General features: G+C 45.1%; 3 protein-coding genes across 7 annotated transcripts; 1 reads left to right on the forward strand and 2 right to left on the reverse strand.

Annotated features, from left to right (window-relative positions):
- Nucleotides 1-24331: 24331 nt before the first annotated feature.
- NINJ1 (ninjurin 1) lies at nt 24332-41920 on the forward strand. 2 transcript variants are annotated; one of them, XM_027702735.1, is made up of 4 exons: nt 24332-24508; nt 33608-33842; nt 38658-38819; nt 40297-41920. In XM_027702735.1, the coding sequence occupies exons 1-3, from the start codon at nt 24437-24439 to the stop codon at nt 38810-38812; spliced, it is 462 nt and encodes a 153-aa protein (XP_027558536.1). In that variant the 5' UTR covers nt 24332-24436; the 3' UTR covers nt 38813-38819; nt 40297-41920. The 2 variants fall into 2 exon arrangements, with proteins under 2 accessions (XP_027558536.1, XP_027558538.1); XM_027702737.1 differs by having other exon boundaries at nt 24349-24508; nt 33613-33842.
- A 15144-nt stretch (nt 41921-57064) lies between these two features.
- CARD19 (caspase recruitment domain family member 19) lies at nt 57065-79363 on the reverse strand. Of its 4 annotated transcripts, none has more exons than XM_027702714.1 (6): nt 79268-79363; nt 69028-69170; nt 67008-67161; nt 62909-62968; nt 61030-61101; nt 57065-59613 (listed from the first exon to the last, which is right to left on the reverse strand). In XM_027702714.1, the coding sequence occupies exons 1-6, from the start codon at nt 79284-79286 to the stop codon at nt 59501-59503; spliced, it is 561 nt and encodes a 186-aa protein (XP_027558515.1). In that variant the 5' UTR covers nt 79287-79363; the 3' UTR covers nt 57065-59500. The 4 variants fall into 4 exon arrangements, with proteins under 4 accessions (XP_027558515.1, XP_027558516.1, XP_027558518.1 ...); XM_027702715.1 differs by lacking the exon at nt 79268-79363 and adding an exon at nt 75190-75239; XM_027702717.1 differs by lacking the exon at nt 79268-79363 and adding an exon at nt 71465-71569.
- An 8066-nt stretch (nt 79364-87429) lies between these two features.
- Nucleotides 87430-118116, reverse strand: SUSD3 (sushi domain containing 3). The gene is made up of 5 exons (XM_027702734.1): nt 118004-118116; nt 102197-102385; nt 100622-100769; nt 97609-97776; nt 87430-88073 (listed from the first exon to the last, which is right to left on the reverse strand). Exons 1-5 carry the CDS (start codon nt 118086-118088, stop codon nt 87866-87868), a joined length of 798 nt encoding a protein of 265 aa, XP_027558535.1. The 5' UTR covers nt 118089-118116; the 3' UTR covers nt 87430-87865.
- Between the last annotated feature and the right edge of the window lie 6049 nt (nt 118117-124165).

Below are 124165 nucleotides of genomic sequence, written 5' to 3' on the forward strand. Positions count from 1 at the left end.
AGACACCCAAGACCTTAACAGCTATAATAAAAACAAGTATGATAACCCACACTGTCATACCTGTGCACTTGTGATAAAATTTACAGTCTCTTACCACGAAATGACAGAAAGGAAACGCTACCCAAATTCCTGTGGGTGTATCCTTCACTGATCCAGGCTCACCACAGCAGAGTGCAGGAGATGGCCTGCTTGAACCAGGTTCTCACCCTCGGTGACTAGTTGGTTCCTTTCTCTCATGAACCAGCAGCTATGGGAAGATGTGTCAGGTCTGGCCACCTTTCTGCCAGGTTTAGATATTTTGTAGGGAAACAGGCTAATTCCAGCTGCTCATTCTGGAAGTGAAGTTAATAAACATAACAGCAGTTAAGAACAGTCTCAGATAGAGAAAAACAAGGAAAGACAGCAGGGAAACACTCATGTGGAGTTAAAAAAGCTTAGGTCAAGCTTTTTACTGGGCATTATTTCTGCTGTCAAAGAGGACATACCTTACCAAAGAGAGACAGTTGGAGTGCGACTGCAGAGAGCTGTTGTTTTCTGCTGGATAAGAACTCACACCATCCAAAAACAATTCATGATGCCCAGAACACAAACACAGCACATAGTGCACCACACTTTCAACAGCCTCCTGCTTTCAACAGTTCTCCAGCTTGCCATATGTTTTCATTAGGGCTTCATTGGCAGGCCACTCTCTTCATAACTCATGTTCACTTTCATCTGATCTTCTCTCTGCAGAAAAAGAGATTCTTCCTTCCTTGAACATGGCAACCCAATGGCATAGCTTCATGGACCAGGTTATCAGAGAGCAATCCCTGTCATATATCACGGCTAATCTGTGAGGGAAGCCTGGTTGGAGGATATTTCAGGGAGCTGTGCTTCCTCTTCCTGCATATTCTCTCCAACATGTCCTGAAGGCAAGACATAAAACAGCTGGGTAAGACGTGCCCGTCAGATGAGGGTGCTGCATGTGTGGAGTGGCACATATGTCACATATATGGTTCATATCTCAGCTCCCTTGCCTCTTCTGGGTGCTGGGATACTTACACAGAATCTGAGACAGACCTGGAAAACCCTATTAAAAAAAACCATGATAGAAAAAGAATATCCAAATACAAATATGGATATTCTTGTCTATATTATATATAAATATATATATATAATATCGACATATATATATATAATATCGACATATATTATATATATATTATATATAAATATATATATATAATATCAAAAAAATCACAGTTTGATGGTAGTGGTTGCACAGTTCTGTGACTCGGGCTGAAAATGAAGATGGAGGCTGGAACTAGATGATGTTTAAGGCCCCTTCCAACCCAAACCATTCTGTGATTTTATGATTCTATGTCTTTTGTCACAGTTGTAACCATTAAAATCAAGTATCATGGCACTAACCAGTTAACTGCTGATAGAGTCAATTTTAAGAATATTCTCTTCCTTATTATTAAAAGAAGACTGTATTAGTATGCACAAGATAGTAAAGCAAAGCTGTCTTTATTAAAAACTAAGCAAGTACATTTTTTTACTATATTTAGATGAGAGAGGGAGGGAGAGACGGGGAGGGAGAGAGAGTTTCTGCCTATTTTCATTACATTATTTTACACTGACTGCATTTTTAACAACAATGGGATACCCCAGGAAGGATATGAAGAGCTGTCAGCGGTTTTCACTGAATGCTGTGACATTTCCACAGTACTCCAAATGATTCAAATAATCAAGAAATGTAACAACTTCTGGATAAAAACCCTGTTGGATAGTTACTAGCTGAACATTGCTTAAGAGAAACACCTTTTGGGGGTTAAATTGCCCCAGAAGGGAAGAAGAGAGCAGTGATTTTCCTACATTCCAACCCTGCCCAGATAAGGACTGGATCTGCTTGGAGAAAAAAAAAAATAAAAAAAAAAGGGGGAAAAGAAAAAGCATTTGGATCATAGATTCTGATGTACCATAACTTAATAGGGTCCATTCAAGTCAGTCAGAATGTACTGAAACGAGCCACTGCTGTAACAGCACAGCATCCACCACTTCAGGTGTTGCATTTCCCAAGCAAATTAAGGCCCCACCAAGCTCTAGCTGGATCCATCATTCTAAGAATCCAAAGGGTCGTACATTGAATTAGGGCAAATTTTAATGCAAGTTTTTCCTCATCATTTCTTAAAGTCAAACACATTCCGTCTTTCATGCAAACTCAAAAGGTTCTGAAGGCGTGGGACAGATCTAAAGAATTGCACCAGGCTTTCCTAGGGGCCTGAACTCAGGTTAATTTTCCAGATCCCGATCAACTCTTTTAAAGTTTTTAAATGAGAGATTCAAAAGGAATTTAAGCGGATGGATCATCCTCCTGGAACCCAGCTGTATACCTTTGTCTTCTCTTTGTGTGTCCTGCATTCCAAGACCCCTTGATGGGTCTCCAAGTGTTCTCCAACAGGTCTCCAAGCTTTGAGCGTGGGGTCTGGGGCTTTTGGAGCACAGTGCCATGGGAACAGCACATGGGCTTTCCTCCTCTGTGCTCCCACCAGAGCTGCGGGTCCTCGCCGGCTCCGCAGCCTTCCCCTGGGGTCTGAGCCAACCTCCACGTCTCTATTTTCTCACAGACAAAGATAGAAAAAATGACTTTTGGGGGCAAAACTTCAGAACTAGTCGGAGATGTTGCTTAGCTACGCACAGGCATTTACATTTGTATCGCCTGTCAAGCAAGGGAAAAAGACTGCTATTGGAGTAGCAGGGATAAAAAAGCACTTCACAGAGGTCATCCAGCCCAGCCCAATGGGCTCCTCGGAGCACACACCGCTCCTGCCAAGTTACATGTTGTTCCAGCTTGCTTTTAACAGACCTCCAGTGGTGCATAATCCACGTCTCACAATGCAGGCCAGTGGCCAGGGCCGGTGGAGGATCCTTCCCTCACACCAACAATGGTCCTTTTTATTCTGTTTTGGCAAACGCAGAAAGGGATTTCTTGTATCTCATAGATCAGGCTAATTCCCTTGCTTGGTTGGTTTCTGTCAGCTGAGCTTTAAAGATGCCCAATAATCCCACTCCTAGGAGAGTGTTACGAGCTGTTCTCTGACGAGCACATCATCAAGGACAACACTCTAATGGGTTTTTAAATTGTTTCTCTTAGTCATAGGCTTAAAATAAAAATTAAAAAGAGGTGGAAGAAACAGTACAAGCTTCAGACAAGTGTAACAGGAACGCTTAGACACTGTGAAAACCAAGGGAGAACATAATTACAGATCACGTTTCACTGAGAGCATGACTCACTAGACAAGACTAAAAAAATGTTTTAAACATATATATATTTAACTGCTTGGCTGATAGTAATAATGATAATTAAAAACAAGAAGCCCAAACACTTCGGGGCTCCTTGAATCCCTCCAGAAATACAAATCAGAGCACAGGTTCAGATGGTGCATGGAGTGTGATGATTCCCCCCAGCTGCCAGCCTGCTGCTGCAGCTGCAGAGTGTGCACACCGAGCACAAAACACACCTGCAAACCCAAGGAGTGGTGGGAAAGGTGAGCATGTTGGACATATGGCTGATGTTTGAGTGGTGCATGAGATCCATTGAGCTGGGCTGCCTGTGAACAGCCACATGCTCCAGCAATGCTGGGTGTGCTGGTGATCTTAGCAGTCAGCATAGGTACTGCCAATGAAACCATATTTGAAAAGACCATTTTTACCCCCAGTACAATTGTCTGCACCTGTATGAGATCACTGTAAGCTCAATATGTCACAGCACATCATATGTTCAACTGCAGAAGTGGTTTAGGCCTGAGTTCTCAGTAACTTATCACAAAGGTTGCAAGGAGCAGTGTTATTCCAGACATGCACAAAGATACAACAGCAGCATGCTCTGGGTTTTTTTTTTTTTGCCCAACTCCACAACAGTGGGAGAGAAGAGCAAAACATGACATTTCTTCACTAAAAGAGTGGTCAAGTATTGGAAGAGGCTGCCCAGGAGCAGCACAGCACCAGGGGTTCACCCAGTGGCTGAGAAATGGGTTGTGCAGAAGAGCTGGTACAGGCAGAGCTTTCAGACATCTGTTTACTTTGGATGCAAAGTTGCAACCTTGACTTCCACCTTCTCAACACATAATCATAGAATCACATTAAGGTTGGAAAAGACCTCCAAGATCATCAACTCCAACCTTCGACTGAATGCCACCATGGCCACTAAACCACATCACCAACTGCCACGTCTACTCCTTTTCTGAACACTTCCAGGGATGGTGACTCCACCACTGCCCTGGGCCGCCTGTGCCAATGCTTAACCACTCTTTCAGTCAAGAAATTGTTCCTAATATCCAACCTGAACCTCCCCTGGCATAACTTGAGGCCATTTCCCCTTGTCCTATTGCCTGTTGCGTGGGAGAAGAGGTCGACCCCCACCTCTAAACTGGCTATTCCAAATTGCCTCCTTCTCCATCCTCTGCCCAGATACAGATTTCAAGAAGACTCGCTCCTTGATTTTTCTAAGCAGAAGTGAGGCTGACTAGCCTGATTCTCCTGGGTTGTCCTTCTTGCCCTTTCTGAGGATACGTACAAGATTTGCTTTCCTCTGGCAGTCAGGGATCCCCCACCCAGCATCCACAACCTTTCACACATGCTGGGCTGTGTCTTTACAATGGCTTTTCTAAAAGAGCTGTGGAATAAATAAGTGGTTCACTTGCAGAACAGTTATTAGGAGATGGTAAACCTGTCTTTCCACCCATAAAAACCTCGTTCCTTCTTTTGTTAATACCAATATTTTTCAATCATACCTTTAAGAGTTCAAGGCTACAACAAACCAAAATTTTCCATTCTACTTCTGTTTATTATAATGGAATGATTGTTTGAAACTGCCCCTCAGAAGTCAATCATGTAGTAATATAGAACAACTACCCTTTCCTAGCATCATTTTTCAGGACTTAGAGCAGCTTAATGCAGGCTATTGTTGCTTATATGCTGACAAGCTCATTTATCAGCAAAATTACAAAGATGCCAAGCAAACACATCACATAAATATAAAGCCATCAAACATCAAGTGTTTCCTTCAGCAGTTCAATAGTTCAAAAGGAGACACAAAAAAATCCTTAATTCAAGTTAAAGAGCAGTGGACAGCACTTGTATAAACATGTGCATAGATGCACATATGTGCATTTTTATGTAAATACACACAGCCAGGAGCAGTCTGAGCTGTAAGTGGAGGGGCAGTTACCTATGGCTCCTTGTTGACCCCATTCCCAGTATCATTCCTGGCTGCTTTGCCCTGCCTGATGATCAACTGGTGAATGTGGAAACGGATGTGGAGGGAAATCAGTGCAACACTGGGGAAAGAGCCTCCACCCTACCACAGCCTGAGGCATTAACCAGGTCTTTAACCACCCTCAGGGAAGGTTGTAAAGCAGGAAAAAGCAGTAGCAACCTCAAAATACCCATTCCCCAGCCAAAAACTGCTGGCAAGGCACGGACTCACTCCTAAGTCCTTTTGTCATGAGCTGCCCTGTGGCCCTGGTTTGCCTGGCAGCTGAGATCAGTTTGGGGCTTGTTCTACACAGAGATGACTACTTTTTTTTTTCTTTATAAATAAGCAATAATATTAACATTACTCCAAATAACTTCATTTTGTGGCAAAATAATCTATTCCCTTATTAGCTGCCTGCCAGAACTGACTGAGACATCCTCAGCAACGTAAATGCTGAAGCCATCTCTGTAGAATTGCCTGGAGATATCTGAATTAATATGACTCATGCTATTATGGGCAGTTAATTTTTGTATCCAATTACTTTTTTTTTAATGTAAACAAGTTTGTACATTGATTTCATAATTATTGTTGTTAATTTTCTACCCAAATGCAATGTCTTTCTTCCTGCCCATTTACATGGGATATCCAGGTGTACTACAGCAAGTAACAAACCACCTGTTATCGAGGAAATAAGGCACATTTAGCATGTGCTGAATGTTCTACATCATCAGCTGCATTCAGATCTCCTATAAAGAGGAAAAAATTTGCCACAAAGGATGCTAAAGTTTTATCCTCTTTTTACTACCCTGTTGTACTAGGGTGGGCTTGGAACATACACATACACACACACAACACTCAGGATTTTAAAAAATGTTCTCCTATTTAAACTTCAAACTTCTGAATTCTTTTTTTATTTCCCTTGGCCTGAGGGTTAAAATTCCAGGTTTAAAGTTCTACCTCCAGCAAGGCCAACAGGAAAGGAAGGCCAGCTTTAAGGTTTTATCATGTCTCTCTTTGGCTGAAAAAAGTGAAAGAAAAAGAAATACCTTGATATCCAAGCGCTGAACAGGTCTGTATTCCAACTGGATTTACATGGACACCCACATACACATAGATGTTGTCTGTACTTGTGTGTAAATACAGGGTATGCACACAGATATAGGTATTGATTAATTCTCCCAACAGTTTAAACCTTCCAGCTATTAACAACTCCAAAAAAGTCAAATTGCTTAAAAGTTTAAGGAAAAGCTACTTTTCAGGTTTTATTATCATTATGCATTCAGTCTAAGAGCATTGCAGAAGCCTCAAGGCATGGCTAGAGAGGCATCATCATAACCTCTAGATGCTTTAATGGAAACCTGTACTCTGGTGTGTCCCCCAAGTCCCATCATTCCATGAAGATAATGATTCCGTAATGTAATTGCAGCTCCATGATGTTACTGCTATTGCATTTTAATACCACATGTTTAACTGTGTAAGGGGATGAACGAAAAGCCAAGGCACAGTAATCATACTCAAGGCAATTTTCTTCATAAAATTCTGAAAAAAACCCCTGGAAACCTGATTTTACAGAAGTTAATAGCAGAGGGGAAGAAGTTTAATGGGAGGCATTAGAATCGCGCCGCAGCTAAAGCACAACAGTCAGCAAGGCAAATTATAGAGTGCTTTTAAAATTAATATCAAACACCAGCTAGACAAACTAAATATGTAAATGTCTCAACCGAAATTCAGCTGCTTTCTAAAAATCAAATGTGCAGACTCCTCTTTGGAGCGTTATTACACATCCTTTGTGCCTCTGCCTGCCAACAAGCTGCCTGGGGCTGGATGCTCTCAGGAGGAACACTCTGATTACTCACACCTACCACCTCTTTAAATCTTCTGCTGGGTTTTGGGGGAATTCAGTCCTATTTTAGGTTTTCTCCACACCTGTCCTGCCTGAAAGGTTGGGTAAGGTGGGTAGGCTTCAGAGCTCTGATGTTAAGCAGAAGGTGATGGGCTGTATTCTGAGCTGGGGCTGGGACACTGTGACCGTGCTGGGAGCCTTGCAGAAGACGGTGTTTGAGGGGTCCCTGATTCTGTGCCACCACCTCTGCTCTGCTGGACCTCACAGCACTGGCTGAAGAAGCCTGTATGTTGTTTATGTCATCTGAACTTACAACACCTTTGAGAAAAGCAAACTGTATGTGGATCAAGTGTGGAATGCTGATCCTGACAGAGACGGGCATGTTTGGGAGCTGGCACTCCCCAGGACAGTTGAAGGCGGGCAGGCCCAGGGTTGTGCTGGGCTCCACATCCCTCATGGCTCCTGGCTCCATGTCACACACTCAGAGCCCAGAACTGCAGGACAATCCCAGCCAGTGTGGTGTAACAGGGGAGCAAGTGGGCAGCTCCTGCTCAGGGCCACCACTGTGCCACTCACCTGCCTTGCACTGTCTGAAAGCCCAGTAAAACGTTCTCATGAGACCATCCTTTAGGAACAGATGTTTTTCCCTTTTGGTAAATTACATTTTAGCTGGATTGACCAAAAGGGAGGGCTTCTCTCTGCAGACAGCATCGGTTCTGCCCAGCACAGTGCACTAGGGAAAGTCAGTCCAGGCTCTGTCCAACAATGCATGAATGCAGGGTACCCAGCACCCAAAGGGAGGTAAGATTTACTTGCTATTCGTGCTCCTCTTGTTATTCCACTTTGTTACAGCAGTTATCTTATTAAGCCATTTGTTGTCAGGCCTTTCTTATCAAGGCCTGAGAGAACCCTGCACTGACTCTCTCACCTCCACCATCCCCATCCTTGTGCAGAGCAATAACCAGTGCAGTTAAGTAATCTGCTACTTCAAATTACAATCAACTCTCTCTGTCATCTTTATTCACTCACTACACATATTTACTATATTAAACTTGTAGTGGAAACCAGTTTTTCCTTTTCTGTCATTGCACAGTTGTACTCACCATTCCACAGTCTCATACACGATGTGATTGTGTTTACTGGCAAAAGCTGTCTTGTAAATGATGACCAATGCACCTAATGGCTTTAATTTATTTATAGGACTGCACAAAGGTTTCAGACCTAACCTTTGCTCTCATATTGCCAAAGGCTATAATTAAATTTTAATTGACAACTTGAATCTACCCAAGAGTTATTTCCTCATCTCTTCCAAAGACTTGCAGTGTGTTGTTCCCTGGACCTAGCTTGCATTTATCCAGAGCTGAAAAGTGCTCACAGGAGCACCGGGGTTTTACCAAGCTTATTTCAAACCTCAGATGTAGAATGATGAGTAACACACCTAACCTTTGTCTGAATCTAAGGCTCTTCAATTTTATGTGACAGATTAGAATTCCTGAGGGTGGTAGTCATTCCCCACGGGAGGGCTCCCAGCAATCCACGATGCACCTGCACTAATGCCTCCTACAGTTCCAGTCTGAGCACAGAAACCCCTTGACTAGTTGCCTCTGACCTTGTCTGTCAGTGGTGAGGTTAGAAAAGCTCTGCAAGGAGGAGATCTTTACTCTTGCAGCCTACACCTCAGCAGAAAAAGACCTTCCCTGAAACCAAAGGTCACCTTTGCAGCTGGGGTTGGAACCTGTGGAGTCTCCCCCAGCAAAGAGGAAAGCAAAGCACTGGCAGAGGAGAGAACACATAAAGGTGTTTGGCTGTGTAGGTGTTCACTTAACTGCATTTACATTCTACACAGAGACCCCCTCTCTCTGAGTTGCCCTTGTCACCTTCACGAGGACACTTAGAACTTTCCATATTGAAGCACTGTCCCTGTGGACCATCCTAGTCACATTCTGTTAGACAAGCAGCAGAGTTAGCAGAATTGGCCATTATCATCCTGTAATGCATTCTGGTGCCTATCCAAAGGGGGATGCAGCCACCTCAACACAGATCCAGACATCAACTACAATCAGTGTTTCAGAATCAAAGATGGGAGTGTTCACTGCTGCCCACCACCTGCTGTAGCTGTGCCTTCCACGGTGAATTCCTATCTCAGGATATATATGAATAAACAGAGAGGAACGCAGAGAGCTATAATACTGCTTCAGGCTGTGCTTATGCACTCCCATTTTTCATTTGAATACTAAAATGACTGTATTTACCAGCTGCAGAGAGAATGTGACACACATGCTGGCAGCAGTAAGCACTGTCATACCCTATTTTAATACAAGGGATCTTTCCACAAGGATGGTGATACAAGAAAAGTCATCACTGGTGGTGCTACAATAAAGGTTATGCTGCTTGCCACAAAGTGATAAAATCCTTACTGTGCAAGACAGATGGGCTGAACACAACCAAGTCTTCATGCAGGGCTGCAGCCCAGTCCATGTACCATGTAAGCACTGACCTGCTGCTTCCACCTCAATCTACAGCTCCCTGATCTTGAAACAGCAAGTTTTTTGTAAGGAATAAGGAATTCTGCCCCGCACGGTAAGCTAGCACGTGTGCTCAAAGAGCAATGACAGAAACACTTGCACAGAGCCCACAGAAAGGAATTATTCTCTCTGCACATGTAGAACTGTTGGATATGCTCCAGAGGATCAATGAGACATTAAAACATTGGGAAGAGGGAAGACACCACGGGAGGATGGAGCAGGCAAAATAGTGAGTGAAAAGGAAGAAGATGGAGAAAGCAAGATGGATGCTCTACTGAAGTACCATCACCTTAAAAAAAACAAACAAACCAAAATAATCCCAACCAAAACCATCCCAACAAAACCCCACAGCAATACAGACTTCAGGTAAGCTTTTTCCCACTCAGGCTCTGACGGGCAATGGGACATTTGATACAGGTAGTACATTTTTATTCTACTTCTCCCTCCTGCCGGTGTATGTTATTCCTACAAAAGACTACCAGCTAAGAAGAAAAACTCACAGCTACAGACTCTGTATAAACTGAAAGTGAGACCTAGAAAAGCTAATCCTGAGCATATACATGGAGAGATAGAATACTTTTTTAATCTTACTCTCCTTTTCTGAATTCAGTTGCATAACAGGAAAGCCTGTTCAAAAGGCTAAGACTGTATGCTAGAATTATATTTGAAAGACTAACCCAAAGTATCCTCAGATGTACTGTCTACAGGTCTGGTTTACCTTTATTAAGAAGCCTTTTGTGTCCTTTGAGTAATTTCTGAAGGCATGTTTCACCATACTCTTGATTTTTTGGCTTCTAAGTTGAGCTGGAAGCACTGAGAACAGCTTTCTTGTTTCAGTGCAGACCCAGGCTCCTCGGAGGGCAGAAATATCAGGGTATCCAATGGCCTCTGCACACAGGCAGCTGATTGTCCCGGCTCTCCACAGCCCATCCCAGGTGACGGCATGAAAGGTCCTGCCAGGGGAAAGCCTTGCACACCACGGCCCAGCTCACCCCTGTGCTCAGCACCAACACCTGCTCCCAGGCCCAGGGCTGTGCTAAACTCTCCCTAACCTTCCCCCACAGCCCTCCCAAAAGGCCAGAAATCCCCGACCTCAGCCCTGACTCAGCATTACCTACAGAAACAGTTCCATGAGTTTGTTTGTTTGCAGCTGCTCAGCCAGGGTCTAGCTCACGATGTAGCAGGGCCCCTTCCTCCAATTATTCAAGATACCTTTGTGAAAAATGTAAGTTAAACACACCAGCCATTTTCAAATCCCCTCAAAGAACCAACGCAGGTTAAGGAACTGCAACATTCTCTTGGTTGGTTAATTTGTGCTGGTTTGGCTCTGTGGGGCTGGGGGTTTTTTCAAGCCTTTTGTAATGGTCCTTAATTATACTTCCAATTAATTTCCTGAATGGACAGTAGTGCTGTCTACAGTGAGGCACACTGCTTAAAGGCAAAGCAAATAGTTTCTTGGGATCGTTACTACTACACGGTAACATAAGCATGTATTTTGTGCTCTGAGCAGCATCAGAACAAACTGACTCAGACCACTGACCAAAGATGTCCTTTCCTTCTGCTCTTGAAAGATTTATTAAAAAAAAAAAAAAAAAGAGAAAACATATTGTGGGGTAGATAGTCAGATAAACTGACAGGCAAGCTTTGTATATACTTACTGGATAAAGTTTCCTTTAATAAACTGGAGCTGTTTTAATAACAATAGTAGAATCTTAGCTGTTGGTTTCCCATAATTCATCCCATATAACAGTGCAATCTCTATTTTGCGTTGTTTTCTCTACGACTTGGATAAATACCATCTGGTGGCAGGGGTTTGGGAGTGTTGGGAGGATTCACATTGTGAATTTACCTTCAGATTTTGCCCTAAGGTTACAAAAAAAATGTTTCATTCCTGGAAAGCTGCATTGGTCCCACCTCAGTGAAAATGGAATAAATATCTCATTTCTTTTCCTAATGACCTTGTAGTTCTGGAAGAAGAGAACATGGTGGATCTTGTCACATGCTAGCTCATACACAGACCTCTTATTTTATCCTATTATATAGCTGCTTTTAAACCTCCACCATAATGAATAAAAATGTACTTGACTATGTCTAGTCTGAAAAACAGTTAAGAATATTCTAAAAAACGAGTGCATTTTGGAACCAGGATGTTAACCTGGTTCAGAGTGAGCTGTGTGGGCTTTAATACTGCCAATGGATCTGACATAAAGGTCTCAGAGCTGAAGCTCTCTTGAGTTTGAATTCTGATCTTTTTTTCATACATTAAGACAAAATTTATTTGAAACATATATATAATCAGAAACTGGCATCCCTCAAATTGGGACAGTTGGAAACCTTAGTTTCCCTACAATATTTTCAGTCAAGTGGTTTGGAAAACAGCCCCGGTTTCAAGCTTTCCACCCTCATGCCAGGTGTGCTAGGCTTGAGAGAAATGTGTTTTTAGGAGGTAAGTGACCGACCAGTAGCAATGAAGTACATCAGAGCAGTTTTATTTCCCACATTTTGCATTTCTCCTGACAGCAGTTCTTTAAGAAGGTCTATGTTCAAGGTATCAATGCCTCATTTCCCATCCAGCCAGCACCACTGCAGAAGGATCTGCCACAGAAATCTGCAATGTTACTTATCAAGAAAGAGATTAACCATAATTGCTGACAATAATTTCAATATTTACACCACCCATGAACCAGGGCTTTAGAACACAGTGACACGGAACATGGTGCAGCCAGGCTAAGGAATCCAAATACGGATTTCTTTCTCATCTTCCTTGTTCATCTTTTTAGGCCACCAATAAAAAAAATGCAGCATTTTTAGGCGAGGCTGAGATTTTGTGGTTTTCTTCCTTAAAAATGTGAAAGTGGCAATTTCTGTCTTGGTCAAACTTTTTTTTTTTAACCTTTTCAGAATTGCTGTTCTGTATTGTGAGTCTGTAGTAGCAGTGCATTTATGAGGGTTCTGAGACTGCCCAGTGTGGTGGTATAAGCATCCATTACTCTTAAACACTACCATTAAAGTTTCTCTTCTGAAATAAAACCTAAATGCCTAGAGATGCAGCACACAACAACATCCAAACCACAGCTGCCCTGGCCCCAGCATTAGGATGTTTCCTGTCTCTCAGTCATTGATTATCTCTGGTTTGTATAATAATCCTGCAGAAAAGCAATGGCAGGGAGAAAGATAAATTCATATCTCAACCTCCTGCCTACTTACAAAGACAGAAAAATGGTTTGGTGGTGCTCAAGAAGGAAATCCTCAGAAGGGACTAATGACTTCCCCTTGAATCATAACCCTTTTTACAACCCATCACGCTGATTTAGGGCCTCGCAGTTCGCCCTCCTGGCAGCCAGCGGCACTGCAGAGTGATCCACATCCAGTCCTACAGCAGAGACAGCTCCAGCCCGAAGGATTCAATTCTCCCTGCATCCGTGCCTTAAGCCCAGCCTTCCCTGGGACCTTGGAGGCTGGCAGTGAGTAAGAGCACAGCTGTGCAGCTGGGGACACCTGGATCCTGCTCCAAGCATGGATGTGGCCTGTGCTTAGTCACTGGAAGCTCCCTTAGGAACCAGAACTTGCATTCAGCAGTGCTTCATCCTGCAACAGCCGATCCCAAAACAAATCAGGGCATTCTGTGTTGGTACCTGGATGGTCTGTCACAACGGGCTTTGACACAGCCAGCGTTCTAGATCTCCTTTGGGGCTCACTCTCATTAGCATGCCTGGCTTGCCAACATTTTGAGGCAGCAACTTCTTCTCCTTCTGTCCTCAGACAGTGTGAGTCACTCAGTGTCACTGAAGTTCCACAGCCTAGAATGACTTTTTTCCCCCCTGCAGAGACAGGTGAAATACTTTACTCTTAAAACGAAGCAGCAACTGTGTTTCCCTTACTAAATTGTAGCAGTCCAGCTGCCAGAGTACTCAGCTAATTCTTTTCCCAACAGGAGTGGTTCAGCCCTGTGCCCCAAATACTGTAACCATGGCTTTGTCACTGTGCTCAGCACCTCTCACACCAAGGTCATGTCACCAGTCCTGGAAAAAATTGCAATTGGATCAGCAAAAAAAAAAAGTAATTTTGGATTGGCTTTCCCTGTGCTCCCCAAAGCACCCACTGAGCAGCTCCACGCTGGGCTGAGACCTTGGACCTCCCACTTCTGGGCATAACCTCAAATTTTTATCAGGAACTACCAACTTGCCTCCTCTAAGGCCTACATTTTAAAGTTAAGTCACATCTTCTCCCTGCAGACCAGAGGGACCTCGGTCCTCAATACAAACTGGCCATTCCCTGGGGTGGAGGGGGAGCAGCTCCATCCTCAGCCCCCCAGGGAAGTGAATTAACAGTGTTCAGCTTTCAGGCAGTTTCAGCATTAAGATGCTCAGTGTGAGCAGTTCTTTAGGTAGAAGCACAACTATTGATTGTAATCTCCAACTAGAGAGGGGTTTTAAAAATCGTGTTTGTGGATCTAAACCCCATTTATCTCTGGGTTATTCCCTCCACACCTCAGTATTTCCGTAACCCTGGACCAATGTTCAGCTCCTTCCCATGAGTAATGGGAGCATTAAACAAAGATGTTGGCAGCACAGTTTGGCAACAGCAGAAACTGCCACAGCAAAGTTTAAAAACTAAAATATGCATCTTAATAGGGCAGTTACCCTAAACTTACATTCTATGTAAGTTCCTACAAAGCTTCGATGTAAACAGGCAGGAATTAATTACAACAAATACCCTCTAAATACAAAGGTGTTTTTAAATCCATGGCCTATATAACTGACATTATGATATTCTTGATAGCTTTTGTATTTATTTTATGTCCTATTTTATGTCCTATGTCCATGATTATTAAATTCTAAGTCAAAGAAGATTACTCACAAATAGTACAACCATAAAAATTTAATGAGAACACAAGAGTCACTCAAGAAAATAAAAGAAGAAAAGCCAGCAACGGGAAATGCTTGCAAGTATAAGCACCTAGTGAAGTGAAAACATGGCAACACAGTGCTAATAAACTGGTTGTATAAGATTTTTTTTTAACACATTGCACCAAATATTTGGTGAACAGGATAAAGACAAAGCCAGATGGCGCTGCTTTCATTAGGCAACAGATCTCTCAAGAAAAATCCCATGTGTATATACGTGTTTTTGAAGATAGAAACCAAAAGAAAGAAAACATTTATAATGTATTTCTGATAGTTTCCCAGTAAAACACCAGGAAATCTGTATTTTTACTGACAGCCTTCAGTGCAACTGCAGAGGGGAATGCAGATGACAGGCAGAATGAACATGTCTACAAGTTCTGCTGAGGCCACTCTGCACTTCCAGGTCTAAATTGATTAAAAAACTTCCTTATGTATCATATTTAATGGTTTCAGTCTGGTGTAGTGTATAGGCTGATTGTTTACCACATCCCAAAGCTGTCAAGTTCCTTCAGTGTCAGTTTTAAAAGCAATGCCAAGGACTTGAACAAAGCCAACTGTCCTTTTAAAACACATGCTCTGGCTTGACCGCAAGCTACTGGGCAAACTGTGAGTGGTGCTGCACGAAATTCAAGCAAAATGATCACAATAGTGATTTCTGATCTTGAAGTTTCATCTGAGATGGAATTTCCTCTTGCTATTTTAAGCTGTGTATCAGTAATTAATCTGTGTTTGGCACCCAGCTGGTTTATCACAATGGGATTTGAAGTAGATATCATTTTAAGTGATCCAGACCTAAAGATTTCATGTGTTTTCCTAAAAAAAAGCAGACAAACAAATGAAAAATTATGCTGTCAAATTTCCGGCTTTTCAAAAAACTTCTGCCTCTGAACCTGGCAAGGAGAAAACATGAAAGGGATATAAATTGATACTTGTAAATATATATATTGAAACATTATCATGACAAAGAAACTACCAGCTTTGGAGGTTTTCAAGGCCAGGCTGGGGTAAAGCCCTGAGTCACCTGGCCTGACCTCACAGCTGATCCTACTTCAACCAAAATGTTAGGCTAGCTGACCTCCCGATATCTCTTTCACCCTGAATTATCTAGAGAACCTATTAACAACTTCCAGAAATTCTGGAAAAACCAACCTCAACTAGGAACTCTTTCTAGGCAACAAAACCAGCCCCACTGCTTGCACACCCAAGGCATGTGGACTGCCTCATTTCACACATTAGTCACACTAATAAGCTTGTTTTGCAGCATTTAAGGGCACATGTAATGCACACAAACTTACCCCACCTCACACAGTGGAACATGGCAGAGCCCAAATGAGACCAAACGGGGTCCAGCCCTACAGCTGGTGCAGCCTTGCACGGACACAATCCTGCTGCCACACCAGAGCTCTGAAACTTTGACTGATGCTGCAAAACTGGGAGAGCTGGCAAGGATCACCTTTTTTTTCTTTTTTAAGGCATAGTAAAATTGATCAAGGACACAACAAATGGGGATGGGCTGCACCTTGGCAATGAAGTCTACTTTGCTTTCCTCATTCCCTCCCTCTGGCCCAGGGCAGGGCAGGTGCTCGGGGCCTCAGGGACCTCCCCACTGCCATCACCTGTGGAGCTGCTGCTCCACCTCTGGGGAAATGTTCTGTTCTTCTTCCTCCCTCCCTCTCTCCTCTCCCCATACATCTTGTGAGCTGGGAACTACTCCGAAAAGTATGAGTCTGGGATACAAAAGAATCCTTTGAACAGCTCATTTATTTCCTTTTTTTCTTTTTTCTTTTTTTTTTTTTTAAAAAACTCAACACTTGAATAGCATGCATTGTTCTATGAATTACATTTGGGAGTAATTCCATATACAAAGGCCTTTTCATTTAACTGGATCAGTCCTTTCATTGAATAACCCTTTGCCAATAGTAGCTCTGATTCTTCTCTTATTTACCTGGTTGTTGACAAGCTGTGTAGGGATGTACAATCCAGATTCATACCTGTACTGAGACCTGGCATTTTAAACAGGTGCATTTTTTACTCTGGTTTAGAGATAACCTCCTGCCACTCCCTCTTCTGGAGCACTGCTCCACCTCTGCACACATCTAAAAAGTACATTAGGCTCAATTTTTTTTTTAATTCCTTGTTCTGGAATTTATTACTGATAATGTGTCATCTCTGACCTATCGCTGACCATACATTTGATGAAAAAAGTTAAAATTCACCTTTCAAAAATAAACATTAAAGCCCAGAGTTTGCACAGAGAGGTATTTAAATAATTTTCCATCTATTTGATATAATAAAATCCATAAAAAGAACTTAATGATAGTAAGAAAATTCTGTTGGCCAGAATAAAACGATGACAAAACAGTTTGGAAATTTAAACGCAACAGATTTCTGATCTCATATTCATTACCTAGATGTAGATCCAGCACCTCTGAAGTGAATTACTAGTACATCCTCTAAAAACACACCACCAGCTCTTAAACCTCTGTGTTATTTGTATATTTTGCAACACAGTTAGAGTTAAGCAGCTCCAGACATAGGTAAATCTGATTTTCTTAGCAAGGCACTTTACCAGCTGAGAGAAATCATTAACACACTTCACAGCTTTATAAAAGACAATGATTAAGCTCAGCAGAACTTTTAGACCAGCCTCACGATGCCAATTTGCAACTTTATATGCCATCTCATTTCAGCTCCACAATTTTCTCAACTTTTGCGTAAAAATCGCATGTCCTCTAATTGTACAAGTGTGTAAATACACACACAAATATGTGTTGTAGTTAAAAAAGGTGCTGTGATTCTACTAGGACTAGTTAAAGGAGAAATTAATATATAGAAATACTCTTAGCTAAGCAGTTTCAGCCAGAAAATGTTAAACTTATGAAAGCTCTGAGATGGGGGATAAAAATAGGAGCTTTATTTCCTCCTATTGAGTCTCTTCTATCCAAAGCCTTTATTTCCTATAAGTAAAAGGCTGTACCTAGTTTCTCAGATATCCTGTGTGGTAACACTTTCTGAAGCATGAATCCTGAGCCCTTGCAGGAAAGGCAGGTGTAGCAGTGGAAGCACACACTGAAGCAGGATGAAGGCATTCCAGGATGGTGTTAATAGAAAACTTAAGCCAAGAGTTTTAGATCTCCTCAGGAAGTGTGCTCCAGAATTAAAGAATATCAGAACCACCTGACAACTGCGCTGGCTGTCGTCATCACCTAAAAAAATGTGTAAAAAATGGATCATCAAACTGTTCAGGGAGGAATGTCAATAACTTGTATAAGGGCCAGGCTGGGGGACAACACCTCTCTCTCTGTACACATGGTTTGTAGTCAGCAGGTGCCATGCCGTGCCAATCCCAGGCAGAATTCTCTGTTTTCCAGGGGTTGTGTGGCCATGCTGCAAAGTTAGACTCCACATTCAGATGAGATGCCCATGAGCACTCCTGGTCACCTCCCTTCCACAGGAGCCCAAGGCCACTGGGTCCCTCTTCTCCCTGAAATAACCCTGCCGGGCACAGCCTCGCTGACAGCTGCACTGCAGGCAAGCTGGCTGCTCACCAAACAACACCAAGCATTCCAGACTATGGGAACATCTGTTTGCACGAGGCAGAATAGAGCAGCTAAGAGGCTGATTTGAGTGCACAGCTAATTTGCTGTGTGCTGTGAACACAGGGCACTGCACAGTAATGTGTGAGTGTGTGAAGGGCAGCGAGCCCAGGGGAAGTGAGCACTACAGCACGGAGGAGCCCTTTATGTAACGGGCAGTACATGCTCTTTACTGAGAAAATTAACTGCCTTACACTTCTAAATGCATGAAACATTAATCCAAAAGAGTGCTGCTAAATTGTATATCCTGGGTCAGATCATTTTCACAAACTCCAGATGTCCGTATTTTAATGCTAAACCGCTTGTGTAGATGTTTCTGCTTATTTCTAGGTAGGAGCTTACTCATTTCCTTCTGGCATGAGTCCAGCACTGCTTGAAACCTTCTCTTTCTCACAAAGTCTGTTCCAAGCGTGCATGTGCCAAGCAAGACAGCACATCTTAAGCAAAAGAACATATTTAATCACTAGTTTCACAGATTTTAAATCCAAAATGGACAAATGGGATTGCTGAATCTGATCTTCCCAGTAACAGAGGCCAGAGATTTCCCTATGTGCTTCATGCATTAAGGCTACAACAAGTTCCATGTGAGCAGGCAAAATCACAGAATCACAGAATCATGGCATGTTTTGGGTTAGGAGGGGCCTTAAAGATCATCTTATCCCACCCCCCCCTGCCATGGACAGGGAACCTTCCACTATGTCTTTCCAGAATGTCTGGAAAATATTCCAAAACATCCTTCCAGTACCTACTTAGGAGGGAAGGGCACCGTCCCTTGCCTTGATCATTTGCCTTTCATGAAAGCTCACAGTAAATCAAAACATTCAGGTCACTTCAGAACTTTGATATTGTCATAACCATCTGTGTATCTTCATTCCTGGAGCTGCCAGGCAGCCCTACAGTTTAAAGTATTCTGGAGCAATTCCAGCCAGTAGGCTATTACACAGTGGATTCAAAAACCCTCCTTACCCTGGGTTATGCAATGGTAATCATTCCCAAAATGGGTTCTGAAGTAGCAGAGAATTAGTTCTCTGCCTGCAATACAGAAAACTGCTCGTTACACCGATATTGTACACCCACAAATGTAACCCCCTCTTACCCAGACACTTGTTACGGCACCTAAAAATATCCTAATGATCTGCTTCTCTGATTGTGGGCCTGTAGCAGATCACTAAATCATAGAAGAGAGTGGAAAAGACCTTTAAGATCGCCAAGTCCAACCACTAACCCAGCACTACCACCATGTTCACCAATATACCATGTCCCCAAGTGCCATATCTACAGGTCTTCTTGAACACTTCCAGGGATGGAGACCCCACCACTGCCCTGGGCAGTCTGTGCCAGGGCTGAACAGCCCTTTCAGTGAAGAAATTTTCCCTAATTCAACCTAAACCTCTCCTGGTGCAACTTGAGGCCATTTCTTATCCTGTCACTTGTTACCTGGGGGAAGAGACTGACACCCACCTCACTACAACCTCCTTTCAGGTGATTGTAGGGAGCAATAAGGTCTCCCCTGAGCCTCCTTTTTCTCAAGTTAATACAGATGTACTGCTACAACTAATTCTCCACCTAAAACTTCACTTTGACAAGTTTCAGCTTATCTAAGCTCAGTGTGCGTGCTCAACCAACTCCTCCTTTCACAACCCTCTCTAATATTAGTGACTCCTGCAGCCGTAACCCAAAATAGTTTTAAGTCTTTCTTCCTCTTTCTTTCCAACACATAGCCCTGTCCAGATAGCCAGTTTAAACTTTTTTGGGTACATGCTTGATAGCCACAATCAGACCAGACTCGCAGCCTTACCTTCTAAGGTAAGTCAGTAATTTTGTAACATAAATATTATGGCTCTATGGAATTAATAGTGTCACTTAAATATAGTTTTACTAAAGATCCAGGGTATGCAACGGGTCAGGTCTAAATTATGTATCAGGACTCCTGGACACAAAATGAACTGCAGGAGATAAGCTTGCAGTGTCGGTTACCTGGCTGAGCATGTCCAACCCAGAGAAGTAATTCCATACTGGCCACCATTCATTATAGAGAAAAGCACCATTTTCACACCAATTATCAAGCCTGTTTTAAACAGGTAGCCTTGCTGGGAACAAGCAGACAGAAGCACGTGAAGCAAAGGCTGATTTTGGAGTGGTGAATGGAAGATGTCAGGAATTCTGCAGTTCCACTGGCAGGCTGCGTTTGTCAGGCCCTTCTCCTCTGCTTTTTCTCCAAATTGATGCTTTCATTTTTTTGCTCACCCAATTTTTCTTTAAAAAGGGAAAGTGGGATAGGTCTCTTGTCCTTAGGTGAATATCTCTCTACTGCATCATGGAACTGCCTTTTTTTGTATCTCCTCCCAAATCCCAAGCACTTCATGTAAGCACAAAGAGCAAGCATCAGACAGGAAATTATGACAGACATCACAAGAAAACAACTAAATGCATAGGTCAGGTGAGAATGTAAAGACAAAAGTCAGTTTCTTTCCTGAAGCTCACACCTAAGAAGTCATGAACTAAGAAGATATCACATACTAACAGCTAGTTAATTTTATTAATGTTATTTTCATTAAAATCAGTCAGGCATTCGGAACAAGGCTGCCTAGATTAAGTATTTACCTTGAACATTATTTTTCAAACACCATGATTTTCTGCAGGGTATAATGCCAGGCTTGGAGGAATAACAGGAACCTGAAAAAGGAAGGAAGCACAAAATGATGTGGTTTTGCTCTGAGTAGTTTCAAAGATATGATGCACTTTCACCTCTTCCAGAACAAAGAAACAATCAAACTATACATATCTTAGAGCAAGAAAAAAAGGGACCTGGGTTTTTTTTTGAGACTACATGCCAGGGCAAGGAACTAAATTTTCATACATGTAAAGTAAGATGCCAGCAAAAAAAAAAAAAAAGTAGGATGTGCTGAGGGAGACAGGAGGTGATTATAAAAGGTGATGCAGTTGTACCTGATGCAAAGTACCAGTTTGGAAATTTCAACCTCTATGTCCATGTTAAATACCTCAAGTAGCCTCATTTTTCATCACCAGCACCCTCCTCCTTAGTTTCCTCCCTCCTGCATCATTGAATGACTGACCCATTTTTCCCACAGGGAAATTACACAAAATGCCAATTTGTTTGCTTGAACTTTTGCTCTAGTTCAGAAGTACCAGTTTGCATCACAGCTTGTTTTTATAGTGACCACAAATGCCAGGGAGTACCATGTACTTTTTCATTTTGGGTTTCTTCAAATTGTCTCTTTGGCCACATAAACAGTATTCAGGCAGAGAAATTTAATTCCTAGTAAAATAAAAGGCAAGTCCCTCCCCAAATGCAAGTCAAACCAAAAAACTCTTGAAATTTTTGTGAATGCAAAGTGCTATCCTTTCTAGTTAGATTTCAGGAGTGTTTTAGGATCATTTGGTGCCTGTCCCGTAATCATCACAGTGATTTTGAGGAAAAAACCCACAAGAGATTTAATAACAATTAACAGCTTGAGAGTCTGTTCGAGACTGGAAATTCCTTTCATGGCTAAGATGCAAAGATGCTGAGCAGTTTTAGGGGGGGGGGGGATTGACCTAATATTCCCACCCGGATTTCAAGGGCTGTTCTGACAGTGATCCCAGGGGCCCTCTCTGAAGCCTCCAATATCTGCTCTGCAAAGCATTCACCAAAACCCCTGACTCAGACTCCTGTGACAATTCTTGCAGAATTTTTATAATTCACATGCAAACAAGAATGACCACATAGTGTTGTCTTGATGCTTCACTTCTTGGCTGCAGAGTGATAACTGTGTCTGTCTTACACAGTTTGAGTCTGGGGCTGTTTTCCTACAGGGAGAGTCAGGCCTTTCTCATAATAAACAAAAGATTTATTTTCTTTTTCAGATTCATACAACAAAACTAACTCAAAGGCTGGATAACAGGAAATTTCATTGTTAAAGAAATTGATACTGCACTGATAAATGCAACAATACAAAGTTGCAGCAGAGAACAGCCTTTCAGAGCATCTGTGAATCCAGGCTCACAGGCCACAAGCTTGGACTAAGCTGTTTCCCAGTTCCACTGAAATCCCATAGGATTAACGTCAGGTCTTACTTTCTCAGGTCTTTTTGGCATGTGACTGTGCAGCACAAAGTAAGTTAGCGCAGAGAAGGAATAACTCAGCAAGTGTCACGTAAGACTAAGGCAAAATAATTTCACTGGAGCACATCAAACCTTTACAACTGCCAAGTGAGTTTCTCAAAATGCATTTGCAAGGAAGTACAGAATATGAAAAAGGGGCCAGAAAAATACAGCAGTATCTCTGAAAATATCCCTGGGAGCTTGCAACCAGAGAGGGCTCTGACCAGGTTGTCCAGGGATCCAAACACAGTAGCAATTATGGTCCAAGCATATTTAATGACTGCTAACAGAACAGATTATATGTCTGATAACGGCTGGGCTCCCTGAGTGCATTACTGAAGTTCAGCTACCACAAACCCAAAAATTAAGGGAAGCAATGCGCTTTTTCAAGCCTTGGGCTTGGTAAGAACTGACAACAGCACAGTTTATACACATATACATATATCTTTGCTCTCATAATATGTGGTTGCTTCCATTTTCTATGATTGATAATAATAACAACAATCTTTATTTCTCTCTAAGTTAGTGTTTCCTAGCTCACTGCACTGAAGAGGCAGCCAAGGAATCAAGATAGATGAGGATTTCCTGTAGAGTCTAATTAAATAAATGTTTGCTGTGCCATTTGTGGAGGCAGTAAGTTGTGAGTGTACACTGTGTCAAGGGGCTTTGTGTGACGAACGTTAATGATCAGTTCAGCACAGTGCTGAGAACAGTGAAAAGAAATCTTCAGCGTGAAAAACAGAAGCCCAACGTGTGCTTAATTTGTACTTTGCCACATCTGGTTGTCCATACGCTTCTGCAAAAACAAAAATGGATTCAGTCACCAATTAAGTCTGCTTTAGCAAAAAAACACTGTGAACTCCTAAACAGAAATCAGCTACGAGAAGTCAGTGTAGTTTAATGTCAAGGTGAATATAAATTTCCATTAAACCCCGCTGGAGAAACTCCAAAGGACTAAACAGAGACACATAAAATTTTAAGGTGGTTGTCACAATTCCACTCTCCTACCTGCTAAGTAGTTACTGGATGTCAGAGAGGTGAGTTCTGCTGCTGCAAGGGAAAAGCTGCAGGGATATGGTATACAGGAGAGATATTTATTTGATGTGTCACAGTCCTCAAGCCTCAGTCTGAATTTTCATTTTTTTAATATCGACTTAAAAAATTCAAATTGTATTTACATATATTTACATTCTACATGTTTATTTATATTCTATGTGTTTGCATTCTGTAAATAGAATATCCTTTAGTTCTCTTTAGAGGGTGAGAAAAGTGATTCCTAACAGTGGATTTTGAAGGAATACACTTTGGACACCACACATAGGAAGTGGCTTGTTTGAACAGCTACTCAGGAACATTTTCAGGGCAGATGAGCAGTTCAGGCTTTAAAAGAAGTCACCTATGGCCATATAAACCAAATTTTTTTTTTCACGTTTATTTTCTACTCTGAACACTGTAAAGTTTAAGTGGTGGAGGGTTTGTGCATAACAGTAACATTTTAAACTGTAATTTGAATTATTTTGTTCTGTTTCATACTTCACGCTTATGTTACTGCTCTCATTGCCAGTTGTTTCTATGCATGCAAGTGTTCCTCTGATGTCCCATCACCATCAAACCTGTATGTTAATTGTTTTTATATGCATATTTTGCCGCAGCACAGGTGGGAAAATAAGCCTGGGGAGAAAAAATATATAGGATAATGAGAAGAAAAAAATAAAGTAGTGAAACTGAAACCCTAAAACACTGATGGAAGTTCTCTTAAAATCAAACCCCAGCCTTCCAATTCATCAGGACAGAGATCACTGAAATGAGCCACTTGCATCCGCTACCGATCACCAATAGACCACAACACTACACACGGCCAACACTGGAAACTGGGGCTCAACCCCGGCCCGGCTGGGCTTCATCGCCGGCGACCATGCGGGGCCCGGGGATGCAGAACCTTCAGCCCTGCTCACCGTGCGGGGCCCGGGGATGCAGAACCTTCACCCACGGGGCCCCTGGGCGCTGGCCCGGCTCCTCCTGCTCGGAAATCCCGCCGGCGGCGAGAGAGGGAGGGAGAAGAGAGGAAGGGAGGGGAGGGATTGAGGGAGAGGAGGCGGCCCCTCCAGCGGGATCCTCCCCGGGCGGTGTGCGGGGAGACCAGTCCGGCTCCGGGAGCCGCTGCCTCCCTGGAAACTTTCTCCCCGCAGCCGGCGGGCCCGCCCGGACAGGAGGGACCGGCCATGGACTCGGGCAGCGAGACCCACGAGCTGAATGGGCAGGCGGAGGGCGCGGAGCCGGCGGCTGCCGAGAGGGTGAGGGCCGGGAACGGGGCCGAGCGCGGGGGGACCCGCGGCCGTGCCCGCCCTGAGGCTGCGGGAGTCCCGCGGGGCCGGGCGGGAGGGGAGCCCCGGTGATCCATTGGTGCTTCTCGGTTGTTACTGTGTTTTGCCGTGTCTGCCGTGGATTCGGCGCTGTTTGTGTAGGGAGGCCGCTGCTCGGGGCCCACTTGCCAAGACAGGGCTGAGCGGAACGTCCCCGCCGGCCCTGGCGGGCAGAGCCCCTGCTCCGACACCTGCCGGCCCGAGGTCCCGGGTGTCTGTCCCCCCAGGGTCCGGGGTGTCTGTCCCCCCCAGGTCCCAGGTGTCTGTCCCCCCCGGGTGTCTGTAACCCCCAAGGTCCCAGGTGTCCTCCCTGGACATCCTGGAATCTGCCCGGAGCTGGCCGCACCTGGAGGGGTTTGTCCCCCCAGGTGACTTGGGAAAGGATGGTGAAAGTTACTCCGGGCTATCCACACAGCAATAAGCGATTACAAAAGTAGGAGGAGTTGTTGAGGGGGTTGGGCCTGTATTTATTTAATTTAATTTTCCGTACAGTAATTCAAGTAAAAACAAGAATATTAAAGAGTACTCCATGTAGTCAAAACATGACCGGAGATCCTCGCTGGAAAGCATTCATCCCATATTCTGTTTATGTGTGAAGGATGTTTGCTGAGCATGCTACTTATCTGGAAAACCAGACTAGTAAAAGAGCATCTTTTATCTTGTTTTGGAAAGGACTAAACTCTACAGGCAGCTCTTATTCCAACCTAAGGCTCTGCCACATAGAAACCGTTGTACTAAACAACCTTCCGTGTCACTGGTAAAACTTTGTGGTTACAGACAGACTGGGCTCATTGTGTAGCACATCTGTCCTTCCTCCCTCTGTCCCTGACAACCCCTTGGAGTCATGAATATCATACCAAGAAAACTAATAATCTGGTTTTAATAAATCCTGGAAATCCTACCTGAAGTGAATCAGGGCTGGGATATACAGGTCAAACTGCTGGCCTGGAGTGGTTTCCTCTAAGCCTCTGACTTCTCAGCAATCCTCTCATTTTGGTGACACAGTGTTGTGATTACATCACAAGTACTCGTGATAGGGTGTTTTTTTTTCAGTATGGTCTGCTCCAAGAATTTTTCTGAAACTTTCCTGTTTTACTTCATCTTGGGTTTCAAGCAATCATCATTTTGTTATGTCTTTCCCATCAAAACTCAAGTTCTCTGTGAATGCCATATAAAGAATAAGCAGTGAGACATGGTATTATATTGTTTTAAATGTATACAGTGGCACTTCAGAGAACTTTATAGAAACTTTTTTAATTTTCTCACACACACAGAGTACATGCGAGGTAAAACAGACGGGGGCAGATTTCTCAAAAACCAATCTATGAATAGGAGATACCTTAAAAAATCTGCCAAAGTTCACAATTCACACAAACAAAAGAACAGCCCAGCTCAGCAGCCAAGTAAACCTGGAGAGACCATCTGCAGGTGCCTAAATCTTGGAGTCAAAAGTGTGTGTCTTCTTTTAGAAATGGTCACAACCACCACAACATGGGCCACCCTGGTTTGCTCCTTGCCCACCCCAGCACTTGTCCTCTCCTCAAAACAGATTCTCCTGTACATCTTCACCACAAACCACTGCCTCCTCCTGCAGAAGAGCTGACACAAAATGCAGGTGTAGTTGTCTTACCTGCAAAGCAATTAAAGCACTCAAATTATTGAAAAAAGACCAGTTGAGCCCTCTGTAGTTCTGAATGAGTGGTCACACAGTGGTTTGATGTGGTTGATTTTAACTCCATCATTAACTTGGATGACTTTTTTAGCAGCTGTCAAGCTTTTAGAAGCAAGAAATTCCTTGTTTCTGAGGCTGGGCTGGCCTGGCACACCTCACTGACTAATGTGTGTAATTAGAGCTGGCAGAAGTGTCTGCCTCTTCTGCAAAGGATCTGTTCATACAAATACAGATTGTAACTGTTTTTCCATCTTCCTCTAGTTGCTCTCCTTGCTCACGGTCCATATTGAAACACTCTAATCCACCGTGTTGTAAAATCTAGTTCAGTGTTTCCAAGATAACAGGACATTCTTGATGTAGGAGTTAAAGGAGAGCTATGCAAGAGGTGAACAAGAATTGGGTAGTAGAAATGAACAGCTTTAATCATGTCATTCCTAAAAACGTATTCAAGTCTGTATAGTAATTCCGAAGTAATTTGGTACATGGCAGTTTCTTGGCATCATACTGCAAGTAACCAACCTGTAGGAACTTGAAATTATTTTACTGCATATAGTCTGAAATGGCATGTTCTAGAGCATTACTCATATCAAACTGAATTTGGAATATTTGATATACTGCAAATATTGATGCTGTTGGTGATAAGTTTTTGTTTGCCTGTTTTTTAAGTAGCCAGACTAAACAAATAGTGTTTTAACCACACAAAATAGGCAGCCCACAGCCCAGTTGTGAGAAATAGTACTGTAAGACCAAATGACTGGAATGAGCAGTAATAATGCAAGGCAGAAAAAAAATCTACAGGAACAAACTTCTTTAAAATAGCTGTGGGAACAAGTTTAAGTTACTCCTTCATTTCACAAAGTTAGTCATGGGGTGTGCTGGTTATATTTAAGTCATTTAATGAATATTAGTGAGAAATATTCTAACTGGATCCTGGAACCAGTACAGCTTTAGGAAAACATCAGCAGACTGTACTTTTCTTTTTTTTAATATTAACTTTTTTAGCTCTCAGGAGTCAGCATGATTGCCACTTTTTTTTTATTTCCTGTAGTCATATTTGCATTTTCTTTTTGTGTAAGAAGTGATTTTTCTTAAGCACGGGGTTTTGAAGCTGTTAGAAAATCATGATGTCTGTGATATATGAACACAGGTTGAGTTTTTCCCTTTTTCCTTTTATTTGCCTCCACCCACACCATCCCAAGATGTGATTGCAGAAGTCTCATGAACTAGTTAGTGTTAAACTTGAATTGACATCTTGGATAGACATCTTCCCCCTTTCCTCAAGGTGGAATTTGCATAGGAAATGGAACTGATGATTCAGTCCAGAGCCAGAGGTAGGGTTTTTTCTCTCTGAGTCAGTGCTAAGCTGAACAAGTGATATAATGTTTTACTGAGGGCAAAAAAACATGAAATATCTTCTGAGGAGGTGTACAAAGGATCTAATCATCCATTACTTGACTGATATGGCTTAAATTATTTTTGGTGGGAGAATAATTTTTTTCTTTTTAGAATATCTTCCCTGTTTTTCTTAGATCAGCAAGATCTCTGAGATGGAGGGGAAGTCTGACTTCAGCGTGGCCACATATGGCCCTTTGCAATTTCAGTGTGTAGGTGATGGAAATGTGGACAGAAATCCCACATCTATGAGGATTATTAAGTATTAGTATAAAGTTACTAGTGCAGTTTTGTAACTTTAGGGTTGATCTCAGAAAAAAATGGAAGATCTGAAATTGTGCTGTTTTAGTCCTGCATTATTCCTTTTATGTCTGATCCTTCTCTTTTTTGATTTAACTGGAATTTTTTCTGAACATGAAATTTCACCTCAAAGATCTGGAAAAGTTTGCCATGTGGTACTTCTCTTAAAGATGAATACTTCAAAACCTTAGCAAATTGCTTCTTAAACAAAGAAAAAAATTTAGCATCTTTTAAACAGTTCTGATTGGGAAGACTGTTGCAAAACACATCAGAATGACTCTGCTTTAGCTCTGCACAGCTCACGATTACATAGCAAGTTTCCATTGTTTTAAAATTCAGATTTGTCCCTGAACATGAGGTTTTCAGGAAGCTTGCTCCATGGCATTGCAAACCCAGAGGTCATGCTGGTCCAGCCTCAGTTCAAATGGAGGCTGTTTTCCCATAAAATTGCAGTAATCACTAACCCAAAAGAGAAAGGATTAGAGGGCATGAAGGGTTAGAGCAGGCCAAAGACAATGAAGACTATTCCAGAGTAAATATAAACTGTATTCAAGATTAAATGTAACTGAAGGCAGAGAACTTTCTGACAGCTTCAGGAAGGTGTTATTAATCAGAAGCAAAGTTATTGGAAACCTTGTTTGGAACATAAAATTAATAATCAGCAATATTTCTCCAATTATCCCACGCAAAACTGTGGCTCTCTTGTATTTAATAAAGACATTCTACTGCATAATGGTTGAAAGTTAGAATACCATGGAAGTGTTGAGTGCTAGTACTGAAGCAATATTAAAAAAAGTATTTGTGTGTTTTCAGAACCCAGACATGAGACTCTGGGCCTGACATGCAAAACGTGTTGAGCTCTGGGTCCTGCAGCCCCAGCTGATCTTAAGTAGCTGCAATTACAAATTGCAAATTAAAATTAAAGCAACCCAGGTTGTATTTCTGGCTTGTACTTCGCAGGTTTTGGTTCTAAGTATTCATTCTTCACCTTGCTAACTGCAAAATACTGCTTTGCTAGTGGGATTTCAGAAGGAAACAGGAACCAATCTTGTGCTACTGCAAATGTCTCTTGACTTCCGAACAAGAACAGGACATTCAGTGTCCATAACAGATCTGACTCTTGAACTGGCGATTTCAAGGTCCTATTGGTTCAAGCAATACTTGCCTTTTACAGTTTTTGTGAGGCTTTAATTTTTGTTTTGGGGTTGGGTTTTTTTAGATTTTCTTAGAACAATGTCTTTAAGGGATCTCATATGTGGTGGGAGAAGCTGACTGAAGTACCTAGGAATACACCAGAAGAGAAGGAATGAATCCTAAAACCCTGTACACAAAATCCAAATGCTTTCTTTCCTTCTGCATTCATAGGGCAGAGAGACAGAAACAAACATAAGTTCTAAATACAATTGCAAAATAAATGTCGTTTTCTCCAGTGTTTTTTTTTTCTCTGTGGATTACAGAAGACTGGCAGATCCAAAACCCCACCTTGTCTTCTCTGGACAGATTGAGAGGCACATTTTAGGAAGTTGGACAAGAAAAACAAATAACTTTTGGGCTTTCCTTTCTTTTTCTTTTTTTTTTTTTGTCAGACTTTCAGCATGTGGGTTTGACCCCTTCAACAGTCACTAGTGTTTGATAGAGACTGTTGAACAAACGACTGCATAAATTTTGTCACAAGCAAGGATTTAATGCTGTAATGCTTACTATAACAGTTACTGTATTTAGCTAAGATACTTTATTATTTGTTTTCAAATGTTTCCATTTTCAGCGCTGTTTCCTTCCTGTTGAGTCACCAGGTGGGTCACAGCCCTGATTCATGAAACTCAGCACCTGAGGACATTTGCCTCAGAACCACTTTTATTTATTTTTTTAAAAATGTAACAGTTAAATCCTTTCTGTATTTTGAAAGCACTCAGTTCTTCTGGGTGCACCATTGAAATGAGGAGTGAAGCAAAGCAGTGGCAAAGTCTGTGCCAACACAGTGAGACTGTAAACCCCGTGCCATGCAGTCTTGGAGGAGAAGATTTGGTCCTACAGAGCCAAAAAAGTGCCAGTTTCTGATGCGGCATCGTAGCTTTATCCTTGCAGAGCGCAGTGCTCTGGACAAGCAAACAGACCCAGAGAGGTACTGTCTGTGGGGACAGCACTGTGTCACTGGGAAAATTAGCTCTTCCACAGGATTCTTCCAGTCACAGATAGAGCAAGAGAGGGAAGCTTTTCACTGCTCTCCTTTGTGGAACCATGCACAGACCAACACTGGTGGGGTGGTTGTGCTCAGAGGCTGAAGCTTGGTGGCACGGGGCACCCGAGGGCAGGCTGGGACTGCAGGGAAGGCAGTTCCAGCTGCACGTGGCTCGTCTGCACTCTGGCTCTGTTTTCGCTCAGATTCCCTTGGAGACACCAACTGAAGGGCTCAGCTTGTCTGCACCGGGTAATTTGAATACTGAATGTGTGTAATGAGGTGTTTTGATTACACTGAGACTGAAGCAGGTCACGTGGAATACATGCTGCTCTTTTGCCAAGTGGCACCTGCGGGAAAAGCCTCGCTTTACCTGCATCCCAGAAAATCTCCAGACATTCCACTTTCCCTGCAGGTGATCAGTAGGTGTTGTTTGGTGCTGAGGGCTGCATGTGCTGCTACATGCTTGGAATCTCACTGAAACCATAAAGCCACATCACAAAGTTCCCATGTAATTTCTGTCGTGCACAACTGTCATTATCCTGAGGTTAAGGCGGCAGCTCTTCTTTCATTGCCTGTCTATATATTGCTGTGGAACACGTAGTCTGATCTTAAAAACTGCCTCTGTAGTACTGGCTGCATCACTTTCAATACCTTTGGCAGTGACCTTCAGCTTGCTCCCAGCAGGCAAGGCTAATTTGCTTTTTCGTTTGTTTTGTTTCATGGTTTCCCAGCATGGGTCAGGAGGTCCCATTCCTCGGTCAGGAGAAGGGAAGTGACTGTTTCTGGGGCTTTCCTGATTACTGGTCCTTTTTCCTGGTGAAGGCAAGATGACAGGCCGAGAAAAAGCTCTGACATTTCACTTCTGCATATGCCTGGTTCTGATGTTGAACTGGTCGGCTTTCAGGAATGGAAGCTGAAAGCCTCTTAACCGAGTAAAATGCCAGCTTTCAGATTCTGAACACAGTTAATAGCTGAGTTGTCATTCCAGGAATAAGAAGATTTTTCCTTAGTTTGCCTTAGCAGCTCCCTACCTTGAAAAGTCTCCATTTATTGGAGCCCAGAAGTGGCTCAGACCTTTGCAGTTCAAACACCAGAGCCTGCTGTTTCCACCATATGGAAAACTAGCCAACAGCAAGGTCCTGAAAGTGCAGCAGTACATTTCCTCAGGGAAAAGAAAATACTGTGTTCTGTTGTTTATGTAGAAACTGCCTTACATCATAGAGTCACAGATGTGACTGAAAGGGAGATGTCACCCAGACTATTTACTCTCTTGTATGGATAAAACACATCAAACATGTTCACATTCCTACATGGGGGGAAAACAAAGAAACCAGTCATCATATTTTCACTGCAGTCCCCTTCCATCAGGATTAAGAGCTGATTCACATATGCCCTGGTGGTTTGTGCCTCTGTGACACACTGCAGCCTTGCAGACCCAATAGAGATTTCAAAGTCAGTATTTTTGGCAAGAAGGAGTTAATTAGTGCCTAGACACAGGAAAATTCTCCTCTATTATGAACTTGTGACAAAATAGAAATTAATTCTGTAGTGTACTGAGAACAGTCTTTTATAATCCCTGCCCAGAACTGGAATTCTGATGTTACACACATAATTCCTCATCCCCTCTTACTCTGCTGCATCAGGTAGCTAAGAGCTAAATGTGTGTGTTTTTCCTGCACAGTGAACAGTGAAAAATGTTAGTCTGGATTTTTCTGTTGAGTCCTGCCAGCATATATTCAATGCTGTTTTCTTTCCCTGAGGGAAACTTGAACATCTGCACCTGGTTTAGTGCTTCTGGTGGATGATATGCAGGAATTATGGTATTTTTTCTGAAGCATCCAAATGCTGTCATGGTATAATGGAGCAGGGGGGTGTAAATAGGAGGCTCTTCTGGAGGAGAAAAAAGGGTGGCAAATGTGGGACAGATTCCCTAGCCAAATTTCATTTTTGGATTGTAGGATTTAGACAAAACCAAATAATTATCGAGTTCTTCCTGACTGAAGCTGGTATCTGTCTCAGAGCCATTTTCTACCCAGGAGCTTGATCTGAGTGAAGAAACCTCTGCGTGGAGCTGCGATTACATGGCTGCTTCCCTTTACAGAGCAAACATTTGCTGCTGCCCCATGTCGATTTACACTCAGTCAAATATTTAGGCTTATGGTGAATTACAGCATGTCTGGTGAAAATAGGTCAAGTTTGGTGTTTAAATGCCCTGGAAAACTGGCAATGTGTACATCAATATTTGCCCTATTTAAAAGGAGGCTTTTAGGTCTGGACTGTGGCAAGCCTGGCTTTGGAGTTGGAAATGTGATCGTTTTTAGTGCTGCTGAGAAGAGTAATTAGAGGGCGTCTTCTACATTTGAACTAACCTTCAAAGCCAGACTTCCCTCACAGGATTTTCTGGCAAGCGGGAACACATTTGGCCAGTAAAAAGGTCTCTAAGAAGCAGGTTTGAAGAAGTCAGCTAGAATGAGCTTACTCTTCATATATTTGGCTATTATTTTTGAAAATAAAATCTGGAAGTAAGAGCAGAGAGAATGAAGTTCCTGCCCTATTCAGAGATTGCAGGATCGAGAATCAGCTCCTCTTCCTTCCCCATGGAGTCAGGCAGCAGTCTACCCTAGTCACCCTAAGATGCATCTAATCCATGGAGAAATAGGCACCTCTGGGAGACAAGCTGTCAAATTTCAAGTTGAGTCCCATGAGCCATCATCAGGAAACATTTATTTATCCTGCTGGTTAACTAGCCCTGGGTTTGCCCTGCAGTAGGTTTTTATTTTCCTGTTTGCTTGCAGAGCAACTTCAAACTAACGAACAAAAACCCAAACAAAACAAACAACAACAAAACAAAAAACAAAAAAAACCCCAAAAACACCAAAACCATCTGATGTGAAAATGGAAAAAGATTCCCTTGTTGCTGGGCAGTTCTTGGCAACCACGGATCATATGATAGTAAAGTGGAAAAACATCTGTATGTGGATGGCCCTGGACGGTGGCACGGAGGAGGAAGGAGCAGCAGGAAAAAGAGGGCAAGCAAAGCTCACACAGTGGCCAACTTCCACATCAATCCTCAAAATAAGACTTGTGAGTAATGAAGGAACTTTTTAGATGTGTGATGAGAGAAAGTGAATTTAATAAATCTGTATTTTTAAGTGTGCCTTCAGGAGTGAATTAGTCCCAACAATCTGTTGTTTGCTGGATCGTATTACAGTGTTTTTTCCCTCCCAACTTTTTGTCAGTGAAAACTTTTCAGCTTTTCCGATCTTTCCTTTTCCCACTGTTTAGACTGATCCTATAGGCAAGCTGGAAAACGTGTCCCTGCCAAAGAGCAGTACAGGCAGGCCCTGCTTTCTGCTCTCCTCTCAGCTGGGAGACGGTGGTAACAGCTGTCCATGTGATCACAGAAATTAGTGGGTGGGCCAAGGGATTTCTCACTCACCACCAGTTAAGAGAGATGTGAATAATCATTCTTCTCTCCCAATTTCAGCGCAGAAGGTTGCAGTTCTTCCAAAGGAACGGGCCCCTCAACATCAACCACTACGCCAACAAGAAGAGCGCGGCCGAGAGCATGTTGGACATTGCCCTGCTCATGGCCAACGCGTCCCAGCTGAAAGCTGTGATGGAGCAAGGACCTTCTTTCAACTTCTACATCCCCCTCATCGTTCTCATCAGTCTGTCACTCACACTGCAAATTATGGTGGGAGTGCTCCTGATATTCCTTGGTAGGTGGCCACAGCAAGAACCATTGATGTGTTTTTCTCACAGGGTACAGCCTATGAGATGGTGTCAGACACAGCATTTACTTTAAAAAGCTGTTGTATTTGGAAGTCTTTACCTCAGAACTGATTAAAGTTAGAATCATAGAATCATTTAGGTTGGAAAAGACCCCTAAGAACATCGAGTCCAGAAGTTAACTCTGCCCTGCCATGTTCACTGCTAATCCATGTACATGAACACCACAACTACACATCTTTTAGTTATCTCTGGGGATGGTGACTCGACCACTTCCCTGAGCAGCCTGTTCAAATGCTTGACAACTCTTTCAAGTGAAGAAATTTTTCTGAAATATCCAAAAATATTGATTTTCTCTTGAAACCATAGAAATAGTGCAACAAAGGCAGGAAGGGCAGATTTATGTGGAGTCTTCAATTTTTATCAGCGTTCTTATTTCCCAGAGTATGAATGTTTTTCTCAGCAGAAAGCCTGAGGAGGAAGGAAAATGATGAAATATCATAAAAGAAACATCAGTAGGCCAGAGAGGATCATGCAGCCTGCCCAGTTTCATAATACTGTTTCCAGCAAGACCTGTTACTTAATCTTATGACTGAAATATGTTTCTTCCATATCAGTCATATCAAAAAAATTTACTGTGAATACGGAACTCTGAAAGAGAAGTGAAAGTCAAAATGTCCATCTTCGTGTTGGTGTGGCACGTTGTCTTCAGCTTGGCCGTGTTTCTGCAATCAAACTGCATCTACCATTCCCCAGCTAGAGATCCCAAATCTCTTAAGTGGGGACTGGTAGAAATATACTCGTTATTGCTGGTTTTCAAATCCATGTTAAGCTGAAATTAAAATTAAAAAGAAAAATAGGTTACTTGGAGCAGCGTTTCACCCGTAGAGCATATCACATCTATTATCCACATGAAGTCATAGTGACTTCAGTCCAAAATTTGAAATGACACATGACATCAAAATACAGTGTGAGTATAATCCTGGAACTTGCCTGGGAAACCCTTTTTACTTTCTGCCTAAGAAATGTGATGCGATACCATTAACATATGCTGGAAATCACTTCAAGAGGATGAGTTCAAGTAGGAGTTGTGTTAATGTGTGCTTTGGGCACATTGAATTAGGCAGCTGTAGAATTAGTTCCCTGCTCCCTGCCTTCCCCTTCTCCCCTTTCTGTCTTGTTTGTTGAATTACAGACCTTCACAGTCCTAGAATTTCAATGCAGTGTTTTTGCTGTTCTCAAAAATAGACATTCGATATTAACAGGTACAACATTGTGAGGCACAAGACACAGTATTTATCACTAAAAATTAGGTATTTTAAGTTAGTATTGCCAAATTAGTAGCACACTTATGTCCTGTACCCTCTGCCTTATTCTGTCAGGCAGAATATTGATCTAAGTAGCTGTAGAAACAACCTTATTTCTAAAACAATGTCATTGCTGAGTGATCATGAATTACCCAAAAAAACCCAACTGAAACTCCACCAAGAGTGGAGACATAGCACTATTCTGGAAAACTGGGTTTTCTGTTTTGACCTTAAACAAGCCTTCAGTACCTTTCCTTGCTGTCTTAACCTACTGTGGTATTTTCCCCCATGCTCTTGTGAGGCCAAATGCAAAAAGAATCCAGTGGCACTTTGCAGAGTTGCTGAAAATCTGTGACGTGAATGAGCAGCACCCAAAGCCCCAGACTATCCCTTTGGAGAGTCAGGCAAAGATTCCTATGGAAATCAGAGGAAATGTTGAACCACACTGTTCACTGAAATAAATGACATCTCCACTGGAAGGAAACAGCTGTGGATCCCTTCTGCTGGTGTTATGTGATCATTTCTTCTCATAACCTTTTTCACATCTTTACCTTAATGATTACAATAAACCCAATGTAAATGAAAAGCCAGAGATCACACACATGGGTGCCACCTTTGGCATCCCTGTCAGTCCTTCAGTGTTCTGCTTTTTTGATCACAGCTGAAAAAACAAGGTTCTGTTCAAGGAGAAAGTTCCTGGGGATCCAGGATACACGTCTTGTAATATTGATAAGTAGCTGATGTAGCTTTTTTCTTTCTTACAAAAGAGAGAGAATACAGCTGTCTCTGCATTTGGTAGGGTTGGTGCAAGAGCAAAATCCAGGTCTTGGCTCAGAGGAGATTCCAGAAAGGGACTGGAAAAAAACAACCTGTTGATACTGGGAGAGGTGGGAAGAGAGTCATGGAAAAATTAGCAAAATACGTGCATGTTCCTCAAGGCATCTCCCTGGTGGTTGTTTCAGCAGGCTTTGAGGCTGTAAACAAGTTCTCTCTCTTTTTGTTGGGCAACAGTTTCTCAGTATGTGCTGAACTATTGCTTTTCAGTGCTTGTTTCTGCAAGACATTGCCAAAATGGCTTAAATGCTGCCAGTTTTATCTTTGTCACATTGAGAGTGACAAAGCCCTCGGCTTGTGGTGACACCCTCTTGGAACAGTGTTGTCCTGCTGAGGTCAAAGGATAGGAAGAGAGGAAGAGAGGAAATAGGACATGAAAGTACAAAGATACAGGCATCAGAGTGAGAACTTGCTTTTCCCAATGTATACTTGGGAGTTTTGGCCTACAGGAACAGTTTGTCTTTCTGCCCAACCACGAAATTCTGTCTCTGCAATCTCCAAACAGAAGTCTGTGCCACCGTCCAGTTTCTTTCCTTGAGACAGGTTTTATCCTGGGGGCTACTAGTTCTCACAGTTTCTACTGGGGATTAAAAGCTTTTCCTCCTTCAAAAGAGCCTTTTACAAAAACAATGTGAGAAATGTTCAGCAAACTTGTCCTTGAAAGTGATTTGGTGATCTTAACTTTTTGGAAGAAAAGCAAAGAATGTCTTGAAATAGTTTCAGTAGCATGAAATCATAGTAATCTAATCCCACTATAATAAAATACTTAAAGAATAACTGTTCTTAAGAACATTTTCACAAACACCCTCATTTTAAGCACTGTAATTACGAAGATAGGATTACTGCAATTCTGGTTCAAAATTTAGAGCTCTTCCTAAACTAGCAAGCATTACTTGTCTTCCCTGACCCTCCTTTGGACAATGGAACAGCTCTGAAAGTGTCAGCTTGCCTTTCAGCATGATTTCTTTTAACTTGCATGACAGGTTAGGCCATTATTACCTCTTCTTTTTAAACCAACCATCTGAAATGCCTTTTTTTCCACATTTCAGAATTAATTTTTCCATTTCATTTATTCTGCTTCATTCACATGGCAGTTACTAGAGTCCTTCGAGGTCCTGGTGGGATGCAAACATCCCTGTACCTCCAGATGCTTTACAGACATGTAAACTCACTTTAAGGTTGAGGTACTACTGAGGCTAAATGATTTCATGCCTACACAGGTGTGCAGGAGCTTCTCACACAGTTCCCCCACACTGTTCTTCACTGCTTCGCCTGGCCTGTGATGTTTGACTACGCTGCTTTAGCAGACAGGACTTGAACAGGTGCCCAGAATTCCTTAAAACCAGAACAAGCATTAGACTTCCAAATTAGGGACACCAGATGAACCTGACTTTTAGTACTTCAGCATCATGAGTGCGTTTGCCACCACTCAACTGCTGCCACAAGCAAGGGGGTCTGTGCTTTAGCTCTGCAGTGTTGGCAAGGTCGTTGGGTCACACAAATAACAAAGCTGATCTCGTGCAGTAGAGTCATATAAGCTGCACATCTGTGTATGTGCCTGTCAGAAGGAGCTCTAAGTTTTATTTATGTTGCTGCAAAAAACTTGTCAGGTGTAAACTTTCTCTTGCAGACACAAGCTCCAGTGACCTATGCAAAAACCATTCCCAAAACTTGTTCCAGGATTCCTCTTCACTCATTCTACCAGCATCAAAGAAATGTAGCTGAGTGTCTGAGCTGCAGAACCTTTACTGCAAGGGAACAGTGGCACTGGAAAATCTTGGGTATTCACATGATGTTTTAGTGGCTGTTTGCTGTTTGGGCAAAGTTTGGACTTGATGATCTTGGAGGTCTTTTCCAGCCTTAATGATTCTAAGACATCAGGCAAGCACCCCAGACTTCTCACTGTCCTGTACCAAGCCTATTATCAGCCCAGTGTAACTAATTTGTATGTTTTCACAAGGCCTGGAATCAAAATTTACACTAAATTAATGCTATCTCCCTTGTGTGATCCTCCCTCACTCCCATTAGAAGTTCAAGCAAAAAGCAACTGGAAGAAACAAAGGAAAATGTTTACACAGCTGATGCTCTCTGTAGGAAGGGCTGCAGCTACACTGCTCCAACATCTCCCTCTTTAACAGATAGAGAGCCCTTGCTTTCTAAAAACAGAGCCAGGGCAAAAGCAGAGAGTACAAGGGAGTACAAGCTGGGGAAGGGCACCAGCACAGAAAAAAAATCCAGCAGTGGTAAAGACATTTGTAGCATTTCAATGGTGGGAAATTTAGCTTCATCCTGTCAGGGCTTCAAAACTTCATGTGTTCAAGACTGAAATAATTTTTAAATGCTTAAAGTCTGCAACAAAGCTAGGCTTCAAAAGATCAAGAGCTCAGAAGATTCCTAGTAATGTTAGTGCATCCATTACTTCCTGTGTGCCTCCACAGAGATTAGATGCTAATTACTGGAAGTTAATAGGCTCCTTGTGGTTACAGACCTTCCCCTTAGCATTTTTACTGACACTGCAGAATATCTGACTTCCCTTTTAAATATGACTGATGCAAATAGCTCAGCATAAGAGAAATCCTTGAACTACATCAGTATGAAGACTTTTATTCCGGATTTTGAAATATTCATCTCACTTAACTTTTTTTTTCTCCTCTCTCTTTGAAGTAAAATATGACCTTAACAACCCTGCAAAACATGGAAAGCTGGATTTCCTCAACAACCTTGCAACTGGACTAGTATTCATTATAGTAGTTGTGAATATTTTTATCACTGCCTTTGGAGTGCAGAAACCAATTGCTGATTCAGCACCAAAACAATAAGTACCAGGTGAGTGTGGTCTCCCTGCACCATAAGGTAGCAGGGCATGGCATCCAGGAATGCAGGGCAAACTGGGGCATGGCTTTAGACCTTATCTATACAGTTCTAGTCCCTGCAGGTAACTGAGTTCGCTTCAGATTAATGCAGAAGCAGCTGGGAACTGGTAAATTATGAGAGTGTTTGTAAATGTGGAGTTCAAAAGTTGATGGCAACCTCACCCTGTCAGGGGCCCCTTGCATGTGCCAGGATAGGAAGTGTGAGAATTGCCCTGCCTTAGCCACTCCTTTTCCTCACTGCTGACTAAGACAATAAGGGAAAAAGTGTTGTTTGACTTTCTCCAAATGCCTCTCCTTTCTTTAAGGCAGGTTTGCATCCAGTCTGTCCTGAGCACTGAAGACTTAATCTGTTTCCAAGTAACCAGGGCTGTTAAGTCTGACATGTAACACTGCATGTCCTGGAGCCCTCAGTTCCTCTGCACATACTGTGGCTGCTCTGTCCTCCCAAGGGCTGGGCTCTGCTTTGAGGGAGACTCGGCCCCCAAAAATGAGCCCTGTCACTTTACACGTGACCATTTAGAACAAGGTTGTTGCTCTACCTTCACCGTCAGCTGAAGCACTAACCCCAGAATTGCACTGGCCAAGCCAAGAGAGCTGAATGAAGAATTATTGGAATTTTAGCTGCCTTCACAGGGCAAAACACACAGAATAGCCAGGAACAGAGACAGAGACGAGAATCTGAAATAGGCATAAGGAAATAGCAGTGGTTTTGTGCCATGCCTGGCTGCTTAGCTGGCACCGGCTGGCAAGGAGGTGCTCTTGACAGCATTTGTGTTGGAGCTTCTGCTCTACTATTCCTTCTGCTCTCCACAAACTGTCAACCCAAAGGGTTTTGTGGCTTAATCATGACTGGCATTGTGAAGTGCCTAGCTAGAAAGCCAGGTTAAATGAGAAACATTGCTGCAACTTCTCTGCGATTGTCACGAGAGCATGAAACACAGTTCAGTGCCTCAGTAAAGAAGAAACAGTAGCTGGTTTATGTAAACTCAGGTAGAGGCAAGACCAGAGGATGTGTAAAGCAAGTTTTCCTATGTACCGAACCACCAGCTGTGGGCTCCTGCCTTCATGCTCTCAGACATGCAGGTCCCTAATAAAACAGTCAAATGTGGTGTCTGGGACCTGTGTGTCTTTTTGCTCCAAACTTGTTAAATGTAAAAGTTCTGTATTGCTTTGGAACATGGCAGCTGTTGTTTGCTCATCTGTACACATTGCCCTTGCTGAAAACACCTGATCATCTGAATGTAACTTGAAAAAAATGAGTGGTTTTCAGTCTCCTCAAAACCCTGAGAGAAGTGGGTGGCCACCATTTTCTGACCTCACCTTTAGTATTATACTCTCTTTTCCACAGAAACTCAATCCCCCCTTTAAAGTAAATGTGTCATTTGTTATAATTCCTGTATCACTAATATCTCAGTGTCTTTGTATTACAGAGACCTGGAGCATTCGTTCCAGATGCCATTTGCACTCGAGCCAGTTACACCTGGACACAGTGGGGAAGACAAAGTTATCTGAAGGAGCTGGACACACTGAGCAGCCTTCTCAAGTTTCCAACAACCAATACGTTTGTGTACCTAAAATTTTCCCTTGTGTTAATATTTAAACTGTTTGGAATCTAGGAAAAGGTTGATTTTGCCCCAAGGACAGTGCTTTTCTGCAATACTGGCATTTCAATCTCCGTAGGAACTCATTCTTTTTCAGAGAAGTGACATAAGCTCATCAAGCAAGGAAATATCATCTGGTAGCACTTCACAGGACTTTTCTTTTTATGTGCCTTTGGTTTTTGTGGAAATTTTTCATTTCCACCGTGGTAAGAAATGTCAGGCCTTGGATTCTGGCATGGCCACGTTGTCCTTTATTTCACAGCTTGGCACCAAGCCCATGTACTCTGTAGCCCAGCAATGCTCCTTCTTTGCAGAGTGCAAAGGTAACTGTGCCTCGTTTTCCTTTTTTATTCTACTCTAGCTAAAGGAAAGACGAGACAAACAGAAACAATCAGCTCTCTTTTGTCCAGTTTTGCTCACAGGTACTCATTTGTCTTGTTTCTTCATCTCTGGACACACTTAAAGTTTCCTGTCCTTCGTGCACAGACACACAAATAACCTAATTGTTAATAGTTTCTTACTATGAACTGCTGTTCCCTGTATTCTGTGCATTATATGTATTTCATGGAATCACAGAATGGTTCGGGGTGGATGGGACCTTGAAGATTATGTTGTTCCAGCTCCCCTGCCATGGGCAGGGACACCTTCCACTAGCCCAGGTTGCTCCAATCCCTGTCCAACCTGGCCTTGGACACTTCCAGGGATCCAGGGGCAGCCACAAGTTCTCTGGGCAACCTGTGCCAGGGCCTCACCACCCTCATTGTAAAAAACTTCTTTCTTATATCAAATTTCTGGAAACCCTGTTAGAAGCAGCACCTTTTCTAGGCTCAACTGGAAAACTGGAGGATCGAGGGTGAATTGTACCTGTAAACTGGTCCCAAGTGCCTGTCAGCAATTCAAATGGCAAAATGAAAGAAGTTTGTCTCTCTATGGCTGAATTTTCCCTCTTCCCATCATTGATTGCTGCAGTTTTGTTACTCTTATGAATTTATGGCTGAAAGCATAAGTAATTTTTAAATTTTTATTTTTAAGTATATATATAGAGAGAGAAATATCTTCTAGTTCTTACCTGCTGGCTCAGGGACTGATACTTTTTCTAAATACACTATTGCTAGTAATGGTGTGAGTTACAACGAAAACATTTCAGTCATTTTATTTCATCTGCAATCAGAAAAATCCAAGTTTTCTAGGTTGCACTTATGTGTAGATGCAGATTTGTACTAATCCATTTCCTTACCATTAATTTTCAAATGCTCCCTTGCTCGTGGGAATAGAAGTTTGACTTCCATGTGTTCATTTCATTTACAGTTTTTATTGCTCACATTTCTCTTTGGTTATGTCTCAAGGCTCATTGATGTACAAGATCATCATGTACATGTTCTGTAAGAATTGCTAACAGAAAACAAATCAGAAACTTGTGTGATGAGTAATGGAATTATTTTTGATATTTTAATTTGTCTTTTGTTGCTTCATTTCCATTGTAACATGTATTTAACCAGCATCTGGCAGTCAATGGTTTAATTGTGTGTGCTGTACCAGTTTAAAATAGCTCAGAACAAGTTCTGAATGAGGCATTTAGAACAATTTCCTGTATTAATGTTTTTACAAACCAGCCAACTGTTGAAGGACTGTTTATCCCTCCTTGTGCTGCCACACTGTTGATGCTGCAGTGCAGAGAATTCACTGCCCACAGAGCAGTGCTGAAAGTCTGAAAACCTTTCTTTTGAAGGAAATAAGTGACTGTAGGCAGAGCCCTTCCAGTATGAAATTTATCTGTAGCTCAACACTGGGCAGTAATGTTGATAAGATTCTTGACTGTATCACCTTTTCTACTTTCAGCATTCTTCTCCCTGGAATATTTTGCCTATCTGCACATCTGATTTGGCTGGAGAGGCTCTCCGGGGGCAGCTGCCTCTGTTCTGTACAAGAAACTTTGTACCTAAGCTAGGTGTGTTGTTGCTTTGTGCTGTCCTAAATACATAACCTGTCCAAAAGTCACTCTTAAGTATGATTATTAGATATTTTTCATTGCCAGATTTGCATCCTTCTAGTTTTTTAATCAAGACGTAAAAGCAGGAAGAAAAGTCTTTCTGGCACTTAGTTCATCCTCTCATTTATTGAGTTGTCCTTGCCACCCCAAGGGCAGGTGCAGACAGACACCCAGGCTCTGCTGATGTTTGCTGGCTTCATACTCTGGGGGATTGGGCCCACTTTTGATCATGCTTCTTACTGCCACAGCCCTGTCCTGTCATGGAATCACAGGATGGTTTGGGTTGGAAGGGACCCTAAAGCTCATCTCATTCACTTCCTGCCACGGGCAGGGACACCTTCCACTAGCCCAGTTGCTCCAAGCCCTGTCCAACCTGGCCTTGGACACTTCCAGGGATCCAGGGGCAGCCACAGCTTCTCTGGGCAACCTGTGCCAGGGCCTGCCCACCCTCACAGGGAAGAATTCCTTCCCAACATCCCATCTAACCCTGCCCTCTGGCAGTGGGAAGCCATTCCCCCTTGTCCTGTCCCTCCATCCCTTGTCCCAAGTCCCTCTCCAGCTCTCCTGGAGCCCCTTTAGGCATTGGAAGGGTCTCTCAGGTCTCCCTGGAGCCTTCTCTTCTCCAGGTGAACCCCCCCCAGCTCTCCCAGCCTGGCTCCAGAGCAGAGGGGCTCCAGCCCTCAGAGCACCTTCGTGGCCTCCTCTGGACTTACTCCAAGAGCACAACGTCTTTCTTTTGCTGAGGCCTCCAGACCTGGACTCATGAGGCTCCAGGTGGAGTCTCATGAAGGCAGAGTAGAAGGGGAGAATCGCCTCTTATGAGCATGATCATGTTTGTCTTGCAGTGAAACACTTAGAAGCAGTGCAGGGGTACAGTACAGACATACCTGGACTTTTTCCATTTTATTCTCCTCTTTATTGGACCATAATTATTCAGGTCACTCAGCAAAGAAGGTTTCAGTGGGTTTCTCCTGAAAAATGTAATAGTTGTTCTTAGAGCATCTGCCCTGCTGAGCTGTTGTCCAACACAAACTACCAAGGCTTGTGTATCCCATCACCTGGCAGCCTTTGGAGTTAACAGAATCCAGAGCAGCAGGGCAGGGAACACTCACCAGGCAGTTCTCAACTGCAGCTTCTCAGCTGCAGATTCCAGTGGACTTGGCAAGACAGAGGTTCTGGAATTGTTAGAATGAAAGAAAAAAATACTTGAAGCTTGTGGGATGCCAAGAGCTGGATTTGGAGCTGTGCAGTGAGGGGATGGGTGCCTGTTCACTTGGAGTCTGCCAGAGCCAGGCTCAGAACCACAACAAAAACCTGTCAGGAATCCTTCTGCTTCCTGACCTCCTGCAAGTGGGACTGAAGCATCACAACAGAGAGAGCCTGGTCTCTTCTTCTGATTCTAAACATACAAAAACCTCATCTGAGAGCCATCCATTGGCCTCTGAGGCTGTGTGGGCACCAGCACCATTCAACTTGCCACTGGATGTCCTTTTTATATAAAAAGGCTGCTGGTTTATTCCCCTGTCTTTTATTGTGATTAAGATTTGCAAAACACCCCCAGGCACGCAATCTGTATTTTAAGTCTCTGAAGCCTTCAGAGCTCATGTATTTTTTAGCAAACAAAAGCATCTGCAAGTTGGTTTCAAATATAAATAATTTAATCAAGGGATCATTATTCTTTTAAGTCAGGTGCTGCTTTAAAATCCTGGTGAGAATCTCTGAGGGGAGGCAAACAAATCCACGGGTTTGACTTGTTCTTTGGTTTGCTGTGCTTCTCCAGAGTTCTTGGTTGGAGGCAAATACTTCCCTTAAAAAGAGGTCATCAATAATGAAGTGAGATGAATTTTCCAGGCTGTGTGGGGAGTGGTTCATGCCAGGTCAGCCGTTTGCTCCTGTTTCATAAGCTGCTGGGCAGGGTGAGCATTGCACATGGTGCTTCTCATTAGTCTCTTCAGCATCCACAACTGCCTGGGCTGAGATTTTCAGCGTAGCTGTACTTACTGAAGCAGGTGACAACAACTATATTTACTGGAACTGACTTTTTAAGTGTTTGTCTTTTAAACCAGGTCACTGCTGGAGCTTATTCTGCTGCTGAGTCTTACACAAAATGGGCTGAAGCAGAAAGCATCATCCTGGTTACTGTTTTCAGCTCAACTGCCATTCAGAAGGTGTTTTAATTTCTTCTAATGACTGCTTTACCCTCAGTAAGTTGGCAGACAACACTGCTGGAGGGCAGGAAGGCTCTGCAGAGGGATCTGGAGAGGCTGGATCCATGGGCTGAGGCCAGTTGTATGAGGGTCAGCAAGGCCAAGTACCACGTCCTGCACTTGGGTCACAACAGCCCCCTGCAGCTCCAGGCATGGGGAAAAGCAGCTGGAAAGGCTGGAAAAGGCCCTGGGGGTGCTGGTGACAGCGGCTGAATGTGAGCCCAGGTGTGCCCAGGTGGGCAAGAAGGCCAAGGGCACCTGGGCTATGCCAGCATTAGTGTGGCAGCAGGCCCAGGGCAGTGACTGTCCCCCTGTGCTGGGCACTGGTGAGGCCACACCTCAAATCCCGGGGGCAGTTTTGGGACCCTCACTACAGGAAGGACATTGAGGAGCTGGAGCGTGTCCAGAGAAGGGAAGGGAGCTGGGGAAGGGTCTGGAGCATCAGGAGCAGCTGAGGGAGCTGGGGGGGCTCAGCCTGGAGAAAAGGAGGCTCAGGCAGGACCTTCTCACTCTCTCCAGCTCTCTGACAGGAGGGGGAAGCTGGGGGGGTCAGGCTCTTCTCCCAGGGAACAAGGGACAGGATGAGGGGAAACGGCCTCAAATTGTGCCAGGGGAGGGTCAGGTTGGACATCAGGAGGAATTTCTTCATGGAAAGGGTGGTCAGGCATTGGAAAGAGCCATCCAGGGACGTGGTGAAGTCTCCATCCCTGGAAGAAATGACTGGAAATGGCACTTAATGCTGTGCTTTAGCTGACAACGTGGTGATCGGTCAAAGATGGGGCTTGATCTTGGAGGTCTTTTCCAGCCTTAATGATTCTCTAATTCTGTGTCTTCCTGCAAGTCACACTGGGCCCTGCCAGCCACTCTTTGGTGTAGATGCTGCTTGACTGGGGCTCCCTGCCCAGTACCAAAAGTACCAGTGCACTGCACTCATCCCCTTGGGTCCAGGGCACGGGCTTGTCACTACGTGTCACCCAAAAAGCTTGGGTGCTCTTTTATTGCTTGAAGAAGATGCAACATGATAATCTTGATCATTCAAGTATTTACAAAAGAGTTCTCACAAATGAGTGACAGAATCCAGACATTAAGCTCAGCTGATTTTCTAACTTACCAGAGAGGTTGCCACTGTAAGTTTTATCTGATTCGGGAAAAGCTGTATTTGGTACCAATTTATGCACCATTTTCCAGTGGGGACCTGAACAACAACAAGCCTTCAAACAGATTAAACAGGAGATTGCCCATGCAGTAGCCCTTGGGCCAGTCAGGACAGGACAGGACGTGAAGAACGTACTCAGCACAGATGGTCAAACGCTTCTCACAGCTAAAACCTCCATTATGAATTGATGGTCTGAACACTTTCAGACCCTTTTCAGTACCAACCGTGTAGTCCAAGACTCAGCAATTCAGTCCATCACACAACAACCGGTGAAGAATGAATTGGATGCTGCCCCCACTTTAGGAGAAACCCTTAAGGCCATACAGCAGGGGAAAATCAGCAAGGCAGCTGGGGTTGATGGAATTCCACCTGAAGTCTGGAAACATGGGGGCCTTGCACTCCATGCTAAATTTCACTAGTTTGTGGTGTGCTGTTGGGAACTAGGCCAACTACCATCAGACCTTTGTGATGCAGTCATCATCACTTTGTATAAGAAGAAAGAAATTAAATCAGACTGCTCAAATTACCGTGGTATTACTCTGCTCTCCATTGCTGGCAAAATCCTGGCAAGAATACTCTTGAACAGACTAATATCCACCATAGCAGAAGGAATTCTACCTGAAAGTCAGTGTGGTTGCAGAGCCAACAGGAGCACCACAGACATGGGATTTGTTCTCAGACAACTGCAAGAGAAGTGTAGGGAACAGAACAAAGGTCTCTATGTAACCTTTGTTGATCTCACCAAGGCCTTTGATACTGTGAGCAGAAAAGGTCAATGGCAGATTTTGGAACCTTTAGGTTGTTCCCCCAAGTTCCTTAAAATTATCATCTCACTCCATGAGGATCAGCATGGTCAAGTCAGATATGGTGATGCACTTTCTGAGCCTTTTCTAATAAAGAATGGTGTGAAACAAGGCTGAGTTCTCGCTCCTACCCTATTCACAGTCTTTTTCAGCAGGATGCTCCAAAGGGCCACGGCAGACCTTGATGATCAGGACGGTATCTACATTCGATATCGTACTGATGGAAGCCTTTTCAACCCAAGGCGACTGAAGGCCCACACCAAGACCTTAAATCACTTGTCCAGGAGCTGCTCTATGCTGATGACGCTGCCCTTGTTGCTCACACAGAAGCAGCTCTGCAGCGTTTAACATCCTGCTTTGCTGAGGCTGCTGAGCTCTTTGGGCTGGAAGTCAGTTTAAAGAAGACAGAAGTTCTCCATCAACCTGCACCTCAGGAAGTCCTCCATCATCCCCACATCACCATCGGCCAATCAGAACTCAAATCAGTCCAACAGTTTAATTACTTAGGCAGCCTCATCTCCTCGGATGGTAAGATTGACGGGGAGATAGACAACAGGTTAGCGAAGGCATATAGTGCTTTCAGAAAACTCCATAAAAGAGTTTGGCAAAATAAACACCTGAAGAAAAGTACCAAGATCAGTGTTTACAGAGCCATAGTGCTGTCTACTCTCTTATAGGGATCTGAATCATGGGTCATCTACCGCCACCACCTGCGACTCCTAGAGTGCTTCCATCAACGCTGCCTCCGTACAATCCTAAACATCCACTGGTCAGATTATGTGACCAATACATCTGTTCTGGAACAGGCAGCAGTCACAAGTATTGAGGCCATGTTACTGAGAACACAGCTGTGCTGGGCAGGGCACGTCTCCAGGATGAAGGACCAACCACCCCCTCCCTAAGATCCTGCTTTATGGTGAACTTGCCACCAGCTGCCGCAAGAGAGGAGCCCCGAAGAGAAGATACAAGGACTCCCTGAAACAACATCTCAGCCTCGGGCATATTGATCAACACAACTGGTCTACTCTGGCGCCTCCAATCGGGAGGTCTGGAGACAGACCATCTATAACGCTGTTGATGCTTTTGAGAAAGCACCAGGATCACCCTTGAGGAGAAAAGACAACGCAGAAAGAATCGAACCTTGCAGAATTTACCACCTAAGGAGTCTTTCTGCTGTGCCTTTTGCAACCGGACATGCCTGTCTCGTATTGGCCTTTTTAGCCACCGACACGCTTGTAACAAATGTGGGTAGAGCCCTTCCCAAATCTTCATTCACAAAGCCCAGCCATGATGATGGATGATGCACCATTTTACAATTTATTTCTAAAAAGCACCTAAAAAATGATCAAAAGCTGGTCCTTGTTCTGCAATATGATTTTGTCAAACCACATGAGAACAGGTTCTGCTGAAAGTGTATTTGGTTACTGCAGGGCAGTGGGGACGCTTAAAAGAAAACTGATGATATGTTTTCATACATATGACTCACATCTTTGATAACCCTGCACATTCAAATCCACCACTCCTTGAAAATAATTCATCAAATCGTCGAGGCAGCAGAGGGCATTAAGAAATTAAAAAATAATAAAACCAGGAGCTTCTCCCAGCAGTCTTCTCGGCTGTGTGGGAGGAGATGACCTAGCAGAGTAGGCTTAGTCCTGTTCCGGTCTTAAAGACAACCCATTTGGTTTTACCACTATTCAACCCATACCCAGGAAAGGATACTGCAGAGGGATGGTGGAGATACAACATTTCCCTTAGAATAGTCTGGAAACAACTGGTGCCCCAGATAGCACCAGATGGTGGCTATTTGTAAATTCTTTATTTTATTTTCCTAGTGGAAAGCAGCACAGCTCTTAAGGTCACTTAGATATACACAAATTTAATGACCTCAAAGTGAAGTTCCCTCATTGTGAAGACCACCCCATCCAGTATATTCAGATGCAGATTTTGCCCCAAGGAAGAGAGGACAGGATGTATCTTGGAAAAAACCTCCCACAGCAAGGGGAAATGTTCTCTATGGAACAAAATTCAGCACTTCAGTTTGGTTCTGGCAGCTTTCACACACAACACCACAGGGCACCAAGTCTTGGAAAGCAGGGAATCTGACTCAGGATGACTGCTAAGCTTGAGCTAACTGCCCTCTTGGAAGCATGCAGAAGGGAAGAGAGTTTGCTGTGTCCCAAATCCCCACTCCTTTATCTTGGAAAGCAACGTGGCTGAGGAGCAGATGCCTTTTTCCCATGGGAAAGGGAGAGGTCTCTGCCTTATAGCTGAAATACATAAGGAGCAGGAGAGGAGCTGCCAAATCTCATCTCCTTAGAGGGAGGACTCCACCCCCCCGGTGTCGTGTAGGGGTCTTGCCACAGCCCATTAATATTCACAGGTGATCAACAAGACTGAACCAGAGCCAGAAGCTGAGACATTACCAGACCAAGAAATAAATTAAAATAAATGAGAAAGGCACTTGAGGAATCGAGTTAAATATCAGCATGGCCACAGCAGAGTTTCCATCAGAGGCTGGGTTACATCCAGATGCTGCAGGACAATGTGTCAGCTGTACCCAGAGTTTCATCCTTCTCCCACCACCAATTATTCCCATCCTGACCCTTGAACACACCCAGCAGCAGTGGAAGGGGGCAGGGAGGGCAGAAACATGGCAAGAGCTGACAGAACCGCTCCTGCTGAGTGATGGCAGATGGCTCTGGGGCATGTCAGGGGGCAGGAACCCACTGCCAGAGGTACCTCCACAGCCAAAACACTGACAGGAAAAAATGTGGTGTATAAAGGCTCTGCTGGCACAGAATCATTTAGGTTGGAAGAGATCTTTGAGATCATTGAGTCCAACCTTTGACCAATCACCACCTTGTCAACTAGACCAGAACACACCCAATGCCACATCTAGTCATTTCTTGAACACCTCCAGGACTGGTAAATCCACCACATCCTGGGCAGCCCCTTTCAATGCCTGACAACCCTTTCCATGAAGAAATTCCTCCTGAACCTTCCCTGGCACAGCTTGAGGCCATTTCCTCTCATCCTGTCCCTTGTTCCCTGGGAGAAGAACCCGACCCCCCCAGCTCCCCCCTCCTGTCAGGGAGTTGGAGAGAGTGAGAAGGTCCTCCCTGACCCTTCTTTTCTCCAGGCTGAGCCTCCCCAGCTCCCTCAGCTGCTCCTGGTGCTCCAGACCCTTCCCCAACTCCCTTCCCTTCTCTGGACACACTCCAGCTCCTCAAGGTCTTTTTTTGTCATGAAGGGCCCAAAACTGCCCCCAGGATTTGAGGTGTGACCCCCTCCCAGTGTCCAGCACAGGGGGACAGTCCCTGCCCTGGGCCTGTGGCCACATCATGGCTGGTACAGACCAGGTGCCCTTGGCCTTCCTGCCCACCTGGGCACACCTGGGCTCATATTCAGCCACACCAGCACCCCCAGGGCCATCCATGCTGGGTCACTGTCCAGCCCCTCTGACCCTCGGGCTGTAAATGCTCAGCCTCACCCCCAACGTGCCATAGTTGGGTCATTGGGTTGTGTCACCAACACGTCATTGTAGGACAGGCTGTGATAGAAGGTGGAAGACACAGAATACTATCTTTTCAAGAATAATATCCAACCAGTAATTATCCAACTTCCTAATAGGGTGGTGACAAAAAATTACCCACCCTGCTATTGGGTGCTATGGGTTATTTTGCACTCACTTTCCTCTTCCCCCACAGTTTGCTGAAGATCTGTTTTCATGGTTTGTTTTCCCGCCTTGGGTTCTCATAACAAGAACTGTTTACTACCCTGGCTACCTTCCCAAGGAGAGGGAGCTCCCAGAGCCATGGCTCCCAGCTGGGAAAAGAGATTACCCAGCGACTCCTCATCAGACAAGTTGGGCTTTGTCCAATGGAGATGGCAAAAACTCAGGTTCCTTTTTCTTCCATGATGATTTTTCCATGATCCTTCGTGACGTTTTCTACTCCTCCTCTTCTTTTTTCCAATCTTCCAGCCCAGAGGCCACCCCAACCCCCTTTATAATGGTACAAGTTTTGATTAGTTGGGAGGTGAGTGGTAAATCCTGTGCCATGGTATGAAGCACCACACCAGGACTCCTGAAACATTGCCAACTGTTTTCATCAGTGCCAAAAACATTCAAGAATGAATCGCTTTCATCACCACCCAACATTACCCCAGATTTCTGGCATCGAGGATGAAATTTAAACTGTTGGGAAGGCCTTATGTTTCAGATTTGTTTTGGATTTGTGGAAGCTATGGAGGGAGACAGCTATGTGTCTTTACCCTGAAACAGGATTTATTTTTTCTGTGTCAGAAACCATGAATCATCAGTCATGCCAGGGAGAGCATCACTCAGGAAAGAAATGACTGTATTCCCCCCAGGCCTCTCCATCCCTCGTGGAGATTCAAATTCTGGGAATGTGACTTCACAACGCCAGATGCATGAAGTGCACTAAATGGGGGGCATTGGGACAAGTCTGTGTGGGTCAGTGTTCTCCTTCACACTCCATAAAAACTCTTTCTTCTCCATGCTGTTAAAAACCAGGTTTGAAAGGCCCACATCCCACAGCCACACTGGTAGGACTCATCACAGTGCCTTGAAGGGACCATGGTCATCACACAGAGGTGCTGGCACCTTCAAACCTGATGCCACTGTCACTATTTTCCTTAACTTGCATGTCCCCTACACTTGCAAAGACAAGGTGTGATGGAATTATGAGTCTTGTTCATGTTTCCAGAGTCAGGACCAGCCTAGACTCATCCAGGGCTGAATTTCATCCAGCTCTCAATGAGGAATTTACGTCCTACTTGTTTTCTTATTGACACAGTTCATCAAGACCAGTTTCACCTGCTCCCAACAGCACTCCCAGCCTGATGCCAGGGGCCCTGAAAGATGCCTTTGCAACTCTTTCATAGAAAACTAACATCTGAATTATTATTATTAAAAATTATTATTTTCTGCTATAATATTACCTGCTATACCTGGACTTTAAATTTTGTCCCTACCTGCCCTAATTTATCTCCCTATCTCCTGGCAGAACAGATTTCTTCCAGAGCAACGATAAATCAGGGTGACTCTGAGCCAGCTCCAGAAGCACAGGTAGGGCCTCGGAGTGAAGGATGAGCTCCCTCACCTCTGGAGGCTCTGACTGCACCTTGCTGCTTATAAAACTAAAGCAAAGCAGGCATGGGGTGGTGTGTGATTCAATAGTGGGAGGAAAAGCTCCTGTACCTGCCTTACAAACCCTCCAGGTGAGAGGTTTAGGTTCAGGTCCAGCCCAAGCTCACAGCCCCTGCAGAGCCCTGGATCCACCAGGACACAGCAGCGTGGGTACAGGCTGAGGCAGGAGCAACAGCTCCCAGGAGCATATGGAGGTCTTTTTGGTGTCTGCAACACATCCAGAAGGATGCAGCAGAGCCTCGGATTGGTCAGTCCTCATCTGTGCATAATGGGGTCAATTTTGCATTTGAAAATAGTGATGAATTTCCCCTCTCTTGGGTGTGCAGGGGAAAGCGCAGCAGTTGGAGCTATCACAGAATGACAGAATCACAGAATGGTTGGGGTGGGAAGGGACCTTAAACCTCATCTCATTCCAACCCCCTGCCATGGGCAGGGACAACTTCCACTAGCCCAGGTTGCTCCAAGCCCCGTCCAACCTGGCCTTGGACACTTCCAGGGATGGGTAGTCCACAACCCTGTGGGGGCCTCACTATAGGGGCCTCACCACCCCTAGAGTAAAGAATTTCTTCCCAACATCCAACCTAAACGTGCTCTCTCTTCACTCCTGGCTATTGTAGCTTGGCACTGTCTCCCTTGTGCCAGCCCATGTTTCCTCTGTGCCAGCATCCCCAGCATCAGCCATCGTGTGGGTCACCTTGGAGTGGGGCCAGGAATCTGTGCCCTCCTGCCAGTTTGGCTCATGGAGAAAGGGGCAGGAAACACCAGTAGCAATCCTTTGGTTTTGACATCTCCAGGTTTTAAGATATGTTGTCCTTCCAAGCAAGGATAAGTCCCCAGCTAGAGTTGGTAGGATGGAGATGGCAGATTTTTTGCCTCTTCTCCCTCCCTGAAAATACGCAGAATCTGCTTCAAACTTGGGAATGTTCTTAAGAAATCTTCAAAAGTGACACACCCAGGCAAGTAGAAAGATCATCGAGGACACAGAAAGGGTGGGAGAGGGAGAGAGAGCTGAGCTCAGTAAGGCAGCCATGGGAGCAGGGAACACACCTCTTCCAAAGATTTCCAGTGTGCTTCTCAGCCCTGCGGGGATTTGGAAATCTCAGTCTCTGCGGGTGGGATTTTTCCTCCACAGGGAGATGAGTAGCAAAAGCCACCTGTCCACAACCATTACGGATTAGGAGTATTTAAGGGGCACAGGCTTCCTCTTTTCAACCTCTGCTAGGAGCTTTTAAAATGAATTAGCTCAGAGCCCACGGAGGAAAAACGCCCTCAGATGTCCCCCTTTCTGCTGCTGCAGAGTGTTCAGCAGGAGCAGCTACAGAGCCCCAGCAGTGCTGCCATTCCAGGCCAGTGCCAGAGCCACGGCTGTGAGGCACCGCTGGATGGCACAGAGCATCCCCTGGAAAGGGACTGAGGGGAAGGGCACTGAGACACCCAGGAGAGCTAAAACCAGGGCTTAGAAGGAAAAAACCAAACCACCTAAGTGTGATGAAATATTTTGCTGCTGTAAAGAGAGGATTTGATGTAAATTGTGCTGTGAGGATGTGTCTTGCCAGTGATTTACTCAGGCTCCAGGAGCCATGACACTCCAGCTGCTGCACCTGACTTCCCCTGTCACCAGTTCATGAAGCACAGACTGAGACTGAAAGGGTTTTGCTTTACTAGACACAATGTTATTAAAGATATATCAACAGCACCACGGCAGAAAGCTTTTCCTTGTGACCACAGTGTATAGTGGCCTGTGCTCCAAAATAGAAAGGGCAGCTCAGGATTCACCCAAAATGCTCTTTTATGCCAAAGCAGTGGCACTAAATTAACCAGAGCAGTGTTGCTGCACGCCTGCCTCATCTCCTGCCTCTGCTCTCTTTGCATTTGGCATTAGTAACATCCCAATGAAGTGGCTGAGTTGAAGATATGAACAAAATTACCCCTGCCCCAAATCCTACTACAGTTTTGTAGCATCATCAAGCTGTTTTTTCAATCACATCCAAACCCTGGAGGTGCCCATGAAGTTCTGCGCTGGTCCCTTCTGGCACCTGGCACGAGGCCACTCCTGCAGTGGCAGAGGGTCGAGGCACACTGCTCAGTACAGGCACAGGCACAGACTCCTCAGCTGCTCCTCCTCCCAAAGGGCCACAAACCAGTGGGAAAGGAGGGGAGAGGCTCTGGTTCCCACTCATCAGGGAGAGAGTCCAAGGAAAGGCACAGGATGATGAGGATCTCTCCTGCTGATCAAGTTAGCTGGAGATCCTCCTCCACCACCACCATCACCCAGGGCCTGTTAAACAGCATCCAGTGCCAAGGCTCTGGGGCTCCTCTTTCTCCTCAAAGAGTGTTGCAACAGGGGATACAATCCTGGCTGTGGGTCAGCGACTCCCCCTGAGGCTTCGGGTTTGTCAGGGGAGGTTTAGATTAGATATTAGGAAAGATTTCTTCATGGTTGTCCAGCCCTGGAAAGCCCAGTCATGAAGTCACCATCCCTGGAAGTGTTCACAGAACGTGTGGATGTGGCACCTGAGCGGTGAACGTGGTGGTGGTGCTGGGTTGATGGCTGAACTTAATGATCTCAGATGTCTTTTCCAACCTTAACAATTCCATGATCCTATGATTCTCCTACTACAGCAACAAGTTCCTTTGGTGGGATCCTTAAGACAGCCCATAGAGGCACCTGGGCCAGCAGATCCCCCTTCAAAATTTATCCAAAAGAACAGGCCAGTAACAAATCTGTCTGCATCTTTTTCTTACCTGAAGGCCCTTTTTGGGTGGTCAAAGGAGCCCTTGAAATCAACCCCGTGTCAAAGTCCCTTTGCACCAAGCACAGGAGGGTCTCCACACAAGTCTTTGTGGGTAGTGACTCACGAGACTCCCAAAATGACACCAAGTCAAGGCTTAACCCAAAGACACCCAGCCTTTGCATCGATGAGTCCTGTTTAACTCCAGATCATTAAACATGTTAAGCAGAAAAACTGCAAAGAATTTTGAAAGCTGATGAAAACATTAAAAACCTTGCCACAAATACCCAGAAAAATTTTAACCACGAGAGGGCAGAGCCCAGGAGGGGCAACAACCGAGGGGCCCCTCTGGAAGGAAGCACATCACGTTAACTACAAGAAAAACAGCAGCACTCTTTTCTCAGTACAGATTTTATTTCAATTTAATTGCCAGCTTTACCCCATTAAAAAAAGAAATTCATGAATTTCTACAGGATTCAGGGAGCCGTACGTTCAGAGACATTATTACAAGGCACAGGATCTGCAAAGTGCAGCAAACTGCTCCTTGGTAGCAATGCTGGGGCACAGCTGAGGCATGGCATGACATGGCATAACATGGAATAACATGGCATGACATGGCATAACATGGAATAACATGGCATGACATGGAATAACATGGCATAACATGGCATAACATGGAATAACATCTGCGCACACAGAATAGCAGGGAAAAGCACCCACAATTGCACATTTGGACCAAACATGTTTCCAATTTATTACAGTATGAGAACAATAACAACAAATGAAAGAAGCAAAAGGAGTTAAGTTTGCCTCAGGAGCTTTGTGAACTCCAGCCAGCAGCTCTGAAACAGCCCAGCGCATCCCAGAATGAATCATCACTTCATTCCCACTCCGGATCGCAGGCACACCATCCTTCACCAAGTCCTTTAAATAGCAGTCTGGTTTTAAATGGAATTGTGCAAATTCATTGTAGGATCTGTCACTTCACTTCCCAGCTCTCTGCACACATGGGCCCATCACTCTGCCTTAACCATTTCCATGGTTCAGGCCAGCACCTGCACGTCAGCCTGGGGTTATCGCACGGGATAGCTCTTGTCCTGGGATAGAGACAGCCCTAACATCACCACCAGGACAATCAGAGGCAGTTCAGCTTTACCTTAAATTAAAATGCCCATTCATAGGAAGAAAAACAGGGAAATGATGATTTCTTTGCTAGGTATCAGGAGGTCCTGGGGCTGAAGAACCCGGAGCTCATCCCCCATTCCCTACCCTCGTGCCCTCGGGATTCGTGCCCAAGTCTCCTGGCAGCAAAGGGGGACAGTCCCTGATGGGAGCAGCTGCTGCAGAGCAGGATCTGAGCTGGCAGGAGCCAAGGACTCCATGACCTGCACATCCCACCCTCATCTGCTTCCTGAATGCCACATTCAGCCCTCCAGGAGAGCATCCCTGTCCAGCAACCATCTGGCTCCTTAGCCTGGAATGCCACTAAAGGCACAATGCTGCAGGGATACACAAAAACTTCTTCAGGGGGCTGCACAAGGTGAGAGAGGGTATGCTGGAAACACATCTGCTTTTCCTTAGCTCCTGTGAAATTCCTGCCTGCAGAACAAGAACCACAGCACTCACAAGGATGCCCCCCACCCTCTGCACATGTACTCACCTACAACCCAGCCAGGACAACCTCTCTGCATGCAGAGTGAAGCACAGTTATAAATAAATACCAGCACACTTTCAGCAGCAAAGGCCAAGATATTCTAGACTTGCCAGGGAAACTGGAATTCTGCAGCTAGGCAGCCTCATCCAAGACCCTGCTTGGTTTATTCCCAAGTCCATAACGCTAGTTGCCAAAAAGGACCTGACTCCCACGCAGGTACACACAGTCTTCCTCCAGGAGCTAAGATAGAACCATCACTATCTGCATGTGCTTGCAGAGAAGCTTCTGAAAGAAAAATCTTCCAAGAATGTCTCCCAACCTATGCACATGCAAGTCCTATAGGCAGCCTCACCTTCACTTTTGGAATTAGGAACTGGCACTCATAAAGGAACAGATTATTTTCTATTCTTTGTTGTCAGGTCCTTTAACACTGGGATGAACCAAGACTCATCTTTCCTCTCTCCTCCCAGCTCTAAACCTTGGCACAGCTCATCCCAGATCACTTTTTTTTTTCCCCCTGAGAGGCATCCTCATCTCAAGCAACCTCAGGAAGGGAGGAAATACAGTTCTAGCCCTTAGTAAACTTCCCTGTACCATATTGGGAAGAAATCTTTCCCTGTGAGTGTGGGGAGGCCCTGGCACAGGTTGCCCAGAGAAGCTGTGGCTGCCCCATCCCTGCAAGTGTCCAAGGCCAGGTTGGACAGGGCTTGGAGCAACCTGGGCTAGTGGAACCTGGGCTGCCCATGGGGTTGGAACAAGATGATCCTTAAGGTTCCTTCCAACTGAATCCAGTCTATGACTCTGATTCCATATGGTTTTCATGCCAAGAAGGCACTGTTTAAGGCACTAGGAGGACCATGTCCTGCTGCACAGGGTTAGATCGACCCAAGAAGGCAGTCCAGCAAATTCTCATCTTCAGACTCAGAAAGGCACTGATAACTTCTGCAAGTCTCAGGAGCAGCTCACAATGATTTGTAACCCATTATTCCATGGGGGGTAAGCTAAAAAGAAAAAATCTGCCAGGGAGCAGTAAGGCCTCTGCTTCTGCTTCAAAATAAGGTGTGATTGTATTATTTGGAAAAATGATTTTTGTGTGTACAACAGTATACTGCTCCTCTAATGAGGTTTCAAATTTTGCTTCAAAGCAAAGATTTAAAACCCCTTCAGCTTTCAGAGGTAGTTCTAGTCCCTCAAGAAGGGGCAGCTAGATGAGGTAAGCAGCAGTGGAGAGAGGGATGATTTTAAATGTTATAAACTAGATCTGCTTTGCTGGAGAAAAATACTACCTGTTTTCACCTTAAAGCCAAGGCAAGGCAGGGAGAAAACAAGAGACCACGATTAAAGCCCTCCCCAAGCTGGGAGGCAGCACAGCAGCAGTTGTTGTGTAACAGGGGCAGCAGAGCCTCGTGGCTGCCCAATTCTGTAGGAAATATGATGTTTTCTCCCTAATAAGAGTCCTCCCTGAGATGGGATCGAGACACATGAGCTGGTGGGGTGGGGGCAGGGGGAAGGAGTCAAAAAACCTGCTCTGCTGGGTGTTATTTTGTTCCATGGCATTTGCCTTGTTCCATGTTTGCAGCAACCAGGATTTTATAAGTTTATAGCATCCCCTGGCCCACTGCTGATCCTGGGGCATGTCTGCCTGTGGACACAGAACACTCTACTGGCACAGGGACATCAGGGAGCTGGGAGATTTGGCCTTGTACCCAACTCTTCCCCTGGACTATATCCTTGCTGCTCTATCAAGAGAGTGCTGTACTGGAATGAAACACAGTCATTACAAGAAGATTTGCTTTGGGGGAGATCACAGATCACCTTCCACTAGCCCAGGCTGCTCCAAGCCCTGTCCAACCTGGCCTGGAACACTTCCAGGGATGGGGCAGCCACAGCTTCTCTGGGCAACCTTTGCCAGGGCCTCCCTACCCTCACAGCCAAGAATTTCTTCCCCATATCTAACCCTGCCCTCTGCCTGTTTAAAACCATTTCCCCTTGTCCTGTCACTACCTACCCATATAAAAAGTCCCTGATGATGACATTTTAATAGCATGAATAAGGTTTAAAGCTGAAAGACAATTTTCAGTCTGTTTTCAAAAAAACACTTGAAATGACTGAAAATTTCACATGAGATCCTCCAGTACTTGGTAACTTGTGCTGTATCTGTTTATTCAGATGACATTTGATTTGATCTGGAAATTTCCTGACTGAATGAAGAGCCGCAAAAGTGTCTTTCTCACCAGGTACAGGACCATGGTCTCCCCAAGCTCGTGATGCTCTTGAGCAGTAACTGAAGAACTCTCCACAGCCCTTGGCACTGACTGAGGCAGGAGCAAGCTGAGAAACCCCCAGCTGCTTCACTTGCAGCCCAACTCCCTGCCTCTCCCTCAGGAATTTTATCTTACAATGGTTTCTGCAAGTTTCTCAGGTTTCAACTCACAGAAAAGAAAAAAACAGAACATCATCACATGACATATGAACAACCCCAGGCTCTTCAAGTATTTCTGGCCATAAAAAAGCCCCATGTCATGACACTTAAGTCACTGCAAAGTATCTTGGATTAGTTCCGTTTCTTAGCCACACAGAATGCAAAGCACTTCACTGGGAAAGGGAGAACTAAATAATCCTTAAACATCTTGGTAGTCTGAAGTGCTTCAGGTCAGACATTCCAGTCCCTGGGACCCTCTGTGGGCCTGGAACCAGTCAGCACCAGCTCCAGGGCATTCAAACCAGGGCCAGCAGGGTTTGACCAGGAACAGGTTGGGATGAGGCACCAGTGGGGAATCCAAAGACACACTGAGTACAAGGCAGACACAAAGAGAACTGGCACCCATAAACTTTTCACACCCAAGCTCAGGGGCAGGGAGTAAAAAGGATCTAGACAAAACAGTTCTGAAACGGAGATCCATTTCTTAATAAGGCTTTGAGTGCATGTGTTTGTTTGAAGTACTTTTCTTAAATTAATTACCACAAAAGACAGGCTAGCATTCTTCAAACAGTCGTGATCCTTCGTTCCAGTATAAAACACATATGCAAACATGGCTTCAGGCCCTCACTTAGGAGATCGTTTTAAAGCTTGTATTAAAAAATACCTTTTTCATCCAAACGACAAATATTTCAAAATAAGCATTTACAAAAATAAATGGTCCGTTCCCAGAGGGAAGGACATTTATAGCTGAAATTCTGAATACATCTGGAGGCAAGGCAATTATTGATGAAGCTAGTTAATAAAATCTTTGGTATGAGTACAGGAGATTAATATTTATGCACCGTTGGCTTCCCTTGGCAGGTTACCGCACAGACAGGCGAAGAGGCAGCTCTTCCTTATTCTCTTGATATGTCTTCCAAATACAACATACAAATATTTCTAACATGTCTTCCTATGATAATAGGAGAAAAGCCCAAGATTCTCCTGGCTCTTCCTACGACTTTTGTATCTAAAAGAGAATGAAGATGGGAGGAAAAAGAGAAAGTGAACACAGTTAAGTTTCATTCTCAGCGGGGAAGCAGCACCTGCAAAAAATTAAAAATCAATTGAAAATAACTGGAGGAAAAATTTCCTTCGATGTAGAAATCAACTGCCAAGAGAGGAGAACAATGAATCTGTTGGGATTCATTGCTGCAAGTTCAGACAGGAAGAGGAGATTGGTGAGTTAGGGAAGGGGCAGCTTTATGCCTGAGCATGGCACTGGATGGTGCAAGGCTGGACCACCACATCCAGGGCTGGTGGCCCTGTTACACACGAGGCACTGAGATACTACAGAGAGTCAGGAAAGAGCCTCACAAACAGGAAAAAGCAGCCTTGCAACAAAACACTTGTTGAGATTGTTTTTGCTAAAATTACGAACTAAAGACATAGAGTTGACTTGAGGCACAAGGAGCTCCCCAGGGAGAAAATATGCAAAGTCAGCTGGCACAGAAACAAGGGGCAAGGGGCTCTGCAGTCTGGTAGAGAAAGGTTGAACAAAAATGTTAGGCTGGACCTGAAGCCAGTTCAAATTGAGAGTAAGATACACACTTATAATGCTATGGACTAATTGGGATCAGGGGAAGTGATGAATTCTCTGGTTTTTGGTATCAGCCTCTGAATAGTTTTCTGAAAATGCTTTTATTAAATGTGGATGACTGAACCTGATGAAGGGAAGCAATGGCATCTAAGGAAATACGTGGGTTTGGCTTGAGGGTCTAAGGGTTCCCTCAGCCTTAAACTGTGACACCATGGACAGTCCAGCTGAGGGATTCTGATCTGGGAATGAAGCACAGAGCCCAGACTTCCACATCACCTGAAAAGTCCATTGACTGGTGCTACTCGAAACCTACAACTCTGTGAAGGAAACCAGCAGAGAACAATGTAACTGTAACTGCTGTGTCCGGGGCACAAGGAGCAGAAGGCACTAACCCAAAAGTGAAAGGTAGAGCCAACACCCAGAGCCAGCAGCAGGGGCAATGGCTGCAGCTGCTCGGGCTCAGCCAGTCGAGCCAGCACAGTCCAGCCCTGGCACTGGCCAAGCTTACACCGGCCCCAGGGGCTGTGGGAACCAGAGGCCTTGGGTCTGTCTCATGACTGCTGGGAATCATGACCCATTGCTATAGCAACAAGAGCTCATGTGACCACTGCCTTTAAAAAGAGTCCCTATTTGTGGCATCCTCTCAGGCAAACTATCCATTATTTATACTGCAGCACGTCTGCAGTGCAGTTTGTATCCTGAGCTCATTGATGAATGATGGCACCTTGACCCTCCCCGTCAAGACATGTCAGATCAGGAGCCCTCTCTGTCCCGTGCTCAGGGAAGGCAGAGCCCTCCAAGGTGTTCCCTTTCCCTTTCCAAGAGAAACCCCACAGAGCAGCTCACCTGAGTTACAGCAATACCAAAACAGGGCAAGTCCTGCAGCCACGCTGAAACAGGCCAGGAAAAACACTGGGCCTGGAGAAAATATGAAAGGGAACACATTAAAAGCAGCAGAAGTTTAACTTGGTTCATAAATCATCAATTGCTATTAATATGCATAATTAAGCATATTCAAATGAAGCTAACACATTCACAATTCTGTTTGTTCTGTGGCTAATGTTCTATGAGGCACGTTTAATGGACAGCAATTAATTTTTACTACAATTGCTTTGCCACCACCCTCTGTTCCCCTCTGCTCATCTTGCTACAGCCTGTAGGATTTAAGGGAAAGCTTCCTTGGATGTTTCATCGCTCTCAAACTTTGTGCAAACCCCCTTTAAACAGCACAAGAAACATTAACCAGCCTGCAGGGCTCTCACCACACGGCGTGGCACTTCCATTCACAGCCCCTGCCTGAGGGTAAGAGACCACAGCCCCTCAGAGCTACATTTTTAGGGGGTTTTTCTATTCCCCACAGGTGTTCCACAAACTCCATTCTCATGACAAGAGCAGATATTCTTGCTCCTGTTTACAGCTCTCCTGGGGGCTGAGATGAAGAGCCACACGTGGGCCTAAAACAAATCTCCCCCTGGAAACTGCCTGCCTGGAATTACACATTTAATGCTGATGGTTGGTATTGATGTTCAGTAAAACCTTTCTAATTCATACTTAGCTACTGACAAAACCTCGTAAAGATTTATATCTGCTTCTTTATCGCCCAATATTCTATTTGTATTTACCACTTCACTAGGAATAGAGCTACAATTAAACTACATCTGTCAATTTAAGGACAAGTGTACTGCAGACTAACAAATTCCTGGAGCTGACACTGGAGAAACAGCAAAGGAGCAGGGATTTGGTTGCTCCTTGGGATGTAACCTCCCAATGAGGGTGGCTAGAGGCCAGACAATCTCCAGTTTGAGGACAGCTCAGGAAAAAAACCTTTTAAAAAGTAAAAATAAAATAAAATAATATTTCATTTTCTTATTTCCAAGCACCTTCTCTGCTCCTCCTGTACTTTTATGATGCAGGCAGCAACAGCAATGTGAAAAATCTGAAGAGCAATTTGGTTCATATTCAAAGAAACACCACCACAGGCAAAAGTATACATTGCATTAAACTGTGTTTCTGCCCCTTGTTTCAGTCTTCTTCCAGAAAACTGGCATAAAGGCATAATTTACAGAAAATGTCTTGAATATCTTATAATTGTATCCAAAATTCTAAATAAAATATTAATTAAACTTAAATGATAAAACAGTTCATTATAAATTCAGAAAATTCTTCATCTTTCTTTCAGCTCTTCCTTTCCAAAATATCCTACAGTGAATAAAATATTTGTCTGTGTAATCTGGCATTGAACAGAGGAAGGTGAAAATAATTAACATGTTTTCCTAAGGAAAATATATTTAAGTACATCTTTCCTTTCTGCTTTCGCTTTCAAATGATTTGTACTTAAACTGAGAGCTCAAAAAAATGAAAAAAATTGAAAGTCATATTAAAAAAACAAACTGATGGCCTTATGCAAAGTGATAGCAGCATCTGAATAGCCCTTACTGTTCAAGCACTGAAGAAATCACAGGAAATGAAGAGTTTAGCTGTAACAGTATAAGTGAAAATACCATTGTAAATATTGATTAAACTCTACAGTCTCTTCAATTTCCTGGCACTGGTTTCCTCAACAGCAGCTCAATACATTTTACTCCATTAATTCTACTTAACTTGTGACAGTAAAGACATCATAAACCAAACTAGTTGTTACATGAAATGCAAATTACATGATAAAATAAATTGCATCGTAATCTGCAAAGCCATTCCATCCGGTGACACTGTATGGTTTATTTACCCCTGTCATTTAGCATATATTGCTCCTTGTCAGTGTCTATCTCTGTGGGATCTGAGGTTTCTAGAAATAAAAGCAACACATGAGAAGTTAGTACTCAGCTCAAGCAAACAAACAAACATAATCAGCACATGCAAAATGGTGCAAAACAACACATTTCAAAAAAATACCCAATATTGACATAAAGTTTTAACCCCTCCAAAGGCAGATCATCACTAGAGTCAAAGGTGGGGATATGCTGATCAAAAGACAGGCACACAGTCACCTGAATGAAACCACAAACAGCTGCAGCTCCACCTCTGATCTGCCTAAGCACTGAGCACATAAATAACATTACACTTGTTTCCCAAGTGTAATGGGAAACTAATTCTAAACTAAAACCAGGAGCTAATTCTTCCATAATGCCAGCAATTTTCATGGTAATAAATAGAAACTATTTGTTAATAGATGCACTAATCTGAAAACGCCTTTATAATTTGATGTATCACCATTCTCTGTTCTTGAGCAAATCTCTCTGGGTATTGATGTATTTAATGGATAAAGCACTTGGGAAAAGCCTCTTGGTGCAGATCATTTACCTAAATTCAGGTCTTGGCTAAAGACTTGCTCAGCTTCTTTGAAAATCTGTAAGTTCTACGTGCTAACCTTTGGCATAAATAATTTTTGCCTCTATCTTTCTGCAAATTCAAGTAGAAAAGGAGGTTGGCCTTAAGACAGGATGTTCAGTAGTTTCTACTCTGGGCAGAAAGACCCTTTTAGAGCTGCCTTTGCCACACAGATGTGGAGACAACACTGCAGAAGGGGTGTGCACACAGCAGTCACCAGACATGGCAGAGGAGTGACTTTCCTCAACACATCACCAATCTGCATAACGATTTTTTCAGCCACATCTCTTTGTGGTCATAAAAATCACAGAATCATAAAGGTTGGAAAAGACCTCTAAGATCACCAAGCCCAACGGTCAAAGGGTTAAAAGGGTTAAAAAAAGGAAAGGAGAAAAAGTGAGAGCTCCAAATATGGCTGTCAGCAGGAAATAATTTGAGACTGACTGGTTTCAACTGATCTCCTTCTCCTACATGACATCTGGAGCTCGGTGAGGTGCCTTGGAAAACTGCCCTGCACACCCAGGGAGCAACAGGACCTGCTGTCAGGGGAACAACCACCTCCCTGCTAAAGACGTCCCCCTCCGTGTGGGGACGGCACGTGGCACTGGTGCAGGACAGAAACCCCTGCAGCACTTTGCTGTGAGGCCTGAGAGTCCCTGAAGCAGGAAGGATTGCTGCAAAGCCTCCATGGGGCACTCTGTGTCACTGGCAGCCTCACCCAGCCGGCCCCTTTGAGGGGCTGATGTCCTCCCTAGGAACTCCAGCTGGAAATCCTCACTCTGCACAGGAGAGCACAACCAGACCTCTGCACTTCTCTCAGGATTTTGCTGCCTGGGGCTGGTCTGAGCCTTTATCCTTCTAGTCTGTGTCAGCACTGAGGGAAATAAAAACATTTTCTGAGTCTCTTGGAAGCTCCTGTTTGCCTTCAATAGCTCTGAGGCTGCCCCAACCGTGTGCCTTACCCCCCCTCTAGTGGGAATGCTCCGACATTACCAGACATTGTGCTGGCAATTTACACTTCAGGCAAAGAAATTTTGTTCTAGCACAGTTTTTAAAGCTGTTTTAAAAATGAAAAAGATATATTTGAAAGGATTTCCTCTGTAGAAAACATTTGTCATATGTACAGTATGTAGGATATTACAGAACTCCATCCTGGCCATGGTTCATCCATGTCCTTATCAATAATTTCTCCAGGTGTTTGTAATGCTGTTTGTTTCAGCTCAATCTGCACTTAGAACAAACTCCCCATGTTAGGGATTTTCCTTCTTCTTCACATTTTCAAAATCTAGTGGCAATTCAGTAAATGCCCTGTGCTAAATTTGACAAATTTAACAAGTACTTCTAAGAGTATTATAGAATCATGGAAAGGTTTGGGTTGGAAGAGACCTTAAGGACCATCCAGTTCCACCCCCCTGGCACGGGCAGGGACACTTTCCACTAGACCATTCCTTGACCATTTAATCCAGACTGCAGACATTTGTTTTAATTACAGAACTCATAAGAAGCAGCAAGCATATTAACACAATCATCTCAGTATTTCCTTCTCAGGTCAATAGAAGGAAACTGCAGAATCTCGGCAAATAGTAGTGTTTTAACCCACATATTTAAATTATTCTCATCCTTCTGAGGATGGTTAACATAAGAGAGTGTGCCAAGATACAGAGAATTTAACAACTTTTGATGGTTACTGAAGTCCCTTTGCATAATGCTGCAGCAGCAAAACAGTTCTGGGGCACCACAAGCAGCTGCATGTTTAACACGAAGCACTTATAGCACAGGTACTTGCTATGCACAGTCTGCACATGAGAAGCTCTAACCCTTCCTACCCTGTCACCTGAGGAAAGCTCTGAGTCACCACATAAATCAAGTGCAAGGATGAGCACACTTCTGCTCTAGCTAAAAGTGAAAACACCCCACAGACCTTACCCAAGTCTCCTTGTAAAGATATATCATCAGAAACAGCTTGTAGAAGGTGCTATTGAACATTAACAAGCTTGAACTCTTAAACATCAAAACAGTCTTGAAATTTTATTCTTAGTGACTACACTAAGGCTTTTTAAACTGCTCTTAATTTACACAAGCTGTCTGCTGACTTCTAGTCAGCCTGGCAGAAAAACCTGTTGCTCTTGAGTTCTACGCAAGTAAAAACCACAGATCCAAAACTACTTGGTTTAAGAGCCTGTTTTCCCACAGGGCATGACTTCTACAAGGTGAGTATCAAATCATAACACTGTCTTAAAGCTGCTGCGAGGCTCAATCAGTTGGGATTGGTGCTCAGCTGAAATCCTGAAGCAGGGATGGGCCCTGAAGTCCCCAGTTCAAAAGGGTTCAGGTATGGACGTGGGGTAACTCTGCAGCCTCACAGTGTTTGTGCTGGGTAGATACAAATCCCTTCCTTCAAAATGAAAGTTGAAATTAAGCTATATAAATTTTTACACGACATTTTCACTGCAGAAATAAAAGAGGTCAATCTACAGACTTTTGCAGTAATGGTTTGAATCCCACTGGAGTTTGTCTCATGCCTGTAATTTGCCCTGGCACCTCACTCTGGAGTTTCTTACAAGAAGAAATCAAGTGACTGGTGAAGCATTACTGCTGGGATACTTTATAAGGATTTCTTAAGCTGCAGTCCTTTTGCAGCTTCCTTAACATAAATGTGGGAGTTTTCCCTCAAGCTCCTCAAGTCATTTCAGTGTGCAGGATGCCTGAACCGATTTCCCATCCACTTGCAACAGTGTTCTTAGGTAGGGAAAAAAAGAAAGACCAACACACATTAGACAGCATTATCACACGCTGGCAAGTCAGGCTTGAAATTTTCCTTAAAGAAATGAACTCCTTTGCAGTACAGAATCAAATCTGTTTGAGCCTCAGCCCTTACAAAGTGCATACAAGTGTATTTGGGGGGCAGCTTTATGGACATCAGTCAGGCCTGTCAGCTGCACAAAACAAGTCCTAAGTGATTTTAATATCACAGTCCATCAGTGCAAGGGCCTATGAATGTGTGCTTCGTGTTAAACTAGACACAACAAGGAGATTTATGGACTGAGGGAAAGCCAAGCTCCTGGGCCAGCAGACATTTGAGCTTAACAAATTGGAGGTTTGTGATGTTCCCCTGCGCTGCAAGTCAAAATAAGCACAGAGGAAATAAACAGGCCATTATGAAGCAATGGCTATGAAAGAGAAGCTGTAATTCATAGGAGTTATACTGCTGACATGTTGCACTTAAACTGTTTTAAAGACATAATTAATATTTCAAAACGATCAAAGAGTTTTGCCCACTCTAATCAGCAAATAACAAGAAGTCAAATCCCCGTACGGCTTTTGGAAAACTCCAGTGAGAAGGAATTAAGGTCTATCCCAAAATTTATTTAAATAATCTGTTTATTTATATTATTTATAACCTGTTTAGGTTGTCTAAATAACCTAAACTTCATTTGAAAGGAGGAAATTCACTGATGAGGAAATTCACAACTCAATCAACTTAAAAATCAACTTACTCAAGATTTTCCTACTTGGCAGGTCATTAAACAGCTGTTCAGCATTGATCTGCAGAGCCCTGTAAAACTCCTGACAGTGTCTGTCTCCTTTCTTTTGAAGGTGCTTTAACAGATCTGAGAGTCTGGTATGGAGTGATGCCTTTGGATTCCTGAACTGTAAGAGAAAAGCACTCATCAGAAGACAGATTACAACAGATAGAGATCAATTTTAAATCACTTTCCAGTATGCCAGGGAGCAAAGATTTGGAGCCTCTTTGATATTTCAAAGGCCAAAAAAAATAAGCAGAACCTATAAAGGACATACATGCACTGCAGAGCACTGAGCTCCACGTGGTCAGCATTGCCTGATGGAGAGGATATTGCCTCTGCTTCCCCTCATGCTTTTTTCCATCCTGATCAAGGGAAAGCCACTGCATTTGATGTCTTCCCTGGATCCAAGCTAACATGGTACTTGCTATTCTTACAATTCTATTCTGACTGTTGATAGAAAATATCGTCAAATCTTATAATAAAGCTTGATGATTTCAAATTTGCCCTCAGTTGTCTAGTAATGATCCCCAAAAAGGCACTTAATACTCCTTATCCTAGTCCCAGTACTGGAGTGCTCATCATCCCAAGATTACATATTTCCTTGTTTTTCTTTGATTCCAGCACAATTAACTGCTGAGTGCCCAGTTCAAAAGGAACAAATTCCCATGACTCAGGTGACATGGCAAGCAGCTGCAGAGGAAATTACCTCTTTTCTGTAGTGCTGAATGTGATAAGTATTAGGAGACCTTACAAAGAGAAGGAAAATGCATCCCTAGGCTTACACATCAAACTGATTTCAGCTTATTTGGAAAATGTCCAAAGCCATTCTCAGCAAAGCATCATATTTCATCGCAGCACAGTGGATAACCTTTGGAGCATACTGAGTTGGGAACAATTCCTGCTCAAGGGGGACAAGAATGCCACAGACCTTACACAACACTCCTTATTCTGACTAAATTCCCACAGATACAGCTACCAGATACAGCTGAGATCACAAGCTTCCTAAACACTCAACAGAGTTGACACAAACTTGCCTGGACCCATGCAAAAGCAGCTCACTGCTGTCTAAGTGCAGAACTCACAAATCATATTTCACAGTTTCTTTATGTATTTCTTTTGAAGCTCTTGAGGGAATGAGATGATCTTGTCTGGCACATGTCATACTGGTTATCATAACTGAGTGGCAAGACTGGCTCAGCTGATGATCTAGCTCTGCTCTACACCACAAAACACTAATTGTCCCCACGGGGTTTGATTATGGCAGAATAAGACCCATTTTTCCTGAGGTTAAAGCACTGATATGCCAAAACCCTGAGCCTTGTGCAGACAGGAAGCCAGCAGTGGGCAAGTACAAACTGTTACAAGTAGGATCAGGGAAGCTCTTTAACTTTGTCTCCACACAAACTTAGAAGCTCTTTCTCTCTAAAAACACCTCCCATTTTTGAAAGATTCATGCCAGGGAGGATGGCCTTGCAGCACCGCTGCAAGATGTTACTAACTCCATCCACTTCCCATGGCTCCTGCACTTACCAGTGGGACTAACACTCCCTCCTTCTCTACCAATACTCGGAGTTATTAATTAGTTACTAAAACTGATTAAGCTAAAAGAGATGATTCTGTGGACAGAGCTGGATGCAGCACAGATCACCTGATGTGACACCCCCACACCGCCCCATGTGAGGAGGAGGCACGTGGGGCACTCGGTCACAGGATGGTGAACTCCTGCCCATGGAGCGGCTGTGAGGGTGCGTGCTCCTGGTCAGGGCAGGGACCCTGGCACTCAGCTGCTGCTGGGAGAGTGTCCTCTCTCATAACCACTTGGCATGGGGAATGTGCCAGCCCTGTGACTGCTCCTCTCACATGAGATCCCAGATACAACCGGTCAGCAATGAGGAGGTGAGGAAGACTGGCTGTCTGTGGGGAAGAGCTAGGCTAGTGACCTGCAAAAACAACACAACAGTCAGAGACACAGCAGAACTCATCAAATTACCTTTTCTGCTTCTTCATTGGTAAGAATTTGGGGGTAGACTCTGTTAAGTTGAAGAATAATTTTATCAACCACTTGCTCATTCAGTCGGCTAGTGCTTGTAAGGAAATACATGTCGTGCTGCAGCCGATGACAATACGACTGATCTAGAGAAAAAATAACAGACAGAACAAACCACAGCAGTTAATTAACAAGCCATTTTTAAATTCTGTAAATTTCATTTTCCTACCAGTGATTAAATACCTAAATTAAAATTACCACCACCACCTAATTTTAGAAAAGCGAACTATCTGTTAGGGAAACACAACACAGCCCTTTGCTTCCAAAGACCCATCCACTTGAAATGACACACATCCAAACTCCTGGCTGGTCAGTCCTGCTGCCTCTCTCCTTCCAAAGGAAGATGGTTCTAAATCACTTAGAAGTCAAGCACTGATGGGTATTTAATCAAACACAGCTCTGAAGTTAATAAATCACTGAAAATAAATTTTCTATCATATAGGAAGCCAGATTATGACATTTAAAACTGACGTGTTTTATAAAAGCATCTCTGCCAAGGGGCCATCAAGGTTTTTAGGAAAGGATTTCACACAGGAAGGGAAGAAAGGGCATTCAAAAAGTAGTACATTTTTACAGGTAAGTACACTCAAATACACACACACAAATAAACCACATCTTCTTCTACTAACCCAAACCTCTGCAAATACACAAATCCAGATTTGCTGTTGGTTTAGGCATCATACCCAATTTGTCAGCAATGGATTTTGCAGGAGCATAGCTTTCTCTATAGCTGCTTGTCTGTAATCCCTAGATTAAGATACAAGCACAGACTGGTTCCACAGGTTACTGTGCCCTTATCAGATTTAAAAAGAGAACATCCATGACCGTGTCTGAAATGAGTGTTAAAATGCCAGTACAATGCTTTACAACTGAGCAGCACAGAAAACAAACACAAAACACCCTCACACTCCCAGCACTTTCTCCATTTAAAGCAAATGTGTAGGTTTTATGGTATTCTGGCTACCAGAAAATACAAAACCATCAGCCCCTTGTGCCCTGCAATTTAGAGAAGACAAACAAAGGAGTGAAAGAAAAGAGCCAAAAAACTTTGCCCTGATGCACTGCACCTACACACAGCCCTTGCCCTTCCTGTAGTGTCACTGGTTTGGGTACTACATTGTCCTTTTTCTGTACCTGTGTAGCACTGACAGCATTTACAGGAAAGGGTTCAGGAAAACCTCCCAGTGTGACCATCACTTACTTCTGCAGTGCCAGTGCCACTCCTATTCAAACAAGAACACACCGCTACTGATGTGGCACAGAGAGCTGTGATTCCACGGGCACAACAGGATTCCAGCTACATTCTTACTTTTTATGCAAACACCATTTTACTTCCACGTCTTTCTAATGCTTCACTTTTCCACAGCTTGCTCCAAGGCAGTTGTAGTGCACTGTCACAAACACACTGCCATGAAAAACTTGCTGTGCTGAAATACTTCCCTTCTGCTGCGAGAAGTTCCAGGTTCTCCTGGATTCAGAGCTGAGATCAAACTTCTCTTCAAATCAACACATTGGCATGCACAAAGGGCTGAGGCAAGGACCAGGAAGACCGTAAAGTTGTGCCTGTTCGTGCAAATGCTTTCTGGGTAATGAAGCTCCCCGAAGCATCCTCCCCCTCCTCTGCCTCAGTGACATGATTTGTAGTGATTCTCAGTGTCACCAACAACTCTGCACCTGCACTTGGACAGAACATGCATTAAACCAGGGTCTTACAGCCGAGCAATTAAACTTCAAACAACGCTGTGACAACCAACCAACCACAGCAAGGGCTAAAAGTCCAAAAGAATGAGTATACAAAGTGAAATAAAAGCAGGCTCAGAGTGTCATCTCCTCTCTGTTGCTGCCCCGTCATTACAGTGTCCAGACACAGCAGTTACACCAGTGAAGGGAACTGGGACCAGCTGAAGATTCCACTTAAGCCAAGAGTACTTTCTGAGCAGTCCCAAGTGCTCCCTGTCCTCCTGGTAGTTTCCATTTACACACACTCAGCAAACCATCACCTTACGTGACAGTTTATGAGGTCTTACCAAGGTCTTTTGCTGCCACCCGGGGCACCAAATTACAGGGCAGAGGCCTCTCTGAGATTTCAGGGGCTATATTTTCTTACCATCTGAGCCAAAAGACAGGAGCAGAGAATGGGACCATGCTCTTGGCCTCTCTGGCTACTGCTAAACTGTGCCTGCCAAGGACATGTTTAATGCCTGGCTTAGGCACCTGCAAGATGCTTCACCCATCCTATGGGATGCTCCGTGTTTAAGAAGCCCCCGTGAAACATCTCCTATAGACATTCCCCCTGCATGCACCTGCACCTCCTCCAAAGTATGTGAGCTCAGGATTTAGGATGAGGAGCAAGGCTTAATATTTCTTGAAGAGCACTTACCAAGCTCAACACCAGCTCAAGGAAAGCAGAACAAATGTATCTCATCCTTCCACTATCTCACCTCTCTCTTCCAAAATCTTCTGTCTTTTCTCTAATTCTGAGAAATCTCTGTCCAAACCACACAAGGAACTGCCTTCAGACCAGAGAAGGGAAACTTCCCACACTGACACCGCTCACCAATGCAGAACTGTAGCCCCAGCCACTAAATTTAAAGAAAATGAACAAAAAAAGCCCCACCAATCCTAGCAGCTGGAATATGGCACCCTGCTTTGGAGTGATAAGGATATCTGGGCAGCACATGTGTGCATTTGAAGGCTCCAGGGCCCAGTTTGCCCCAGGAGCTCCGGCAGCTTTGTCGCTGTTCCCGTGCACTGCCAGTCATGGCCCACGTATGGCTGTACAATGAGGTTTTGTGATCACTGCTCACAAGCAGCAGCTTTTTAATAGAACATACCTATTATGAACATTTTTAAGCAACAGGAACCCCAAAACAGGTGACTTCACGACTGCAGCAAAGCTACTGATGTGACGCCAGGTCTTAAGAATTTAGGGAGGGGGTGTTTGGGATGTTTTGCATATCCAGTTTTTATCTCACTGCCTCAAAGAGACAACAGCTATTGCAAGGACAATTTAAAATCTTTATGCTAAGGAGACTGTTTTTAAGCAGGACTCACCCCAGCATTAAAGGGACAGTAATGTTGTTAGTCAGTACTTGCCTAGAAATTTCAGGGCAGCAAAACTGGGAGACCAGGTGAGTTTACCACAGTTCAGTGCACAGGTGTGCCACTGCCAGGCATTTTAATGTCCTCAGACTGCACAAAGATTGACTATAACTTCAAATTTGAAATGGAACATACTACAGTTTCACCTTTCCCTCTGCCAGATCATTGAGCTAACTGGACTTAATCCTGTCCCACAGTCTTTGGAGCCAAGAGCAGGTTTGCTCAAGTGTGCAAGTGCTGGGGAGGAGGTGGAGGGCTGGCACTGAGCTCAGCCCTGCTGAAGAGCAAATACAGCTCAGATTGGATACCATGACACTGAACCTGACCTGCTTTTAAAAAGTTGGTATTTTCCTTACTCACAGGAAATGTAAACTTGCCAAAGAGGCAAACAGGAAACTCAGGAACTGTCTCTGATAGTTGGGAAGAAAACACGACTAATGTTATTGATTTATAATTACTAAAAGCCCGTGACACACCACACATAACCACTTCTTTCTGTTACCCGAAGTCCAAGCAGCCTCTGGCACACAGCACAGGCACCCACACCAGCACACACACCCTGCACCTGAGGAAGGAAAGGAAGGACACATAAAACTAGAAGACACCAGAGGAAAGCAGCCAGCAGCTCCTCAAACAGAGGATAAAATAGATTATAAAATAATTATAACATATATTAAATTTATAATTTACCAAACAGACTATAAAACATCATCACTGATTTAGTGATGATAAATTCACAAGCAACATATGACAGTAACAAAGCAGCACGCTCATCATTTTCCACCTGCAAGTACAAATCGCCCCCAGTGAAACCCTTCATAAAATGGCATCTCTTGATCCTTCCCTCCAAATGGGCAACTAGGTTTCTGACAACAGCTGTAGAATGACCCAGCCACTACACAAACTGCTGGTATTGTAAGGCTGCTGAAACATATTCTGCTCTTGGAAGTAACAAAGCTCATAAAAACCCTGAGCAGATGTGACCACAATGTGCCAGGCTGTCTGCTACAGCACCTGCAGGAAAAATGGCAGGGGTGACAGGGACACACTTGCTGAAGTTCTTCCTGATTTAACAGCAGTGTTCACAGGGAGTTTGTCAAAGACAATTCCTAACCTAGGCATGGGCAGCAGCCAGGATGTTGGACAAGCCTTTGCACTCCTGCTCAGCCTGTGCTGAAGTGTCTGGTCCCTGAAAGCAAGCCACTGGCACAACACAAAGCAGGACTTTCAGGTTATCTTGGTTGTCAAAAACCCTTTTGTAAATTTGGTTCTGCCTAACTATTCTTACCATAACAGACCCCATGTTGCTTTCTGTACCAGAAAGATAAATGGGATTTTGCCTCTTGCAGGAGCACATGCTCCTCCACCATCTACTTCCACTGCCCTTCTGGATAAAGCCACAAGGCCCTATGGACTTGCCACTTTAGGCTGGGTCTGCACTGCCACTCGTATTTATCGCAGTAAATGAATAAATCCAGCTGCATTCAAATTCAGAGGCTGAGATCAGCCCCTCCTTGCCACACTGCAACACATAACTCCTGTCATCCAGGCCTGGGAGTGTAAATGCTGCCAACTGCCTCGTCAGGCAGGTGCACACCCCAATTAGCAACTCCACTAACATTTACATAAGGACTCTTGAGACTGCCTCTGACACCACTGTATCTTTGGTATGGTTCCATCTTTGGTTTGCTTTCCCCTTAAAAGCCTCCTTCAGTTTACCAAACAGACAGGATCATCAGGCAGATAAATTTAAACACGTGAGACGCAAAACGCAACACAAGACATTCGCCATAACAACACACAGAACTTGCAAACATCCCTTCCAGAAACCTCAGTGGTGTCTGCAGTGCAAACACAAGCTGCCACTTCCTGTAAAACTCCTGGATGATTTTCATAAACTTTATACAGGAAACCTGGCAACCAAGACCTTGAAAGTTTGGATCTGATGATCAAACCATTTGTACCTGTCCATGCAAACTCCTCGCTGAAGCGTTTCAGAAAAGAGACGAAAAAGTCTTTCTAAACAAACTGTTAGCTTAACACTAATTTAGTTCTGGCTTTCCCCTTCAAGAGCCCAAGAAAGGGATGCTGAAGATTTAAGAAGGAATCTCTGGCTGCAGAGAAATGATCAGATGGCACTGGCTACTCAATGCACCCCCGACAAGCAACTGCTCTGCTCCTCTGGGCTGGAAGGGCGATACAGAGGTGAAAGACGTCACCCTCCTCAGCCACGCTCACCCACTGCCACGTGCTACTGGCAAGTCACCAGAAGTCAAGAGTGTCTGACAGCAAGTCAGAGAATCACAGAGTCATTTAGGACGGAAAATAAGCTTAAGACTATGGAGTCCAACCATCAACCCAGCCCCACCATGGTCATCACTAAACCATGTCCTTGAGTGCTACATACACACATTTTTTGAACACTTCCAGGGATGGTGACTCCACCACTGCCCTGGGCAGCCTGTGCCAGGCCTTGACAACCCTTTCAGTGAAGAAATTTTCCCAATATCCAACCTAAACCTCCCGTGGTGCAACTTGAGGCCGTTTCCTCTCATTCTGTCACTTGTTGCTTGGGAGAAGAGCCCGACCCCCATCTGGCTACAGTCAGACTTCAGCAACTCGTTTCTACCTGAAACATCTTTTAAAAACAGAAGAGAAAAAGTAATAACAGCGAGCAAAATACTGAAACGCCCTTAACCCCCGAGTGTGACACCAGCTTACACACAGCCCCCAGGGCCTCCAAGCTCCGCAGCAACAGGGCCCCCAAGCCCGCGGGCAGCCCGTGCGCTCGGCAGGAGCCGGAGGACGGGGCTGAGCAGAGCGGGACACCCGGACACCCCGGGCTGGGGCCCCGCACTCTGCCCTGCGCGCCTGTCACCGCCCCAGCCCCAGGGACCGATGGCTCCGACCCGCGGCCGCGCAGCCAAACCCCGCGGGAAGGCACCGAACCCCCCGCCCCGCGGTCCCGGGGGCTCCGTCCCTCACGGCCCAGCCCGCACTCACCGGCCATGGCGGCCCCGGCCCCGCCCGGCCCGCGGGCTGCGGCCTTCGGCCCTGGGCGGCCTGCGGGCTGTGCTGGGCCGGGGCGGGGCGGCGGGGCCAGGGCGGTGCCTCCGGGAGGCGGGACAGGGAGCCGGGATGGGCTGCGGAGCCGGGGCGACCGGGGCGACAGGGGTCCCGGGGTCGGCACCCTCCGAGCCCCCGGCGGGTTTCCCCGCGCCCTGACAGCCTCGGGGGCGCGAAACCGTGAACGTGCACCCGCACAACCACCGGGCTTTGAATCGATTCATTGCACAATTAGTAACGCCGCGATTTTCTTTTCCCACTGGTGATTTCGCTGTCCGACATACCCACGTCTACACCTGGCAATATCCATGTTTTCCTTGTGCCGCAGCAGTTCTGGCGCGCCTGCAGCGGGTAAGGCACATTTGGCCCGAACAACTAATGCACCATTAGTAATACCACAGTTTCCTTTCCCACTGCTGATTTCACTGTCCAAAATACCACGTCTACATCTCCACAATATCCACGTATCCATGTTTTCCCTGTGCCACAGCAGTTTTAGTGCAGCTGCACATTTGGCCCCTAGTTACTTAAGCCCAGGGGCAGGGGCAACCCGTCTCATAGAAAAGGTTGCAGGGAAGCATCTAATTAATTGGGATATATTAACTTCATGAGGGAAGAAGTACAAGCAAATCCGTGGATTTAAAAAAATCCTATTTGCATTAAATTTCACCAGCACTAAATTTCACCATTTAATTACCCAGCAAGGTATGGAGGACAATATGCTTTCCTAGGGATAAATGCTGCAGAGGGTTGAAAGCGAATCTCAGTTTTGAAAATTGGGAAGAAAGGGATATGTTATTTATTATTGCGGGGGGGGGTTGACTGTAAAATCTGGTATTTTTTTTATTGTATAGAAAAGGTGGATTTCTACTATGGCAAAGACACAGGGTTATTTCTAATTATGACTGTGTCGAAACTATGAAGAAAATGTTTAAGAGGGACAGAAATCCTCCAGAGGGATTAAAATCACAGTAGGCAAAGCTGCCTCTAGATTGGCACATAAAACACTTCAACCACACAACTGCCCTTGCACAGACACTTCTTATTTAAAATTTGCTTAAGTAACAAGTCCTCAAGCAGCAACATATATGCTAAACCAGGAAACACCCATTGCATGCATGATACTAGTCCATATGACCCTGAGAGGTTTGCCCTTGTTTGCCTCTGTGCCATTTAATAATGGAATCACAGAATGGTTGGGGTGGGAAGAAACCTTAAAGCTTATCTCGTTCCACCCCCTGCCATGGGCAGGGACACCTTCCACTAGCCCAGGTTGCTCCAAGCCCCATCCAACCTGGCCTTGGACACTTCCAGGAGTGGGGCAGCCACAGCTTCTCTGGGCAACCTGTGACAGGGAAGAATTTCTTCCTTATATCTAAACTAAATTTCCACTTGTTCGGTTTGAACCCATCGTAACCCAAGTGTGTGGAAAAGCTGTGCCAATACACCAGGAGTGGTTAAACGGATAATAAATCTGATAACAATAATAATAATAATAATAATAATAATAATAATAATAATATGGCTCCATGCTTGGAGTGGTGTAGTGTCTTGGGAGCGTGTAGCACTGAAGCTGGAAGTCAGTCAGCATGTCCTGACGGACAGGCCAGAGTGTCTGAAGCCCTATGGGGTGGGAACGAGTTGCCAGAACGATTTAGTGAGGACATGACTTTGTGCTTGGATCAGGAATCATAGCTTGTCCCGCATTGGAAGAGGCCCACAAGGACCATCGAGTCCAGCTCCTGGCTCTGCACAGGACATGCTGTACACCCTCTCATGAGAGACAGCTGCAGCTAGCATGGTAGTTAGTAAAAGAAAAGAAGAAAAAGAAAACAAAGAATTTTTTTGCAGTTTGCAAGTGCTGCCACTCCGTGGTGTCACAGGGTGAGTGTTACACCCTGCACAGCTGCAGAAATGAGACCTGGGCCATACCCATGCAGGTCCTGGGGCAGCATTTTGGCTGGCAGGGTTACCCACACCATCCTGACGCTTTCTTCCGCATCATTTCTCTCTCTGATACTCTCACCTCTGCTTTCAGAGTCTGCCCTTCCCTGCCAGGGAGCAGTTCCTAGTGAGGCACAGCTCTCCCAAGACAGTAGTGTCCCACCCTGTGCCATATCACAATTTGAGGCACCTCCATTAAGAAACAAAATACCTGCAGCCCCACATTTACCCTCTGACATGTTGATCTCTACCTCTGTACAAGAAATGAAAGCAGCTTCATCCCTAGAAAGTGTAAGAACATGGGGAAAACACCTCACTGAAATATTTTTAATGTTGCCAAATGCTGTGACATTCATGGTGCATGTCCTTGAGAAGATCAATAAACATCCTAAGTTTATTCCATTTACCCTCAGGAATCCAGATCTTTCTAACAGCATGAAAATAGATTTTTAAATTACTATTATTATTGCACATGGAGGCCTTGCTCATGCCTGTACCAGAATGATTTTGGCAATGTATTTTAGTAAAGAAACAGGAGAGGAAATTGTCACTTTATAAATCCTTTCATCATATACTTTTAAGATTATTTTGGCTGGGGCCCTGAGCTACCTGGTGTGGTGGAAGGTATCCCTGCCCATGGCACAAGATGATCTTTAAGGTCCTTTCCAAACCAAACCATTCTGTGATTCTATTATTCTATTTCATATATATATATATATAAATATTGCAGCAAGACGTGTTGCCTAGTACTAAGAAGCAATGGCAGAATGGTATGCTGAGGATTTTTTTTATGACCATTTTATAACTTTGTGAATTCACTGCATTTTGTGCTCTGCTATAAAGTTTCTCTGGAAACTCTTAGAAATTTTAGAAATTCCTAATTTAAAAGCTTTTAGAACTTTTCAAACTGCCAGAATCTAAACCACCAAACTGAAGACCTGGTCATCTTAATGTGACATAGACTGAAATCTCTAATACAAATCTAAAATGTTTTTCAGCACATAGTGAGTGAAATGGGAGTGAAAATCAATCCCTCAGGAGTGCTGTGATGCACAGTGCCACGCTGCCTGGAGATATTTTTGTCCTACAGACTCGGATAATGATACAAGAAGCAGAGGTTAAACATATCTCCTCCTCATGCCTGTGGCACGCAAGACCTCTGCGGCAGGATTGCTGTGAGGTTTGCCTTGGAAAGGCATCCTCGGGGAGCCACATGGCCACGGCAGAGGCAGCAGCCATGGACACCCTCCCTGGGAGGCACGGACTTGGTTGGAGCTGGGCACCGAACCCCTCCCATGGTGTGATCCGTGACATTCAGAGAGCACAGCGGATATGGAAGCCACACCTCGGGCCGGTCACAGCCATGGGCTGGGCACAAACAGCCCCACGGATCCTCACGCTCCTGCAGCACAGAAACGTGGGCTTTCAAACTGCTCCCAGGCCAAGGAGCTCTGTGAGAAGCCCACCACCTTTCCAAAACTCTGATCCACTTCAGAGTTCTGCCTCCTAATTTAGTGGCCAAGCGAAGTGAGCTGCCCAACAATGTTTTATTTCCCAGCAGATCCATTTCCTGGTCAGCTAATCTCAAAACCCAGTGCTGTTTCCTCTCGCTAAACGGACTGATTTGTTTATTTGAGTGAATTACTTGACTTACTCAATCTCACCCTTGTCCTGGCAGCATAGCTATGTAGTGCTTTGTTTTATCTGTTAACTGTTGAATCACAATACAATTTGTTATTTTCCCACAGCCCAAGAGGGCTGAATCTCTTTAGCAACAAATTAAATCCAGATAGTGCAGGCAGTTCCTGTAACAAAGTCTTTCTTTGTGTTTAAGAAAATACAATAAAATATTTCTTAAAAGCTCAGATTACACACTAAGCTCCCTTCAGCACATTTTAGTCAATAATTTATAAAAACAAGCTCTAAGAAGCAAAAAAACTGGGAAGGCAGCGTCGGGCTGGCCACTCCCGTCAGAGCCACTGCCCCTCCGGCTCCGCACGTCTGTTCCCGCAGATTCGGACTTTTCAGACCGTTGTTTTGCCCGAATTCCCCGTTACAAATACGCACTTACATCTTCTGTAGAGCATCATCCATCGGTTTCAGGGGTTGTGCCGTGCCCGGCACACGTCCCACGCGGGGCAATCCTCCTCCTCGCCTGGATAAGCAGAGGTCACGGGCTACTTGGAGAAGCGAAAGTAAACGGGGAGGGAGCGAGTACGGCCAGGAGATCCGGCACAGCTCCCCGCCACCGGCGGGCTCCGCTGCTCCTGAGAGCCAGTGGCAATTTGCTGATGATTTGAGCTCTGAAAACCATGTTTGCTTTCTCAAAAGGGTTTTTTTTTGTGTGTGTGTACTCGTAATTTCTACGGTTGCTTTGCATATAGAATGGATTACTTTCCAGTCTTATTTATGTAGTCATAGTATTATTATTGGTATAATTCCTTTTATTCCTTTGTTGGTTAGAAGGAGATGAAAAAAAAAATTCTCTGACTCCAAACAAAGGCAGAAGCTGTGCTGCAAGTTCCCAGCGCTTTATTTCCAGCCAGTTAAGCCAAACTGTTAAATGGGAATAGAACTGACTTGGATGAAATTATCTTCCCCCAGAGGATAGTCAGGCACTGAACAGGCTCCCCAGGGCCCAAGGCTGCCAGAGCTCAAGGAGTGTTTGGACAATGCTCTCAGGGAAAGGGTGAGATTGTTGGGGTGTCTGTGCAGGGCCAAGAGTTGGACTTGAGGATCCTTGTGGGTCCCTTCCAACTCAGGAGATTCTGTGGTTCTGTGATAGCCTGGAGCACCCACAGGTCTGGAAATCCCTGCTCAGTTTTAACTTCCTGCATATTTACCTGGATCCCCACCCCCCCAGTTCTGCTGTATGACACCCTATCCTTGGACATTTTAACAGCATTAGTAAAACAAGATGATGTAGATAATGGAAAAATTGAGTACCTCTTGTTCCTGGCAAAAGGGAAAAATCAGCATATAGAATAAGACCATCTATACTGATCATAAATTGTCCTGATAAATATTGTAGAAGTTACTGTGTTGGCTGTTGAGCTGTCCACAGGATAATGAAGAACCAGCTTCACAAACATGTTCAATACCACGCTTGGCTCCTTATCTGATCCGTTGTAAAGTGCAAATCACAGGAGAAAAAAATACTTTTACACAGGAGAAAAAAATACTCAACTAATTATTTAAAAATCCCCAAACAATTGAATTCTTTGAAGGCAGGAAGTAAATAAATCTGTTTGAGCATCCTCCCCTTGAAATAGGTGTGTAAATAAACAGCTGACAGATTTGGCAAACTGACATGCCACAGAGCTCTGGGGAGGGAACAAAGACATTTTATCTACATGTCCTCACATGTAGAGTCATCCCTGTGCCAGCTCCTGGCCTCACCTGAGCCCCACAGGCCAGGGAGGATGGAGAGGATGATGTGCAGCCAGCATGCAACCCTCAGGCTGTGTGAAGGAAAGGCCAGCACTGGGCATGGGTTAGAAGTCACTACAGACTCCAGCTCATGCATACAACATGCATCCTGTGGGAAACACTGCTGTGAGCATTTTCAAAATCACCTTGGCCTTGAAACACATGTTGAACACCAGAAATCTGGGGAGCAAGCTTCTTCTGCTCTGCTTTACACCAGATGAACTTTCCCTGCCTTGCTTGCTGCTGTGCCAGAGCACCTTTCCATCATTGCAGGAACATTGGCTACCAGGAATGGAGACTGGCTTTTGAAACATCTCGATGTGCTGGGGAACTATCCAGTTTTCCCACCAGCTGATATGCTTGGGCTGCAGTGACAGCAGAAATGGCTATTGCTTATGGAATAATTATAAAAGAGCCTTTCAACACTGGGTCTGTCAATCATCTCTCTCTTCAAAATAGTTCTTAAAAATAAGTAGAAAAGATCACCTGCTCATGTTGCTGAGGGAAGAAACATGAGAGGTTCCATATATCAGTTTGGGGTGGGCAGGATTTGAGACTTCACACAGTCCTGTATTATGAGTTGTAACTGCAAATACCACCCTAAATTGGAAAGGCACTGCTCCACCCCACAGCAGGAGTTTATTAAATTGTCATATTTAATTAAAGTTATTAAAAAGCTGAGTCATGTGACATTTTTTAAAAAAAATAGTTGCAAAAGCCTTTTACATCTGACAGTAAGTGACAACAGATTCATTTAGTTCCTCTCCTTCCAAGACATCACTAGTGACTGAGATGTTTTGGAAACAAACTTGTTAGAGATGTCTGCATCCTCTCCACCCCAAACTATCAGTCACTTAGATCTTGTTCAGCTGATGTCTGGTGTAACCAGAGGGCTCCTGCTTTCCTGTGTCCTGTTGTTTCAGACCAGTGGTATTGGCCACATTCTGCAGGTTGTCATGTTCCATGAATTTTACAGCTCTGCCTCTTTTCTGGGTCTTGGGCTCCTCAGAAACTTTTACCAATACTACCCATAACCCAAAGTTAGATTGACAGCAGCAGAGTGTGCTGAGGAAACAGCATCTTTAGAGACTTCCAGGTTAATACTCGAGGGGCAGGGGTCCAGGAGAAAGCCTGCATGGTCAAAAATCCATGTGGAAGGCTCCATGAAAGCAATCTTAACTCTGTGGTAGATACTCTGGTGTTCCTTCCAAGCTTCACTGTTCCATCCAAATCAAAACATAGTATTTCTCTTTCTTTCAACCACAGAAGAGAGGTCATACATACATTTGGCAGCTTCAATTATTTGTGAATCATGAGTTAGGCTTCCCCTAAACCATGTCGTTACCATCAAAGAAACTTTAGAGATGTGTTTTTTCTGTTGTTTGACACTTCATGAATGAGACTTCTCCATTCAAATACAAGCATGAGACCCTGATTTTGAAATAGAAGCTGTGATTTTCACATAATCATCCAAATCTACCATTTGTGGATGAAGAAAATGAGAAATATCATGAGACTTGTGACAAAAATCACAGGTTCTGGCAACACTGTACTCTGATATCCCACAAATCTCAGAGATTTACTGCTGCAGGGGGTTCCCATGCAGAGCACTGGGCACTTTGCAGGCTGAGGCACTCCAGGTTTCCAGTGTGGCAAATGCATTCTTCCCCTTGTCTAAAAGAATGAATTTTCGTTTCAAAGAAAGTACGATCAGATACCCTCTATAGCATGTCAGCTGCCTTAGAAACCATTCCCTGTTTGGTATTTCACATAAGATTGTAGAATCATATAATCATTAAGGTTGGAAAGGGCAGGTAAGATCACAGTCCAACCCTTATCCCAGCACCACCACCATGTTCACCACTAAACCATGTCCTCAAGTGCCACATCCACACATTTTTTTTGAACACTCCCAGGGATGGTGTGTTCAAACAGCCTGTTTCAGGGCTTCTCAACCCTTTCAATGAAGAGTTTTTTCCTAATATCCAACCTAAACCTCCCCAAAATTTACAGATCTTAAAAACTGCCTTCTAGTTTTCTGCAAGCAGGCAAAGCTTCACAGCGAAGCAGTGCAACAGCCTCAGCAGAGGAAAACAGTTTTAAAGTACAAGGTGAGAAAAATGCAAAGAAGCAATTGGGCTGATAAACATTGTCATCAGTTTTTAAATTCATGAAGAATTATCCTGTCCTGCTGGAATGTACCTCAATTAAATTTTAAGCATCCATGAGGGGAGGACTCTGTCTTGGGCTTGTTTCTGTAGTTTGTAGCATTTCTACTTGTTCTTTAAGTGCAAGCCATCAGTCCCCTAAAATATACAAGGAAATGCAAGTGTTCTGTAGCAGAAAGAGGAGCCTGAATCCAATTGGAACCACTGGCTGGGAAACATTTAAGGGTTAATGTAATAAATACGAGGTTTTAAAAGTCTATTTTATATTCTCAGCTGCTTTCATCTCCTTCCTGCACAGCACTTATTTCCCTTCTGACAATAAATCGTGTTTGCATGAGCAATAAGGCTGACTCCAGGGGGTGCAGCCATCAGAACTAAGCACAGTCCCAGAGGGAGCCGAGCCACAAATTTTATACAAACAGTTTGGGTGTTGCTTCCTTATCTTGGTGTAACTTTGCTGCTTCTTGTGCCCAAATAAATGATAGTGAGCCAGTGCTCTGGCACAAGGCACAATGAGTTGACCTGCCTTCTCTGGTGCTTCCCATGGCTGCCAGCATCCCTGTCATCTCAAGGGTGGACTTTCTCCTATCCAACATCTCAGCTTGGCCTCGTGTGTAGAACAGGCTCCCTGCTCATGTGGTGTGCTGACCCAGACATCCCAACAAGGGAATTTATTTCACTTGCAGCCATATTATTGCATTTTAAAGCCACATTATAAAATTAAAACACCAGGGAACTAAATTATGAAATCTAGTTAACATAATCATAGAGAAGGGGAAGAGAAAGGAAATTCAAAGGAGACGCAGAGAGGCAGGATCAGAGAAGTGCCTTCATTCTGGTACTTCCTGAGGTTCTCTTTTCTCCCCTTATTAAAGTTAGATTTGCCCTTTCCCATTTTCTAATACTTCCCTTGTCCCTTCACAGTTTTCTGAAGCTGTATCAGCACTCACATCTTGAGTCCTGTGTCCAGTTCTGGGCCTCTCATTTCAGGAAGGACATTGAGGGGCTGGACTGTGTCCAGAGGAGGGAACAGAGCTGGGGAAGGGTCTGGAGCACAAGTCTGATGAGGAGCAGCTGAGGGAGCTCGAGGGGGCTCAACCTGGAGAAAAGGAGGCTCAGGGGGGACCTTCTCACCCTCCACAACTCCCTGACAGGAGGGTGGGGCCAGGTGGAGGTCAGGCTCCCAGGGAACCAGTCATAGGGCAAGAGGACATGGTCTTAAGCTGCACTAGGAGAGGTTTAGGTTGGACACTAGGAAGAAATTCTTCACAGAAAGGGTGATTAGATATTGGAATGGCTGCCCAGGGAGCTGGTGGAGTCACTGTCCCTGGAGGTGTTTAAGGAAAGACTGGACGTGGCACTCAGTGCTCTGGTCTAGTTGACATCGTGGTGTTCGGTCACAGGTTGGACTTGATGATCTCTGAGGTCTTTTCCAAACTAAATGATTCTGTGATCAACGTGGTTCAAGTATAGCTTAGCTAATTCTTAGTGCTTTGGGATGAAATTCATCATGGAATCAAATTTATCTTAGTATTTGTGATCCTTTTTTTCCTTTATTTGAGGCTGCAATCCTAGTCCTGCATTAAATTCTTTGCAATAACCGGTGAACTTTCCAGTGAGGCCTGATCCAAAGTAGATATTAAGTGGTTGTCATCTCTGGGTCTGTTTTGGCTTTTCCCAAGCAACCTGGAGTTTCCCCAACCTTGCCTGGAGTTTTACCTGTTTCTTCCACTGTATTTTCTCTTCTTTCATTTCCCTTGCTTGGCCACGACTCACATTTCCCTCTTACTTTTCTGAGCAGCTCCACTCACTTCCCTTTGTGCTGCACCTCAGTTGTCTGCCACATTTCCATTTTTTGAGTTTTTCCACTCTGATTTTCATGTTCTCAGAGTTCCTGAGGCAGCTGTATTAGGTTTTTGCTGTCCCCTGCATCAGGTTGGTCTGGTGTGCCTTTAATCAGCCCCTGCTGGTGACAGCTTGTTTCTCCACAAGACCTTTGTACTTTTTATTTGGGAATGTCAACATTTATCTTCTTGAAGTCCGTTTTCCTTTTTCTGCTGCTCTCCTTTTCTTAAAAATGTGATGTCATGTATTTTCACATTCACTCAAATGTCCCTTTTGGTTTTTAACAAGTTTTTCCCTGCTACAGTCAGAAGCAACTGCCCCCCACTTCACACCACCTTCAGAAATTAAGCTGTTGCCAGTAGAGTTGTCCGGATTCCTGATGGTTGTACACTTCTCCAGCAGAGAATCAGACAAAATCACCCAGTTTTAAAGATGCTTCTGCTATTTTCCCAGGTAAACTTCCATCAGCTTCTCCTGTAACTGCAGAGTCAGTACTGGATGCCCCACCGCCCATGTGCCACGTTCTTTCAGCCTTCATCCTCCCACCACAGACATTAAGCAATGAGCATTTCACCTCTTGCTGGACCTCAGCGAATGCAGAGGCCTTTCTTATGTGTCCTACCTGGAACAAACCCTTGTTTACTATGCCAAGACCCCAATCCTAGCATTTGTCCCACAAGCACTAGTCATTCTTATGAAGTTTCATTATGGGGTTTCTTTGACATCTTTGCATTTAATTCTAATGTACCGGCCACATGTGTAGGAGCATCTCAGATGTTTGGCTGGTTTTCCCAGCCTTTGTTCCTCCCTTTAGTCCTTTCACACTTTTTGGTTTTTATTGTCATCCCCCTGTGGACTTTCACCATAGATGCTATTGATTCTTTGCTCCCAAACAGGACCCAGGAATGCTTCTTTTGGCAGATGGAGCCCAGCCATTCCCAGCTGTCCAGCCACAAAGACCCCTGCCAGCAGTGAGGAATTGCTGCCACCAGGAGGGCTGGACTGCACAGCTTTGTGCAGGGGTTTCACATCCCTGCACCCCATTTTCCACTCAAGGGCACCCTGAGCTGGCCCCTCAGGGGCTGCCTTATGCTGAGACTTTATAATCCACCTTCTTAAAAACTTTCCGGCCCCTTCCAAACATTGGCAGCCACTGGCTGAGCTGCCTGGCACAGCTGGAGCTGACGGGACGGTGCCAGTGCCAGGCACAGACAGAAGCAAATGTCACACATGGGATGCAAGAGTGCATAGAATCATAGAATCACAGCATGGTTTGGGCTGGGAGGAAGCTTACAAACCTTCTTGTTCCACCCCCTGCCATAGGCAGGGACACCTTCCACTACACCAGGGTGCTCCAAGCCCCATCCAACCTGGCCTTGGACACTTCCAGGGATCCAGGGGCAGCCACAGCTTCTCTGGGCAACCTGTGCCAGGGCCTCACCACCCTCACACAGAAGAATTCCTTTCCAACATCCCATCTAACCCTGCTCTCTGGCAGTGGGAAGGTATTCCCCCCTGTCCTGTCCCTCCAGGCCCTTGTCCCAAGTCCCTCTCCAGCTCTCCTGGATCTCCTTTAGGCCCTGGAAGGGGCTCTCAGGTCTCCCTGGAGCCTTCTCTTCTTCAGGTGAACCCCCCCAGCTCTCCCAGGCTGGCTCCAGAGCAGAGGGGCTCCAGCCCTTGGAGCATCTCCGTGGCCTCCTCTGGACTGAGGTCCCCAGAGCTGGACACGACTTCAGGTGGAGTCCCACCAGAGTGGAGCAGAGAGACAGAATCCCCTCCCTCGACCTGCTGCCCACGCTGCTGGGTACAGGAGCTGTCTGGGTCTGGCAGGGGACTGAAAATTGCAGGCAAAATGGTTCACAGCACAACTGTGGCTAGCATTAACTGAATTAATTGACAACTTAATTGGGTGGAGTGATGAGAAGTACATCCATTCTCCTTTTTGCAGCTCATCCCAAGAAGTGTGTTGCAGGGTGCACCATGGTGTACTGTACAGAAGAACTGAGCTCATTAGCAACAGTAAAAATGGTCTTTTGCTGCAACTTCCATGTTACTGAATTTCAAGCACGTGTTTTTGATCTCTGCAGAGTATGGCCAGGACAGAAGAGGGCATTCCTAGGCCTGCCAGCAAGCTACAGTAATTTGAATTTCAAAACCGAAGCTTCAAAACTGAGGGTCTTAAGAGGACACCTGATTCATAACAAGGGGATATGCCATAAAACAATTACTGGAGCTTGCTATAAGGTCCTATTTCCATCATGAGAGGGATGTGACAATACCCATTAGACAGCTGATGACAGAATAAATAAGGCTTCAACTTGAACAAAAATAACTATACTATAACCACAGGATATACATCTATGTGCATATAAACAGCAGAATAAGAGCCATCCATATCAGTTACTTAACTATTCAGAATGGGCAAAACAAGAAAACACACCACCTTTTTTTCTCACACTAGGAATAGATCAGTAATAGGAAAAGAGGCAGGTTTCCAACAGCTCCCTCAGCCCTTTATTTTGAGTGGTCTCACAGGGATGCTGCAGTGATCCCCTGAGCTCTAGGAAGGCTGCACTGCTCCCACACTGCAACACCTGCAGCAGCTCCAGAGGGTCAGTGGTGTGGTCCCTTGCAGAGCAAGGTGGGACACAGCAGGGCTGCACTTCTCTCCGTGTGCCATCCCCTCTCCCACAGGCTGGCAGACCTGGAGATGGGCCAGTCTCACAGGGTCTCTAAAAGCAGAGCAGATGAATTAAAGGAAAAGGCCTTCCTGACACAAACCAACGGGGTGTTCCATTAAAAACAAAATTTTATTGTAGTTCTATCATGTTACTGTGTAAAAATACAGGAGACTTTTCATTCTGGAATGCTTTACAAAACCCAAGGGTCCAGAGAAGGCTGGCATCAGATGGGTGCATAATTATCATCGGCGAACTTGTAAGAGGTAAATATACAAACCTGGTACCACCTCTCCAGCTGTACAGAAGGACTCTGTGCTTTTGCCATGGTCCCACTGCACAGCAAACTGTAGAGAACAGCTACAAACTGCCAGCCCCAACATTCGTGGTTTTATTTGTCTCAGACCTTGAAGCACTTCTGTTAAACAACCATCTTGGAATATAGAAAACTTTCAAACGAATAATGAACTCTCTATGTTGTCTTTAAGGCACATATTTCCATCCAAATTTTGTTTTGGTCCAGAGGAGCAGTTGTGTTTCAGACACCAGTTATCCAGGGATCTGGCAGCTTGGTTTGTTGTAACTATCCTTATGGCCATAGACTTCAACGACGTGTATGGAATTCACTGTCTGCACCGTGGTGCTGTGTCTGGGCATAGCCTGTGGCCCAGGGGCACCACTGCTCTGCTTCAGCACCTGATCATTGCCTTTACAATGCCCAGGAGCCACCACATCCCGAGTCCACTCCTCCTGGAACCTGTAAGCAACAGAGGAAAAAGTTATTTCTGTTCCATTAATTCTGGTGAGGAAACAGAACTTCCTAATCCGTTTTATTTGCACATCAGGCATTTCACAAACCACTTGTGCTGTACCATAAGGAATTGCTTCTCCCACCATCAGAACCACTTGGCAGCACTGGGGCAAATAATCATGTCTTTGTAAAAGCTGATGCAGACCTTGAAAAGACTTGTGAGGTTGGTTTTTTTTGTCATTGGGGCAGATGTTTTTTGTTTGTTTGCCATCAAACAAGTCCCCAGTTTCAATGTAGTGCTATGCTATTGGCAGAATGTGACTGAGAGCACTTGAATGCTGAGCCTGGTGCAGAAGGAACATCCTTGCTTGGTACTGGAGCACTGCTGGGAGCACAGGAGCCAGCTGTGCTCAGTGGGATCTGAGGTGCTATTTGCAGAGCTGCCAGTGGTTGCATTAGGGCTCGTGGTAGCCCTTGGCTGCCTGCCCTGGTACTGAAGGGACTTCAGGCTGTGTTTGCAGCACTGGCAGTCACTGATCCATCCCACTCCCAGAAAGGAAGGGTTTGCCCAGTTGTGGGGGAAGCCAATACAGGCCACTGCCCCAGACAGCAACACCCCAGCAGCGGATGGTGCAGAGCAGGAGCAGTGGCAGATGGAGATGGTAGAGTTGCTGAAAAGATGCTCAGTAAACCACATCCCTTTCGTTCAGGAGCATAGTGGGGATGGGATCAGCTCGTTCCTGAACTCTGCTGACAGGTGCAGTGGGCTGTACACACACGGTCTGTGCACCAGAGGCAGGTGAGACACAGCCCTTTGGGGCCACGCCAAATTACTGCAGCCTGAATGTGGGGGCTTCTGTACAACATCAGCAGCTCGTGCAGGCAGGGGGAAGGCTGAGGGTTTCTGCCCCACATTCACTGCAGGTGAGCCAACTCCTCCAGCCTCCTCTGAACCCTCGATGTGGCCTCTGCAGGCAGCAGCCTGCACACCCACATCCACGGTCTTACTCTTTCAGACCCGAGAAGCTGGTCAGGAAACAGAAGTTGCATCCTGCAGTTATCAGTTGCAGAAACCAGCAGAAATGCTCATGCACAAAACGTGCAAACACAGAGGAACCGCGGGGAAATAACAAAACATAAACCAAACAACTGAAGCCTTGTTGTCCTGGTACAGAGTAGGTCTGCTGCAGATACATCTCTCCCATAAAGGAAACTAAATCTTGCTGTTCCCTGGAAAGCTGTGTTACAAAACTAGTTGGGGCATGAGCTACAGTCAGATAGTGTATAGGCATCTCAGAACACTGCTGTACTGGATGTGAGAGGACACTGGATCAGCATAGTCTGCACATACTCATCAAGGAGGTCCTCAGAGGAGCAGAATTCACTCACCTATAATTCAGGCAACAACAAACATGTATTTCTCAAACTACCAATCTGGTAACATCACCTATGTTGTATTGACCTCACTATTTTAACTGTGCCTTTTAATCTTGGGGCCTCAACAAGCCTTCAAGTATCTTTGTGTTGGGCACCAGAACACCTGTCTGAGCACCCCTGTGAGCTGCCATCAGGGAACAGAAACTACAGGGAGTAAGGCTGCACACCTCACTGCCAAAAGAAATCTTTTGAGGTACTTGCTGCTGTGCATTTCATTATTTTTTTTACAGTATGAGGAACTCAGTTCCATCTTTTTGAGGTGGTGATCAATGGTGAAAATAAAAATCAAATCAAAGCAGCATAACACTGAGAAGAACTGGGATAAAGTTTTGCATGGGCCAGCAAAACTGCCTTTGCAAAAAAAAAAGCCTTTGCAAATTGCCCTGCCAGGATTATAGCTCAAATCTAGGTACTCTGGTTATGGTGCAATAAATACAGCTCACCTGGGCAGAAATCATCCCACTCTGACATTTTCCCCTCTAAAGCTTCACATTGTGAAACATTCAATTCCATTGCAATTACCCACAGTCAACCACCAGCTCAGGAAGCCAAACTGGCTAAAAGTATACTTGGAGGACAACTGTACCTTCCTCCCATTTCAGGAACTATTGAACTTCCATTGGCTTCCACCAGCACAGGTTGCCCAGAGAAGCTGTGGCTGCCCCATCCCTGGGAGTGTTCAGGGTTGGACAGGGCTTGGAGCAACCTGGGCTAGTAGAAGGTGTCCCTCCCCATGGCAGGGGGTTGGAACTAGCTGGTCTTTAAGGTCCCTCCCGACCCAAACCATTCTATGATTCTGTAATTCTATAAGCATAGGAGGAGGAAACAGTGGGCCCCCTCCCTTGCCTGCAATACATCAAACCCTCCCCATCAGAGGGACAGTGAAGGCAGCTCACCAAGCTGGGGTTCCACCTCAGCAGAGGACAAGAAGAGCTATTAAGGGGGTCGCAGTGTCACCAAGGGACAGGTAACTGTGCACGCAGTGGGCTCTGCTCTCTGTGCATGTCTTCAGCCAGAAACAGCCTTCAGTTTGCTCTCTCAGCCTTGGGAGCTCTGTACTTTGTCCTGAATAAGTGTGACTGTTTCTTCAAGCACTTCAACTTCTCTTAACTCCAGTTCCCAGCTGGGCTACTCCAAAACATCCTGGTAAGAGGATTAGGAGCCCTCCCTGTACCTTTATCTGGCAATGCAAAGCCACCCCAGGGTGCTGGGTGCTGCACAGCCAGGCTGGGTGCACGGTACATTGGAGGAGGACAGCCTTCATCTGACAGATAAATTCAGAGTTCCCATCTGGGGAGAAGAACGGCCATCACAGCATTTATCAATGGCATTTAGAGGAGTCAAAAGAATTTTGTTTTGTGTGACTTGAGAGCTATTCCTTGCTGGAGGGAAAATGCTGTTAACAGGACACCCGAGACGTGTGAGAATGCAGAGCAGCAGGGCTACCACAGAGTGCCTGATGCTGGCACTGCCTCTGAAAACAGATTTTATACTGGAGGATGGAAAGGGATTTTTTTTTTTGTTCCTGTATGTCTAGTGGCTTTGTACAAGACCCTGGGGTGATCATGAAAGTATTTTGAAAACAATAACAGCAGCTCTATTGAAAGCACATGTTGCTGTACACACCCACTTCACGCTCTTGAGATGACAATTAAGATTGAAATTCAGAAATGGGAGTAATTTAGAAACCAGCTATCCTACCCCTTCTGACAGGGCCCCAAGGTGAAACCACAGCTCACTTCCCCTGTCTCAGCTTTCTTTGAAACCTGCGTGTCAAAAGGTACAAGGAAGATTTTAGTCTCTGAAAGGTGGCAGTGGGGAACACAGAGCACAGGAAAAACAAGAGAAAAAAAAGAACAGCTTCATGAATAGAGAAGCTCAAGGTTGGACAAGTCACAGGGAAAAGCAGGGAAAGGAAATCTGCCCCTTCCCCTATGCTGGATCTCCTCCCCTCCAGTCCTTGGTGCCATGCAATCAAACATCTCCTGTAGGGAACCGTATTAATTCCGTACAGTTGTATCAAACAGGTCATTTGCCCTTTGCAGCCCTTTCACTGGATGCTTTATGTGGTGCAGTATTAAACCCTGCAGTGATGGGGGGTCCTGCAGTCATTCCAGGTGTCCTGATGCATTTTTTCTTGTTCTATTGACATTTTCCATCAAGCTTTGCAGCAGCTTGTCTCACAACATGGGTATTTCTCGAAGTGTTGTCCCCTTTCACTGTGGTAAATCCACACCACACTACCCTGCTAATGGAAGGGCATCAGATCCTTCACTTAGGTGTTCAGAGGACAAGGAGCTGGGAAAGTGCCCTCAAGGGGACAGAGGGCAGGGCAGGAATGTAGCCAGGTGTCCCATCCCATCCTGTTCACACTTCTAGAAGGTCCCTTGGCTCACAGCTGAGCTCAGGAAGCCTGGGGAGACGTCAACATTTTTCAGAGCAACACATATTTCTGATTTGTGCCTTGCTCACAACTCCTTACACAAAACAGTGGAAAATTTCCACCATTATAGCCACTAAATCAAAGGGGAAAAGAAAACTTATTTAATTTTAATGCAGAGGTCAAAACCACGAGCTCATCTCACCAACCTTGCACGTCACTTCTTGGACTGCCTGAAAATGCCGAGCTGCCTCTCCTAAGAGCATGCTGGCTTTGGGTTTTTCTGCAAAACCTTTTCACTTATTGAAAATTGGATTGTCCTTATTTGCTTTTTGTTGTTGGATTGTCCTTATTTGCTTTTCGCCAGGTACACTGGTAAAGCATCTTGCAGTCAGAAAGAGCTCTGGTACAAACATTTCAGCTACTAAAAATATCTTCTGTGGGAGAACACACTAGCCTGCTTCTCCGCAGAAGAGATTTTTTCTTCTTGGTAATATGCTCCAGCTGTGTGGATAGCTGAAAGGAGGACTTTAAACCTACTGAGACATGGGCTTTTCCATTTGACTCGCTCCTGCAGTCAGATCAACCACTTCATAGAGAATGTTTTATAACTTGGTCTAGAGTTGTGTAAAATAATTCACCTCTAAAAAGTTCGAACTTGGAACACACAACTTCTTCCAAATGCTTCCACACCAGACAAAAAACCCCACACCAAATTTCTTTGATACTTTTTAGGTGTATTTTTGAGCTGGCCTAATTTCTTTCTGGTTGTTATCTTAGCTGATAGGGGATGAAGAGGAGTTAATCTACAGCTAGACTCAGTTCTCCCCAAGTGTGGAAAATGCTGGACCATCAAGTCTCCCTTACAAAAAATCAGCACATCTCTGAGTCAAGGGAGTATCTATTCCAGGACACGCTACAGCACTGTTATGCTGAAAGAGCAAAGGAACAGAGCCAAGGTGTGGCTATTTCTTACCATCATCAGGAAGTTGATGCACACTGAAACAAGCTTCCTCAGCATTTTTCCACTGGTTATCTGTGTTTCTCCTGGGAGAGCTATCTTCTACACATGCTCATATATAAATAGGTTCCAACAGTGGAGTACCTGGTTCTTTAATGTCCCTTCATGCCAGAAGGGTTTGCTGTTTGCTCTCACTATGTTACACTAGACTGTGCATATTTTACCTTCTAGTGGTTCCAATTGGATTCAGGTTCCCCTTTCTGCTACAGAACACTTGCATTTCCTTGTGTATTTTAGGGGACTGATGGCTTGCACTTAAAGAACAAGTGAAAATGCTACAACTACAGAAACAAGCTCAAGATAGACCCCTCCCTGCATGGATGCTTGAAATTTAATTGAGGTACATACAACTTAAAGGACAGCTGCCTTTAAGTTTCTCTTTACTGATATTTTACCCTGTGCCTGTCACGGGGCAGAGGACAGAGCACAACCTGCCTGCTCAGGCAGCTGCCTGATCCAAGCTCTCCCATGTGGCTGCTTGCTGGGATGGAAGAGGACTGTTCACCTCAGGTGGGGGGTGCCCCAAGCAATTATTCCAGAGAAGAATTACTGCAGGATCTGGTATTATTCTTCATCAGAAATCAACTGACTCAAAACCAACATATCCTGGTACATCCTGCAGGCTGTGAGAGCTATTCCCAACACACTGACAAGCCCTCTGCCCAGCAATCCTCCCGGGGGCTGCTTTGGAGGTTCATGGACATTGTTCTCCTCTAACTACGTGGCCCTGAGCTGCAGCTAATCTCCCTCCCAGAGACACAGACCCTTTTTTCAGCTAATCTGGCTCAAACCTCTGCACCACAGAGCAACCTGCTATCTCTGCTGGCTGCTCTGAACTTCTGAGAAGCAACGTCGGGGAAACACCTCCCCCCCAGCAGCCCCATAATCTGTAACTTGTTTTTCCCTGCTCAACATTATTTAGCTCTTTAAATACTATAAAAGAGCAAATATGCTGTAAATACTTACAGCACCTGCATATAAGACTTTCTGCTAAAAATTCCTCATTGTGATTCCTTGCATCCAAATGAAAGAGGAGGCATCAGCAGTGACTGCACTCTGTAGTTAATGATCCCAGGTATTTGTACACATATTTCTCAGCACTCTAAAGCAATTTGTTCAAGCAGCCAAGAAGTCAGAATGGGGCTCATTATAATTAGTGTAGTTGCAACTAAAATTCAATGTTTCCCTGCAAAACTACATATTCATCATGTTTGTTCTATGCTTCAAACATGAGGGCAAAAAGATCTTGTTTTGTGGCAGACAGGTCCAGAACAGCACACTGGAGCCTCTGCTGTCAAACAGCTGGGCTTCTCCATTATTTATAACTTCTATACATCAGCATTGTGCATCCACATCGTGACATCTCATAGCAGCCAAAATTATCTCATTGGCATACTAAGGCATTGCCTTAACTGATGTTTCTTAATCCTAAATTTCTCCCTAAACCATAACAAATACCTTACCTGCCTGAAAGAATTGGCTTTTTATTTTATCTCTACTTAAAGTATTTTGATCCTTAAAGTGGTGAATCAAAAGGTTTAATCTCTAAATCTATTTCAATTAAATCTGAAAAGCAGCATGACCTACATTCTTTTCTAGTCAAAAATAAGCTAAGATATACTCAAGAGGGTCTTCTTCAAGCATGGAGGAGTTTTTACTCTTCCAGATACTTCATATGCTACAAGAAGCAGCAGAGCAGTTTTCTTTAAGAAAAGGAAACACTGTTGTACAAATGACTGAAACTGTCAGGCCTCCACCCACTCCTTTCTCAGACATGGGAACCCCTCATCTCAGCCTCCCCTTCTAAGTGGGTTGCAGAGCCACTTCCCATGGCTGGATGGCAGAGCAGCACATACTGCAGCCCTCAAGAAGGCAAGGACAAAACAATTTACCTCCTGTGCTGCCTAGGACAGTTCCTGACTAGGAAAACCAAGCAGGATTGCAGATTTGCTCAGAGGTCTGGTGATTTACTTCACAATTCCTCCCAATGTCTGAAACATCAACAAAAGAACAGGATAGGGAGGGACAGAGTAGGGTAGGATAGAGTAGTGCAGACTACACTAGGTTAGACTAGACTGAATTAGACTAAAATCTTGCAGTTGGAAGGGACCCACAAGGATCATCCAGTTCAACTGCTGGACCCCTTTGGGAATAATCAAAAATTAAAGCACATTATTAAGGGCATTGTACACATGTCCCTTGGACACTGATAGTGGGGGCACCAACAACCTCTCCAAGAAGCCTGTTCCAGGGTCTGACCACCCTCTCGACACACAAATGCTTCCTCATGTCAAGACTGAACCTTCCTTGAGGGGCCTTGGTTAAATTCTCTTTTGGCTTGTTCTTGACCGTGGACGTGCAGCAATACACAGAATCTGTCCTTTGGGATTGCCTGCCCTCAGTCTTGCTGCTTTTTTCCAACCATGCCATGTGCCTGTATTTATTTCCTTGGACAATCAACACCATAACAGCTCCACCACTACAGCAACACCTACAGGGTTAGAGACCTCCTCCAACACATCCACCTCACATTAGATGGAGAAAGGTACCTCAAGAATCACCCAGGCAGGGAACATGTCCTTTCATGCTGGTCTTCCCCAGCACAGCCCAGCTTCATGTTTGCCCCTCCCCAGGGATTTGCCTACACTGTCCCGCTGTTCCCAGTAAGCTGGATGAGCACAGGATGAGGAAACTTAGCCTAATTTGCTACACACAAAAAATAAGACTTGCAAGTGAAACACAAAGCTGACAGGTCACTTGTTTTCTTCAAGAGATCCGTTAGCAGAATTCCCACATCTCATCGTGCACATATAGCCATTGAACTGAATTAGGGAGTAGAAATCAGCACCTTTTACTAATGTTGATTAAACAGCTCTTATTTGAGTGGAGAAAGGGAACAAGGTAAAAATAAGGAAGGGTCACATCTGTTCCAAGAGCAATTCTAGGACAGCTTTATTCAGAATCACTTCCAATGCCATTTCCATCTCTGATCAGAAGTAGCGCCCGCTCTCCACTTGCAAAACAGCCAGACTTGTGGCTGAGGGTGCACAGACCAATACACCTCCTCTCCTAGCTGGTTTTAGCTCTGGCTGGTGATTAGCCAGGATCCCATCACCTCTGCACGCTGGAGATAAAGCAGACCTTGATTACTAGTTGACCTCCTGCACTAAGAGCCAGGTATAAGCACTAGGATTTCACACAGCATGTGCAGCACAACTCCCAGGCTTTTCTCCTCCTGCCTCTGCCATTCCCCACTGAAGTTTATACATCTTCCAGTTTTCTAAAGAAATAATAAACTTGTTGATTTCTGGCTCAGAGAAGCTGCTCATCCAGATCAATGGCATATTCCCTGCTACCCTCAGATAAGAAAAGGTGTGCAGAATTCAGTACACACAAGCCTCTGCTCCATGAAGGTAAGGACCCAGAAGGAGCTCAAGGCTCCATGACAGCTCTCACCTCTGCTTACAGCCCTTTAGAAGTTTATCCATGCCATTTTAAAAGCAGATAAAACTTACACAAAACATTAATATCACAGCAGATTGAAGTTACCCAAAATTAAAACCTGCATCTTGAGTCTTCTGAAAACCGTTTAGGTTATAAGCAGCACTTAATTGCCTTTATACATCTTTCTGAAATCACACAAAGCCAGAAGTCGATTAAGCAGCCATCAGACTTTTGTGCATGATTTGAACTCCATTTGAACATGATTTCCAGCTGCACTGTGACACAGAACCAGGTTTATAATCTGCATAAGATTGTTCTTTGCAGGTAAGCACTAGAAGTCACTGATACTGCTGCACAGAAAGGCTGTACAGTTGAGCAGTGAATTAAAGGCAAACAAGGACTGTGCTGTATATTATCATACACGATGACAAAGCAGAACCCAGAGGATGTAAAAGACACAAGGACGTGTGTTACTGAACAGTATTAGTAAAACAGTGATTAGATTTTAACACATACTCATTTTTCTGTTTTCCTTCTGTTGGCACCACCACAGTCAGTGTAAGACACCTGGACACACACAGAGCTGATTCTGAACTAGCACAAAGAACACCTCTGCTCACCATCCACACACCCACAGCACGTGATGTACTTTCTTCCAGTGAGGGCAGGTCTTTGGGCTATCCCAGGGTCAGGGTTCCCACACTGGAATTCTCGCTGCCTTGGGGATGAGGATCCTGTTGTGCTTGCTCTGCAGCCCCTGACAACCAGTTCTCAAGGGAGCTTTCCTGCTCACTGTGGGGTGAACAGCAGTGCTCGGTGCTCACCTGGAGCCGCTCCGCAGCCCCTGGTGTCCCAGGCTGCCTCTGCTCCTACGGCTCTTGGGAAAGAAGCACTTTGATCCCACTGACCACCACAGAGCAGGGACTTCCCTGCTGCAGTTTAGCATCAATTTAACAAAGCCAATTAAAAACCTCTCTCCAGCTAATCTGATGCAAACCTCCCCTGCAGACCAGGCTCAGCCAGACACTGCTGGGGAAGGAAGCAGCTGTGAGAGGGGAGGTCACACTCAATCCTCTGCTGTCTCACTTTTTCACAACATTAATTCTCCACACGACGGGCAAGTTCAAGGACAAGCCCTGACAACCCACTGGCATCACGTCCTTTCAGGGGCCTCCTTTTAAACCGCATTTTCAAGGAATCCTCTTTGTAAAATCTGTTCCACAAACTCATTCAAACCCACCCCATTTTACCAGCCTTACCTGTAGAAGCCTTGGTTATCATACGCCAGGTGAGTCACGTCGTCAAACACAGACTTATTCCGGAGTTTCTTATTGTTGTTGTTATTGTTTCTTCCCTTAAAACCAAAGTAAGCAGCTTGCATGTGCTCCAGCTCTTCAGTTTGCAGCTGGTACCACAGCTGCATATCCCTGTGAATACAGCAAGGGGTAGAATAGAGTATGGTGATATATGGCTGTATAGCTGAGCTCTTATCTGACCATAGCCCCAACTTCTAGAGTTTAAATCCAATTCCAGGTTTACTGAAGACAGCACTTAAACACATGGTGAACTCCACATGTAAGTCAAACTTCTAGAGACTTAAATAATACCTTACAGTGGGGAGTTCTTAAATAGCATAAATATTATTCTGTAAAATAGTGCTATTTCAACTATTGTCCAGCACTCCTCAAAACCCAGCAAACAAATGAAAAAAAGGGCAATTTTCTTATGAGCATCTGTGGACAGTTCAAAGGAACAAAACCCCAATAATTAAGTCAATTTGATACAGTGGTTTTTGAGACTACAGGTAATAAAAAAAGTCCCATAAGGTGGGATGTGCCAACGTTCTCATGGACCTTCATCAGTGACACAAGTCAGGCCACATCTTGTTGTGTGTGAAAAGACTATGGACCATCTCCATTTTATGGAATAAACTATTTCAGGAAAAAAAATGGATTTTCTGTGAATTTTTGCAGCACTGCCATTCCTAAGGGTTCCAGAATCACCAAGCAGGTTGAAAAGATGAATTGACTTAAAAATGGAGGAGGCAGGCAACGTTGCCTTTGTTAAGCACAGGGCATATTCCCTTGCCTTCAGGATTCCCTTTTGGAAATGCTCAGGGTGCATTTCGTGCTGGTCTCTACAACTCTGGGGGAAGAAAAAAAGAAATCACAATTTCTTTTCCTGTTTTTAAAAGAAGTCGAAGATTTACAGACATTTTCACTAGCTGATGGGTCAAGATTAAATTGTGAGAGCTGAGGACACTGATTTTGGTGCCATTTCTGTCCTCTTGGGTTGCAATCCTGCTCCTTCCAAAGAAAAGGGCAGCGTTGCTCACTCAGTGGGACAAGATCTGTGAGGAGGCTGAACAGAGGGAGGACTTTCAGCAGCTTTTGTCCTTTTTCTCTCCAAAAAACATGTGGATGTGGACATGAGAACATGGTTTAGTTGTGGACATGGTGATGGTGCTGTGTTGACAGTTCGACTTGATGATCTTAAGGGATTTTTCCAACCTTAATGATTCTATAATTCTATAAAACACAAGATGGCACTTCAAAGATTATTAGACACCTTGCAAGACAGGTTTGTAGGCAGAGGTGATCTCTGCCAACTAAAAGAGCCAAAAAAAGCAGACAGGCAGACTTCAGAGCTCAAGGCAAAGTGAGGATATCCTCCCTACTCCAAGGTACCTTGTCTTTCAGAGATGGTCTGAGAGATACTTATTTCACTATTTCCACCCCCAGGAGTTCTCACTTTGTATTAAGTTATGAAGCCTGCAGCTTTTAGTCAGATTAATGCTTTCTGCATCCAAAAGTCAATCCACTTTTCCACCTCCATCAACAACAGAGATGCAGCCACCACACCTGGCACTCCTGCAGGGTCCAGCAAGTTTCACACAGGGCTGTGTGGCATGGACAGTTTGTACATCACTTCAATTCTTTCTGACAGAGGGGATAAGCCATACAATGTCTGCAGTGCCCCCAGGTTTCCCCCTGGAGCAGGGCTCAGTTGTTGATGTGATGAAGCAGCTCCTTCGGGAGCCCGGGAAGGGAGCACAGAGGGCAGCAGAGAACTGGGAAGCTCCCAGCAAAGGGAATAATTTTACAGCCTGATGACAGAATCAGGTCATAATATCCAGTGTGAAGGGCTTTTCTCTTGTAAGAGAAAAATATCAAGTCATCACAGTCACGTGAATGGCTAATTTTGACAAAACTTCATTTAAAATAAATGAAAAACAAGGCCTTTGATATGAATAGTCTTATCAAAAAGAAAAGTGGTGATTCCTAACGTGTCAATCAACCCTTTCATTTCAAAACTTATGTCATGCTGTCATGTAAAACCCCAATATTATGAATGACACCAAGGACTTTCATTTTTTGACTCACAAAATCCTTTCCAAGGAAACAGAAAATCCGTATTTTGGATACACTCGGATTTCAAATGACAGAATTTCCCCCCCCCATCTGGTTCCCACACAGCTGCAGATAAAGCACAGCTTGGAGCAGAGACCTTCACTAGTGTCTTCCCCACTCTCCCTCCACTCCATCAGAGGGACCAGTGGGAATAATGAGCAGGAAAAGTGAGAAGGACACAGAGACCATGCAAAATTCTCTGCAGCAGTGACTGTGAGTGGATGCTCTTGTGAGCAACAGTGGCTTGGCTCCAGCCTCCAGCCTGATGTTCTCCTGCTGCCACTCTCCATACTGAGTTTTTACAATGGACTGATTGAAGATTTGACTTCTTCCCATTCCTGTTTATAATCCTGCCCACTGACTTTCACTCTGTGCCAAAAGACAAAATTCTCCATCCTTCCAGCACCGTGCTGTGATAGTTCTAAGGATGCTCTGCAGATAGGGATGGCTGTGACACAGAGAGATTAATTTTCCCAGCAGTGTTCAAGGAAAGCAAAGGAAAAAAAGGAAAGAAAGAGAGAAGAAGGGGAAGCACTGCCAATCTTCAATAACTTGAGGAGAGAAAGTCTGGGCCAGAAAATAATACTTGTGTGTTCAGCTTCTCCATAATCTTGGGTAAATCCAGATCTGCCCAGGCCCACTGTGGTTATCTGATATTAACAGACATCAGGTGCTTAAATATACTCTGGAATTCCAAGTCTTTCTATGCCTAAAGCCTGACCTACTAATTAAGGATTTTAAGTAATTAACATCATTGCAGTGCTGCAATCAGCAAATCCTTTGAAGCTCTCTGCTATCACAGCAATGGGGTCTGTATGATGAACACTCTTACACCGTTTTGAAAAACCTCTTCTTGACATACCTTTGAGTCCTCCTCCTCTCACTTTTCTTCACACACTTGATCAGACAACACGTTAAGAAAGCCATGGACATCAGCAGAATGACAGCACAGCTCACAATGGAGGCAACTACTGCGACCTTAAAGCCAAAAGTCTCATATTTTGGTATAGCTGCAGCAAAGCAAACACAGAAGCATGTTTCTAAGATCAGTCCACAACATTTCTCATTCACATTTTCATTAAACCATGCTGAAACCTACCTGCTTCACACTTCTCCTCAGTGAGGACTTTCACTTTAGTATGTGTCAAGACATCAGAGTATCTTGGCTTCAGCTTGCAGCTGTGCAAGCTTCAAGCTGGATTATTTAAAAATCTCCTGTTTATAAGATACTAATGAATTGTTCACAAGCATTTCACCACTGCAATTAATTAAACACAGTGCCTTTAGTGCTGCAGTAGCTAAAAAGCACAACTCTGTTGGCAGATCAAATGCAGATGAGCTGCAGACTCTTATTAACAAGAACTGGAGTTGCAAAAACAAATACTGATGGGGTAAATGGCTTTAAAGAAGCCCTTTAGAGCAAGGCCAGCTCCATGTAAATCATATCCTATCTGGCAGGCAGCAAACAACAGGTGTTTCTCTGTTTGGGGAAGGATGCGGGATGGAAGAAATGACCTGCAGGGCTGAGTGCTCACAGGGATCTGATGCTGGAAGTGAGTTATCCAGACAAAAGGAGTGGGAACGTGGTGTGGCACAGCTAAGGCAGATCTCTGCCAACTCGCTTGGAGCAGTAAGCATGTCTTGCTTCAAAACTCATCCGGTTCTCCCAGTGTCACAATGACCAGCACCACAAAGGGTTCAGCTGAGCTCCACACAAAGCATTGCATTCTGCGGCCTCTGAGGGAAGGATTTCTCTCATTTTTCTTTTATGGGATCTCTCAAACAAGAGGTAAGAATTACTGAGTGTGTGAGAGAACACTAAGTGTCTGTAAGAGCAATCTATCCACTGGGGATTTGAAATGACACAAGGTCTGAGACACAAACTGAGGTGCTCAAAGCTCAGAGGTACCAAGTTTTGCTTGGGTCTACTTCTAGTCAAATTAGTAGCAACCTTGTAACAAATAAGCAGGAACACAGCATGAAAGGTAGTTAATGTTGTTGCCCTTCAAACATGATTTGTCAATGTGGTAACTTTCCCCCTTGTCTGCCCAAAGGCAACAACCCAGAATTGTTCAAAAAATATCACTGTGTTTCTTTTACAGCAAAAACATTGTCAGGAAAGACTGCCAGGAGATTAGAGGTTTGCACATAGGCTTGCACATTAGTTGGTCATACCCATATGTTTTCTAAGGAAGGGTACAGCTTTTAGCTGGAGCCACAGTCATTCCGGGGGCAACGATGTGAGATCAGGGATGAATCCAATCTGTGCCACGATAATGACTGATGTCAGAACACATATGGAGTGTGATTACCATCAGCGGGGCAACTCTGAAGAAAACTGAATTTGTCTCTTTCCTTGCACAGATATTTAGAATGAATCCTAATGTTGCAGGAGACAGGCAGGACAAAAGAGGGAAAGGTTTGGGAAGAACCTTACGCTTGCAGGAGGGCACTCCGGCTGTCCACTGGGTGCTGTTCCCTTTCCAAACGCAGGTGACGATGCCTGGTCCCTCCAGCTGGTGCTCAGAGGTGCACTGGAACATGACCACAGTCCCCAGGTCTGTGCCATTGCCGTGGACAACCTGGAGTGTGCCAAGCTGGGGCGGGAGGAGGTGGGGACACTGCCCTGCAGAGCAAACGCACAACAGCCAAGAGTGAAGGTCCACTGAGGTTTTGATGCCAGACTGTAAATCAGTGCCAGTTAATGGCCAGAACAAACACCAGAGCTCGGGGTGGGCGATGCTGGCTGCTCTGCCAAGCACCAGCCCACAGCCAAGACCCATCGGTGCCACTCAACAGCTCCTCTGCCCCGACGCCCAGTGCAAAGCAACTCATATTGTGATGTTATCTGCTCACATTGGTACATATTGAACACTAAAATGCTAAAAAAAGAGTAATATCTGAGTGGTGTGGTCTCCTACAGATCCCAGTCTTGTTGGACTCTCTTTAATTCAGCACTCAGGCTGGCATCTTTCATGCTGGGAGTATTCATTACACATCTTCCCCCATCGAATTTCCAAGATCTAATGGATTGATCACATACTTCAGACTACTTGGTAGCATCTTGGCATGATCCTACAGAAAATTCCTATGTTTAAGAGCACTGCAGCTCTGTTTGGCTTGGCTGAAAGGCATTGAGGGGGTCAAAACCCCAGAGACAGACATACACATACAACTTTTCAAGTGAGAAACTCTGCTTTACAGTAGGTCATTAAATTTAAGTATATTTTTATTCATTCAGCTTTTCTCTTTCTATTTCTTTGTTGTTCATACAGCTGTCCTTTGAGCCATGGAGCTGTTCTCCCCTTGGCCACCTAATGTCAGCCACTAACTTTATACACTGAGTTTTATTGTCACAACATTCCTTGTTCACGCTCATTTTAAACACAAACTTTAATGACATGTCATTAAGACAACACAAAACATCCAGATAACTTCAAAGGTAATAACAGTAAATATATTTTCTGGTTCTGCACATGTGCACTGACAGAATTTGGAAACTGTTTTATATAATCTTTGTGGGTTTTTAACATTTACTAAATGCCAGCACTGCCTATGCATCAGAGCCCAAGCTCCCTATTTTTCACTGGATTTCCAAAGGACTTGAGACTTAGAGGCAACTGCAAGTGCAGTTGCAAGGCCAGGCTGCAAGCACTATGATGACACACACAAAAATATTAAATGGGGGAAAATACACTTCCCAAATGGTAGCCTCCTTGAGAACATCTTGACAGAACCACATGTTGTTAGCAAGCCTATTTTATTTTTAATACTACAACTCCCCCGTGTCATTAACCCTCGTTAATGACACGTTCAGCTCCCAGGATGACACCACAGCAGGCAAGCTGCCCACCTCACTGTCTCCAATTCATGCTCTTAAAACCCCTGCCCCTGGCAAAGGAACCCAAAGGAATCTCAGCAAAAGACCAAACAAAAGCCACAGAGGCAATTACTGTGCTAATCTACTGAGTAACCAAGCACTAGTTTTTTAAGCCATACCTCTTTAATTGCACACAGATTATTTCTGTTTGTTTTGCCACTTCCTTCAGTAGCTTACTATGGCAGCAATTTGCTGCAATGAGAGCAAACATTTTCTAGGGGGTGGTTTCTCTTCATCTCTTGTCCTTCTCGCCCACATCTCATTCCTGGAACGCATGGGATGCATTGGACAACTTTCCTTCTCACTCCAGATGAGTGTTAAGAGTTTGGGCTTTTTATTTTAATCACTCAGTGACTTACCACAAAAATACACTGTCCTAAATTGGAAAATGAAGATTTTACATATAGATATAGGTTTGGGGTTTGGTTGGTTTTTTTTTTTTTGCATTTTACAATTTCAAGGCTGATTTTAGAGATCACATTCTTAGAGTTCATGAGATGCAGAAAGTAATTCAGAGCCGAATCTGACTCGAAGCACACCCACTGGGCCACCACAGCAGCCTCAGGAGAGGCATTCAGCAGACTTGCCAGTTTACCTGGGCTTGTTACTCATCCTCTGCTCTCCAAAGAACAGACTATTTGTCCCTGGATCCTTTCTTTCAAGACATATTTCATTTAATCCAGCACTGACCATCCTGAGTAACATGTGCAGCTGTGGCTGGTTGAGGTGCTTTGACCCTTCCCTGCCCTATCCTTGCCCATGACAGTTTATGCCAGTGGTAAAACCTCTGGATTTCAGTGACCTTGTCAGCATCATTCCTCAGCCGTGGGCTTGAAAATATTTTTCTCCAGTTGACCACCACAAAGATTTCTAACAGCCAATGTCCCATGAAACCGTGGGTGTTTCCTTGCTCTGGCCTGGGCTGCAACAGGATCATGAATAATTCCCAGAGGATCATTCCTAGATGAATGTAACTGGGGCCAGAACCCCAGAGGGTCATCCTAACAATAGCTTAACAGAAAGCTACATGCCCAAAAGCTTCTAGACCTGAGCTGAAAGTTCATCAACAATGTACCTGCATTTGAGCAGAGGAGAAACACCATTTCTTCTTCTAAGAGCTTCTCAACACCATTTCTTCCCACTAAAGTCAAAGCATTAAATGTGCTGCTGCTTTTTGCTCTTTACAAATGCCTTTACTGAAATGCCCAGATGGAGTTTTGCCAGGATGATTTTGTGAATTTCATCCAAGTTGAGATTTAGCATCTCTGGATAAAATTTGCCCTAATTTTCATCAGCAGTTGCCTTCTGAAAACTCACTTGGAAAACCCTCCCTGTTAGCTCTAGCATCCCTCGCTGTTAACTATCTGTAATGTTTGAGTGCAGTGGTTGAGCACAAACTTTTCTGCTGGGTTAATTTTACCTTTCCATCTCCAGAAAATCATGTTTAAGTAAGCTTCCATCCTCATAATTATGTAAGTAGATGTTCCACATAGTCTTCCCCTTTGAATACTCTTCAGGTATGTTTATCTGACTAAATTTACCACAATCAAGAATATTATTATTGTTTTTATTAATACATTTATACTTTTTATTTCAGCTGAGACAGGTGTCTGAGGTTACATTGCTGCCTCAAGCAAAACACCAATATTTGTGCTGACCAGATCTACATTTCGATTTGCATTTCTTTTATAAATATTTAGAAAATGTCACATTCAGATCTTGGTTTGCAGTAACTGTTAGCACCCAGAAATGTAAAAATTAAAAACTGTAAAATTGAATAAACCCTCTAATTAGAGGGCTGGAGCCCCTCTGACAGGCTGGGAGTGCTGGGGTTTTTCAGCCTTCAGAAGAGAAGGCTCCAGGGAGAACTGAGAGCCCCTTCCAGGGCCTAAAGGGGCTCCAAGAGAGCTGGAGAGGGACTGGGGACAAGGGCCTACAGGGACAGGACAAGAGGGAACAGCTTCCCACTGCCAGAGGGCAGGGTTAGATGGGATATTGGGAAGGAATTCCTCCCTGTGAGGGTGGGGAGGCCCTGGCACAGGTTGCCCAGAGAAGCTGTGGCTGCCCCTGGATCCCTGGAAGTGTCCAAGGCCAGGTTGGACGGGGCTTGGAGCAACCTGGGATGGTGGAAGGTGTCCCTGCCCATGGCAGGAGGTGGAACTGGATGAGCTTTAGGGTCCCTTCCAACCCAAACCATGCTGTGATTCTGAGGTTCTATGATTCAAGTTCCTGCAACTACTTCTGCAGCTTCTTGTAAAGTAAGAGCTGTTTTATGCACACGCATTTCTCAGCTTGGCCTCACGCTGAGAGGATATCCAGTGTTCAGAAAGTCCCTGAATCTGATGTTGCTGTTTGCCAGCACACAACAGCACTGGCTACAGCAAACAGATTATTGCATATGACAAATAACTGTCCTCAAAGCAAAGACACTGAGGCACAGCATCCTCCATAAATTCTTAATTCACCCCAACCTCTGGGTTTAGAAACAGCCACACACATAATTTCCAGGCAGTGAAAAATAGAGAGTAATGCAAGAATTAAAAACAAAATAATCCAAAATATCTCTTCTCGTGCACAGCCAGGATTATCTGTATTGCAAAATCAATTTGTCAAAAAGAGGAACCATATGGTTTCACTGTCAGCAAGCTGTGGGTTTATGGCTATGTTTTGCTGATAAGAAAAAAGAAATGAGAGAGCAACCCAGGCACACCTGCCCAGTAAACATTTCCTGTGCTCCTTCCATGTGAAACAGAGACTAAAAATCAAATACATTGCATAAGTATCTACCAGAATTATCTAAACTCCAGGAGTAGTTTATCTGGAAGCACGTCAGCAAGGCTGCCACTCGCTGTCTGTGCAGAGAGGGAGTGATCCATGCCCTCACCTCATTATTCCCAAACACACATAGCTCACTCCTTTGCATTGCTTATTGTTGGTTACTTAATGTCACTAAAACATGCTAGAATAACCACATAACAGGAAGAGACATTAGGTTCTATCAACCCTGCAGAAAATAAATGCGCCAATATTATTTCTGCGAGTCCCTTTTCCTACAGAAACACACCTCGGAAATCAGTGTCCCTGAAATCACAGCCATGATGCTGACCATGCACAGCAGCCTCGCAGAAGAGCTCGAGGAAGAGCTTGCCATGACAAAAAGCAAAAGAAAAGCAACTAGAAGTGAAACATGAAATAAAGCAGATGCAGCAAAGCATCTTGTGTAGAGCGAAACCGTCTGGCCCTGGCCATGCCTTTGCTCCCTTGCAGAGCTGGCCACGAGTCCTGCCAGGGATGGGCTTTTAAAGCAACAAAAGGCTACCCAGGAGATGATCCTCCCACAAGAAAATCCAGATGCTGGCATAGCTTTTTAAGAAATTAGTGTTAAACATGGCACCAGACCAGCAGTAAAAGAGCAGGGGAGATTGAGGCTCTTGAAGCTGCAGAGATTGAACAAGGTCCCCAGCTGTGCTGCAGCCACTGGAAAGTTGCTGTGGAGATGTTGGAAAGCTCTTACAGACCTGTTTGCCTTCCAACACGCAGGGACAGCCCTACGAAGTTACTCCCTAGGGAAGGTTTTGGAGGTCCAGGGGTGGTACCCTCCTGATGTAAGCACTTCCAAATGAAAATACTCCCCATAAAACATTCCAGGTTTCTATTGATATAATTAACTTTTAAATTGTGAAAGAGGGAAGCCAATTTCTGACCATTTTCACAGGCCATTTTGAAAATGCTTTTTCAAAAAAGCTTATTCTCCCATTAATACGGAATTTCCGTGCAATTAAGAGAGAAAGAGGGAAGGAGTGCAAAAAGATATTTGAAATTAGTTTCTTTCTGTGTTTACACATCCATGCTCAAATAAGCTCTCTGCTCACACCTCTGTTACAGCAGACACCTCAGGCTCACTCCTACCCATTGCCCTCATTTTATTCCGTGGTCTGTTTTGTGGGTAAAACTGATTTTTCAGCACATGTAATTAACAACATGCAAAGGTTCTGCAGCATGAAGGGGTGCTGCGACTCCCATGTCAGATTGAGTCTCATCTGTCCATTTTGGGCAGCATTGCTTTCATGGAATCACAGCATAGTTTGGGTTAGAGGGACTCTTAAAGACCATCTCATTCCACCCCCTGCCATGGGCAGGAACACCTTCCACCATCCCAGGTTGCTCCAAGCCCTGTCCAACCTGGCCTTGGACACTTCCAGGGACGGGGCAGCCACAGGTTCTCTGGGCAACCTGTGCCAGGGCCTCACCACCCTCACAGGGAAGGATTTCTTCCCAGTATACCAACTCACCTGGGCTTTGATGGATGAAGGATGGAGAAGCCTCCTTTGAGACCTTTCCATGCCTGTTAAGGCAGCAACAATTATTGAATATTTGACTTCCATCTCCCAAAGAAACCCTGCTGCAAAATCTTACATCCGTGCCCGAAGCAGACAAATTCAGTTTGTCTCGTTTACAATACTGATGGACCAAGATTTAGGAGCCAGCACTAAACACTTCCCAGCTCTACTCTGGAATAGTAGGGGCTGCAAGCAACTTTAATCCCTGTAAAATCCAAGCTACCTATCACCCAAGTGCTAGATTGGGGCTTGATGGCAACATGTGCCACCCATTCCAATTTCAAACATAAATAATGGGTAGGATTGGTGTAAAGTGATTCTTTACCAATGTGTTTTATGTTACTCTGTTAGGACAGGATTTGTTCCAGTCACCATACTACCATGATTGATTTATCTTGCCAATTTACCTCAAAGTCAGGTTATTCTCATCTGTAGATTTTACTTCTGGATCTAGAAATGAGGACAACACTGAGTATTTCTCTTCTTATGGCACCAACTGAATGACAAGTAAGAACTAATGAAAAATAAGGTAATTTTTTATCTAAATCTATCTATCTATCTATCTATCTATTGTCTATATATCTATTATCTATATATCTCTCCACTATGGAGCACACCAGAATGATGCTTAATTCAAGCTGTTCCCAATTAAAAATGGCCCATGGAAGTAATGCCAACAGTTCTTCTGTGACAGTTTAGTGAATGGAGCTATTAGCACTGATGGCTCCCCTCTTTGGCATTCTAAAACAGATAATAAATAAATTACATATTTGTACAAAGCAGAGTTTGTGGCTTGGTTTCTAAAATCAAGATCCTAAAGAGAATACAATTAAGAGGAATAACTTGAAATGAGCTTTTCACTTGCACTTCAGCCAAAACCCTGAGTGTATCAAATGTCCCACAGGTGATCTCAGCAGGATGCCACCAAAGGCCAAGGCTCCCAGAGCCCAGTGCCAGCCCATGCCCAGCAGGCAGCCAGGGATCAGCCCTGGCTCCTCTTGCCTCCAACGCCTGCTGGCACTGCTTCTTGCATAATGAGCATTGGTATTCACAAGAAGGAGAACAGAAGTAACTGGTTACACAATACCACAGTCTTCTACAGATGGTCCTCAGCCTCCCCCATGCATCTCTACACCCGCAGCCTCCGAGAGGTTCAAATTCAAAGCAACGTGCAAGTGTCACCCCAGGATCTGCCACCCCGTCTTCAGGGAAAGCCAAGCAGAATCAGGGACATGAGAAGCACAAAGCAAGGCAAATGAATCCATCAGCTCAACTCTGAATTTGGAATTTGCAGGTCAGGAATGTTTCTATGTAATTTTCCTTCTCTCGGGGGAATAACAAAGAGTAGGAGCATCCCTGCACCTTCTCTCTGCCCCCAGGTTCCTCTGTCCTCAGCCAGCTTTTGAGAGGCATGTCGTTGCTGGTGGAAGTGTCCTTCATTGGGCTGGTGAAGTCTGTAGTTTATAGTTTCAACTTTCACCATTGTTTTTGCCCAGTGCTCATGAATAACCTCTCATTTGTTAAACCTTGTGCAGCCAACTGCAGACAGTGCAAAGCGATCCATGGGCTCCATGATCCACACCTCGTATATTTTCTAACGGAAAGTATGATGATCATAATTTTCCCCTTTCCACAGTCGAGATAAACATGATCTTGGGCCAATGCTCAAAGCATTTTTCATCATCACAATAACTGCAAGAAAACAATCACTGCAAAGATTAATAAAAGTTAAATAAATATGTTAAAGAAAGCCAGTGACTTTGGAAAATATGGATTTCAGCATCCAACTCAATATAGTCCCCCCAGCAATTTACTGTGAAGGTGGGGAGGCCCTGGCACAGGTTGCCCAGAGAGGCTGTGGCTGCCCCATCCCTGGAAGTGTTCCAGGCCATGTTGGATGGGGTTTGGAGCAACCTGGGCTAGTGGAAGGTGTCCCTGCCCGTGGCAGGGGGTTGGAATGATGGTCTTTAAGGTCCCTTCCCACCCAAACCATCCCGTGATTCTATGATTTAGCACCTTGTTAACACGGATCAGGCATCAAGAGGAAAGCAGGCAGGTGTTTGCCTGGGGCAAGCCCTTCTCCATGCTTGTAACAGAAGAATGAACAACAGCTTACAAGAACAAACTGATTTCAGCACTCTCCCTTCACATGGAGATGACGTTGGGTACATGGGGTCTAGAGAAGGCTGCAGGTGCTTGCTTGTAGGAAACTGAATTGGAAAACCTGACCCTTTTGTCTGAAAGGGGATGGTCTGACACAATCCACCCTCTTGCTTTTGTTCCCTTTAAAACACAGAAAGAAGAAAAATGTCAAGGCCACCTTGTCTGGCCAGTTGTAACACAAACACTCCACCAGCACCCATCCTATCAGTGGGCCTAGAAAAGGACTCACTGTCAAGAAAGCTTCAGCTCTGTGGATTTCCACTTACTGAGTGGCTTGGCACCTCTAAGGATCTCTGCAAAACCCTCTGGCTTTTTCTCATTATAGCACACGATCTTCTGTAACACCTAAGTGGATCAATTTATATTTAACCCAAAAGCCAACCAGTAACGAATCCACCATTTTCTGGCTTCCCATGATAATTATTGAAGTTCTGTGGCCAAAATTAAACATTTTAGGAGATTTTTGATACACTGAACAGGATTTTACTGTTTCTTGCAGATGGGGAAACTAAAATAGAGAGAAATCAGCAGCAATGTTGTCCATTAAGCTCTGGTTCTTCAGGTTCAATATATAAACCACCGGTGCCTCTGGTGACCCTCAGTGGGCTGCACGGATGAGCAGTGCTAAGAACCCCAGGTTCTGCAAGAAAACAATCACTGCAAATGTTAATAAAAGTTAAACAAATATGCTAAAGAAAGCCAGTGACTTTGGGAAATACAGATTTCAGCAGCCAACTCAATATAGTCCCCCCAGCAATTTACTGTGAGGGTGGTGAGGCCCTGGCACAGGTTGCCCAGACAAACTGTGGCTGGTAAGGACACAAGGGTAAAGGACAGAAAATTATTATCTGAACACACTTGATGCAAACCTGAGTCTGAATATGATCAGACATCTCCTGCTTTTAACATGATTTTCAATGTTCTATTTAATTTTCAACAGGCAGGGTTGAAATCCAGCACTCCGCTGGAAAGCCAGCCACCAGAGAAGACAAAAGAAACCCCCCCACCTATTTCCACAGGGAAAATGCATGTCTGTTAGGAGCTAGGGATAGAGGAGGGACGAAGGATGCCCCACCAGCAAATGGGCAGGGCAGAGGCTGCTGTTTGTGCCCTGCAGTAGCCATGGGGAGGGCAGCATCCCTGTGCGTCCACCACCTGCACCCCAACACTTCTCCACTCTTCTCCACCCCAACACTCTTCTCCAGCTACCCTGGGCACTGCAGGACACAGAGCTCAGCCTGGCTGTGTATTTGCCCTTCCTGGCCCCAGGTTATCTGCCTGCAGCAACTGTTGGGTCTGGGTCGTGCACTGCGACGTGCAGTGAGCGGCACCGATAAGAGCAGATGTGCCCCAGAGATGTGGTCGGTGGCCTCTCGCTCCTGCGTGACGTTTGCCACCCTGGGCACAACCTCTGTGGAGGGCAAAAAGCCCTGTTGGTTGGGGGATATTGCACTGACCTGCCTTGGTCAAAAAATTCTCAAGTGGGAAAGGTCCAGAGCTGGACAAAAAACACTTCGGGCATTAAAATCCACCCCAACCCTGAAGTTTTAGGTGGATCAGAACTGCACCCTATTCGATGGTGATATACTCATTTTTTGCCAAAAAGCCCCAAAACTTAGGAATTGCATTTGCACAGAATATGCATTTGTAAAGAACATAGAAACTTTTAAACTTTTCTCTTTGAAACTTTCCTGTTTTAAAACGGACTATGGCACACAGATTTGTTAGTTTTCATGGACAATTTCCAACCACCCTGTTAAGCAAAACCAGTCTGAATGTTACAGAGCTTGCCTGCATTCACTCCCTCTGGCTGGCCCACTTTGGCTTCTCCAAGTCCTTCTTCCTTCCCAACAGCAACCTCAAGCTGCTCCTGCCCTTGGTTTGCTGTGCTAAGCTGTGAAATGCAAAAACTACAAAGCTGTGACCTGACATCCACAAACTGTCAGCAAGGATTTCTGTGAATAATTGATTTTTTTAGACACCAGTCTGAAAAAATTAGCAATAGCACGCCTTCCATTATGGTGAAAGAAATCATTCATGAGCTGAGAAACTAACAGCCAGATTTAAAACCCTCCTCTGCACTTTTATCACTTTTCATTTTTCTTCTCTCCTGGTTGGTCCTTTTCCTGACGAGGTTTGGCTCTGCCATTCCTGGGCTTCACCCAGAGGGGGGTGCAGCCAGTGCCTGGCCATGGACACCAAAGCAACCTGCAAACTGCATGGTGTGAAAGCCATGCAACCTCCTGCCAGGACCAGCAATGATTAACAGCATGAGTCAATAAGCACATCTGCTTTCAGCCTCCCGAGCCACGGGAATTGGTGAAAGATGGCATGAAGATTGACAGGAATGCCAGTATAAGGACAGGGAACAAGTCCATTGTGTTTACTTTTTCCCATTAAAAAAGTCAATGATTGCAGGTGAGTTACATGTAGAATGACAAGTAGCTGGAGAGAGTAGAGCAGAGGACAGCAGCCCCATGCCCTCCCCTTCCTTTGTGCTGCACACTGCTAGGGAACTCAGACCTGCACCTGAAAATTCAGCTAAAGCACTGGCAGCTTTTGGGCAGCCAGATTAAAATGTATGAAAAACTTAGTCCTAATCTAAATTTCTGCATGTATTAATAACAATGGGCCAAACACCAGAGCTCTCTTGCCCATGCAAAACTGCCCCGGCTTCATGGGGCACCACTCTTTAGAGCAAAGCAGAACCTGTGTGCCCAGTCCAGATGCCTCTTTTGACCCAATCAGCTACCAGAGGTCTTGGAAATAACTGCGGCTCTGGGTAGAAACCCTCCTGGGTGTAATTCTGCTCTTTTACATGAAGGCACAATCTTCTGCTCTTCTGAACAGGAGGAATCCAAAATGAAAACGTGCTCTTTGCACCCCTCTGAGCCACCGTGGCCCAAATCACCCTCCACACAGTGTTCCCAGCCCACGCACGCACTCAGGGAATTTTGTACATCATCTCTTCCCTTCACCCTACTTGACTTCTGCCCCCATTTTCACCTCTGCTCAGAACCATTTCAAATCAAAGCTTCTGTACTTAGGAGTCTGGCACACACGAGCAGCATTGTATCTGGCTTTATTTCATCCCAGAAATGATAATGGAGTCGTCACTCCCAGGTCTGCTGGAGGAAAGGCAAGCAGTTAACCCATTCCCTCCCCAGCAGCTGCTGCTCCAACTGGGGCTGAGGCAGCTGTGAGCACTGCCTCCCTGAGCAGCTACAGACCCCCTAAAGATGCTGTTGAGCCATGGGGGGCTCTGCTCTGCTGGTAAAGGCTCGTACATAACCCAGGCACCGACCCAACCCCATCCCCGAGACCCTCAGCAGATACAGGAATTGATTTATTCTGGGGAGCGGTTGCTCATTCTGCAACTTCTGCATTTCTCTCTGACATCTGACAACCAAAATGCGAGAGAGGCAGACTTCCATGCAGACTGCAAAATCATCTCTCTGTCAATCCTGATCCACTGAGCTAGTCAAAATTGTTCCTCAGAATAACACGCTTGCTCATCTACGGCTGCATTTCAAAGACAGCGTGTCAATAAAATGCCTAAATGAAAACTAGCAATTTTCCTACACATTGGCTTGTCCCCATCACAATATTGAAGGCAAGACTCTGCAGTGCACATAAAAAGCCAGTGGCAACCATGATTAATAAGCTAAATCGTGCTAATTCCAGCACAGTTACAAATCTCTTTGCTTTGCAGTTACAGAGGTGCATGGGGAGGCTCCGCTTTTCCATGGGAAAGGTCCAAGGATCTCCTGGCTCTGCCATGGTGGGAACAGAAAAACCATCAGCAGTTTGGCCCTTTAGAATGGACCACATCTGTGGTCACAGCTAACCCAGAAAGTCCTGGGTTAACTGCTGGCATTGGGGTGTTCTGTTTCTGTGTTTTAAGAACTGACTTGTGATTTCTTTAGATATCAATGTTTTGGGTCTAAAGCATTCAGCTCACCTCATTCCCTAGCTGAAATTCAGAAGCCTAATCATAATCTGTCTCTCTGACCCAGGTAATTTCAGAGTAGCTAGGACGAAGCATTGGAGAGCACCATAGGGAACAATCTTGCACTGTGGAGGACTCAGAAAACCCAATAACTCTTTTCCTTCTCTATTTTGTACTGTTCTGGAGTCTTAATGACAAGCACAGAAATCCTTCCCCTTCCTACCCTCAGTATCAATGCCTGGTGCAAATGCCTAACTACCCAGATTAACATCTCTGCATGTACAGGAGATAAAACCAATTAGCTGGCATTGTGCAACTGTCACTTCTTTTACTTTACTTAATACAAGGTTTGGCTTTGATTTCATGGGAGAACAAGAAAGGAGAAACAACCCTGAAGCAATTACAAGCCCATATATTCCAAGTTGTGTCACATTCTGCCCTGTGGAAGTAGAAATTCGGGATCAACATTTTCTTCCGAAGCCTAAAAGCTGAGTGGAATGTCAGGATGGCAGGGACAAGGTGAGAAACCCCCTGTGCAGCCTTTCTGCAGAACAACAGTGCTCCTGGCTTTGAAGAACAACTTTGCCTTTGCTTTCCTGGAAGAGAAACTGTAAGTTCTTAGTAACACAATTTCAGTTTCCGCACTGGCAAGGAAACTCACTTCAGAAAAATAAAGTTGTCATAAGAAAAGAACAGACACCTCAAGTCACACCACAGATACATCCATCCTGATACCTGCACCCCACAACAGCCACCAACAGCCATCCAGGGGACAGCTTAGCCAATAGGTGGTGATCCCTCCTCCATCCTCCAGCAAACTGCAGTTTGTGTCTGTCCTAAGCCAGAGACTCTGCCTCTTCCCTTCAGCGGTGTGTGCCAGGTAATTCCTTCCACAACTTGGCCTGGAGGGAGCATTCACAGCGTCCTGCAGCATGTCCCACCTTGTGGAACCTCTCCCCCTCCCTGGTTTGGGAAGCAGAGGGATGAGAAAGAAACACAACTACAGACAAGAGCCCAGCAGAGAGACCTACTCATTTATAACCTGTCAAAATGAGTTTTGCTGCCATGTCCTGCATTTCTTTTCCCTTTGTCTGTGGTTGTAGTTGTAGATGCCTCTCTATGTTTACAGAAATATGTGCTGCCTGGTCTGAAAGAGCTACAGGACAGCATTAAAGAACAAGGGAGGAACCACAGCAAAAACAAGGTACCACCCTGGCAAACCAGAGGGCCAGAGCCTTCAGCTTCAGCAACATGGAGACTAAAAATAACGATACACCTTCATTACTCCTTCCTATTTCACCCAAAATGCCCCCAGTATAATCTGAGCAGCTTCAGAGGCACCAGTATCCAGGTGGCAAGGCAGAGGGTGGGCTGAGGACAGCACCCTGCTCCAAGGCAATTCCCACAGCACAGGAGAGTGCTCAGGGCACCACTGACACAAGCAGTTCAGAATGCCAGAGGCTTTTCCAGAGAATTTAACGAGCCTGGCAAGCTCTGGTCAGTGAGTGTCCATAGTGCACTACTGCAGCAAGGCAATAACACTGGAACGCTGCTGTGACAGCAAAACCACCACGGTACAGTAGGAACACATAACAGCATCTGTATGGCTTCAAAATGTAAGAGGCTGAACTGCAGAAGACTCCTTCTCAGCTTCCAGACATTTGCTGTGATCTTCCCCTGCCCTGTGCTCCCACCCTGCACATTTGCTGACCTTCCCTGGGGTAAGCCAGGCTACCCACAGCTCCTCTGGGAGGTGCCCTGATAACCCTCCCCAAACACAGGGTGGGACAGTTCTCCCTGTTCCTTGTCAGAGGGAGACCACGAAAAGTAGAGGGTGTTTGAATCTCACAGCTGTGTCTCAGGAAGCTGAAAGACCCTCCAAGTGCTACAAGGCATCAAGGGTGTGCCAAGGAACTTCCTTTAATTTCTCTCTCATTCACACATTAATTCAAATGGAAATTTTGCCGTATTTTTTTTTCATCCTCTCAAAAAGAACATGTGAGGGAGTTTATCCATGCAAATCTTTATTATCACCCTATTGCTCACGGCCTGTTACAGTGGAAGGGGGCACTCAGCATGAAAAAGGATCACCAATAATTACACGATGCAATAGAACTATATATTGTATAAATACAGTTGGCAGCAAACACTGATGCATAAATAACACGGTCACATTTAAATGAAGCATCCTGAATGAGAGTCTATAGATACCTGAGGAATTAACTGGGGGTGGATTTCTAATCTGAACGCCAAATATTTTTTTTGGATCCCACACTTGTGGCAGTTTTGCCACAGATTAACCTATAAAGAATCAGTAAGACCGAGTGTAACACAGCACCTGCTGCTTCCTAAACTCATCTTAGTGTGGGCAAACCCATTCCCACAAGACTTTGACACAACAAATAAAAGCAGCCAAGTACACATGCTTTCAAAAAAAAAAAAATTAGCAACATTATCAAACTAGAGCAACAGGGTCTACACTTGGGTTTGAGCTAATTCTCTAAGTAGGTTTCCCATAACTTGTTTCGCATTTTCAAATGAACTGCTTTACTAAATTCAAATTAAATGCACAGTTAAGCACATTCAGAGGATGCAATTTTTAAAGCATCGCTACACGGGTAGCCCAAATATGTTTTCGCACTTCTATGGGCACAACAAAATCAGGCCATAAAGTCTGTTGGAACCTCACGAGCAGATTTAAGCGTAGGGATATGAGGGGACAGGCTGCACATGAGAAGGAGGACCCTGGATTTCAGGAGTGCACAGCCATGCTTGCACTGAAGCCAGGCAAAAGCCCTGTGATCTGCAGTATGGAGGAAGAAACTCCAGCGACCAGGAGCTCCCCGCAGCTGCACCGAGGTCCAGCATTCCTCCATCCCACCCCGCTCCCAGGCTCCAGAGCCGGTTGTGGCTGGGACCAAGCACTGCCCGGGCCAGCCGGTCCAGGTCACGGCTCTGCTCCCTCCGGGCACAGACATCTACCAAGGCCACGGCCAGTGCAGTAGGCATGTCCAGTTTGGGGGCAGACCCTCTGTCATCTCCCTCTATCCCCAAATTATTGGACCCACTCGAGCCAAAGAGGTTCTGAAAGGATGTTATGGTCTGTGCAATCGAATTGAGTACCAAAACTCAAGGGAAGAGAAAGAAAAGGAAGCAAAATGCTTCGATCGGTTCCTCATTCCACCCCTCAGTACATTATCATATCCCATTAAAATACGGATATCTTCATTTCCTACCCAGCCAAGTGACATGTGCCCAGGGACAACGTCTCTGAGGACCAGCAGCTCCCATCCCTGGGCATTTCCCTCCGTACCCACGCACCCGAACCCAGTGCCCGCAGCCACCTCAGCGAAAGAACCCTAAACTCCCAGCAGTGAACCCCAGCGCTCCCTCTCTGAGAGCAATGCCCCCCTCGGGGCTCGGGCTCCTGCGCAGCCCCGCTCCGAACCCCATCCCTGGGGGTGCCCGGCCCGCTCGGCCCCCGAGCGCCGCCCTGGCAGAGCCGTCCCAGGGTCGCCGGGACCCGCTGGGACCCCCCGTGACCAGGGCGGCTCCGGGACACCCGCCCCGAGCCGCTGCGTCCCCGAGAGCTCCAAGGTGAGGGCGAGAGCCCCCCCCGGCCCTCCGCGACTGCGGGGACCGGCCCGGAGCCGGCAGAGAGTGGGACAGGAGGGGGTCTGGGTCTGAGCGGGGGGCACCGCAGCCCCGCTGTGGTCTCCCGCACCCCTTCCCGGGTATCCACACCTCTGTCCGGGGGCACCGCATCCTGCCCCGGCCAGCCCGCATCCCTGCGCCGGGGGGATCCCGCACCCTGCCCGGGCTCCGGCGCTACCCCCGCCGGCATCCGCCTTCCCCTCCGCTGCGGCGCGGGAGCGAACTTGTGCGAGGAGCGATGAGGGACCGCGCTCGTACCTGTGTGTCCGCGGGGGCTGCCGCTGTCCCGCCCCAGCGCGGGGGTCCGCGGCGCGTCCAGGGCGGGCGCCGTGGCTGCCGGCATGGCCCCGCCGAGCCGAGCCGAGCCGAGCCGAGCCCAGCCCAGCCCAGCCCAGCCCGGCAGGTGCACCCGCGCCGCCTCCGCCCGCCCTCCGCCGGGGCCGGGCCGGGGCAGCGGGGGGGGCCCGTCCCGCGGGAGCCGCGGCCTCGTCAGCCCCGCCGGGCGCCCTTCCCGCCGCCCCTCCGCGGCCCCCGCGGGGCGGGGAGGAGGGCAGGGCCGGGGAGGAGGGGCCGGAGCACCGGGCAGCGCCGGCCGTGACACTCCCGGGGCTCGGCCCGGCCCCCGCGGCTCTCCCCGAGCGGCCTGGTGGGGATGCGGCACTGCCTGTGGCACCGGGCAGGGGCTGCCTGCCCTGCCTGCTGCCTGCTGCCTGCCCTGTCTGCCCTCCTGTCCTGCCTGCCCTCAGTCCCCGGGCTGGTGCTCACAGCCTGCGGAGCCTCAGGTCCCCCGGTCTGGTCTCATGGACCTGGTCTTCTCTCAAACACGCTGTCTACTGCTTTCTCTATGCTGTTATATTCCCGGAGCTGGATCTCTCGCATGCATCCAGCTCACAGTCTGCAAAGTTGTGTTTGTTTTCACTGGGATCTGCTGCGAAATCCACCGGGTATTTCCCAGATCCATCATCTTCCTACCCGGAGCTGGGCAGCATAGGCTACTCAGTGAAACCTGAGCGCTTTGCATGTGTCATTTTGTGCTTGTCACATCCTGGCCGTGTCACCCCCTGTCACTTGCTTCCCTGGCAGCGTTACTGCAATGAGGCTGGGTCTCAGCAGTGTGCGGTGAGATCCCTGATTTGCTGACACTAACAGTGGATCCAGAAAAGGCCTTCAGTGGTCTGCACCATGTGTTCGGGAAAAGCAAGAGGAGGAACAACCTGCTCTGCTGAAGGAGCTCTGTGTGTTGGTGCTGAGCATATGGTCTGGGGCCCACACCAAGCACTGCTGCTATTAACACACTCTCCACTTGTTTTACCCTCTCATTATTTTTTTCGCATGGAATTAGAAGGAAAAAATAGTCCACAGAAGCAGACTGGAGAGATGAAATTCCAAGATGCACCAAACCCGAATAGACTGCAAAATCTCTTAAGACTCTTCTGGCAACATCGAATGGAGCAGGATTGTGCCCATGGGTAATGGTGACACAGCTCACTGTGCTCCTGGCCACAGCACTCTTCCCTGTGAGCTTATCTGGCAGGGAGCCCATAGAAATATTGTAGATATAAAGGACTGCTATTTCCATCTCTACGACTAAACCACATTTTAGAAGTAAAGCTTGGTCACATCATAGCAAAACCCCAGCATTTTTGAAAACGCAACAGCTTAGGTTTGTATTTCCAGTAATGCCAAATACCCATCAATCTAATTAAAGCCAACAAGACTCCCGCAGTCAAGTCCTTCATGTCTGTGAAGCCAGAGGAATACCAAGGACAGGGAATTAATTTTTTTCTGTAAGCCGGTACCCCTGCAGCTGCTATTATACAATTCACATTGAACACAACTGAGTTACAAGTTAAATCTTTCCTTACAGGCGCTCACAGAAGCAAGTTCAGCAGCAGCATCTGGATCCCACTCACCTCATGGCAGCATTCAGTTTTGCTTTGTAATGGAAAGTGTAATCCAGCAGCAGTAGTTTTTTCTCTGCATGTCCTGGAGCACCACTGGCAGCCCTGGCTCTGTCTGTGACCCTCCAGGAGGTCACTCACCTCCCTGGCTGCAGCTGAGTGCTTTCATGGGAAAGCTGTGGGGATTCAGTGCTTGCCATCAGTGGAAGTCTTGCTGATGATTTTAATGGAGAAGGTGGCCAATTCCATTGTCTCAAAGCCTAGAACCCCTACTTAAAATCCAGCTGTCATAAAATGGGGTTTTGTCCAAATCAGATGCTGTCATCTGCCATCATCAATGGCAGTGACATGATTTTGCCTTTAAAGCCACCTCTCCCATGGAAATATGCTTTGAATTTAGTAAAAAGTATCTCACTGGTATAGTGGAAACAAACACAAAGAAAAAAGGTGAGAGGGGAAGGAAGAGAACAGGGAGAACATCTTAAAAACTTTTCACTGGGCTGCAGCATAGAACTGCTCATAATCTTTAAGGCCCCTGGTTTCACCTTCAGAGTCAGGAAAAGCCGTGCAGCCCCAACCAGACACTTGCTGCCTTTGCTTAGGGATTGTTTAACTGTTGGATTTCACTAAGCTGCCCTAAGGCACTGCCTTTCCTTAATCCCAGTTATTAGGGCTGGCTCCAGGCATGCCAAGGGCACAAGACTGCTGAAGCAACAGTTCCCGGTGGAGCTGCCCAGGTGACTGCAGGGCTTCCCTGGCTGCAGGCAGGGACGTGCTCCCTGACTCCCAGCCCAGCTTCCCAGCCCTCCAGCGGCAGCAAGCTGATCCCCTGTCTCTTCTCCCAGCCAGGCCTGCTGCTACCCCCTTCTTCCCTGAGCCACAGGAGCTGCCTGGCTCCAGCTGAGCACCAGCCCCTCAACCCCAGGCAGTGATGCTCGGGTTTGCCTGCTCTGCTCAGAGCCTCGGGCAGATCCTGCTGCTTATTTTGTACCTCTTGAAAAGGAGAACAGTAGCTCTCAGCCTCAGTTCCTGTTTAATCAGATCACACATGCATAGATGTGATAGCTAAAAGCTCACCAATTCCCTAAAGAAAAACCTGACCCTTAGAAGTGACTGGGAAATGATCTGTTGGGTTGTCAGAGCTGTTCCCATCCCACAGGGTGCTGGATCAGGGGTGTGCTGCTGCCCCAGGGAGGAGGCTTCACTCTGCCCCCCAGCTTCTCCTCTTCCTCCTCCTCCCAGCCATGGGTTTCACCCCTGACTTTCTGCTGGCTCTGACAGCAAGGTGTGCACCAACACCTGCTTCCCAGCAAATCCAGAGGGGGAGAGTGGCCCCTCTCCTTTCGGCAGGGGGCTGTTATCGCAATCCGGGCTTTGCGGAACTGGAACCTGAAGTTTTCCCCTTTCCTTTGAACTGCAGCAGTTACTGATGGCCTCAGCACACCCCATGCTTGGCTTAGGGCCTGCCTGCACTCTCAGGGGCACTCAAGGAGACTGCTGCATGGGACAGCTGTTGGAGGAACATTCCAGAGGAGAAGGGACCCAGAGCACACTGTCTACCTGAGTCTGCTGCCTGTGGTATACTCTAGATCCAACCTCTTTGCAAGAGAAATGAGCCAGACAGTTCACCACCATGGCACTGACCTAAGAAAGGGAACTGGTCAACAGGACCTTGTTAGAAAACAGTCCCTGAGGAAGAGCCAAGAGAGTCAAATCCTCACGGAGAGATCAGAGGTTGTTGATGGCCACCAAGCTGGAGGCATAGGACACACCTGCTGGTCAGCAAGGATTTGAGAAGGGTTATAAAGAATAAGCTGGAAAATCAGGCAGCAGAGAGAAAAAGTTGTGATAGAACGTAGCTATCCTTCTGGAAATCTGAAGATGTGCCCAAATGAGGAAAGAATCATAGAATCATAGAAAGGCTTGGGTTGGAAGAGTCCTTAAAGATCATCTAGTAAAGTAGAAAGATCTAGAAAGTAGAAGATCTGGTAGATGAAACGCGAAAGGCACAAGAAGCAAAGGCCAAAAAGTGGAAGAACTATTTGCAAAACAGATCATAAATTTGCCTCTGGATGACCCAAAGGCAGGAAGTCTGTCTGTCAGAGAACTGGCAGGGTACTTGGTCAGGGTCTGAAAGAAACATTAAAGAAGGTAAGGTCATGGCAGAAAGGGTAAATTAAGCCAGAGTCTCTCTGAGGGGGTGCACAGTACAGTCACTGTGGTGGTAGAGGATGCTGTGGAACATGCAGACAAAGGACTGGAGCAGGAGGCATTCAGCAAGAGTGCAAAAGAACCTCAAGATGAAACAACCAAATTAACTCTAAACAGTGGTACGTAACCTCTCATGTTGAATCTACTTGATTACACAAGGTCTGAAATAGAAGAAATGGGACACTCGGTTTTTTGAAGCATTCCTTTCAGGTTACACACTGAAAACCTCACGTTGGTAAGCCTGAAGTCAGCCTGTACCAGCCAGGATCACAGAAAATGTTTTAGCAAATAAGATCAGAGAACACATGAATACATTTAATATATCATGGAAAAGTAAGTTATATCTCAAAAATCTTCTGGAGATGTTTAGAGGAGTCAGCAGGCCAGAAGATAGGGGAGATCTAGTTGATATTTTCTACGTGGGTTTTCATAAAAGGGATTTCAACACAATCTCTTCTCAAATGACCTTGAACTGCTATGGCATAACAGGAAAGGACCTTGCACAAATAAAACAGGCTAAGAGAGCTGGGGTTGTTCAGCCTGGAGAAGAGAAGGTTTCTGGGGGACCTTAGAGCCCCTTCCAGTGCCTAAAGGGGCTCCAAGAGAGCTGGAGAGGGACTTTGGATAAGGGCCTACAGGGACAGGACAAGGGGGAATGGCCTTAAGCTGAAAGAGAGTAGATTTAGCTTGGATATTAGGAAGAAATCCTTCCCTGTGAGGGTGGGGAGGCCCTGGCACAGGTTGCCCAGAGAATCTGTGGCTGCCCCATCCCTGGAAGTGTCCAAGGCCAGGTTGGACAGGGCTTGGAGAAACCTGGTCTAAGGGAAGATGTCCTACCATGGCAGGGTTTGGAATATGGTCTTTAAGGTCACTTCCAACCCAAACCATGCTGTGATTCTATGAGACAGGTGGGAATAAAGGATTGCTTCCCTCAGGGAGGGGCGATGCTGGGAAACTCCTCAGTGCAGGGCAAATCAACCTGGTCCTGGGGCGAGGAATACTGCACACAGGGACCTGGAGAGTCATTTCTGCCAAGGACACACTGTCTGCCCGTGCCCAACTCCATTTTGGCTACCCCTTGGGGTATCAGTGGAGCAGAGCTCTGTGGTGCTCATGCAGTGACAGCTCATGGCTGATAACAAGTGACCCGCTGCCTGCTGCAAACCCCCAGTGTGTTTTCCTTTTGTCTAGCAGGTGTTGGGGAGGTGGTGGATTCAGCTTGGAGCCACAGCTCAGGAACTATTTTCTTGTACTACTGTTAGGTGCAGTGCAGTGCAGTGCCACAGCATAGACAAACACAGCTACATTTATCCCATCAGAGCCTGAAAATGTTAAGCTAATTTGAAGAGGGAACGTTTTTGTTCAGTATGACAGGCCAAGTGGCATCCATACACATACCCTTTTGCCAGTAGATTGGAAAAACAAACATTCTGAGAACAACCATTTGTGTCTTCAATCCAAGATAAAACGTTGCTGTGAACACTCACAAGCTATCTCCTCCAGCATTGTTCGGGGCTAATCAGCACAGTTCCAGTTAAGGAGACATGGCCTTGCAAATTCATGTTTGGTTTGGGATTTGGTGCCTGTGGTAATCTGGCATATGTCACACTTTCTTCTCCAGCTTCATTTCTTAGCATTGTAATAGAAAGCAAATAATGATAATTCTGTTTCCCCATGTAAATTGTTTGTGCTGATTCTAGGAATCAGAAAACAAAATGAATGGCAAAACCATGCAAATCCCTACATTATAAACATGCAAGCTGCATCACACCGTGAGTTTGACAACCCTAGGCCCTTCTACAAATGTGTGAGAGCATGCTGCAAAGCTGCCTCGGGTTTGCTGATGTCCTGCTCCTAGCCAGGACAGGGTTAATTTTTAATCACACTCTCTCTACACTTTTGTTATTAACATTGTTGCTGTTACCACTTGTTTACTTATCTCATTGCCATTTCCAGTAAATTGTTCTTATCTCAACCTGTGATCTTTATCTTTAGTGCCTCTGGATCCCACTGCAGGGATTCCCTCACCCCCATCCCCTGGAAGATGAACATTTCAAAGCAGAAAGCTATTTGCATTCCCATAGGATTTGTAATAGAGCTAGATTCACATTAGGTATCCTTTATATGAACACTCCAAAATATGGGACATTCAGATACTGGGGTACTGCTCAGACTGAGATTTGCTCCTACAAATAGACTTTTCCTTTCCTTTCCTTTCCTTTCCTTTCCTTTCCTTTCCTTTCCTTTCCTTTCCTTTCCTTTCCTTTCCTTTCCTTTCCTTTCCTTTCCTTTCCTTTCCTTCCCTTGC

Source organism: Neopelma chrysocephalum, unplaced genomic scaffold, assembly GCF_003984885.1.
Source record: "Neopelma chrysocephalum unplaced genomic scaffold, ASM398488v2 Primary Assembly neopelma1_194, whole genome shotgun sequence".
Taxonomy (NCBI): Eukaryota; Metazoa; Chordata; class Aves; order Passeriformes; family Pipridae; genus Neopelma; species Neopelma chrysocephalum.

Excerpts from the sequence above, each read along its gene's own strand:
- NINJ1 (XM_027702735.1), top strand. The coding sequence starts at position 24,437 with ATGGACTCGGGCAGCGAGACCCACGAGCTGAATGGGCAGGCGGAGGGC. Across the intron at positions 24,509-33,607 it reads AGCCGGCGGCTGCCGAGAGG|CGCAGAAGGTTGCAGTTCTT; the intron begins GTGAGGGCCGGG and ends TCCCAATTTCAG. Across the intron at positions 33,843-38,657 it reads AGTGCTCCTGATATTCCTTG|TAAAATATGACCTTAACAAC; the intron begins GTAGGTGGCCAC and ends CTCTCTTTGAAG.
- CARD19 (XM_027702714.1), bottom strand. Across the intron at positions 61,102-62,908 it reads ATATATGCTAAATGACAGGG|GCCCAGTGTTTTTCCTGGCC; the intron begins GTAAATAAACCA and ends TATTTTCTCCAG. Across the intron at positions 59,614-61,029 it reads TTGGTATTGCTGTAACTCAG|ATACAAAAGTCGTAGGAAGA; the intron begins GTGAGCTGCTCT and ends ATTCTCTTTTAG.
- SUSD3 (XM_027702734.1), bottom strand. The coding sequence starts at position 118,088 with ATGCCGGCAGCCACGGCGCCCGCCCTGGACGCGCCGCGGACCCCCGCG. Across the intron at positions 97,777-100,621 it reads GAGAGGAGGAGGACTCAAAG|GGATATGCAGCTGTGGTACC; the intron begins GTATGTCAAGAA and ends CTGTATTCACAG. Across the intron at positions 88,074-97,608 it reads GATAACCAAGGCTTCTACAG|GTTCCAGGAGGAGTGGACTC; the intron begins GTAAGGCTGGTA and ends TGTTGCTTACAG.